General features: G+C 56.9%; 4 protein-coding genes and 1 pseudogene across 15 annotated transcripts; 3 read left to right on the top strand and 2 right to left on the bottom strand.

Moving 5' to 3' along the window:
• Positions 1-36,630: 36,630 nt before the first annotated feature.
• On the bottom strand, positions 36,631-52,488 carry Tacc3 (transforming acidic coiled-coil containing protein 3). Of its 2 annotated transcripts, none has more exons than XM_027940296.3 (16): positions 52,411-52,488; positions 50,451-50,592; positions 50,215-50,357; positions 47,318-48,286; positions 46,739-46,814; positions 46,362-46,500; positions 42,545-42,597; positions 42,074-42,177; positions 40,559-40,664; positions 40,060-40,164; positions 38,807-38,883; positions 38,681-38,724; positions 38,036-38,196; positions 37,193-37,299; positions 36,990-37,110; positions 36,631-36,842 (listed from the first exon to the last, which is right to left on the bottom strand). In XM_027940296.3, exons 2-16 carry the CDS (start codon positions 50,589-50,591, stop codon positions 36,777-36,779), a joined length of 2,412 nt encoding a protein of 803 aa, XP_027796097.2. In that variant the 5' UTR covers position 50,592; positions 52,411-52,488; the 3' UTR covers positions 36,631-36,776. The 2 variants fall into 2 exon arrangements, with proteins under 2 accessions (XP_027796097.2, XP_027796106.2); XM_027940305.3 differs by having other exon boundaries at positions 40,571-40,664; positions 52,411-52,487.
• A 96-nt stretch (positions 52,489-52,584) lies between these two features.
• Positions 52,585-57,729, top strand: Tmem129 (transmembrane protein 129, E3 ubiquitin ligase). 2 transcript variants are annotated; one of them, XR_003583483.3, is made up of 4 exons: positions 52,585-53,332; positions 55,064-55,538; positions 55,734-55,816; positions 55,985-56,073. XR_003583483.3 is itself a non-coding variant. In XM_027940324.3 (4 exons), exons 1-4 carry the CDS (start codon positions 53,128-53,130, stop codon positions 56,476-56,478), a joined length of 1,089 nt encoding a protein of 362 aa, XP_027796125.2. In that variant the 5' UTR covers positions 52,599-53,127; the 3' UTR covers positions 56,479-57,729. The 2 variants fall into 2 exon arrangements, 1 of the variants encoding a protein (XP_027796125.2); XM_027940324.3 differs by lacking the exon at positions 55,734-55,816 and adding an exon at positions 56,230-57,729 and having other exon boundaries at positions 52,599-53,332; positions 55,985-56,144.
• Positions 57,730-59,224: 1,495 nt separating this feature from the next.
• Positions 59,225-68,297, top strand: Slbp (stem-loop histone mRNA binding protein). Its single transcript, XM_027940338.2, has 8 exons — positions 59,225-59,334; positions 59,517-59,633; positions 62,247-62,351; positions 63,287-63,346; positions 63,602-63,739; positions 64,304-64,453; positions 65,330-65,411; positions 67,387-68,297. Exons 1-8 carry the CDS (start codon positions 59,276-59,278, stop codon positions 67,501-67,503), a joined length of 828 nt encoding a protein of 275 aa, XP_027796139.1. The 5' UTR covers positions 59,225-59,275; the 3' UTR covers positions 67,504-68,297.
• Positions 68,298-75,288: 6,991 nt separating this feature from the next.
• Fam53a (family with sequence similarity 53 member A) lies at positions 75,289-104,863 on the top strand. 10 transcript variants are annotated; one of them, XM_071614079.1, is made up of 8 exons: positions 75,306-75,370; positions 80,176-80,266; positions 85,678-86,279; positions 86,993-87,098; positions 89,188-89,422; positions 94,402-94,456; positions 95,322-96,100; positions 104,357-104,863. In XM_071614079.1, exons 5-8 carry the CDS (start codon positions 89,345-89,347, stop codon positions 104,663-104,665), a joined length of 1,221 nt encoding a protein of 406 aa, XP_071470180.1. In that variant the 5' UTR covers positions 75,306-75,370; positions 80,176-80,266; positions 85,678-86,279; positions 86,993-87,098; positions 89,188-89,344; the 3' UTR covers positions 104,666-104,863. The 10 variants fall into 10 exon arrangements, with proteins under 10 accessions (XP_027796159.1, XP_071470180.1, XP_071470178.1 ...); XM_071614077.1 differs by lacking the exon at positions 85,678-86,279; XM_027940341.3 differs by lacking the exons at positions 75,306-75,370; positions 85,678-86,279 and adding an exon at positions 75,864-76,105.
• Positions 104,864-109,620: 4,757 nt separating this feature from the next.
• On the bottom strand, positions 109,621-109,736 carry LOC114101043 (U6 spliceosomal RNA; annotated as a pseudogene).
• Positions 109,737-136,739: the final 27,003 nt, after the last annotated feature.

Raw genomic sequence — 136,739 nt, 5'->3', positions numbered from 1 at the left:
GGGCCTTCCCAGCCCCTGGGGCTCTGCGGCTTTTCGGCAAATCCGTTGGCCCCTCAAGGATCCATGAGTGGCCTCCAGGAGGGGATGGCGGGGAGCGCCCGCTCAACCCTGGAACGCAGGCCACAGGGCCCGGTCTCTGGACACCACAGCAGTTCACCTGGGGCCTCCCTCACTGTAGTAATGACCAGGGCAGGATGCTGGTGGGCCTGGGGCAGCTGAGTCCCAGGAGGGGCCTAGCAGGCAGGGACGAGCCCTGGGCACACCCAGCCAGCCAGGAGGTGGTGTGGGCCATGACGTCGGTGCTGCCCAGGAGAGCAGCACTGCCCGCCGTCATGGGCACAGAGCTGGGCCAGGCCTGGAAAACTGGGTCAGGGCAAGGCTGGGCAGCTCCCTGCACCAGCAGCTGCGGAGCCTGCACCCCGCGGAGCCCAGGCCCGAGGCCAGGGCAGGGCTCTAACTGCAGCATGGCTTGGGGCTGGACACCCGCCTGGGTGCCCCTGCAGCCACGTGTGTATGCACTCACATGTGACCGTCCTGAGGGCACAACTGCTTGGCTCAAGCTCAGGTCTCCCTCCCACCCAGGTGCCCAACCTGGTTAGGACCACTGTGACCAGTGCCCTGCCCAGGCTACCCAGTTCCCAGGCCAGGCCACCAAAGCCGGGCAGTCGGGTACCCTGAGCAAACCTGGTCAGCGCAGGAAAGGGCTCCCTGCTTGAGACTCCTGTACTTTGGGGACTCAGAGAGATGAATGGTCTCAGTAGATGATGCAGAATCTGAGTTTCAGAGAGGGCAGCAACCTATCCCAGGGCACACAGCAAATCAAAAAGAGCCACTCCTCCTCTGAACACCCCAGAAACGTCTACATAAGTGGCCTTCCTTGGGTTACCCAAGTCCTCCAGACCAGGCACACCCCATCACCATCTCACCACAACTGCCCCTCCACAGTGGCCTCAGAAACTGAAGGGGTTCAACAAGGGTCACCCCAGGGCCTGGAGCTGGCCTCACCCATGGGCTAGTTCTCGCTCAAATCTTATCCTCCTGGTTACGCGAGACCCTCAGGCTCTCCACTGGGCAGTGGGCCCTGGCCACAGGGCACAGGAGGAGGCCAGTGGTCATCCCCATCTGGCATTGTTTCAGGAGGGCTGCCCGTACCTCCTTCTCTGCTCACCGAAGCCGGCCGTGAACACTTTCTGGCCCAGAGGCCTGGGCCTGCCTGGCCTGCACCCCCGCGGCATGAAGCCACCAGGTCCCCCTTGCTGGGTCCAGTCCTTGGAGAAGCAAATCCCCAAACCCTAAGCTGATGGACTCCAGAGAGATGCCAGCCTACCCCATCCACCCTCCACTGCAGGAAGACCCTCGGCCAGCCCCCAGACCACCAATCCTGTGCTTCTACAGCCTGGCAGGACCTGGGGGCCGAGAGTGGCTCTCCAGCCGTGCCAAGGCCCCTGTGTACACAAACTCACGTTCACATGCGCAGACACCTTGTCCTCTCGTGAAGGGCTCCAGGCTCCTCCGCTTGCTGATGCTGAGCTCACAGAACTGGTAGTGCCAGAAACTGGCTGGTGGGGCAGGTGGAGACTCGAAGGCCACTGGCCGCTCCCCAGAGCCTCTCTGCGCAGTTCTCCCAGCCTGCCCCGCAATCCCCAACTCGCCGGTGACCCAGCCCTCGTGGCTGCTGTGTGGAAGTCACTGGCCTCCTGTCTTGCTGCCGTGGGCTCCTCCTGGGCTGAGCCTGGTCTCCATTCTGAGCCTTTTGTACGTCAGAGTGCCCCAGGCTCCACGGCAGAGCTTCCCTGCCAGCACCTACCCCTCTCCATGCCCAGGCCCCACACAGGCAGCTCTGGCCCCTACCAGAACCTCTCTCTAAGCTCCTCACACCCCTGGCCAGCACTGTCCTCTCGGTCACTCTTCCCATCTTGGGGTGGTCACAGCCCAGAAGGCACTGAGCCTGGGGTCCTGGCTCCGAGCTCACCGACGAAGCTTGGGTGTGCCTGCTCTGTGAGGTCCTTTGTGAAATGCAGACCACAGAGATGTGGCTGAGGGAAGAGCAGAGGTGGTGGAGATGGGAGGCTCAGGATGACACCTGGGGACACTATTGTCAGGACCAGGAACGGGGGCTTCTGTTGGTGTCTGCACCCAGGGTGTGTGGGACAGGGTGCCCCAGACACCTCCAGCCCCAACTCACTTTAGCCTCACCCTCTCCCATGCTGGCGGTCAGCCCTGCCCCCCCCCACCAGAGCCCCCCTGCACGGGGGGCAGCACAGGGTGCACTCTGCTGTAGGAGGCCCCGGATGTACCCCAGGCCCAGGCCCCCGGGTCCCAGCCGCCAGGGGGCAGGGTCGAGCCTACTCTGCCACGGGGCGGGGTTCCTAGCCCTTGAGGGGTACCAGAGCCCACTGACAGTGCCCTGAACACAGTGGCCCCCAGCCCAGGACCGTCCTGTAGCCTGGGCTGGACTGGAGAGGGCCCAGTGCTGGACCTGGGCCTGGTGCTGGGCCTCGTCCGACTGTGTCCTTACCTCTGCTGCAGCCCACCAGCACCTGGGGCACTCTGGGGGACACCACCCGGTCCTGGGGAGCAGCTCGGTCTCGGGGAAGCCCCGGCCCCTGGAGAAGAGGAGTTGCCCGTGAAGGGCCTGGCCAGCATGTGCAGTGATGCGTGCAGACCCCATGCCTTGGGCTGCCCAGCTACAGCACGGACCAGGCCCAGGGCTGCCTCTGCCCTGCCCAGGGCCTGGACTGCTGTGCAGGTGGCTCTCAGCCAGGGCTGAGGCTGGGCTGTGCTGGGACCTGGGCAGCGTGGGAGGAGGGCACATGCCGCACAGCTTCACGACCGGCAGCCGGGTGCCAGCAGCCCAGGGCCGAGACAGGAGGGTGGCCAGCTCCGCACAGCCGGGCTCCCTGGCAGACCCCGTCCCGAGGTGAAATGGGATGGGGCTGGGGCTCCGTGGTGGAGCGCTCGCCGGGCCCTGGGAGGCCCTGGGTTCGGTTCTCAGCACCACATAAAGATAAATGAAGCAAATAAAAGTCCATCAACATCTAAAATATTTTTTAAAAAGATAAAATAAAAAGGACGGGGTGCAGCTGGGTGGCGAGTGAGACCCTGGGTTCAATCCCCAGCAAAATATTAAACAGAGTAAAATCCGACTGTTACACGCAGACCAGCAGATGAACACAGACCCTCAGAACTCAGGGACGGAGGAGGGCTGCCCTGGGCCCGGGTCTGTCCTGCGCTCCCGGACAGACTCCCCGAGAGCAGAGCGGCAAGGTCCAGCTGGAGACCCAGGGCCCTTCACACCTTGGCTGTGCCCTTGAGAGGCTGAGACAAGCCTCTACCTGAGGCTGTACCCTGGAGGGACGTGCAGCCACCATCTGTGTCCTGGCAGAAGTGGGGACAGAGTCACAGTGCAGTGACAGCAATTCCAGGCTATAGGACACCTGGGCCAGAGGACAACTGTCTGAGGGTCACTGACCTAGGACATCTGGGGCTGGAGGGGCACTGCCTGCTGCTGTTTTCCCAAAGCCCCCTTGGGTTCTGGGCCCTGCCATGAAGGTGGGGACATCTACACACCTCCGCCCCTTCTTTAGGCAGTCCAGGGTCCATTTTAAGCTCATGGGGTCGCATTCCTCTTGGCTCAGGGCCCTGGGCTCCTAGCTCCTCAGCATGGCCAGGGCTTCCAGAACCAGCTCTTGGACCACCTTGCTCCTCACCCTCCCGGAACACCAAGCGTGTCTCCACCTCAGAGCCTCGGCATGGCTGCTTCTCTACTGGGGACTTCATACTACGCCTTCCCGGGCCCTTTCTCACGGGCTGTAGGCTGAACGTGATCACCCCTGCTCCCTCTCGGCCTTGGGCTCAAGGCCCCTTCAGACTGCCTTCTCCCAGGCATGGCCCGCCCGGAGCACAGCCTGCACTGAGGCCCAGAGGTGTGACAACCTGGTGGGTTGGGGAGGAAGGTCCAGGGCCGTCCTAAGGAACTGGGCTCAACCCTGGGGCAGCCGCCTGCAGCACATCCTGGACACCAGGCCTGGCGCAGGCCTGCTCCTGCCCAGTCCAGCCCAACTGATGAGGTGTGGCGGGTGGGAGCCAGCAGAGGGCCTGGTGGGCGGTCCTGGGGACCCAGCCTCCTGAGGTGTCACACCCCACTCTGCTGGTCCAGCTGGCTCAGGGCTTTTCCTCGAAAATGGAGCTCGTGAGGTGTCTCATGAAGTGGACCACATGTGGCAATCAAGGGGAGGGCAGGAGTCAGGGCCAGCAGGGGCTCCCAGCAGGAGTCTGGGCCTGCTCTGGGGACAGGGACCCTGCAGGCCACGACAGGGCAAAGGTCCTCAGCTGCAAAGAGAGAGGGCACCATGAGGGCTCAGCCTGGGCACCTGCACTCAGGACAGGTGCCCGCACCTCAGGGCCTTTGCACAGCTGCTTCTCTACCCGGGGCTGGGTGACTGGACACTGGGCTCCATGTTTGTGAATCAGGACTTGGAGTTTGGCCTTCACTCGTTCCACATTCATTTCACACCTCTCTGTCCAGAGTACCTCCTGGGACCTGGGGACTCACCTGAGCAACACCAGCCAAGGAGGGCTGGACAGTGGTGGGTGGCCAAGGCTGGACTCCTGACAGGCTGCTCAGGGAAGCGGGTGGCGTGACAGGCTCCTGCTCTCCAGGTACCTCCACCTCCCTGCTCTGCAGGCCCTCACTATCGAGAGTACCCTGAGGCTCCTGGGGGACATGCCCATGCCAGATGAACAGCCAGTCACAGCCAGTCCCCTGCCGAGGACCGCAGGAGACAGGGTGGGCTCATTTCCCAAGCAGGGTAGGGAGGCTTCCCTAGGGTCCCTCCCATGCCCTGTCCCTGGGTGGTGCCAGCTCCTCCCAGCCCCCAGCCGAGGCCCCAGCACCAGGCAGGGCCTTTGCCTTCTGGCCCTACCTGCCCCTGGGACGGCCCAGCCAGGGCTCAGGTGCCCGGCGTCCTCCTGGTATACTTGGGCCCTGGCCAGGGGGAGGGAGGGACCCCTGTGGCATGTCAGATGGGCCACGGAGCAGTCTGAGCCCAGGGCTGGCGGCAGGCCCCACCAGGGGGACGCTCAGGCCAGGGCTCGTCCGCAGTAGGGGCAAAGGATGGGGCAGATCCAGCCAAAAGGTGGGTCCGGTCCCATGGGCCTGCCAGGGAGAGGGCAGCAGACGCTCTTCCAGCTGCTCCAAGAAAGGCCGCTGGGGCTGGGCTGGGGCCCGGGGCAGAGCCTGCCTGGCACGGGTGGGCACGGCTCCACGCTCAGCCCCACGTACAGACAGGGAAAATAAGTGTCCACTGACAACTAAAATACCTAAAAAACAAGAAGGGCCTGCCTCAGGCTCCAGAGGGCAGGAGTGCGAGTAGCCTCTGTGTTCCCTGACACGCTGTGCGGAGGCCACGGTGCCCCGCCTTGGGTCCAGCGGAAATGGGCATCAGTCCCAGGCCAGCCATATTCCAACCTGGTTTCTCAACACCAGGTACCTGGGGGACCCCAGATGACAGGCCTGGGGCAGCTACTGGGGAGCAATGGGGGGTCCTTGTCTTTGTGGGCTGACAGGGGACCGTTGGTCACAGGACAGGGCAAAGTGGGAGAACAGGCAAGCCAGAAGAGGCAGTGGTCAGCTGGGCCTGTGGCCCCAGAGCATGGCCTTCTATCCCTGAGGACGCTGGGCAGCTCCTGAAAGCTGGGGCCCAGACCATGACATGATAGATTAAGGCTCTGAGAGGCCCCGCTGCGGGCGGGGAGGGGCTGAGGGCAGAGGCCCGGTGGCCAGTCCAATGGGACCGGCTCAGGCCTGCTGGGGCCTGGCTCAGGAGGGCAGGAGTAGGGGCCCACAAGCAGCTGACATCGGTAATGCTGGGGGAGGGGGTGGGGACAGAGGAGGGGTCCTGAGTTGGGGGGCACTGACGGCTCAATCCGGCCCGTCACTGCTCAATGGGCCCTTGTCCCTGTCCATTGAGCACTGCATTCCGGGCCCCCTGGCGACGGCCAGCCACGGCCATCTCCGGGGAGGCAGGAATGCAGCGGGCGGGGCGGGGCTGGGGGTGGCGGCTCCCGTTCTCACGGCCCGCGGCCACTCTGGCCGACTCAATTGGAATTTAAATGCCGGCCATTGTTGTCCCCAGGATGGCCAGGAGTCAGTGTTGCCCTAGGGGCTTGGCCAGAGCCTGGACTGGGGTGGCTAGCCAGCTCTGCATCCAGCAAGCCCAGGCACTTGTCTCCTGCTGGCCCTGCCCTGGCCCCTCCTCCAGGTAGCCCTCCCAGACTACTCCCGCCCTGATCATCCCCTCTGTCCTGGAGGGAGGACACGGGCCCCGCAGGCCCCTGCTAGGTGGAGCCCCCTTTCCCACAGCGTGCCGTGCTCAGGCCAGCTGGGCCAGGCCCCACCCTTCCCGAATCCCCATTACAGGGGCGCCAGGAGCCCCCACGAGAGGAGGAGGTCTCAGAGCCCCACAGAGCCTGTGCCCAGAGGCAGGGCGGCTGGCAGAAGCAGAACCTGACCTCCGTTTACCCCGAGGCCCCAGCCCAGGCAGGGCAGGGCAAGGCTTGCAGGAGGCCTGGCCCCGGTGGACCTGGACTGGGCCCAGGTTCCCACAGGCAGGCCTCCTGCTGAGCCACTGTCCCCTGCTGGCCCATCATGGAGCCAAGGTCCACAGGAGGGTCCACTCCCCTGGGCCCGGCTGTCTCCAGGTCCAGGTGGGGCCCAGGGAAGGTGCACACCATGGGCGCCCCTGGCTGGCGAGCACACACGGCTAGTAGGTGCTGCCCGCTGTACCTGAGCTGGGCCTCTGCCTCTCCACAGCAGCCAGGGTGTCGCTGGGCGTGTTGACGTCCGCAGGGCCACAGCCCACGGAGGAGTGCCTGCTCTGTGGGTGAGACTCATGACTCCCTGGCCTCACACCCCAAGCCCTCCTGAGCACAGCATGAGCCCCTCTGAGAGCAGGCCAGCTCTGGGAGGCCCCCTCCCACTGCGCCCTGCCCACTCTTCCTCCCAACTTCATTCATTTATTTAAAAGGGCTTCGTCAGGGCGAGGCCGCAGCCGCACCGCATCCTAGCCCTCAGCCCAGTGGGGTGGGGGTGACAGGGCCTCCTGCCCACCCCGGCTGAGAGGTGCTGACGCAGCCCTGGCCACACCAATCCCGGCTCTGCCCCTGCCACCCTGCTGCCCACCTAGACACCAATGGCCTAGATCTGCCGGCTGCACACACTCCCCGCACAGACTCGGGCTGCACCGCCCTCTCGGGAGCCCAGCGGGGCCAGCAGAGTGCCCCGGGATGAGAACTCGGATGTGGGGCAGGGAGGTGCGGGGCCTGGAGCTGGGGCTCAAGGGGGCATTCCGGACCAGGCCATCGCTGAGTGGGCCCAAGAGAGGAGAGGCATGCGGTCAGCAAAGAGCATGGCCCCTTGGGCAGGAACTGACCTGTGCAACTGAAGGGCCCTGGTCAGGGACACCTGGAGGCCCATGGGTAAGTGGGCCTGCTATGGGAAGCCCCTGGGGACCGCTGGGGCCCAGGGTGCCCAGAGGAAGGTGGTGTGAGAACAGCCAGGTAAGCCAACACCGGAGCTGCCCGGCCCTGCCCCAGATCTGCTGCCATCCGGCAGGAAGGCCAGGCGGGGCTGCGGCAATGTGGGCCCGGGACACCCAGCCTGGGAGCCCCCTCCCGCCGTCCTCTCCCAGCCCCCTCTCCCTCTGAAAGTGCCTGGCCCTGCTGTATCTGGGCAGATCTGCCAGGGGGGGGCCAGGACAAGGGTGGCGCTGATCCCTCCGTCTCCTGCGACGGCCTTCCAGGTCTGCGGCGGGCAGAGCGAGGCGGGCAGCTTGGGTTTCCAGTTGGCCCCTTCCCAGGCGCCGACACCTGCTTTGGGCGCGACATGGCCCTTCTCTTGCTGTCACAGATAACACCTCCACGCTCACCGGCTGTCCAGGGGACAAGGCTGGCACCAGGCTCCAGCCGAGCAGCCGCAAGCACTAGGGCCACTCCTGGGAGGGGCAGTGGGAGGCCAGAAGCCCCCCCGCCTCCCTTCAGCCTCTCAGGGCTCAGGTTGCTCCTGTCCCACAAAGGACCCCAACACCTCCCGTGCTCTGCACATGGGGCCCAGAGGGAAGGGGAGGAAGTCCCCCTCCCCAGGCCACCGTTGGACCCACTGGCTTCTCTTCCCCAGTCCAACAGAGCAGCCACAGGGAGGGGTCCTGGGCCACTCCCAGCCGTCATTTTCGTCCCTGGGAGGAGGGGACCAGAGGATCTGTCGGTAGCTGGGAATGAGTGGGCAGGGACTGGACTACTGATGCTGCCCAGTGACCTGGCCCCGGGGTCCATCATCTCTGGGTCTTTAGGCATGTATGTCCAGTGCCCACGCCCTGTGTGGCCTCGAGTGGCTTCGTCAGTTCCCCACCTCTGCCTCTGCAGCTGATTCTCCCAGTAAACTGGGTCATCTTGTGGCCTCCAAGTCCCTCTGCACAAACTTGGTCCGCAGGGCCGCACACCACAGAGGGTCACTGAGCTCCAACCCTGCTGGGGGCCAGGCTTACCCAGGGGCCACCTGTCTGTGAGTGTGTCCCATGTCACTGTACATGCGCCTGCACGTCTGGGCACGGTGGTGGGGGGACCAGAGCAGAGGTGTTGGCAGTGCCCCCGCTGACTGGACCCGAGGCCCTGGGTATACAGTTGGCCGGCAGGGTCAGGGTCACAGCAAGCTGCAGCCAGGGGTCCCAGCACCCCTGCCTTCCCAGAGTCCCCAAAGGCCTGCCTATTGCTCCTCTCTGGGCACCTGCCTGCCAGGGCTCCTGTTCGCCCCCTTGCAGAGTCAGCTCCTAGGCCACAGTGCATAACGGGAGGGGACGGGGTGCTATGCTGCAAGCCACACCTAGAGGCCCCAGCAAAACCACCAGGCTCCAGCATTGGGAAGGCCGGGGGGAGGGAAAGGCTCCTGGCCACAGTGCTGGCCCCTCCAGGACACCACCACTCCCAGCCCAGCCTTTAGAAAAGCCCAGAGAGGGTGAACCCTTCAAGTCACACAGCACAGCAGATTTGGGAAGCAGATTGGAGGTGCTTCTTGCAGAGTACCCCAACCCCATGCACACAGCCCTCCCAACAGCTGCCCGTCACAGTCTGTCAGCACCCAGTCTGGTTAGGGACCCTCCCAGGGAATGTCCAATCTTGCCAGCCTTGTGATCCTTGAGAGCTGTACAAGGGCCCCTCACCACGTGGGGATCTCAAACCTGGGCCCTGGCCATAGCCACCCAGTGACCTGAAGACTCTTAGAGGGAAGTTTTCAAAGCCCAGCGATCCCAGGGACCTCCCAGTCTCAGACTGGACACCCAAGAGAGCCTGAAGAGTTTCTGACAAATTTCCTTGGTCCTGCCCCCTGACCTATGGCTGCCCAGACCCTGTAGAGCCAGGAGTACCAGGGCCTTGGGACTCTCAGCCCTTTCTGGCCCTTCGCGCCCAAGCTCAGCCTGGGTAAAATGCCAAGGGGCACCCCAAGCCTAAGCCCCCACAAGGAGTCAAGCCTCCAAAGGGGCCAGAACATGCACCCTACTGGCTTCTACCCACAGGGCCACTGGGCAGCCCAGTGAACAATGACCAAGTGAGAGGAAGCCCATCCAGGGCTGTGGCCTTAGCCTGGCTCTACAGCCCCAGGCACCTGGTCCCCCACCGCGCTGCTCAGCCTTTTCTGTGGGCATCTGGACTCTGAGTGCGAATCCCATGCCTGTCAGAGGCTACGCCCTGGGCTGGGCACCTCACCGAGTGAGGGGGCCAGAGAGCTCAGCCAGGCAGGTAGGCAGCAGGGCTTCCCGGGGCTTCTCCCGGGATGGACCGAGCCACCCTTCCTGAGCTGCCTCCGCCCACCCCACCCTGCCCCCTGGCGCTGAGCCCAGCAGCCTACAGAGCTCATTAGCACGGCGGGCCCGCCAAGCTCACTTTAATTGGGGCCGGCGGGACGTGAGAACCCAGGGACCCCGTGCCCGGGCCGCAGGGGGAGGGGGCGCCTGCCTGAGCTGCCCGCGGCGGCGGCCCCAGATTAGTGAGAGGCTCAATGGGCCCAGCGAGCGGTAATTAAAACTGCCCGCCTGGGCTGAGGCGGCCAAGGGAGTCTCTGGCCCTGGCCCCAGTCCCACCCGAAAGCCTGCTTGGCCAAACAGCGTGGCGTGTGCCCTTCGCCCACAAGCCCTGGGGGCCTCCCCTGCCAGGGCCCAGGCTAGACATGGCACACTGTGCCTTCCTCAGTCTCCCTTGCTGACACGGGTGCTTGGAGGCTGTGATCAAGGAGGCACAGAGACCCATCCTGGTTCATGGTAGGGGCCGGGATGTGGCCAGCCCCTCCAGGGCTTCTGGGCACCCCTGCATGCTGCCTCTGCACTGGGCCTCCCTGGATAGCCCTGAGGACTGGCTAAGTGGTGGACACTAGGCCCAGAGGGGTCCAGCCCAGACCCTGGAGCTTTAAGTGAGCAGAGGGCAATTTCAGGAGGCCTGGCTGAGTCGTGCTGGCCAGTGGCTGCAGGACCCTTGGGTCCCTGTTCCTCTTTCCTTTACCTAATCTACCTTTCCTGGTCCTGACCTGGGCCAAGACCAAGTGGCCAGGTCTACCCAGCAAGGCCAGGCTAATGGTGCACAGGGAAACACTTCCCTTTGGCTGGACAGAAGAGTAGTCCCAGCTAACCCAGAAGCTCCAGAAAATTCTAGAAGGGGAACTGTGCTGAACTCAGCTGGCCAAGAAGGGAGAGTGGCCAAACCGGGAGTGAGAGGTTGAGGAAGGCCTTGGTGCTGGTCCTGACACCCTCTCAGTGGGAAGTGGGGTGCAGGGGTCTTCAACGGGGACGGGCCAGTGGGGCCACTCCTCTTGGCTGGTTGCCTCCACACCAACCCAGTCATTACTTGATTAGGTTCCTGAGGCAAACCCCAGGCTCCTTGTGGTTGCTCCAGAGTCATAGGATCCAGCCAGGCCTGTCCTTGTCCTGGCCAGGAGAGTGGGGGCCCGTGGAGGGCATAACCCTGCTTTTGTCCTGCTTTCCCAGAGGCAGAGGGTCGGAGCTGGCCAAAGACACCTCCCATCAGGAAAGGCAGGACTCCTAGGCTGGGAGTCACCCCAGAAGGTCTCAGCGGCCTCTCTGCCGTGGGCTTGGGCAGGTTCTGGGTTTGTCTCTAGAGCTGGGGAGCCCCTGAAGCCGCTCTGATATCTACCGCCCCCCCCCCTGGTCCTGACCCAGAGGGATACAGAGTGGGAAACTGGTTCAGGGTGTATCAGTGGCGCATGGGGATGGGGGACAGCTGTCTTCCCTCAGGCAAGATTGCAAGGCAGGCCAAGGAGGCGCCCGGGGGCCATTCAGGCTCTAATGGCCATCCCTCAAAGATACACACGTGCCCATCAGCATGCACTCACTGAAATGCCAACACCTGGCCCTACCACCGGGTGCCTCCTACCCAGCCCTACCATCCATGTGGTGTCTGGCTTGAGGGCGGGAGGCAGGATCCTGTCAATGTTTTTCCACCAAAGTTGAGAGGCCATCACGACTCTGGGGTGTTAGCAGCAGTGGGGGCCTCCTGGGGCAGCCAACTCTCCACAGGCCTGCCTGAGTCAGGTTTGGCCACATTTTTTCTTGGAGTCTGTTGCTTCTTCCTATTAAGATGTTTACTCTCCTGGGGCAGGGGCACTTGCTGAGGGGCACCTGCATGTGGGGACATGCGTGTGCATGCATACACGTGTCCATGTGGCTGGGTGACTGAAGGCAGGTTCCAGGTGGCCTCTGGCACTGATGGTCAGCACTAAGCAGAAACAGAATGGGAACTCAGGGAGGGGAGACCAAGCCCAGGCCACAGCCTGCAGGCAGCAGGCCAATGATGGGTGGGGTCCAGGTCAAGACCCCAACTCTAGTCCCCAGCCCAGCTGGGCAGAGGTTCAGGGCTCTAGGGCCAGCAGTGCCCTGCACAGGCAGGCGGCTGGAGGGAGTCGGGCCAGATGAGAATGGGGAATGGGAGTGGAGACCCAGGTCTGCTCCACACCTACCCAGGGCCTGATCCTAGGCGGCTCCACACAGGGGCCACGATGTCTCCTCTCTAAAGTGGGAGTAATAAGGCTGCTTTCTGTGACTGTTCTGAGTGCATCCTCCAAGTTCTCCCTGGAGACAGGGTGCTGGTCAGCAGCTCCTCCTCTGGCTCCTGGGGTGGGGAGGGTCCCCTCCCCCTTCCCTCCTCGACTCAGACTATTTAAAAGAAAGGGTGTGCTGAAATGGGAATTGAGGGAGGGATACTAACCTACGCCTGTGCCCCTGGGGCCAAGGGTTCCAGAGAATTGGAGCAGGCCGCTGGGACACGGCGGCAGCGGTGGGCAGGTTGAAAGCCAGGACCTGGCGGTGGGGATGGTGGGGATGGGAACGGGGCGCTGGAGTGGTTCAGAGGCCACGTGGGGACCAAGGGCCAGCGCGGCCTAGTGCGCAGCACCCAGCTCCCCGACTTGGAGACCACTTTGGACTAGGGGGCTGGGGACCTCCCCAGACAGCCTTGGGGCATGAAGTGGCGTAAGTGGGAGCGGGCCTGCCCCACGCGGAGGCGAGGTCCCCGCTGGCCTCGGCCGGCAGCGGAGTGAGCGGGGCGTGGCCGGGAAGGGGCGCCCCGGAGCCGCTCAAAGGCCGCTAATGTTCGCTAATCCCGGCCTTTCAGGCGGCCCGGCCGAGCTGTTGGCCCAACAACAGGCGGCTGAAGGCGGAGCGCGGGACGCGGGGGCTCTACCCCGACGGCCCGCCCTGCCCGCGGCCTCCCTGCCACCGGCCGGCCTCGGCGGGGTCGCGGGGACTGGGACGCGGGGCCGCGGATCCACCGGGTGGGGAGGCCGGGGAGGCCGGGGAGGCCGAGACGCCCCTCCGCGCGCCGCTCCCAGGCCCGGGCGGGCGCGGGGCCCTCGCAGCGCAGACAGCGGCCCCTTCGGAGCGTGACCCCGGCTTTCAGCGCCGCCCCTGGCCCGGCCCCAGCGCCTCGTTAGGGATTTAATTAAGAAGCCGCCGGGGATTTGCATAATCTCCGCGCCCGGCTGGGAAGCCCCGGAAGGGGGCGGGAGGCGCGGGCTGGTCAGGTCCCTGTGGGCGCGGGTACCCCTTGCCGACGCCCAGAAGTGGCCTGGAGGAGGCAGGAAGGTCCCTTTTGTGTCCAGGCCGGCCTTGGAATTCCCCATCCAGGCCAGAGGGTCCCTCAGCCTCCACCAGCCACCAAGCTGTAGACCCAGCACTCGGGAGGGGAGCCCCTGCAGGGGCCTTGTGCACCTCCTCGGGCAAACAGAGAGTGCAAACATTCCAGCCCCAGCCCCAGCCCCGCCCTGCCCCGGGAGCAACAGGCCCTGCCCCTGCCCCAGGTCCTCGAAACCTGCCCCCACTCCCCATCACCTTGGCAGCCAAGGGTCAGGCCCGGGTCCAGAGTGGGGGCAGAGTGAGGGACAGGGCATCCACCCATACACAGTGCCTGGTCTGAAGAAGCAGACACCAGACTGGGCACCCCACTTCTAACCAGAGCTTCTCTGCTGACCACTGGACTAGCTGGTAACCCCCAGACTGTCATGGACTTTGGTCTGTGAGTGGCTGCCTCTGAGGCCAATCTTCTCCTGGCCCTGTGGCTTGAGCACTGCCCAAGGTCAGTAGAGCCCAAGACTTGGGGGGGTGGGGTTCCTTCTACCCCATGGCTGTCCAGCTGGGGGAGCTGAGGCACTGGTTACAGGGTTTTCTCTTAGCACCTTCTGCTCCCGCTGCTGCTGCATTTCACACAGGGCCTGGCACCCCAGCCCCCTCCTGGGGCCTGGCACCCGCCTGCCCTGCGGGCATTCCCACAGCCTTCAAAGGGCACCTTGAGGCCCAAGAGGGGGAGGGCCTTTCATCTCTTGGGTGGCTGTATGATCCCTAGGGGCATGGCTACCTCCCAAGCCCTGCCCCCCAGTGCCCTGGTAGTACCCGCCCTCCAGCCAGCACCGTCCAGCCAGCCTGAGTTCTGCCCACCACCTGAGGGAGGGGCCCTAGTACCCAGAAGGGGCAGGGGACTAAGGCTGGGCATACTGGCCCAGGACTGGCCTGCAAAGGTCTGGAGTTTCACCTCTCCCAGTATCTGACCCTCAGCCGAGCCCTGCACAGCCTCCATGCTCAGAGGGCCACTCCCACCCCCAAATCACTCTACTGCTGGGGCTCCTGTGGCCGCGAGTCAGAATCCCAGTCCCTGGGTGCTGAGGCTCAGCACACTCCTGTCTCCTCACTGGGGCTGGGCATGTAGCCCAGTGCTTTGCCCCTCAGGGCCACTCAGGTCTGGCTCCTATTGTCCACTTCTTCTCAGAGAGTCCACTCCTCCTGAGAGCCTGCTGGGCACCTGGCACACTCCCTGGCTCTTCTGCACTGACGTCACTTTTGGAAAGTGGCACCAGCCTTTCTCCGTCCCAGGACCCCCCACCCGGTGGGAGGGCCGATGACACTTGTTGATGCCCTCCTGCAGTTGCCTTTTGCCCATGGCTGTCTTGATGCTCCTTTTTTCACCTCTCCAAGCCTAAGTCTTCACCTCTCTACAGGGCCACCCACAGCAGGGACCAAGGCAGGGGGGCTCAGGGGACAGGGAGATGTGCTGTTGATGAATGCTCAGCACGGTCCAAGGTGTGAGCATGGGCTCCAGTGAGGAGGTGAGCCTTGTGGGCCACACTCAGGCCTTGTGAGGTGGGCCTACCCGGCACCTCCACTCCACAGTCTTGGGGGAGCAAAGAGCAGAGGCCAAGCCCAGAGGAGGGCCCTGGTCAGCATGAGCCCTGGTGCCCTGCTCTGGCCTGGTCAGATCTGAGTTCTTCTGGACAGGTCTCGAGGGGTAAGTGGGAGCTCAGGAGGGTGGAAGAGGAGGTAGCACCACAGAGCAACAAGGCCCAAGGTCTGAGGGTGGCTGTGGAACCAGGAGCAGCCAGGCCTGCGCTCTAGGACTCTAGGGTGTCCCTGAGCTTTGCCTGGCCCAAGGACCCTGGGGACAGAAATCTGCCTGGGAATACCATGTTTCACTCCTGGCAGGCCCCTCTCTCCACCAAGCTGGGCTTCGTCCCACTCTTGGTTCGCCAGGGAGCCTCAACTCATCTGAGAGCGAGGCCTAGGACATAGGAGGACCCTCCCCAAAACAGAGGGACCAGAAGCCAGGGGTGACCAGGGCCGTCCTGGCCAGGCCTAGGTCCTGGTGTGTGGGCATTGGTGGAAACAGGGGCATGTAGCCCGATGGAGGCAGGCAGGGGGTCTCCCAGGACAGAAGGGCTTCTGCTCACAGTGAGGCCCAGGGTGGACCCAGCTCTAGCACCAGCCCGGTTGTGAGGATGGCCTTAGGCCTGAGCCTAAGAAGATCCATTTTGAAACTCCAGTTTGAAACCTTGTCTCACCAGGCACGACTATGGAGCCCTCCAGTATGGCCCTCAGGCACAAAGAAGTCACTTCTCCCCACCCTGACAAACTCAGAGTGAAGCCTCTGGTATGTTGTCCTTGCCCCCAATAAGGGGGAAAGGCAAGAAAATCAGGGTGGGGACCACCAGACCAGATGTTTTAACCCCAGGGTAAATGATGTCACTGGGAAATCCTGGTGGCAGCTGATAAGGATTGAAAGGGGGTCAAAATCCCCCAAATTTGGTATAAATAATGGACCAAGAGAACAGACATTCAGCCAGCCGACACTGATGCCCTCACGCCGAGAGCCTGATGAGGACCTGGACTGACATCCCAACACTTTTCATCGTTGCTGATCCTCTGCATCTTCCTCACCACCCTCAAACTCTACAGCCACATCTTGGCCCTGGGGAGAGCCTCCTCAGCCAGCGGTCAGCTCCACCCCAGGAGAAGCCTGCCTGGGTTCCTGGCCTGATCACTGCGGTCTGAGTGAGTGTGCATCTGGTCTGAGTGAGTGTGCATCTGGTCTGAGTGAGTGTGTGTCTGCTGGACTTAGAGCCTAAGGCTTGAGACTTTTGATCTGACACTTGAACTTGGCACGCAGAGGGCATGTCTGTCATGAGCCTGTCACGATTAAGTGTGTTTGCGGTGCTTGGAATTAATCAAGAATGGTTTGCCGTGAACTGATTATGGCTACTGCAGAGACTAGCATTAAGGATTGCGGTCTTCTTGATTAAGAACCTATAGAGGGGCTGGGGATGTGGCTCAAGCGGTAGCGCGCTCGCCTGGCATGCGTGCGGCCCGGGTTCGATCCTCAGCGCCACATACAAAGATGTTGTGTCTGCTGAAAACTAAAAATAAATAAATAAATATTTGGGGGAAAAAAAAAAAGAACCTATAGAGTGAAATTGTATGGAGTGATCTGAGGGAAGAAAGCACTGACCAGGGCAGAAGTGTGTGGACATTCTTTGTTTCTCCCCTGGACTGCGGGAGTCGCACCTTTTGCCGTCGCGACACCTGTCTTCAGCTAGAGGGTCTTCGAAGCCCAGAGGGCACAGGGCACAGCCAATAGCACCTGCCAGAAGTCTGGAGATCCCCCCTGCCCTGGACACGTCGCCCTGCCCATCTCGAAGGCTGGGCCCCTCCACAGGATCCTGCTTGTTCCATGTACCCATCTCCTTTGTCCCTTGGTGGGTCAGAAGAGGACTAGGCCTGCCTTCTAGTGGGGCAGGGAGTAGGGAAGCCGCGTGGCTAATACCATGAAAGTGAGGCCAGCCTGGGCTGCAGCCCCACTGTGACCGTGGGGCCAGGGAGGTTCCTAGGAGGCTCAGAGAAGGATGGGGCATGAGGACAGGGGCAGAGGGCTCCATTCAGGGAGATGCTGCAGGAACAAGCACAGGGGTAGCGGGTCAGGGGGTGTCAGCCTCCCATGAGGATGAGGTGTGGGCAGGAGCCAGCCCCAGGTTCACACTCAGGCCCTGGGTCTCCCAGACCTGCCCATCACGTCACAGGGCCTCAGAGCACCATGGCCGGGTGGGGAGTCAGACCAGCCACCAGTCTCCACTCGTTTCCACTGAGGGGTCTGTTACCACAGGCTCCCAAAGCCCTCTCCCATTTCTCCCTTGGGCCCCCTGGTTCCCCCGGATCCTGGGAAGGTCCTAGCTGTAGGAGCAGTTTTTGTCCCAATGGGTGCTGCCCTGTGTTTGGGCCACCACAATCAATACCCACGCTACCAGACAGGGCCTGAGTCCAGTGGGTGAGCCCGAGGCCTGGTCATCTGCCCCAGCCATCTGGGCACCCAGCTCTGACTGAGGGAACGCTGGGTAGAGGGTGAGGTGGCTGCCCTGGGACCCTGCTCTGGGCCCTGACCTGCTGACTGGTCACAGGCTAGCTGGAGCTCTGGGGGGCCCAAGCAAGTCTTGGCTGTGGGGCAAGGTGGAGGCTGTGAGCCTTTAGGGTTGGGGTGCGGCAGCAAGCCCCCCACCTGGCTCCCATGCCTGGAGCCAGCCACTCCTGAAGGGGCCTTTCTGTGAGGCTCCGGGTGCGGCAGGAGCCCCCGCCTGCCTGGTGCCCAGCCCCTCTGTCGGCGCCTCTCGGCCGGGCAGCCACAACCCTGATGTTGCTTTAATAAAACAAAGTTTTTCTTTCGTGCCCGGCCTCCAGCGGTGAAAGGGCCGATTTACAGAGCCCGCGCCCCCTCCCAGCCGCCCCGCCCGCCCTGCGGTGGCGCTGGCCATGGCCGTGGGTAATTTATAGCTTCAACTTAGCACACTCGCGCTGGGCCAGCCCAGCAGCATGACTGGGGCCCTTTATCCCGGCCCCCCAGCCAGCCTGCAGGACGGCTCACAGGCTCCATTCACGGCGGCCACACGCTGCCTCCCGGCCACGTTCCTTTTTCAGGCTTTTGGAAACCCGCGAACCGTGGGGGAAACAAGCCCGGCTGTTTGTGCCTTGGCCACTGGCAGCCACACCCCGACCCACCAGGCCTGCTGGTCCCTCCCTGGTCTGGCCCCCCAGGACCTCGAGGCCCCTGGCGCCCATTCCCCAGGTGAGGAGACCCAGCCCGGCCTGTGTCCTCCAGGGGTGGGGAGGACTCCAGGCAGGCCCAGAGACACCACCCTCCTCAGAGGCTCCCAGGCTCAGGCCTCTGCAAAGGCCCCAAGTTTTCCTCATTTGTCACATTCTCTTGGACTGGTCAATGCAGGCAGGGTCCAGTGCCTGTCCCAGGACGCCCAGCCCGGGGTGGGGGGTGAGGTGCCCATCCCAGGGCCAGACCTCCTTTTAGAGAGAGAGACCACAGCTAAGAGGACAGGGGTCCTGAGGTGGCCTGAGGCTCAGAACCTGGCCACTGTGGTGGGCAGAGATCAGGGAGGCTCCGGAGAGCCTGTGACCCTTTGGAGTGGCTGTTGCTCATGACACAGGAGCGCCAGCACTGGCCTGGACATAGGTGCCCTCCACCACGACCCACCTGGCACCGTACACAGGCCCACAGGCACACCCTGCCTGCTCACCATGCAGACACAGGCAAAAGGTCCTGCACAGACAGGGGCAAGCGTCGTCCATGCTGGTCTGTTGGGACCCAGCATCTGGACTTGACCCTACAGAGCAGACCCTTGCGGCTCCCAGCCCCGACTGCAGCTCCTCTGTCCTTCCATAGGCCAGGCCTGGAATCCTCTCATGCCCCCAAGGGCTTCAGTTCCCTCCACTTTTGGGAGGCAGATATCCAAGAAGAACCTGGGGGTCACCAGTTCCACCCTCCAATCCACAAGGAGGGTGGGTTCCCACACGCAGCCAGTGCCCCTGGCTGGAGTTCAGATCCAAGGTCAGGAAGCGGGAAGGCTGCGGGGAAGTAATGATGGACGGGTGGACGGGGTGTTCCAGGCTGGCGTCCTGCTGCACCCACCCCCCGCCCGCAGCCTGCACAGAACCTCTGCAAGGGGCAGGGAGCAAGTTCTGGGACCCCTGGCAATGCGTCTTTGGAGGTAAGACCACCTTCTTCCCCAAGTCTCATGGGTTGGGGGTCAGGAGGCCTGGAGAGGGCCTGGCCAGTGTGGGGTGGGCCCAGTGTGAGGGCCCGACAGGGTTAATGAGCTGCCTCTGCTCCCACACTATAGTTTGGTCATTAAAACCCCATCTCCTGCCTGTGTCCGGCCCTCCCAGGGCCTCCCGGGGCTTTTGTCTCTCTTTCTAAGGCTCTGACAGAATCAGGCGGGTGGGGGCCCCAGGAAGAGGGGGGGCAGAAGTCTACAAAGCCCCCGCCCCCCCTCAGCCGTGGCCCTGGCACCTCCTCTGCCAGGATGCCAGCCAGGAGCCACTCCCAGGATGCCCCCCTCGGGGGCTGGCACGGGCCAGGCTGGGCGGGTGTCCCCTGAGCCAGCCCGTGGTGGATCCACCCTGGCCGCACCCCGTGGCCACCCCCGCGCTGTTCCCAGCCTGATGGAGCCCCCAGCCCTGCTCCCATTTGCCCATGCTCCACTGCAGGTTGCTAGGAGCTGGGGATGGGGGGCGTGCAGCCAGGGGCCCGGCCAGGCGGAGGATCCGGCAGGGGGGCGGTGCCCAGGGACAAAGCCCGCCTGTGATTAAGTCATCTGCCCGAAGCACCATGCACACTGCCTGGCCAGCCAAGGGCTAGCCTACTGGTATCTCGCAGCCAGTGTGGCCTCCTGTCCCGGCCAGGCCCCCCACCCTGTCCCCCAGCCCTGTTAGGGCATCTGCTTCCCCTCACCCAGGTGACCTCAACTATGCTGATGCCCATGACCCTCTCCCAGGCCCTGTTGTCCTCTATTCCTCCTAGCTCTGCCACTGACAGGCAGGTGACCTTCCTCCTCCCACTTCTCCTGGGGACTACTTGGACTGGGAAGCACCTGACTGTCCCCACAGTCCCTCCAAGTACCCAGCCCCAGGCCCTGTTGCCTTTCCTACCTTGGTCCCTGTGCTGGAGGGCTGTGGCAGGGCAGGAACCACTGGGGGCCACCCTGCTCATGGGACGGGCAGGGAGGTCCCTGTCCCCCCCGTGGCATTCCTGGTGTCCCCATGGATATTGCTCCCCACCCTGGGGCCACCTGACTGGGCTGGTCCTTGCCTTCCCACCTCCCAGGAATCGAGGTTCTCCAAGCTCCCCGACTAGCCACGTGGCACCTCCCCTGCAGGCCCCACACCACTTGGAAGAGTCCAGACCCTTGGGATCTTGAGAAGCACATGCCATTTCATGAGTACCTCTCTGGGGACCCTGGCCTGGGCCCGGGAAGCTCAGGTGGCCAGGGGCTCTCCTGTGGTTCATGTGGTTCAGAGCAGACACGGTGGGCATGCTACTCCCTTCCCTATAGTGGGGGCATGGCCACCCTGGTGGGAAAGGTGGGGTGCAGGGGGCCGTCAGGCCTGACCTGACCTAAACATGGGTTGTGGTGGTGCGCTTAGGAGATGGGGTTTCAGGATGGGGTGGAGACTTCCTGGGATTTGCCGCTAATCAGGACAGCGGGCCAAGGCCTCCCTCTCCCTCCCCTCCCTCAGACCTTATCTCAGCTTGTCCTCTGGCCAGGGTTCTGGGAGTGGGGGATGGGTGCAGGCGTGATGCCCTGGCTGGGGCAGGGGCATGGGTGGGTCCCCAGGGCTTCCTAAGGGACTGAGCCAGCCCTTCCTCCTCAGGCCTCAGCCCCGCCCCCCCACCAGCAACCCACTTACAAAGGCCCAGGAGGTGCAGCCATGGCCAACCCCCAGGAGCCCAGGGGTGGGGGGTTGGAACCTGGCTGGACCTCCAGGGTCCTGGCTGCCCCTTGACCTGTTCCCAGTTGCCAGGGGACCGGTGGGTGTGACTATGCCTGGGAGGCGCAGGTGAGGGGCCCTCCTGCTCCCACGCCTAGTCCTCACAGGTGAGGGAAAGAGGTACCCGTTAGAGCTGGACCCCACTTCCCACCCCGGTTCTGACCGGGACTGGCCAAGGCCTGGTCTGGCAAGGGACGCCCTTGAGTGGACATTGGTTCAAACTTTTTTTCCCAGCTCCATTTAACTGAACCCCAGTGCCCTGTGTTCAGCTCCCTGTGTCCCACCCTCTCCACCTCTGCCCCCACCCCAGTGCCAGGTGTGTGCCCTGTGACCTCCTCTGGCCTCTGCCCTAGCTCCTACCCATCCTCCTAGTCCAGGTTGGAGCACTGATTCTGGGGCCTTCCTGTGTTCCGGCAGCTGTGACTGTGGGCCAAGGGCCAGAGCCAATGGCTCCCCAAGATTGCAAAGGGGCTAGGTGTGTTTTTAGTGTGGACACCGGGCCAACGCCCCAGCTGCAGGAGCAGAGCCTGACGGGGACCCACCTTCATGCCCTGGGGCTATGTGCCCTTCCTCCATCTGGACCTTCAAATGCGGGCCCAGGAATAGCCTGTGGGGAGGACTCACCCAGCAGGCGGGAGACCCTAATGCCCAGCCCAGCATTTCCTTGCCTGTGTGGCCTGCCGAGCAGGTCCTGCTGGCCTGGTGCCCCAAACCTAGAAGTCCATGGCCAAAAGGGGTGTGTGTGGCACCCAAGGGGAGAGGACCTTCTGGGCCAGAGCCCTTGAGAAATCTAAGGAAGGGTACTTCAAACCCAAGCTTTTCACAGCCAGTCACGGAAGGCCTCTGGTGGTGGTCTTCAGGTGGCCTGAGTTATGTGGAGAGGCGCGGGTGGGGACCTATGGTCACATGCCTGGCAGGGGTACTGAGTGGAAGGAGGGGACCTGGGGGGGAGGGGTGCACGGAGAGGAGGAGGTCAGCTCTGTGCTTGCAAAGCAGGTGGAGGCCAGTGTGCAGGGCCCGTGTGGATGGGGCCGTGGGGAGGTGGGCACCACCCTACTCTGGTCAGCTCCTAGGCAGCCCTTGCTTTGAGTGCAGCTGCCCCAGGTCCGCTGAGGCCCTGAGGCATCTTCCTGCCCCTCAGGCCCAGCAGCTGAAAATATGACCTCAGTTCCCTTCCTAAGTTCCCATGCTCTACTTGTATACAGCAGGTGCTCACGAGGTCTGCCTTGGAACTCTCTCAATGCTGCCCGTTGTGGGTCCTCCCACCCTGACCCCTGCTGCCCCCAATGGCTCTCTCACCACACTCATGAACAGTCTCCAGGACCCAGTCACCACCAGCTGGGCTGCCCCACTTGGCTCACCTATTGGCAGTCTCCCAGCGGTCACTCATCACCAGCACTGCTGTGACAGTGTTCACGGTCAGCAAGTGGCAGTAAGTGGGAGGAGTGGGGGGTAAGTAGGATGAACAGCAGGTGGGGGTATGGACAGCAGCCAGCAGTGGGTGGAAGGTGCTGTTGGCTCGTGGCTGGCCAGGGTGACTGTCCTGGGAATGATGGAGAGTGTCACAGTGGGCGGCAGGCTGCAGAGGTGCTGTGGTGCCGCAGCCGATGTCTCTGTGGCTGGGTGGTCTATACTACCGTGTAAAGGGATGCAGTGTGTGTGGGAGACGGATCATCGGGAGGGGAGGGGGAGGGAGGGGATGTGGAGGGCCTGGCACCTAGGAGGCTGGGATCGTGGAGGATGGAAGGTGGGAACAGATGTCCGTGTCCTGCAGGGCCCTAGGAGTTGGCCCCTGGAAGGCAGGTGTGGTCTTCGAAGCACTGAGAGAGGGAAAGAGGTCCAGCCAATCTCTGAAGAGGGGTCTGGAGCTGCTGGCATTAATGGGTGGGCTCCAGGGCAGCCCCAGGGGCAGGTTCCCCTGCCTGGAGCTCGGGGCCACGGGGTGTGGGAAGAGGTGAGTCACTTGCCTGGACCGTGTGAACCAGCGCCCACGCCTGCCTCCCTCGGTGGGCCCAGGGAGCTCGGCCTCTCCTCCCGCTCCCCGCAGACGCAGGATGAGCTCACGTCTGCTGGGGGTGCCCCAGGCCTGGCAGCAGAGATCACATGGGCAGAGAGCCCAGGGCACCTCAGGCTCCCTCCGCAACCTGGATCCCCACTCTCTCGGGTCATCTTGGGGTCATTAGGCAGGCAAGGCCCCATGAGGAGATAGGATGGGGTCCACCCAGCTGTCTACCAACCCAGCCAGTTACCTTTGGGCTGGGGTCAGAGGTCCCTCTGTGTACATCCTGGCCTGGTCTCCAGGCAGGCCAGCACTGCCCATGTAGGCCACTGGGCTGTTGGGGCCAAGTAGGTCTCTCTTTGGGTCCCCTGGTGGGGGCCTGCATGGCGTCAGGCTGGGGCTGTATACAGCAGGTGCTCACGAGGTCTGCCTTGGATTGTTGGTTACCTTGGGTTGCTGGTCTTGACTGAAAGTGCAGGGGTGGGGGAGCCACACCAAGGGGGGCTGTAGCCAGGCGTGGTGGCTCAGGCCTGTAATCCAAGCGTCTCAGGAGACGGAAGCAGGGGGATTTCAAGTTCAAAGCCAGCCTCAGCAACTTAGTGAGGCCCTAAGCAACTCAGAGAGACCACGTCTCTAAATAAAATATGGAAAAGGGATGGGGATGTGGCTCAGTGGTTAAGAATCCCTGGGTTCAATCCCTGCTGTCAAAAAAAAGGGGGGCGGTTTGGGGGCTGTGCAGAAAGCCGTTGCCTGGTGCCACTGTCAGAGACCCCCGTGGCTGCCATGGATGGGATCGCCTGTTCCTTCTCCACCATTTTACAGCAGGCACCCAGGCCAGGCAGCAGTAGGACCGGGGCCTCCTGGGGCACTGCCCTATGACCTGGGCTGATGGGCAGGTACCCTCCAACCAGGTTGGCATCTAGCTGCAGTCCCCAGCCAAGGGAGGGAGGTCACTTAGGCCATGCAGCTATATCCCGGAGCCCGGCCAGTCCCATCTCTGAAGCCTTGTACCTGCCATTCCTCTTGAAGCCATCTAGTCGTCCTGAGCCTGCTGACTTCAGTCAGGTAGGGCAAGGATGGGGTCCCCAGACCAGCACAGCGGTGGAGGGGAGTTTCCGTGTCTCTCGCCCCTTTCTGCCCCCCATCCTGATTGCATGCAGAGAGCTAGGCCTGTCACCCTCCTGCCCCTACAATCCTAGGCCATCCCAGCTAGGGAGGGGCACAGCCAGGCTAAGGAAGGGAGGACTCTGGGCAGAAGCCAGGTGGCCCCCCTTGCAAGAAGTACCTGGTAGGTGGAGGGGGCAAATCTCATTAGACAGCAGACTTTCAGGGTCTCCAGCGCTGACTGCCTGGTGTTTCCTCCCCACCACCCAGTGCCAGGGCAGGTCCTCCTGAGCAGGGCACAGCAGGGCACTCTTCCACTTCTGAGCTTTGAGCTGGTGGCCCTCCACTGTGGTCACCTAGCTGAGAAGGCTCCTGGGTCTTGGGGCACTGTTGCTGCTTAGAGGGAGCCCTGGGACTGGGGGAGGCTCATCCATCTGCAACCTGGCTGTGGAGGTTTTGGAGACTGGCCCCACTTGCCTGGAGCCATGATGGAGAGTTTCTGTGTATGGCACTGCCAGGGCACTGTCCTGTGGATCCAGGTTTCCTAGGCAACACAGCCAGACCCACTCCCTCCTGATGTGTGACCCAAGTCCTTGACACCCTGGGTTCCAGCTGGCCCTTGCCCTGGGGTCCAGCCACCAACCTCTGCATCTCACTGTGATGCCCAGACAGGCCAAAGGCTTCAAGTCTGGTACCCCATGCCTCGGTTTCCCCTTATGTCAAACGGAAGGCATGACTGAAGAAGAGCCTCTCCTGTCCAGTGCCAACCCCTTGGAGAAGCTGGGCAGTGGCCTGCGGTCTGCTCCCTTTCCCCTACCTCTGTCCTGGTTGGCAGAACGCCTGTCCAGGGCCTCCATCTGGAAACAATTGGACTCGTGGTCCTCAAAGATATAATTAAAATACACTGGGTTGTGTGCTCCCTTCTCTCTGGGGCAGGATCCAGGAGAGTCATGAAATCGGATCTCGCTGACACTGGGCATGGCAGTGGGGGGGGGGGCAGACTTGGACAGCATTGATGGGACCCCAGCTGCCTTGACTGTCTTGGTGGCTTCCATTATAGCACACAGCAAGGAGGCCCTTGAGCCTTGTGGGAGGAGGTGAAGGGACAGAGCCCAGGGCTTCCCACGAGCCATCCTGGGCAGGGGCAAGGGGCCAGGGGTTCTTGCTGAGTGGTCACAGAGACACCACAGTTGCTCCCCACGTGGAGGGCCTTTGGCCAGCCAGGATACCCCGAGCCTTGGGCAGGGAGACCCGAGGATGCTGCCTGCCTTCCCCTGGGCCTGGGTGGTCCCTCACCTACTGCTTTCCGGGTCTGAGGAATCATGCATGAAGCCTTGGGGAATGGGGGCTCCTGCTGGTGGAGTCCAAGGGCAGCGCCCTGGGGGAACTGGGCTAGGACACAGCAGCCATCTCTCCCCCAGGGTGCCTGGCCTGGCCTCCCCAGCCTATAGGTGCCCACACCTGCCCTGAAGGCCTCTCAGCAGGAGGGCTGCCTCCTCCAGGGAGTCCTCCATCTGTCCCTTAGCCCCTAGCCCATCACACACGGAACTTGGTTCCAGGATGCCCTGTGCCCCTCCCAACCTTGGGCAGAGGCTGTCCCCAGCCCCAGCTCTGATTGTCTGCTGGCTTCCCCTTGGTCTGGGGTTGGGGAGGGGGACGCAGATGTTTCCTGCCCCAGCAGCTCTTGTGCATTGCCATGGCCATGGCCTGTGCCCCTGGGTCTCAGAGCCCTTAAGCAGCCCCAGTTCTGGGCCCTGGAGAGGTGGCTTCCACTGAGCACTGCTGCGTACCTCTGAGTGCCCCCAGCCCTCCTCTCCAACAACCTGGCTGGGGACCTGGCAGGGCCCCAGCATGAGCATCCCACTACCCCCCAGCTGCCTGTCCGTCTCCACGCTGGCCCTGATCCTTGCTGGTGTGCCCCTCCCCACCCCCCAGCAGCAGGACTCCTGGGACCTTGTACCCGGCACTGTGCTGCGCCTCCCAGCAAGGACCCAGTAGGACATGACCAAGATGCCCACCTCCCATGGAGCCAGGCTTGGCACAGCCTGGGAGTGGCCAGGGTGTGGGCTCAGTATGGCCAGGGCTGAGATCAGCCCAGTGTTTAGAGGGTCAAGGGACAGTAATCATGCCTGGGGCCTGGCAACTGGGTTACCCCCAAGCCAGCACATGGGACCCCCAGCACTGCTGTTCATGGCCACTCCAGCATTGTCACCCCATGCCTGGCCTTCCTGAGGCCATGCTGCTCTGAGTTTGTGTCCTTGGGGTGCCCCCTGGGCTCCAGTGCCTGTGGCCTGTGGCTGGTGTGCTCATCTCTCTCCACTCTCAAGTTCAAGCCCGGGCTCTGGGAGCACTCCCGAGCCGTCTCAGTCTCAGCGGGAAAGTGCCAAGCTGGGCCGGGCTGGGCCTGTGGCTCCCTAAGCAGGAGCCCTTGGAAGGGCACCAGGCCTGAGGGTCACGATCCTCTTCAGGGAGGGGCTCCTGGGCTCTAGGGTCCTGACAGAGCTCACCAGGCAGTGGCCTGGGTCCCTCGCTGTGCTGGATGGAGGCCTGCCCTGCCCTACAGGGGGCTGGCTCACCGGCAACGGTCACTGTAGTGTCCCTGGTCTACAGGGGCTGACTCCACTCAGGGGCCTTGGTTCTATGCTTGGGTTTGGGACTCCACTAGGAGATGGGGTCTGGAGCCTGGCCCTGGAGTGGACAACTAGAGAGGTGAGTGCCCCAGTCTGGGCCCAGAGATACTGCCACCTGGCCCAGCTCCAGGTCTCCTCACCTTCGCCTGGGTGAGGCCTCCCTGTCAGCCCCTTGCCCCCGGGTCCCACATCCTGCCAGGCCCAGGACCCCTCCTGCTGGAAGCACTTTCTGATCCTGCCTGGCTGCTCAGGCCCTGCTCAGTTGTCCCTAGCCAGAGGAGGGGACTTTCTGGGCTTGTGGGGAGGGGATTCCAGGAGCACTGTGGGACAGCCCCTGGCACTTTCTGCTTCAATGGCGGAGCCCAGCAGACACATGTGACAACAACAGGCCCGATGGCCAGCTCTGTGGGAGCCTCTGCCTGGCTGGGTGGCCACCCTGGGCCTGGGCCAGCTGAAGAGCTCTCCTCCTTCAGATCCTGGTGCAGCCCCTGACGTCCCCTGCCTGGACAGCATCCGTTGGTGCCCTGGGCCTGTGCCTGGCCTCTCTCCTGGTGCTCACCTAGCTGTCCTGCAGGACCTTCCCTGCGTCCTCTGCTCCTGGGTCAGAGTTGGCCGGGGTTGCCCCGTCCATGTGAGGACCCGACAGGCTCAGGTCTCCAGGGCTGTTCCAGGAAACTGTGGGGTAGGGAGGGGGACAGGGTGGGGAGCTGAAGAAAGGCTTCGTGGCCTCGGGCAAGTCACGTAGCCTATGGGGTGGGGACGCCTCAGCCCGCCCTGCCCGAGGGGGTGGAGTGAGCTCATGCTTCTGGCAGAGGAACCAGCACCTGGCACACAGGGAGTCCTCCGGTGGGGGGGCAGGACCTTGGGCACGTCAGGGCGGGTGCAGATCTGGCCCCAACCCGCCTGGTTTGAGTGGCCCTAGGGCCAGGTGGGACCTCCCAGGGACACAGGCCCCCTTGGCAGCCCCTCTGACTCTTTGGCCAGCTAGACACCAAGGGGCACTGGAACCCTCCCCTGGGAGTGGAGTCCATTCTGGCAGGGCCACTCTCCCCACCTCCGGGGCCCTCCAAGGAGTCCTCTTTGCCAGGAGTTCCCATGTGATGGTAGAGGGACTGCCCACAGTGGTGTCCCATGCAGGGGTGAGGGGCAGGGCCCTGCCACCACCATCTATGCCCCAGGTGTTGATGGCTGGGTCAGGGAAGGGGAGGACTCTGGAGGGCCAGCTAGTGGAGGCTGAGGGGAGGGGTCTGGGATTCCAGGCTGGGTGGGGGCTGGATAGGAAGGCCAGCAGCTACAGCCCAGCATGGCTCTGTGGGTGAGCTGCCTGAGGGCCGGGTGTGGGCCCAGTGGGCCACCATGTGTTTCTGATTCTTGAGGCCTCCCCACTGAGGTCTGCAGCACAAGACACCCTGTCTTGGGCCCATGCAGGGCCTGGCTGCTTTGGTGCCTGGCCTGTGCAGTGGCCTCAGCTAATCTGGGTGGTCACCTTCCAAATCCAGAGAAGCCTGAGGGTCACAGGGCCCAGGACCTTCCTGCAGGACAGAAAGGATGAGGGACCAGCCTGGGGTCCAAAGGCAGGGTGCAGAGCTAGACCCAGCCAAGCCCTGCCAACCTCTCAGATGGACACTGGCCCACCCATCTGCCTGCTTGCCAGCTGAGCTGCTGGGCCAGTTGGGGTGGGGGCTCCTTGCACCCTGTGGCAATGTCCAGTTTCACCACAGTGTCTGGCTGCCTCTGGCTGCCTGTCTGTGTGGGCTGAGGCCTTTCACACCCCCTGCTGCGCTGGCCTTGAACTGTCGGGAACCCTGTCAGGCACAGGTGGAGAACCTGCACCCCAGCTCAGGGGCAGGCAGGTGAGCCCCCATGAGTGCATGTGGGGTGGGAATGGGGCCACTATGAAGAGCAGCAGGATATTGGTGGGCACAGAGGATCACCTGGAACCCACTCTGGGTGACTGCAATGTGGACAAATCCAGCCCCGCTCCTGTGTCCGGTCACATCTGCACCTCCACACCCGCCCAGCTGGGACAGACCCTGGCACAGAAGGCACAGACGCAAGGCCAGTGTGCACAGCTGCCTCAGGGTCCAGAGTCCAGCCCCTTGTTGACTGACGGGGACGGGGCACCAGGTGGGAGTCTATACACAGCTTAGGCCTGGCCCCTGCCCACCCCAGCCCTGGCTCCCTGCCTTTTGGAATCAACCTGTGGGAACTTGGAGGGGCCTTAGCATTTAGGCTGGGCCAGGAGCTGGGGGTTCTAGACAGGGGCAGCGGCTCTAAGGCTACCAGACACCCCAGGCAGAAGCTCTGCGCCCTCTCAGCTCCCTGAAGCCAGGTGCCTGCAGGAAGGCACTTGGAACACCTTGATTCATCCTGAGGCACTGTGCAGTGCTGGCCCCACAGTCGGTCTGGAATCATCCTGCCAAGCTGGACACATCAGGGAGGACTCACAAAAAACTCCCTCTGGGGCCCCCTCAGGCTTACCATGCTCCAGCTCTGCCCAGCTCTCCTCCTCTCCTGGGGGCACCAGAAAGTTCTGGACCCACTGTGTGGAGGGCCCCCCAGACCTGCAGGGCCACGGTGGTCTCTGCTGACAGCCCCCTGGACAGGATTCTCCCAACACTCTCCTGCTTCTTTGGGAGTGAACAGACTTGGAGGTTTGCAGACTCACCAAAGAGCTCAAGTCCCACCAGGGTGGGTATTGGTCACCTCAGGCACCACTTCCTACTGTGGGACAGGGGTCCCAGGTAAGGCCCAGGAGGGCCCTGCTGAGACCCCCTGGGGGTGGAGGGGAAGGCTGTCTTCCTGCAGGGCTTGTGGGGCTTGGCCCCTCACCTCCATGATCCTGTGGGTTGGGCCAGACTCCTCTGAGGAGCACCTCCAGCCTGGCACCAAGATCACCAGCAGAAGGGCCACCAGCAGTACACAGATAGCCTAGTCCACCCACATAGAAGCCGGTCCTCCCCTCCCCTCCCTTGTTTCCATGGTATTGGGAGTGAACTCGGAGTGCTTTTCCACTGAGCTACATTTTCAGCTCTTTTTCCTTTTTATTCTGAGATGGGGTCTCACTAAGTTGCTTAAGGCCTCACTAAATTGCTGAGGCTAGCCTCAAACTTGTGATCCTCTTGCCCAAGCCTCCTCAGTTGCTGAGATTACACGGTGTGCCACTGTGTCTGTCCCAAGAGCCTTTCCTTTACAGGCTGAAGGCCCCTGTGTCTCCCACTCATTCCATGCTTTCTCCTTCCTCAGAAATAAGCAGAAGCCTGTCCTCTCCCTGTGCAGCCCCAGGTAACATCTCCCCAGTGGAGGGGCTCTGGGTCCCAGTGAGCCTGGCCTGGGTGGGCTGTCAGTGCAGGGGTGTGCAGGGTGCAGAGACAGGAGGCCAGAGCTGATGCTCGATGGAGGTGTGATGGCGGGTGATGGAGGGTGATGGAGGGTGATGGAGAGTGATGGAGGGTGATGAGGTGTAATGGAGGGTGATGGAGGGTGATGGAGGTGTGCTGGAGGTGTGATGGAGGTTGATGGAGGTGTGATGGAGGGTGATGGAGAGTGATGGAGGGTGATGGAGAGTGATGGAGGGTGATGGAGGGTGATGGAGGGTGATGGAGAGTGATGGAGGGTGATGGAGGGTGATGGAGGGTGATGGAGAGTGATGGAGGGTGATGGAGGGTGATGGAGGGTGATGGAGGTGATGGAGGGTGATGGAGGGTGATGGAGGGTGATGGAGGATGATGGAGGTGTGATGGAGGGTGATGGAGGGTGATGGAGGGTGATGGAGGTGATGGACGTGATGGAGAGTGATGGAGGTGTGATGGAGGGTGATGGAGAGTGATGGAGGTGATGGAGGTGATGGAGAGTGATGGAGAGTGATGGAGGGTGATGGAGGTGATGGAGAGTGATGGAGAGTGATGGAGGGTGATGGAGGTGTGATGGAGGGTGATGGAGAGTGATGGAGGGTGATGGAGGTGTGATGGAGGGTGATGGAGAGTGATGGAGGGTGATGAGGTGTGATGGAGGGTGATGGAGGTGTGATGGAGGTGATGAAGGTGATGGAGGTGATGGAGAGTGATGGAGGGTGATGGAGGTGTGATGGAGGGTGATGGAGGGTGATGGAGAGTGATGGAGGTGATGAAGGTGATAGAGGGTGATGGAGAGTGATGGAGGTGATGAAGGTGATGGAGGGTGATGGAGGGTGATGGAGAGTGATGGAGGGTGATGAGGTGTAATGGAGGGTGATGGAGGTGTGATGGAGGTGATGAAGGTGATGGAGGGTGATGGAGGGTGATGGAGGGTGATGGAGGGGTGATGGAGGGGTGATGGAGGTGTGGTGGAGGTGTGGTGGAGGGGTGATGGAGGGTGATGGAGGTGTGATGGAGGGTGATGGAGGGTGATGGAGGGTGATGGAGGGTGATGGAGGGGTGATGGAGGGTGATGGAGGATGATGGAGGTGTGATGGAGGATGATGGAGGATGATGGAGGGTGATGGAGGGTGATGGAGGTGATGAAGGTGATGGAGGGTGATGGAGGGTGATGGAGGTGTGATGGAGGCGTGGGTCCCGAAAGGCCTCCTCTTGGATGGTGGCTATGTGCCCACACCACCTGCAGGGATGTGAAGCCCTCACCCTTTGTGGCCTGGAGCAGAGTGAGGCTGTGAGTATGGGGACTCTTGGTGTGTTCTCCTCACAAGCACCTGTGCCCTTGGTGCCAGGCTGGAGGTGCTCCTCAGAGGAGTCTGGCCCAACCCACAGGATCATGGAGGTGAGGGGCCAAGCCCCACAAGCCCTGCAGGAAGACAGCCTTCCCCCCACCCCCAGGGGTCTCAACAGGGCCATCCCGGCCTTACCTAGGACCCCTGTCCCACAGTGGGAAGTGGTACCTGATGTGATCAATACCTACCCTTGTGGGACTTGAGCTCTCCCCACTGTCACCTGGCTCTGTCCGCACAAGCTTTCTGGAAGCCTGGTGAGTGCAGGGGGGCCTTTAGGATAGAGGGTGTGGGGGGGCAAGGCCACTTTAAGACCCCAGCTGTGGCTAGCTGCTCAGGTCTGATGGGAGGACTTGGTGGTCAGGTGGCCCCTCAACGCCATGGGGAGAAGGTCCCTGGAGGCCCAGGTGAAGGGTCATGGGACAAGAGGATGACAGTTGAGAGCTGGTCTGACATGGGCAGGAGGAGCTCAGCCTGGCCCAACCCCGCCCCCTGCCGGCCTTCTGGGCAAACTACTGGGCCAGCGTGACAGCCTGGCCCATAGCAGGGCGGGCGGGGCGGGAGCCCTGGCCTCTGAGCAGGGCCAGCAGGCCACGTGCAGCATCCCACCAGCATGCCCTCCACCCCACACGCCCGAGAGGTGGCTTCCCCTGGCTCACCTGAGGAAGGACTCGGTCCCTCTTCCGGCTTTGTCCAGCCCAGCAGCCCTGGAGACAGGACTTGAAACTCCTCAGCATGTCCCCGTTTACTAGGTGGCCACCCGCCAGGCTCTGCCCTGCTGGACTTTCTCAGTGGGGATGAGAGTCCTGTGCTCAGTCCACCCAGAGCAGCCCAAGGGTCCAGTGAAACTTGGAGCCCGGGTTTGTGTGCCCAGGTCACTGGCACCAACACCCCTGGAGTCCTTCCTGAGTATGGGGTGTGCGGCTGGAGGAGGCGCATGGGTGCCTCCTTCACCTGCGGCCACCTTCACTGTTGTGGACTCTGAGGGCCCAGGGAGTGGGGTCAGTCTTGGCTAGGGCAACACATGCCTCGGGAGGAGGTGCTAGAGACAGTGGGGTCTGCAGGTGGCCAGGGGCACCCTTTCCTGCAGCTTTGGGACTTTCAGGGTGGGATGAGGCATGGAGGGCAGTGGGCTTGGAGACGCAGTGATCACTTGGCCCTGTCTCCAGGGTCTGGACCAGCGAGAGAGGCAGGGCCCCACTCCAATATGTTTGCCAATGGCCCCTTGGAGGGGACCTGGGCTTCTCTGTGTGGGACTAAAGCTCTCATAAGCCACCAGCCAGGCTGTGGACGGTGGTGGCCACAGGAGGACGATCACACAGTGGATGGGCCAGGGGCCAGGCAGCCCACCTTCCCATGGTGGGCTCTTACTGTGCTCCACTGCCCGGGGTCTCCCACAGCAGGCTTGTCTCTGTTGGGGGCTGGGCGTCTGAGGCAGGGTCAGCATACCCGGGTCTGCGCAGGCTCCCTGGCCGGCCAACACCACCTCCTTGCTGTGTCCTCACGTGGCAGCTCTGGTCTCCTTTCTTTTTGGACACTGGTCCCATCACAGGCCCCACCCCATGACCTCTTCTGACCCCAATTCCCTCCTAGGCCCAGTCTCCATGTGCACCCCTGATGGTGTGGCCTTCAGCACAGGCACTGAGATGGTGGACACGGCACTGGGCAGCAGAGGTCTGGGGATCTCCCCTCGCTTGGGCAGGGGCACTGTGGCTCACCTCCCTGAGGATCCCTCCCTTCCTACTCTGCTGTGGCACCTGGAGGTGGTGCCTGGGGCAGCCCTGTTTCCATGTCCTGTCCTGGCAGGAAGCCTTGGGGGCACCAACTGCGTAGATGTCAGGGACACTGGGCTTCGGAAGTCTAGACCCACTGCTGTGTGCCCAGCTGGGGTCATATTTACCCGCTGAGGGCCAGTGCCAGGGCCCCCACCTGGCCTCGTGGCCCCAAGTTAACTCAGGCTCCAGGATAAATACCCATTCAGACACACAAGGCCCCTTTGTCCTGCAGAGAGGCTCTGGCCCAGGATACTGCCCAGAGGCCGCTGTCCTCGGCACGGCCCCAGGCCAGGCCGGCTGCCCCAACACGTCTAGCTGCCCCATGGGGCCTTCTCTGGGCAGACTCTGGGCTTGGCTCAGAGAGGCCCCAGTGGGGGACAGGCTCCTGAGCAGCTCACAGAGGGATGGGAGTGGCCAGGTAGGCAGGGCTGGTGAGGAGGGGCCTGGCTGCAGCCCTCTGCCTCTGTAGCCCTCTTCAGTCCACCTCTGACCTGCAAAGAGGTGGGAGCCCTGCCAACCCCCCTACCCTGCTGGCAGATGATAAGCTCTGGGGGCTGTAGGCCCCACCCACAACCCCAGCTAGGGCAGCAGAGGTGCTGCCCACACACTGTCTGGCCAGAGCCTCCCTTGACAGTGGCACCGACCCCTGTGGGCCTTAGCACCCTTGTCTGTGAAGTGGGCCTGGCAGGCTCTTGGATGGCCCCTGGGAGGTGGTGGACCCACCATCTGTCCAAGCAGAACTGGGAGGTGCCTGTGTGGAAGGGGGTAGTCCAGGAGGCCAGTCAGGAGATCCATGGGATTTGGAAGAGCTGACTAGGATGGAACAAGGGGGTGGGGCCTGGAGGACTCTGAGGGAGAAGGACAGAGGCCTGAGGCTTAGGGCTGGGAGGTCCCCCAGTCCCCATTTGCAGCGGGCCATTGTCCTGCCTAGGAATGCCTGCACAGCTCACAAGGCCTTCTGCCACCTACCAGGCGCTTTTCTGCAGATAGGCTGAACACAGATGCTGCTCGCCTCCTGGAGCCTCAGGGATCTGCCCAGGCTGCTGGGCTCCTCAGACTGTCCTCTGAAGCCCCCCTTCCACTCCTCCACTTCTCCGGAGGTCCACAGGGGCTTTTGGCATCGCAACCTGGCCTCTATGGTCCAATCCTGGCTCTGTGGTCCATGGCTAGCAGCGACCCCTGGTGGCAGCCAAGCACATTGCTCCCCTCGAGAGTCATCAACCCTCTCTCTTGGCCCAGCGCAGGCAGGTACTGAGACTCTGCTCTGGCTGAGGGATGTTCAGAGATTACTGGAGTGACCAGTATCTTGCCAGGTGTTCGACTGGGCCCCTCCCTGGGTGGGACCCTGCTCCTCATTGTTAGAATACCCAGCTGTGGCTCAGGCTCTGTCCGCAGGCCTTGGCATCTGTCCCTGAGGAATAGTTTTCATTTGCTGCTCCTCTGCCGGGCCCCGGGGCTGTGGTCCAGGCCTTGCAGCATCAGCTCCCTGGAGCACAGTACTCTCAGTCCTGCCCACCCCGGGCCTTCTGGCTTGTTCTGGAGGCCAAGGTGGGTCACAATTCAAGTCCAGTGTCCAGGGGTTCAAGGATGCCCAGCTGGACCAAGCCTGGGCCTGTTCAGAAGGGCTCCTATGGACTGTGGAGCTGCATTCAGCTTGTCCCAGGGGTCCTGTACCATACACAGGCCCTTCTGTGGAACCAGCCCCACTGAGCCAGCTCTGGGTGCCGAGGATGCAGCCCTGGCACCTGTGGGGCCTGTTGACTTACTATTTCTTACCTACATGCCTTTGTTGTAGACAGTGAGCTTTGGTCAAGACTTAAAATGGGCCACCAGCTCATGACTGGGCTGTTTGTGGCTGTGAAGGAATGGGCTTCAGGCACTAGAGGAGCAGGGGACACTTTTAAGGCATTATGAGGAGCTGGGGTGCACACCTGTAATCCCAGCTGCACCCATGTATCTAGTTGCTTGTTTCAAGTTGAAGCTCATTAGAATTTATCGAACTTCGACATTTGCTCCTCCCTTTAGTTAATTAACAGCTCAGTCTCTAGAAGGAACACCACTCACAAGGCGTTTCTCAACAGGAATTGGAGGCTGTGGTATTTACAGGGTCTGATGCTTAAGCAAATACAACTGGCACTCATGAAAAGTAAGATCCATACGCGTACTTATTAAACAGCCTTCTGGAATTAGCATTGAAAATAAACTATATTCTTTAGATAAAAAATTTTTTTAGGGCTGTAGCTCAGTGGCAGGGCACTTGTCTAGCATGTGTGAAGCACAGGGTTCAATTCTCAGCACTATATATAAATAAAATAAAGGCCCATCAACAACTAAATATATACGTATTTTTTTTTTTAAAGATGGGGTCTTGTTATCTTGCCCAGTCTGGCCTCAAATAATCCTCCTGCCTCAGCTTCCTGAGTAACTGGGACTACGGGCACATGTCACCTGGTACTTAATAAGTTCCGTTAGCTCTTTAGATTGCAGATTTCCAGAGCATACTATCAAATGAAACTGAAATGGAACTTTCAGTTCATTTTCAATCCCTTTACCCCCTATGGTATGTAAATAGCTAAGTGGCAATTGCTTCCTTAGGAAATTTGTCTTTAAAATTGGCATATGTAGCATGTATCACTGGATGCTACAGTTTCGTTTTTGCTTTTGAAATTACAAAATTTTTGCTTTGCAGCATTTTCCTAAAACTTCTTGGATACCATGGATTGAACTCAGGGGCACTTGCCTGAGCCACATCCCCAGCCTTATTTTGTATGTTAGAGACAGGGTCTGAATTGCTTAGCATCTTGCCATTGCTGAGGCTGGCTTTGAACTTGTGATCCTCTTGCCTCAGCCTCCCAAGCCGCTGGGATTATAGGCATGCACCACCATGCTCAGCTTCCTTAAGGCTCTTGACATCTTTCCAATGTAAACAGATTACCTAAGATGTAAATAGAATAAAGTTTTGATCTTTAAAAACTAGTACTGGGGGGTTAGGGCTGTGGCTCAGCAGCAGAGCACTGATCTTGGATTTGTGAGGCCCTGGGTTCGATCCTCAGCACCACATAAATAAAAAGGTATTGTGTCCACCTACAAAAAAAAAAAATTGTATATTATATATAAACTAGTTATGGGTAAGAACGGATATCAGACAATTGAAATGAGCAAACATTAATATTATTAGTATCAGGAATGGCCACGTCTTTTCAAGTGCTGCGTAATGAAGGGAGATCACACCATGGCTGTCCTGACATCTGTCCTGCCTGCTCCACAGCAGCACTGGCAGCTCTTCCCAGCTCTGCCTCTGCCTCTCTGGCTGGTAAGGTCAGGATTTGCAGAGTGGCTGGCACCCTTGAGGCAGGATAAAATTCCTTCTTAGGAAAACCTATTTGGTTCCCATGCCAGAATGTCAGGTGTTAACCTGAGACGTCAACTAATGGCCACCTCTGTGCGAGGCCTCCAGGTCTTGCCCTGGCTGGTTAGGGCTTGGTTTCCTCACATGAATGCTTGGGCCACTTGCTTCCCATCTGTGGTCCTGAGGCGGAGACGCAGCGCCCCTCCTGCCCAGGACTATGTGGCTGACCAGATGGCAGGCCGACTAGGCAGGGCTTGAGCTCCCTGGGGCGAGGCGAGTCCCACCCCATGTGCTGCCTGGTGGCACCTCACAGTAACGGAGACTGAGGCAGCTCCTGGGGAAGCTATCCAGGCGCAAGGAAGGCAGGACCTAGCTGGTGGCATGGCAGCCTCAGGCCAGATCCAGGACAATGTGACTTTAGAATTTGAGCTCAAGGGAAACTTTATTTAGTCTTCTTTTAAAAGCAACCTATTTTGAAAGGAAGTTGAGGTTAAGAGAGAAGAACACAAAACTAAGACAAATCAGACGGACAGACAGACAGGAGAAGGCAGGTATGGCCACGGCCCTCATCAGATCTTTTCCATCTTAGAGATGAGGTCATCACAGATCCTGGTCAGCTCATCGTTTTCTTTAGTCTGAAGGAAAAATTTAAAAATGAGTTGCTGGGCTTTTACAGGAAGCTTAGGGCCCTGCCCCCTGCACCTGGATAGACCAGCTGCAAGGGAGAGGCAGGCGCGGCCTTCGGCAGGCGCTGGCAGCCAGGGTCCGGCCTCACACCCCACCTTCTGCTCCACAGTCTTCTCCAGAGAGTGGATCTGCATCTGTGCCTTCCTCAGGCTCGCCTGGTAGGCCAAGGCCTCCGCCTGGGCCTTGCTCCGGACCTGGGTGATCTCCTCGTTTGCCCTGGAAGAGGGAGGGGCAGAGGCTGAGGCTAAGCCCCGCCCCACCCGGCCCCTACCCATTCTGGTCCCCACCCAGCACTCACAGCCTGAGCTTGTCCTCTGCGTGGGCCTTCAGTGCCTGGTACCTCTGGCCCTCTTTCTCGATCCTCACTATGTAATCCTCTACGCACTTCTTCAGTGACTCTTCGTTCTTAGGAATGAGCAGATGAGAACTCTTTAACAGGGTGCCATTTTGTCCACTGTGCCAGGCTAAGTGGGCAGGGTTCCCTCCATGCTGTGTACTACGGGACAGGCCCTGGACCTTCTCCCCTGGGACCCAGGCCTGGCCTTCAAGTCCTCAGAATTGCCAGGCCCTGCTGCAGAAAGCAGGGGACCACCACACAGGCCCCCAGACCCACTTGGCAGGAGGACACGATGAACACTGAGGGACCCACTCAGCTTTGCTCTCCATGGCGGTCCCTAGACACAGCGAGAAGCTGACTGCTGAGGAGCCACAGTGACCCTAGTACCCCATGCTCCCAGCCCTTGAAGTGGCATTTGAATGGATTCCTACCTGCCACTTGGAAAGGGGCCCCCTTCAGAGCGCTCCCTAAACTCAAGCCAGCTGCCACCAGCTGTTGTGCAGGTCCCCTCTCTCCACACCATGAGTACCCGCAGCCCCGAGGCCTTGCCCCTTGCCCTGCTCCTCCACCCAGTACCTGCATGGAGATGTGCTAGGGCTTCTGCCGAGGTCCCTCCTACCTCTTGAACCTGTGCCTCATAGACGGCGTCATGCGTGACTCTTGCTCCCACTCACCAGCACCTACTGGATACAGTCTATCCCGTTCCCAGAACCCCACACACCCTGGTGCCAGGGAAAATCAGGCAGAGGACCCAGGCAGACACCCCATTCACGGCACCGTGGGCACTGACTGTGAGCCACCCACCTTGCGGTAACCTTCAAGCACCTCCTTCTGTTTCTCGAACCGCTTGAAGAGGTCAGAGAAAGACTTTTCCATGGAGTTCAGATCCATAGTGAGTTGGTCTCTTTCTTTCAGAACCTTCTGGATTTCAGCTTTGGCAAGCTCCTTCTGTTTCTGGGCCTCCTCTTGAGAAAATCAAACACTAGGACTCAGGGAGCAGCCCCTGCACCGGGTGCCACAATCAGCCACAGAACGAGAGGCAGGGCACAGCAGGTTAGATTCTGTCCATTAACCCTTGCTGCTGGGATCTCTGGAGCAGGACAGGCCAGAAGCAGCTGCTGCTTCCATGCCAGCGCCTGACAGATCCTTGGAGAGAGGGCAGGGCCCCCCTGAGACCTGGAGGCTTGTGCTCAGCTTGAGGCCCATCCAGAGGCCCATCACAGGTTGTGTGGATGTAAGGCTCTGCAGGGGGCAGGAAGCAGCGGACCCCAGCCCCCTGGGGATGGGAGGGGATGGGAGGGGAGGGGAGGGGATGGGATGGTGGGGTAGACTGCGGACTGGGTAGGCAGCATCTGTCACCCACCCTGGCAATCATGGCCCTGGCTACCAGCTCAGGGGACACAGATGGAGACACGTGGGGGAAGTGCTGGGGAAGCAGCTGGCACTCACCCATTGCCTGGCACACAAGCCCTTCAAACCCATCCATGACCTTCCTGTGGGAGAAGCATGTGATTGTCTGTGGCCACCCTTGACAGGCCATCCTGGGTGGGAGACAAACACAGCTGCAAGCCTCACCCCATCTCCAGGTTCTTCACGCGGAGTTCCTCACACCTGCTCTTCAGCTCCAGGTTCTCTTCCTGTGTTGCGCTTACCTGAACAAGCCACACGTGGTTGGCAGGTGGGTGCACCCACAGGGACATCCCCACCCTTGAGGTCTTAAAACCTGGTCAGGCTGGGGGCTGCCTGCTTCACGTGAATAAGGTGTGGGGTCCCTGGCTGCTCCTGTGGACCTGTACCTCCCCAGTGAGCCCAACTTCATTCCAACTGGCTGTGGGTCAGGTATGTACCAGAAGCCCAAGTTAGGTGAGCCCCAGGCCCATAGGGTGGGGCTTGCAGCGAAGACCAGAGGGCTGCTTGGGCACCGAGATAGGGCAGCCTGGGTGTGTCTGGTTCAGGTGTGTTTCACAGGCCCCTAAGAGGACACTGCCCTGAGGGTCACAAAAAGCTACACTAAAGCAGATGTATAGTTTGAGCCCAATCTGCAAGCTGTCCTTTCCGGGCTACCTGGCCCCATCTCTGTGCAGACTAGTGAGCATAAGGGCAGCTCAGAGTGGGGCCTGAGGCACCTGGACCCTTTGTGTGACCCTGTGCACACAGGTTCTCTGAGGTGACCCAGAACCAGAGTTAACACAGGCTGAGGTTTCTGCATATCCAGGAAGCAAGGAGAGATGGCTGAAGCGTGGGATATGAAGGGCAGGGGGTTTCAGACTCCAAGAAAGTGAAGACAAGCCTTCCATCCTGCCCAGAGCCACGTCCACGGGGGCTGGGGTGCTGGAAAGGGTTTGACCCAGGATTGCAGTAGCAAGTTACTACCCTCAGCACTGAGACACTGGTGCCTACTTGCCATGGCACACTGCAGTGAGACTGCCCCACAGATAAATGCCACATCCACACGGCCATTTTCCCCACAACTGAACCCCTCCTGGGAGGCTGAGGTGACAGAGGTCTTAGCTGACTGGGGACAGCTGATCTCTCTGTGTAGGGATAGCTGCCTGCTTGGACCTGGAGGGACATGTGGAATCCTAAACTACTTGGGCTACAGTGCAGGCTGAGGCCCTGAGGAGTGACTGATGTCAGCCAGGGCTAAACCAGGCCCAGCGTTGCTGCAACAGAGATGGTTCCATCTAAAGCAGCAAGGGCAGTCAAGGTCACTGGACCCAGCAAGGAACCAGGCCCTGTGCTCAAAGCTGTCTGTGCCCAGTCCTTGGCTACTCCCCAGGATGGCTGGAGAGCTGGAGAGTAGGGGCACTGTTGGCCTGGGTCCTTACCGCTGCATCCAGGTCCCTCTGGCTGTATTGCAGGACGTCCACAATAGGCCCGACAGACAACGGTGGGCCTCCAGGCTCCAGGAGGCATGCGGGTGGGCCCGGTGCCTGTGAGGGCGATAGACAGGCTGATGGGAGCTGCCTTGCTGTCTCTAACCTCTCACCAGAAGCCAGGGCCACAACCAGGCAGAGATGCCCAGTGAGGGCCCCACAGCAGAAATCTCGTCTGTCATGGAATGGCCAGTGGGTCCTTGCCCCATCATCAGACCAAATGTCTTCAGACCCTCAGGAACATAAAACATAGGCCCGTAAGCTACCCACGTCTTTTTTTTTTTTAAGTATCTTTTGGGTTGTAGATGGACATAATACCTTTATTTTTAATGTGGTGCTGAGGATTGAACCCAGTGCCTTCCACATACAAGGTGAGCGCTCTACCACTGAGCCCCAGCCCCAGCCCCCACCCGCATATACTGAGACCACAAAAAGACTGCTCCAAAGAGACCTCGATGCTTACAGGAACATCCAATGTGCCCAAGAAATCCAACTCCACAAGCTTGGCTTCCAGCGGGTTTCCCAAGGAAGGCTCATCGGCATCCTGTGTGCTGAGACTAAATAGGTAGCAGGGTCACTGACACGTTCTCCATTGAGAAGGACAGGAGGGACAGTCACGTCCCCCCCGCCCCAGTGTGAGGGATGGAGCCCAGGGCCTTGAACAGGTTGGCTTAAACCTACCAACCTCCTGCCTTGGCCTGCCAAGCAGCTGGCCCCAAAGGCGTGCCACCACACCTCATCATGTCCAGTCTTTTTTTTTTTTTTAAAAAAAAAAAAGGTACCAGGGGATTGAACTTAGGACACTCGACCACTGACCACTTCCCCAACCCTATTTTGTGTTTTATTTAGAGATGGGGTCTCACTGAGTTGCTTAGCAGTTTGATTTTGCTGAGGCTGCCTTTGAACTTGTGATTCTCCTGCCTCAGCCTCCTGAGCGGCTGGGACTACAGGTGTGCACCACTGCACCCAGCTGCCATGTCCAATCTTAACCACACTCTGCTTTTGGTTTTCAGGTTCATAGTAGAGGATGCAGAACTGCACCTGGCAGGCTGGACATCTCTGATGACTTGGGTCCTCTCCCGTCTTGCCTGCCATCACCCACAGCTGCTCTCCTTCCTGGTGTTCAAGGCCCATGGCTGCACTGTCCACAGCAGATGTTTCCAGTGGGAAGGGCCTTAATTGTGGGTCCTCACAGTACAGAGAATTCTCACAGCCAGAGGCAACAGCCCTTTCTCTCCCCTGGCTTTAAATTTCCATACCATGCTAAGTCATTCTCCTTGAAATTAGACAAATATGCCCATTCTTTCTTCCAGAGCAGGGGTCAGCCTGGGTTTTCTGTAGATGCCTAATAGCTTTTAGATTTGAAGGGCACACAGCTTGTCACAGCTACTGAGTTCTGCCCCTGTAGCATGAGTTACTACCCAGACCATTTATGAGGGAACAGGTGTGACCTTGGGCCAACAAGCTTCACTTATGAAGTATATGTAGCTGAGTGTAGTGGTCACGCCTGTAATCCCAGAAACTCAGGAGGCTGAGGCAGGAAGGTCACAAGTTCAAGGTCAGACTGGGCAACATAGTGTCTTAAAAAATAGAAAGGGCTGGGGATGTGGTTCAGTAATAGAGCAACTCTGGGTTCAGTACCCAGTACAAACGAATGAATAAATGAATGACTAAATAAATGAATTAAGTAAAATATAGGCAGTGAGCAGAATTTGGCCACAGGTTATGGTATACTGGCCTCTGTTCTACAGGATCTACTTTTCTTAATTTTAACAATTAGGGCCTTTAAAAACTTAGGGTGGTGTGTATGGTGAGGGTCAGCAGCCCCACCACATGAGACTGGCTGCAGCTCATGGCCTGCTTATCTGCCACCACGACTGATTTCTAGTTCAGATCAACCCCCTTAGTCGAGAGGATATTCACTCCCCTGGCCCATGTTAAAAGCTCCACAGATGAGGGGACATACCTTGTTGTCACTGGGACCACGGGCACTGGTCGCAGAGGGCTGTCTTTCAGCAGAGGGTCGAATTTCAGGTACAAGGACTGTTTCCTCCAGGCTGACTCCTTAAACTGGAGGGAAACGGCAAGGTGACAGGCTCCTCTGCTATCCCACAGGTGCAGCCCCACGAGCTGGGCCACCTGCTCGCTGACAAGGGGCCTGGGGAAGGACACGCCTGGCCTGCTTCCGGTGTCCCTACCACTGCCTGAAGGCCACCTATCCAGCACTGTGGGTGTCTACCAGGTCTCAGCACAGGTGCCAGGACCATAGGATGCTGGGACAAGACGCTATAAGAAAGGGGCCCTGCAGAGACTCGGCCACAATGCCAGTGCTGTGGGAGTCCCAAGGGCTGAGTGCCAGCACTGCACAGGGTGACAGCAGCAGGGCTGGGTCTTGGGGTACAGACCTCTGCTGAGGCTATCAGAGCCTGCCACTTACCGAGGAAGTCCCAAACTGCTCCAGGTAGTCCACTTCAGCACCTGTGCCTAGAACTGAGAGAGAGTCACAGTGGGGTCACTCTTCACACCTGAGCCTACAGCTGTACAACGGTGCTTTCCAAAGTGCTTGTTAGGGAGGGACCACAGTTCTTTGGTGAAATACATGCAGCTAGTATTTCCAGCCACAGGCCAGAGGCTTCTCCATGTTCTGGGAGGAGCCCCACCAAGAACCTGGTTGCATGTGGTAAGCAAATCCTCTCTACACATTCAATGCTGATGCAGTTTTTCTTTGAAGATTTCCTATCCAACACTGATTGAATCTAAGGATGTGGAACCCATGGATACAGGGGCCAACTGTGTCCTCAAGTCCTACCTAACAAGAGACTGACCTCTGAGTTAACAAAAAGATACCATATTTCACCACATAGCCTTTGCAGATTTTGTGTCAAAAGAGGGTTGTGACCATTTTGTGAAGCTTAAAAACATTACGCCGTATTACTTAAAAATCATTCATTAGGGGCTGAGGCTATATAGCTCAGAGGTAGAGCACTTGCCTTACACGTGTGAGGCCCTGGGTTCTACCCTCACACCACATGAAATTAAATAAATAAATAAAGATATTGTGACCATCTACAACTAAAAAAATGTAAACCACCTAAAAAAACTCATTTATTATCAGGAATTACAGCCTCTAGGACAAGAGTCCACTTTGTTTCTCCTTTGCTAGCAAAGCAATAAAACTTTTCTCTTTTTTCCTTAAAACTGTGTCCTCATTATCAGATTGACATCAGGGACAGGGACTGAGCTTTCAGTAACAAATTTGGCACCCCAGGTGGGGCCCAAGAGCACCCCTCTCTAGTACTCTTGGGCAGGCCTGGCTCTCCAAGGAACCCACTTCCATGCTGAGGATTCATGGTGCGGGAAACTTGTTGAGAGCAACTGCAGGAGAGTTGGGAGATGGGCGGGTATGCCTCGGGTCAAACCAGAGGAGCTGTTCCCCAGTCAGGGGAGGGATGAGGGGCGTCCCAGCAGCTGCTGAAGCTCCTTTTGCTTCAGGAACTCCTGCCTTCTCCGAGTTGTACAGGTTGTGATCCACTTTGAGAAAAAGGAAACTGAACTCAGGAAAGTCATGACAACTTTGGCCATCTGAGATCCCTGCCCTATGTATACCTTGTCCATTCGCCTGCCATCCGCCACTGTGGACCTCTGGACTGCTCTGATGCTGTATATCCTTAATTGTTCACACCCCACTTGACAGAGAACAAGACTTTGGTTTACTCCCCCAACTTTGCCTTCTCTCAGCAGGAAGCAGCTCGGAGATGTCATCATTTTTCCATAGAAATGGAATGTAGAAATCGACAGTGAGGAAATGGAACAGTGGTCACTTTATGCTTTTAATATAGCCCTTGCTGCTCTGCCACTGCAACTTATTTTTAAAGTGGACATGGTAATCCAGACTTTGGGGATGGCATCAGAAGATCTCAGAAATCACTATCTTCCAAATTATCAAGTGAATTACAGCTCCAACAGAATACATGGAACATGGCCTTGAATCACCTTTTTAAAAGCCCACTGTTCCTGCTGATGAGCAGAATCACAGCCTCCGGGGCAAGAGTCCCCAGTGTTTTTTCCTTTGCTAGCAAAGCAATGAAACTTCTCCTTTTTCTCAAACACACACACACCCCACAAAAACCCAACAAAACCAAAACCATTTATTACTAATAGCCAGGCACGGGGATGCACACCTATAATCCCAGCGCCTGTGGAGGTGAGGCAAGTTTGAGCTTAACCTTAGCAACTTAGCAAGACCTTGTCTTAAAAAGAAAACCGGGGATGTAGCTTAGTGGTACAGTCCCCCTGGGTTCAATCCCTAGTCCAAAAGGAAAAAAAAAAAAAAAAGAAAAAAAAAAAGCCATCATTACCAAACTGTCCTTGGTACAAAGTTAGGATGCATGGAATGCTTTTGAATGTATGTTAAAATTGTAAAACTGAATAATCCAAATCATTGCACATCATTTTTTCCTGACAGTTTAGTAAACATTTTTCTGGTTTGGGGAAAGTAAAATATTAGTACATCAGTTGTTACTGATTTGTGCACTCTATTGAAAATATTACACTTGAGAAAATTTACTACAGTGTTGCAAAGCATGGACTTGGTTGTTAGGAACCACACACAGGGCTTACAGGAGTGGCACTGAAGACTGTCTGCCATTAGTGCAGCAGCCTCTAAACAAATCACACACAACTTTAGGTCTGTTTAGACAATGCAAAGGTGCTGAGAACTCTGGGCCCATGGCTCAGTGTGCATGCAGACGCCGCTGCTTGGCTCCCTAATGTGGGTCAGCACTGCTACTGAACCACATTCCCACTGTCTTCTCACTGGCCTGATGGACAGTTAAACCATTGCAACTATTGTTCAACGAAAGTTATAAACCAATATTCAGATAGGAAACATAATATTATTTTCAATATTAATAATATTTATGTGGTGGCAACAATTATGCAGTTAAGAGATGGTAACCAAATTTAAAAAATGGGCAAATGATGTGAAAAGACATTTTGTCCAAAAATACACAAAAGGCAACGAGCACATGGGAAGGTGCTCAAAAGATGTTTGCTAGCTGTCTGGGAAACATGAGCCAAAACCATCATGAAAATCCCTTTCACGCCTGCCAGGAGGCTGGAACCCGTAAGAGATGACAAGCACCGGAGGGCCTGTGGAGAAATGGGGCCCTCCTGAGCCACAGACATTAGTGTAAAATGGTGCAGCCACTTAGGAAAACCGTCTGGCAGTTCCTCAAAAAGCCATGTATAGTTACCAGGATCCAGTAATTACACCCCAAGGTATGCACCCAAGAGAAACGACACAGACCCATGCACACACTTGTGTAAGAGCATGCAGAGTATTGTCACTCTTCTTTACCCTCCTGGTGCTGGGGATTGAACCCACAGCACTCACACTGAGCTGCCTCCCTAGACCTTTACTTTTTTTTTTTTTTTTAATATCTATTATTTTTTAGTTTAGTTAGACACATTATCTTTATTTCATTATTATGTGGTGCTGAGGATCGAACCCAGGGCCTCACATGTGCTAGGCGAGCGCTCTACCGCTGAGCCACAATCCCAGCCCCATAGCCCTTTACTTTTTGAGACAGGGTCTCATTAAATCACTCATGCTGGCCTTGAACTTATGACCCTCCTGCTTCAGCACCCTGAGTAGACGGATTTATAGGGGTGGGCCACTGTGTCCCACTAGTAGTGTTACTCATAAGAGCTAAATAGCAGAAACCTCCCAAGTGCTTTATCAATGAACAAATGTGAAGCACGGATCCCTGCCTCACCAGATGAGTTCCAAAGGCCTTATACTTGGTGAAGAGACCAGGCACAAAGGCCACGGCACATGTGACTACAGGTCCCAGACTTCTTGACCAGGCCACAGTAGCCAACAGGGAGCTCTCACCAGCTGCCTTTCATCCTTCAAGCGACGTAGTCACAAGTTCCCACTGGCTGCACAGGAATGCCGTCTGTCAGCGGGTACCCAGCTGCTCATCACTCACTGGATCTCACCTGTGCATTACTTTGTTCACATCTTTTGCCTACTTTGCAAATCCACAATTTATATGTCTAGGGTCCTCTATAGTAAAAGTATTGCTTTGTTCTACTGAAAATACCTTATCTTTTGATGGACCAGAAGTTTCTATGATAATCACTTAAAATCGGGAAAGACACCTGTAAATGATACAGCTAAACCAAGAGACAGAACAGAAATGTCCACAGGATAGCTTTCGGGCAAACAGAGCAATACCAGGGCTGCGTACCCTCAGCTGGGTCCCTGAAGCACTCCTCCTCCAGGTCCGAGGCAGGCTCCAGTCCCTGATGAGGAGGGGCGGGCATCAGTTGAGCAGAGGGGGCTGTCAGCTCATTCTCCAGACAGTTCTTGGGAGCCAAGCTTCCTTCCTACAGGGAAGGTCAATGTCATCTCACGCAGCTGAGAACCCTGGGTTAGACTGTCTCACCCAGTCTCAAAACACACCAGAAGGAAAGGAGGCTTTGGGAAAGGGGGGTGGGCAGCAGTGTATCCAGCCTGATGACAGAAGATTTCCACTGGCCTCTTCTGCCCTCCTACTTCTCTACAGAATATGTAAACGGCTGCATAGTATAAGGACGCACCTATGTACACACATACACACTGTACCTTGCCCTCTGCTCTTGGGGTCTCAGATGCCATCTGCACCACAGGTATGTCACTGGTTGGGGCCGAACACAGCTGCCTGGAGAGAGAAAGTCAGCAGAGGCTGGTGTTCACCGCATTCCCCACTCCAGCGCTGAGCTGCCACCTGCCTGTCTCCTGCACTGCTGTGCTGGTTCACCTGAGAAGGTGTTCATGCTAGAGGTGCATCAACGTGACTTGAGGAAGTCACCCTAGAGGAAACAGGCTGGGTCTGGTGTTGGAATAATGGCACTCAATACAGGTCATGGCTGCCCCCTGAAGGGACATGCCCAGGGACAGTGCTGTGCCATGGTGCTGGCTTTACCGCTTTTCACCTGGTGGTAGGCTGTTCTTTCTCTTTTTTAAGCTGAACACATTCTATTGCATATCAGCTGAGGAAGCTCCCAGCACCTGTGCTCCCCCAGCGCCCCCCCACCCCCCAGTTTGGTTCTGAGCCCGGAGGCTCTTTCTTCTAAGGTGCTGTGAAAGGACAAGTGGCAACTTTGGACTCAGGCGCTTGGTCACACACAGAACAGCTGCCCGACATGCCTTCCCCATACTCACTGGCTTGAAGGCGAGTCCTCCTGGGTTGCGGGTCTGATACATGGTTGCTCAGCCACAGGTGGTGCTGACCTGATTGCTGGGCTTTCTGGGGGCCAGGCCTCTTTGCCATCAGGCTTGGAGCCACCTCCTAACGGGCTGAAATTTGGGTCATCTAGTTTGTTCCAGCCAAGGCGAGAGTCCTGGGGAACAGGCTCAGGGCCCTCGCCTCCCTCTGCTGCCTCCTGAGGGGCCTGCTCCTGCCTGCCCTTGGGTTTCTTTCCCCGTCTCCCAGGTAGAGCCAGCCTTGTACTGGTGGTTTCATTAGAGAAATCGAATTCTAGTCTTATGGGCTCACACCTTGGGAGGACAGTCATTTGGCCCACGGCCTCTTCCTTCTGAGGACTTGGGTTTGTGGCCCCATCAGTCTGCAGAGGGCCAGCTGGGGCTGAGTTCTCAGGACCAGATGAATAGATGTGGGGAGAGAGGAAGGCACTGGCTGCTGGCTCAGGGGAGCCTGGGGTCTCACTGGCCAGGTCTATGGGGAGGGCCCCTCCACATGGGCTCTCAGGGCTGGTACCAGGTGAAGTAGCCATGGTTGAGGCAGTGCAGTGTGAACTTTCTGCAGGGGCTCGGGGAGGGGTCTCCATCTTGTGTTGGGGTGCTGTCCCCAGAGGATCTTCTAGGGTCTCAGAGGTGGATGGCATCCTTCCATCTAAGAAATGAGAGCTAACACTTTCTTTTGAGGCGTGACGCGGACTGTCAGACACTTGTCTTGGAGACAACATCTGGTTTTCAGGACTTTCTGGGCCCTGGGAAGAGCTTAAGGAGCTTGGATCAGCCAGGGTGGCCAAGCTGGGTTTTTTTGAGCCATCATTATTTTCAAACGCTTCGAAGCTTATGTCTCCTGGAGGAAGGTCAATATCAGCCACTGCTTCTGCCTGGAGAAACCCATTTATAGCTTTGGTGTCCACTTCCTTGGTAATCTGTTGGCTTCACAGAAACAGACTGGTTAAGGCCAAGGGTCCTAAGCTTTTCAACAAGATTTCAGTCCACATGGAGAACATTACCAGAAGACACAAGAATGTTTGGCTAACTCGTTCCTCTTGCTTAAATCTTACTAAGTCCATGTTCATAGGATAGTGCATCAGGGCACACACTGGCTCAGAGTAGAGACATGATAAGCCAGCAGTCCCAGTGAAAGCTTTCTCACTTACTTTTTCCTCTAATGTGGGGATTAGAGCTAAGTGGCTGGGGGGTCAAAGCACACATGGTTCCAGCTTTTCACAGGGAAAGGGAAATTAAGGTCAGGAATGCTGCTTTCAGACAGTTGGCTGCCGTGGAGAACATCAGGGTGCAGAGGGCATCTCCCAAGGGATCTGCTGTCCCTGTCGTGCCTTACACCTAAGAACAGGGGTGGCAGAGAGCAGGGTGATGGAACCACAGAGCCTCTGACAGGCAGGAAGGTCTGTCAGGGCAGTGGGCGGATGGAGGGTAGGGCTGGGGACTGAACTACAGTGCAAGAGGGCACAGTGCCATTTTGGAGCAAGTGTTATGTGATCTTGGATCACTCAAAAGAGGCCAGCCTCAGCATTTCAGTGACTCAGAGAAGGGACTCTGTGATTACAGCCCTATTCTTTTCTCTAAATTTGAAAACATTAAAATTAAGAAATTGGGATAAGGTACTTCTCAACTCCTTCGACTGCTCACAGCTATGCTCCTCCCTCCCAGGTTGCCACCTCAGCACACTAGGACAATGTCTGGCCAGCCACTTTCTGCTCTCCCCAATAAATACATGCTCTATGAGCCACCACCTGTCCCCACCATGTAACTCAGCAAAGTATCAGGAAGGAGATGAATGGAAACAGGGCAGTAACACCATGCCTGAGACCCCGATGACAAGCTCACAGATGAAGCTCATAGCTGACTTCCAGCTCCTCTCTACCTCCTGCCCTATGGCCAGTTGCTAGGCAGCCCCAGAGACACAGGGCAGAGGCAAGAACCTTCCTGGCTTCAAAGCAGGCCAGATCCATGGCAGCCAAGTGGCAAGTCTTCCCTCTTAAAATTGTCAAAGATCATGAGATTTACTCTGATCTCATGTGACCAAATTTCAAAAAGTGTAAAATCAAGTTGAAAAGTAGCAAGGACATATGGGAAAGCAGTAGATTCAGGTTGGGAGATGTGTCCACAGGGTGGAGATAGCACATGGCCCAGAGAAATATCTTCATTAGTGACATTTTATTTAAATCAGGTGAGAAGCACAGTAGTGATATTTCTTAGGCTTTTTCTCTTCACATGTGAAATCTGTTTAAAAGTTTTGAACAGTTAAATATGCAAAAACCAGCACAAAATTGTGCTAGTGAGGTCCCTTCCTGCTCTGGACATGGACTTGTCCCTGGGGTCAGGCAGGTGGAGAACTGCTCGGGCTTTGCCTGGAAACAGCTCTAGTCAGTCATTTTTGATAGGTTGGTGGACCATCGGCCAAGCCTAGCACCCAAAGGTGCTGGTCAAGTGTTTTGTCTTGATCCCTTTGGCCACACATGTGCTCTGACTAGTGTACCATAGGACAGTTTCTCTGCCTATGAGCCTCACCTGCTCTCTGCAAGTGCCAACTTTCAAGCAGAAGGAAATAAGCAAAATATGAGAGGAAGGACACTGTTGATTATCTTCCCTGGAGACAAAGTCAGAACATTTAACCAAATTACAGAAACAAAGACCAACTGGCAAGGGCACAGCAAAGAAGTGAAGCATGAAGTCAAAACTTTTTCTAAGTACTTGTTAATTAACTTTCTCCCGACAGGCCACATCCTGCATCTGCTCAGAGCAGAGATCAGGAGAAAGCCAGCCTAGAGGAGACAGAGCACTCCTGCAATGCTCCTCAGGTAGCAGAGTTGTAGATGTTCAAGGACACCAGCACTTACTTCTCTTTCTGTATCCAGGTGTAGTGAGAGTCTCCTAATCCAATGCTATTATCCAGAGCAAAAGGAGTCTCAGGTTTGCTAGTCATACTAGGACTTAAGATCCTGTGCGTCTGTGGATCTCGCAGAGGTGTCTGAAAAGTCACCTGTGGGAGGGTGAAGAGGAGAGTGTCTCTTCCATGATGCAGTTCCCCATGACCACGCTGGCAGCACCATGCAGCTCAGGGCTCCCCACTCACCTTTGCAGCTTTGGCCTGGTTTCTAGGTGGTACATTTTCCTTCTGTGACGGACGAAGGACAGATGATCTTCCGGTAAGTTCTGGTGGTGAAAACAGGAAGTCACTGATGGCATTTTCGTCATTTAAGACCTGCAGACTCATTCTGAAAAAGGAAAATGTTTTTGTATCAATATAAGGGCAATGACACTGTCATCTGCAGACAAATCCCAGGGACAGAGCTGCCCCACAGTGCCACAAGAAGTCTTCCCTCCTGCAAAGGTGGGCAGAGTCTTAGAGTCTCCATTCTGCTTCAGGCTGCACTGCCACCTTCTGGGCCAAGCGCTGATAGGGCTCATGCTGACAGAACCAGTGCTTAGAGACTGCTCCAGGTGTATCGCACTGTTGGGCAAAAGCCAGGGTACAGAAGGTCCTAGTCTTTAAGAAGAATTAAGAGCCAGAGGAAGCCTCAGGTTACACATGAGCCTCTGAATGTGGTATAAAGCAAAAGTAACAGTTGTAGATGACTCTATAGGAAAGCAGGAAAGCAGCACTAGTCTGTACCCCTCCTACTAGGCAGGAGAAGGGAAGGACTAGGGTATTTGCAGGCTGGAAGTCAAGAGAAGGCAAGCCAGCAAGAAAAAGAGATACTCAGTAGGTGCCAAGAAGGCCCAGAAGATTCTAAAATGGCTCCAATTCTACTCCCCAGGTCCTCATGTTGGTCACTCACAAGACACAGATTTCATTTACAGCGTAAGCAATTCAGGTGTAACCAAAGAACCAAGTATCTACCTGCCCAAAAGGACACCATGGGTACATGGTTCTATTGGGAGCTCTGGAAGTTTAGTTTGAAGAGCAAGAAGGGAGGCAGAGAAAGAGGTCAGCACAACCAGTACCAGAGGTCCTTGCTGTCTCAACTTGAAAAGCCCACTATGGAACTGTGAGTGGATGGACAGGGAAGGAAGTGATGAAACCAGAAATCTCCTGCAGGCTATAAAAACAGGTGCAAGTGGGAAAACAGAAGTAAAGGGCAATTTAGGTTTTTGGTCTGAAAAACTGGGTTACTTGTCAGGGAGTACAGAAGACACTGGATGACTGTGGGAGGCACAAGCCTAGGACTCTGGGACATGCGGACCTAGAGGAAGCCTTTTCAAGAGGAAAGTGGGAGAACAGTCAGCTCGTTCTTCTCAGGTGGGACCATTAAGGATGGAAAAGGCTCTTGAGCAGAGGATGAAAAGCCAGGATTGTGTTTTGATGCCCTGTGTGTGCAGAAGTGACTGCTGAGTAGGGGACAAAGTATAAGGAACACGGGGGTCTTGCGGCTACACCAATCCCATCAGAATCAGCATCTTAGGGAGAGCAGGTTAGGGTCCAGGTGTTCACGGGAGGTGGAAAACCTGGAGTTGGTGATGGCCCTCAGGTGAGGAACAGGAGAAAGCATGAAGGATGACCCCTGGAAGGCAGCTAAGCAACCCTGCTGCTAGGGAGGGCAGCAGGAGCTGGTGGGGATGAGACATCCTGCCTACAGCTATCGAAAGAGGGCTGGCGACCCCGCAGCTGTTGGAAATCAAACACTTAAGGCTACAAGCACGCATTTGTGAGTCAGCTTCCAGGTGACACTCCAGGCAAGATGAGGTCACCTGGGGGCTGGAGCTGAGGGAGAAGACAGCTCGGGCTACTGCTTCCGAGAGGACGCCGCCCGCCACGTCTGGAGGCCGGCAAGAGCGCTTCCGAAGCGGCCGCCCCCTCCGAGGCTGCGCGGATTGGCAGGGACCGCGCGGGTCGAGTTTCCGAAGCGCCGCGAGAGCCCTCGCAGGGAGCCAGGAAGGGTCGCAGAGCAGGCGCGGCCAGAGCCCTCGGGGCTCAGGAGGAGCCTCGCACGCGCCGGGACCCCGCCAGGGAAGGCGGGCTCGGGGCCGGCGCCGCCGCAGGATCCGGGTGGGGGTCCTCGTGGCTGGGACTGCGCCCCGCGGCCGCCGCCTACCTGACCACCGCCGCGCAGAAGGAAGAGAGCCGCGCCGGCAGCCGAGCCAAGAAGCCGCGCCGAGAGGACCCAGTAGCCGCCACCTCCCAGCCCGCGGTCGCCGCCCGCCGCGCCCGCGGATTCAAATACCGACGGTTGGCGCCACTCGGCCAATCAGCGTGCCGCCGGGGGCGGGCCCACAGGGCGCCGGGAACCAATGGGAGGGCACTTTGGCCCCACCCCTCGCGCACCGCCCATTCCGCTTCCGGTACCGAGGGACCGCAGCAGCCGTGGCCCGGAGCTCGAGACTTTGCCCACGAGTTTCGGGCTCTGCTGCGCACTAGAGCGTGCAGCGCGGCATAGCCGGGGCCAGAGAGGCGCTCGCTTTGGCCTGTTTTCTCGCCTGTGAAGTGGGGTTAGGTGCAGCCCCCCTCTCCAGGGCTGCTCGTGAGGAGGCCCATACCATTACGGGGACTTCCAGGGCGACTAGAAACTTCCGTCCCGGCGCCTTGCTGGGGGCAGCTGGGCAAAAAACACAACCTCCCAGAGTGCCTCGCGGGTGGCCCGACGCGGACTCGCTCTCCCAGAGTGCCCCGCGGGCGGCTGGACGCGGACTTGCTCTCCCAGAGTGCCCCGCGGGGGGCCTGGCCTGTCCTGGCTTGGCCTGGGCGGCTGCTACCGCTAACTGCCCGAGATCCGACGCTCTGGCTTCTTCCCCGTTCTGGGGGTGGCGGCGCGATGGACAGCCCCGAGGTGACCTTCACGCTCGCCTACCTGGTCTTCGCCGTGTGCTTCGTGTTCACGCCCAACGAGTTCCACTCGGCCGGGCTCACGGTGCAGAACCTGCTGTCGGGCTGGCTGGGCAGCGAGGACGCCGCCTTCGTGTCCTACCACTTGCGCCGCACGGCCGCCACGCTGCTGTGCCACTCGCTGCTGCCGCTCGGTGAGCCCCCTGCGCGCGGGCGGGGCTTGCTGCGAGACCCCGGGGTGCCCAGTCGCCCCGCCCGGCCCGGCCCTGCAGCCGGTCAATGCGGGTAGGAAAGGCGGCCGGCACAGTCGGGTTCGAGTCCTGAACCGTCATGGTGGCTGGGGTACAGGATCGCGCTACCGTGCCTGCCGTGGTGGATGGCGCCTGGGCGAGGGTCCCTGGAAGATGAGTGTGGGGAGAGCCGGCGCCGATGGGCAGCTCGAAGTTGGGGGCCATATAGATGCAGAGTCCTCTGCCAGGCCAGGACACTCAGGAGCTGTCCAGGGCAGTGCTGAGCAGTGACCCAGCTGCTAGTGGGGTCTCTGGGAGGCGGAGCTGTCAGTCGGTTAGAGGATGGATTTGGAGAGCGTTGGGGCACGTTAGGGAACTAGGCAGGAGTTCTTTGGCACTGGGAGAAAGAGGTCTGGGAGGACAAACGGCAGTGCCACGTCTGCTGCTCTGTGGACACCGGTGGAGTTGGGTAATGGAGAGCTGGAGGCACCCAGGCCTACCTCCAAGGGAAGGAGGGCTGAGGGGAGTCCGCTGGAGAGATGAAGATGGGACTGCTGTGGCAGTTGGTTTCTTGCCCTGATGACCCCATGTCCTGTGAGGCAGATGAGGAAAGTGGAGCAGGACTTCCTGACCATGTTGCTCCCTTGAAGGATGTGGGGTGGGTTTCTGAAGACCCTGTACTTGCACCCTCCCCATGGGCACTCCCTTTGCACCAAAGGAAAGCCGGGCACGCAAGTCTTTCATGGAGAACATACCTATAGCAGACAGCAGAGCTGGCCTTACAGCCTGTTGTCTCACCAACTGGTGTTTGCAACTTTCAACAAGCTTCCAAGTTTCATAGATGTTATCTATTGCTACATAACAAATTATCTTAACACATAGTGATTTGGCCAGAATAAACATTTACTGTTTTGTTTGTTTTTTGCAAATGGGAGCCTGCCTGTGTAGTCCCTTACCATCTACTTTGTTATTCATTCTGATGTTTCCATTGTGCGGATGTGGCAGTAGGGCCCTGGAGCTAGTTCCTTTGTCCTTGCAACATACTTCATTATTCTTTCTGTACTTGTTCACCTTTTTGTTTTGGTACTAGGGATTGAACCCAGCAGTGCTTCACATTTAAGCTACATCTCCACCCCTTTTTTAAATTTTGAGACAGGGTCTCACTAGATTGTTTAGGGCCTGCCTTGCTAAGTTGCTGAGGCTGGCCTGGAACTTGAGACCTTCTTGCTTCAGTCTCCTGAGCTACTGGGATTACACGCATGCACTGTTATACCTGGTTTGTTTACATTTTTGCATAAAGTGTCCCAGCTCTGGGATGGGTGTTGTCAGATCTGCCTTCTCAGGGTGGAATGGAAAGACCAAGATCTGACCCAGGTAGCTACCCCTAGGATCAGCCTTGTGACAAGGTCTTTGTGTTTACTTTTGGTTTTCTAGTCCGTGTTTTTTTTTTCAATACTCTCTCGTAAAACTAAAGAAGTAAATTGAAAACCTTCCCCCTAATGTGGTGTGGAGGTACAGGAATGCTGAAGCCCACCTGTCCTGGTAGCTAGCCAGGCCCAGAGCTAGTGTCAAGAGAGGATGTAGTCACTCCCCTCTGCCAGCCGAAGGGCAGCACTGTGACCTCCAGATGGCCACTGCAAGAGGAGGATGGCACCTGACAGCTCCAGCTTCCCTGAGGCACCTTCTCCTTTGCAGGCTACTATGTGGGCATGTGCTGCGCGGCTTCAGAAAAGCGACTCTACTCCCCCAGCCAGGCCCCAGAGGCCTGGCAGCTCTTCCTCCTGCTGGCTGTGACCCTCCCTTCTGTTGCTAGCATCCTGATTTACTACTGGTCCCAGGACCAGTGGACCTGCCACCCATTGGCCCGCACCCTGGCCCTCTATGCCCTCCCACAGTCCGGCTGGCAGGCCGTGGCCGCCTCCATCAACACTGAGTTCCGGCGGATTGATAAGTTTGCTACTGGTGTGCCAGGTGCCCGTGTAATTGTGACAGACACATGGGTGATGAAGGTTACCACATACCGTGTGCACGTGGCCCAACAGCAGGATGTACACCTGACAGTGACAGAGTCTCGGCAGCATGAGCTCTCACCAGACTCAAACCTGCCTGTGCAGCTCCTCACCATCTGTGTGGTCAGCGCCAGTCCTTCTGTGCAACCCTTTGATATCCGGTAAGTGTGTGGTGGCTGTGGTCTGCTGCAGGGTGTGGCCTTCATTGCCCCTTGGGAGGCACTGGGTGTGGTGGTGAATGCTGCAGCACTCCTGGGGTCTGTGTGATATGGGTCATCTGACCTTCCAGCATCACCCTCCTTCAGGGATCTTGCTGCTCTTAGCTTCCCCATGTGCTGCTCCTTCTGCTCTCTAAGTTTCTAGGAACACATTTAGGACAGCCCAGGACCATGATTTGGTGTCAACTTGGCTCCCAGCTTCTCCCCTCCTGGCCCTGGGGGTGAGTTTATAGGATCTGGCCTTAGGGCCATCATTGTTGGCTGCTGTCCTGGGCACCCTTGAAGGCAGCTGGTTTCCCTGGACCCTGCCTGCCTGTGGGTCCTGGCTAGCTCCAGGTCGAGGCCCCTCAGGCAGAGGAACCCAACCCAGCAGGCTGCATCTCCTGCAGGCTGAACTCGACAGAATATGGCGAGCTATGTGAGAAGCTCCGGGCACCCATCCGCAGTGCAGCCAACGTAGTCATCCACCAGAGTCTGGGTGACCTATTCTTGGAGACATTTGCCTCCCTGGTGGAGGTCAACCCAGCCTACTCTATGCCTAGCAGCCAGGTAAGTGCTATCCTGAGGGGAGGGTTGGATGGACCTCACAGAACATGTCACCAGGCTCCTACAGCTCCCTATGCAACCCCTGCAGGAGCTGGAAGCTTGCATTGGTTGTATGCAGACACGTGCCAGTGTGAAGCTGGTGAAGACGTGCCAGGAGCCTGCCGTAGGCGAGTGCCAGCAGTGCTACTGCCGCCCCATGTGGTGTCTCACCTGCATGGGCAAGTGGTTTGCCAGTCGCCAAGACCCCCAGCGCCCTGACACCTGGCTGGCCAGCCGTGTGCCTTGCCCCACCTGCCGAGCTCGCTTCTGCATCCTGGATGTGTGTACTGTGCGCTGAGCTTCCCAGTGGATGTGGGTAGGGCCTTGGAGATCTGGAATGGACTCTGTGGCCCTGCCAGCCACTTGCCCCTGCCTGGGAGTGGCCATACCTCCCTGGCCTTGGCATAGGGCACTATTCAAAGCACATGACCCGAAGCCACTCTGCCTTGAGCCTACTGTGTGTTGAGGATATTTGTCTAAAAGAAATTTTCATCAGAGATACTCTATCCCCAGGGACTTCAGCACTTTCTCTTTCTGGCCACCTTCCTCCAGGTGAGGGCAGGTACTCAAACTGAGAGCATTCCAGGGTCTCCAGAACCTAGGACTGCCTTGATGACCTTCACCTGGCCACTTTGCCTTAACTTTACCAAGCACATCTATCCCTCAGTTATGAGCCAGACTCATGTCCGTTCACCCAGGCCCATTCTCTGGCCCATGTCCTGGAGTTGGCTGCTGGCTCTGGTGTTGGGACACCTTTCCCAGCCATGGATACTGCTTGGAATACTTGAGGTGGAGCTCAACTGTGGAAGTGGAGATTTGGGGTGCCACTCTAGTGTGAAGGCCCAAGCTGGGGCATTTTGGTGGCTGCAGCCTGCTGAGAGGCTACTCCTGGATGAGGAAGCAGGAGTAGCAAGCTGGGGTCAGTCCAGGATGCCTTCACTCACTCCTGGGGGCCACCTAGCACCTGGAGGGTATTCACTGTGCCCTGGTGTATTTGGCTCCCATGGTCCACAGAAGACTGAGGCATCAGACTTGGCCCCAGGACAGCAGGGAGGATGTTGAGCCACAGGGATATCCAGAAGTCAAGCCCACCAGGGACAAAGGACAGGGCCAGTCACTGACTCTGAGTCTGCCTGGTTCTGAAGAGGTACTCCCAATGGTCAAAGTTCTGATGGGCATGCTGCCCTACTGATGATTTGATGGTTCAGGTGGGAGGGGAAGAAGTCATCCCCCCACCAGCTCTGACACAGTGGTTGCTGGAGGGAGGCCCTCACATCTGTGCCCTACACCTTGCTGTTTCAAGCAGGCATGAAGGATCCAGCTAGCCCTACTCATCCAAGGCTGAGCCTAACCCCAGGAGGTTTTCCAGCAGAGCAAGCTGTTTTGGGGAATGGGGGTTGGTGGCAAGGCCAAGAGCCAGTCACAGAATTTCAAGGGCTGCCTAGGAAAGGCCAGCAATTTGGGGGTTGTTTTTACCAAAAAAGGAAGTTTGTTTTATACAGATAAATGTAGCTAAATGATACTGTACTTAATAAAATGTTAGTTCGAAGTGCTGTGCTTTATTTTACTTTTGATATTAAAGCCAACTTTTGCTAGGTGCTAAGGCCCATGCCTGTAATCCAGTGACCAGGGAGGCTGAGGCAGGAGGATCACAAATTTTAGGCCAGCCTCAGCAATTTATCAAGGCCCTATCTCAAAATGAAAAAATAGTAAAGGGCTGGGGATGTAACTCAGCGGTAAAGTGCTCCTAGGTTCAAGCATCATTGCTGGAAAAGAAAGCACCAAGCTTTTGTCACAGTTGGGGTGATGGCTGGAGAATATTAGGAAAGCTATCGCAAACTGATCCTTGTGCAGTGTTCAGGACAAGAAGGAATGAACGTGTTCCTGGTGTAGGAACTCAAGGGAAGACAGAGTGAGACCCATCTGCCTTAGCCTGGGGATGACCTTTTTGAGTTGGAAAGGGAGGGCCCGGCATCAGTCTCCAAGGCCGCCCCTAGACAGCAGATGCCAAAGCCCAGCCCTCTGGGTGTGGGAAAAGGGCTTTGGAGCTGGGCACAGCCTCTTTGGCCTCTGCTTCCGCTTAGGCGGAATCTGCTCGCCACCTGCGCGAGGACAGCACTCCGGGGCACTTAACCCTCCTTCGGCCCCGAGCCAGGTACAGGCTGGACCGGTTCCTGAAACCGACCACTATTATGCCCGTGGGCGCTAGAACAGGGGCCCAAAGCCTCGGTGAAGCAAGCGGGCGGCGGTGGCAGGCGTGCTCCTGAGGACGCTCATCCATCCCTGCTGCCTGCGTCTAGGGTTGCTCAACCACTGAGCTACATCCCCAATCCTTGTTTATTCTGCGACAAGATTTCGCTAAATTGATGTTTGACTTTGAACTCGGGGTCTTCCCTGCCTCAGCCTCCCAAGTCGCTAGGATTACAGGAGTGCGCCACCACGCCACGCAACGCCAAAGTTTATAATGGCTTAAAACAACAAACTAGAAACCGAAAACCCAAGGCGGCCGTAGGATCTGCGGACCGAAGCCAGGCCGTACTTTCCGGGTTCCCGCCAGCGCCAGACGCGCCCCAGCCCGGACCAAGCCAATCAAAAGCCCGCTCCTTTGGTCGGGACCAATCATTGGAGCGCCCGCTCTGGCGGACCAATAGAAAGGCAAGTCGCACCGCCTATTCCGTGTGGCCACGGCGCGCGCGACGAATCTCCCGCCAAGACCCTTCCGCCCGCGAAGGCGCGACCAATCAGCGCCCGAGCAGTCGCGGATCCGGTTGTCTCGAAGCCAGAGGGGGGTATTCTGTTCCTCCGCCTCTTAGCTAAACTAGTGGCGTTGGCTCGCATTCTTGGGCGGTAGTCTCCGGTGGCGAGGTCCCACGTCTCCGCCCGGCCTGGGGCCTGGGTCCAAGCCTTGTCCGCCCACAAGGAACACGTAGCGGAGCGGGGAACCCCCGCCGGCGCGGACCTGGTGGTGTCTTCCGACCCCGCGCGCGCGGGAGCGCCGAGGGCGGGGCAGCGCGCACAAAAGGGCGGTTGGGGGCGGTGCGCGCGCAGACCCTGTCCGCGCCGGCGCCGAGTACGCCGCCGCCGTCCCTGCCGCCATGGCTTGTCGGCCGCGAAGCCCGCCTGCCTACGGGAGCCGCCGCGACCGCGGCGCTAGGTGAGTGGGCCCGTGGTGGGGTCTCGGGCCTGGCCGTGTGCGACGCGGCGCGTACCGCGGTCTGGCCGTGTGCGGCGCGGCGCGTCCCGGGGCCTGGCCGTGTACGGCGCGGCGCGTCCCGGGCCTGGCTGGGTGTAGGCTGGGTCCCCGCCGCTGACCGCGATCTGTCTCTGTCTCCGTAGCCCGTCGTCCCCTAAGAGATGGAGCCTCGGGCGGAAGCGCAGAGCGGACGGGAGGCGCAGGAAGCCCGAGGACGCGGAGGAGGGCCAGCACCCGGCTGATGACCGCAGACCCGCGAGGTGGGCCCCGCAGAGTGCATGCGACGTGTTGCGGGGGCTGGTCTGTGTGCCCCGTTACGCGGCGCCAGGTTAGGCAGGTGGGCGCTGGGTCCCTTGTCTCTGCTCCAGGCCCGGGAAGCATCCTCTCTGACAGGTGGCTGCAGAACCGTTTTCAGCCCGAGTTGATCACTTCGTGAACCTCTGGTAAACCCTGAGACGGTGCTGGGAGCTACTTGAGGATATTTCTTTAAAAGTGATCTAGTAACATAGCTTTTCAGTTGTGTTTTACTTTGAGCAGATTTTGCTAAGGTGTGTTACACCGGAGTAATAGAGGTGTTACGTAAAAGCCAGGATGAAAACCAAAGCTCCAGGTAGCTCATCTTTTCCACGCTGGTGCACCCAGGAGTCTTGCCATTTGATGGCCTGTTCGGTGTCTGCTTGGCCCAGCATTTTCTAGGTTAGGCACTTCTGGGAAGGTCAAGATGTGCACTAAGCAATGTCTCTTAGGACTTGGACAGCAAGTGGAACAAGATAGTCCAGAGGGACCAGGAGTACCCGAGGAGAATGGGCTGCTCAGGGAGAACTTCTTGAGGGACTCTTTGGTGACTGGGATGAAATGGGAAGTGATCCCTGTACCACATTTTATTCCTAGGCTTTCAGGTGGGCTTGAGTGGCCTGAGAGCTGACTAGAGGACAAGGACAAGGCTGCTACTGAGCTGTAATGAAAGGACATGGTGATTAGGCCAGACGGGGGTAGCAAGGTGGTGGGGAACACTTGTTTAGTGTGGGCCCTTGAAGGCAGGACCTGGAGGACTTGTTGATGGTTTGGGGGCTAGAGGAAAGAGGAGTCAGGGTGACTTGAGCCTTCAGGCCTGAGTACCTGTGTTGACTGTGGAGTCTTTTGCCCAGGATGAGCAGATCTCCTGTAGGGAGGGACTCGGGGATTAGGCTAGAGGAGGCAGTGTGAGTCACCAGTACATATAGATAATGTTTAAAGACTTGGAAGAGGGGTGTGAGTAGGAGCCCTAACTAGTTCTAGGCTAGGTAGAAACGGGAGGCAACAAAGCCTTACTGAGATCAAGCTCTAAACCTTTCCCAGTTAAATCCTTACAGTGTCTAGAATGCCTGATACCTGGACTCAAACCCTCAAGCAGATAGGTCAGCTGCACAGCCTCATTCCACCAACATAAAAGGAATGCTTCTGTCCCTGGGCCTTTGCACTTGCTGTGTGTGCACTAGCTGTATCTCCATGCTAGTCATGTTGGGGTAGGCAAGAAGTGGTACCTTTGGGAAGAGGTTAGTACAGTGTATAAAATAGGCTTCGTTGTTTTCAGATGGGGTAAATTGGGCATCCAATCTGCCTTGTCAAAAATGTGCTTTAGGGGCTGGGATTGTGGCTCAGTGGTAGAGTGCTTGCCTAGCACGGGCGGGACTCGGGTTCGATCTTCAGCACCACATAAAAATAAAGGCATGGTGTTGTGTCTATCTATACCTAAATAAATAAATAAATAAATATATTTTAAAAATGCGCACTAACATCACAAAAGGTTCCAAAATATGAGAGGTGGCATAAGATCGCTTGTGCATACTCTTTAAGCTATCCTTGTGGGGGATCTGGAGACCCAGACCTGGACCTCTTGCTATACCACTTGAGGGTTTGCAGCCTATGGACAAGTCTCCCTATGCTTTACTCTGTATTTACAATACAGCTATTGAACCAGATTAAATTGTACTTTATTACCTGATTTGATTTCAGGCTTTCCTGACCATTTTTAAAATTTAACTTAAGGTTCTCAGGGGTGACTATGAGGAAAGAAAGTTACATAATTGTTGTGGAAGAATTGTTGTTGTAGTTATGTTTTCCAAAACATGCCATTTGATTTGTGACTATAACACCTGAGGTTGTTTATTTGTTGAAATTAGTGTCTAGTCTAGTTTTGATACACCAACAGTAGCGAATAGAAAGTTGGAGAGGAAAAATAAAAGATAAATTTATATCTAATATAAATAACAGACATGATGAAGGTTCTGGCTGCCAGAAGTTTTAGCATCAAGCCTTGATAGAATTGAGCTCTTGGGTTAGGTTTGACTCAACTGTAAGTGTGCACTATTACTGCCCTAGTGCGGCAAACGCGCCACACAGTACACTTTACATCCACAATGTAGTTGTGTGTATAATGGGTTCTGAATCATGTGTGCCTGAAAGAAAAAAAGTAGCCACTCCACTTGATTCTTATGTGTGCCAGACACTACATAGCAGTAAGCATGTTATCTGAAGTCTTTTTTATAAAACCATGACATAATGGTTTCTTGTTATGTAGCTTTAAGAACAAACTACAGTAGGTGCCCTTCTCAGTACTCCCAGTGCCTTGTTAATTTTTCCTCTTCCCTCAGTGACATGCCTCATTGTTTAGCCAGTGTTGGCTTAAGGTGGGTGGGCAGAAATCATCTAATGGAGCCCAGAAAGGCTTTAAGAGAATCGCCCAAACTCAGTGACCTAGTCAGTTACAGAGTAGAGATGCTTTCACATCTGATTCAGCCCATTCTGCCAGATGGCCTCTGAGTGTTTCCTGACAGTGTGAAAGGGAACTGGAAGTGCTCCTGAGGTCAGATGGCCTTTTTGTTTTGTTGCAGTTTCACCACTCCTGAAGGCCCCAAGCCCCGTTCTCGGTGTTCAGACTGGGCCAATGCCGTTGAAGAAGATGAAATGAGGACCAGAGTTAACAAAGAAATTGCAAGGTACACATTTTGGACCACATCAAAATGTTTTTGTGGCTTTTGAATCTTAACACTCAAGGTGTGCCTTGGAGCAGTGGTTCTCAAAATTTGGCTCCCAGGGTGAGGCTGTGGCTCAGTGGTAGAGCATTTGCCTGGCATGTGTGAGGCCCTGGGTTTGATTCTCAGAACCACATATAAATAAATAAAATAAAGTTCTATCAACAACTTTATCAGCATCTCCTGGGAGCCTACTTTCCAGGGCCTTAGTGGTGACCCTTCCAAGCTGTGGGTGGTGTGACGAGGCAAGTGCTCCACCACTGAGTTGCACACTCAGCCCAGCTCCACAGCCACTGACTCTATCACCACCGTGCGCCACTGAGGTGAGGAGTTGTTCTCGATGGTGGCCTGGCTTGGTCTTCATGCAAGATGGTCCCCTTCCTTGCCTCATTGCATCCAGGCGATAAATCCCTGGGTCACATTGTGGGCGTTTCTAGTCCCTCCTCTCCTTTTGCCCCTCACCATCCAACCCCAGCCCGGCTGGCTGAGTTGGTGTGGTTTGGTGCAGTATGTTGGATCAAGCAGGGGACAAGTCGGTGGGAGCAGATCTGTTAGCTGCCTCTGATGAGGATGCGTCTTGGGATTGGCTGCCTGTCCTCATCTAGCTGATGACGCTGTGGAGGGTTTTCTTTTGGCCTAGAGACCATTTGTGTGATGTAGGGTGGTGTGCCTGAGAGCGTTAGGACAGTTTTTTTAGACCTGGTTGCTCTAAACTATGATCTTGGCAGATAACCTTTGTTTTATAAAATGATGTAACTGAGGTTAGTTTTGTGTTTAAAAACAACAACAATATGCTGAGCTTCCAGGGAGAAGGCTGCATTCCTGGTGGCTGTCAACTCTAGAAGCATTGCTAGTTTTTAGACCTTTAAAGAAGGTCTTTTTTTTTCCCCCCCTCTCAGATATAAAAGAAAACTCCTCATAAATGACTTTGGAAGAGAGCGGAAATCATCATCAGGAAGGTACATGCTGTGTAAACATTTCTTTGTAATTGAATTGCAGATTGTCCTGATAGCACTTATTGATTAGCCGGTTCCTTACTGATTTGAAATAGTTTCTGTTGTGTACTAAATCCCCAAATGTACAAAGGTTCTGGGCTGTTCTGGGATTAATATGGTTTGGAACCCAGAGGATGATGATGTTCTAGCACTTTCTTGGCATAGCTTACATGGTGATTTTTTTATGCCAGGCTTGTTCTTAATCTTCCATGTTTTCAGTTCTGATTCAAAAGAGTCAGCGTCTACAGTGCCAGCTGATGTGGAGACAGATGAAAGTGTCCTGATGCGAAGACAGAAGCAGATCAACTATGGAAAGAACACTATTGCCTACGATCGCTATATTAAAGAGGTCCCCAGGTAGTCTTGTCTCCTTGGCACTTCCTAAATCAGCCCCACCATGCCTTGCTGAGAATTGTCTGTCATTGACTCACAGGAGCTTGTGTGTAAATCAAGGAGAATAGATTGGTATCTGAAAAGCACCCAAAATAATAATAATGTCAGGTGGTATGCTCATGAGTCCTAGTAGTCTTGCAGATACAGTCATTAAAATGTACAGCGGGGGTGGGAGTTTGCCACCGATCCTGAAGATGTAACCAGAGGAAATTGCCTGCCACTCAACCCTGCTCTCTCTCAGGCATCATGTCCTTGCCTCTCTCTCCAGGCAGACACAAATGGATACAGGAAAGCCTTTTGAATTTTCATGAAGTATTTGGTAACATTAAGATTAACATTTACTTTTCTGGAATAGATTGCAAATAAGTAGTAAAATTCAAAGAAATTGTGCTTTTTTTATATGGCTGGCTCATTTTGTAGACTCACCTGATCTGTACTTTGTCAGATAGTGCTGATCTCAGAGCCTGGCTAACCTAGTTATTGAGAAATGTGAGAGGCTTGTGTTGAGGTGACCTTACTCCCCTGCAGACACCTTCGACAACCTGGCATTCACCCCAAGACCCCCAACAAATTTAAGAAGTATAGTCGGCGTTCATGGGACCAGCAGATCAAGCTCTGGAAGGTGGCTCTGCACTTCTGGGATCCTCCAGCTGAAGAAGGCTGTGATTTGCAAGAAATGTATGTCTTTGTTGTGTTCTAGTTCCGTTTCTCTGGCACAGTGACTGATGACAGGTGTTCTAGAAGTTCTCAGAACTTCGCTCTCAGGGCTTGGCTTGGTGTCCCCTAGTCATGGGATTGTGGGGAGAATTTCAGGGAGGATTTTGCCTACTGGGTTGGATTTACCTTCTGGAGTTGGAAGAGAGTGTTCAGTAAATCTAGGACTCTGGTGGTTTTTTTTCTATTCCCTTAAAAGATGAACATCCTCAGAGTTGTTTGATTCAGGCTGGGGATATAGCTCAGCAATTGAGCACTGGCCTAACATACATGGCCCTGGGTTCGATCTACAGTAATAACAACAAAAAAATCATTTATGAAGAGTTTTTTTTTTTTTTTTTTTAAAGAATTTTAATATTTATTTTTTAGTTATTGGCGGACACAACATCTTTGTATGTGGTGCTGAGGATCGAACCCGGGCCGCACGCATGCCAGGCAAGCGCGCTACCGCTTGAGCCACATCCTAGCCCTATGAAGAGTTTTTTAAAAATATTTTTATTAGTTATTGTTGGACCTTTATATATGTGTGGTGCGGAGAATCAAACCCAGTGCCTCACACATGCTAAGCAAGCACTCTACCACTAAGCCCCAGCCCATGCAGAGGTCTTATTTTAATTAAGGAAAGTTTTTATCTTCACAAGTTGTGTTTTGTTGTTGCCGTGTAGGTACTAGGTGTTGAACCCAGGAGCACTCGACCACCAAGCCACATCCTGAGTCCCACCTCTCTTTTTTATTTTTAAATTTCAAGGCAGGGTTTCCCAGGTAGCTAGGATTACAGGCATGTGCCAACGCCCCCATCCTGTCCTGACTCTCAAAGCCTTGTTGGATTTCATTTCATAGACACCCTGTGGACCTTGGGGAAATGGAAACTGAATCCACAGAAAGCAGCTCTGAGTCTCAGACGAGCTCACAGGATAACTTTGTAAGTACTTTCTTTAGTTAGATCTTTCTGCCTGGATGTTTCAGATCATAATATTGAATTCTGAGAGAGTGACCTAAAGGCTTTTGAAGAGTCCCACCATTTCCATTTATAGTATATGGCCTTTGCCCTCTGAATCTAGCATCTGTGTGAGCATTGTCACAAGTGTTGTAAGTGGTGTCCGGCTTGTGCTGGGGAACTACTGGCATAAAAATCAATGCTGAATGTTACTAGATGAGAGATTGCTTTGTCTCTGGGGTTTTGGTTTTGTGTTTTTGTTTTTTATGGTACCAAGTGTTGAGAGCCTACAAGTGCCTCGTGGCGGCTCGGTTATTTTATGCCCAGCCAGACTGCGGCAACCAAAGATTGAACTCAGGGGCACTGGACCACTGAGCCACATCCCCAGCCCAATTTTGTATTTTATTTAGAGACAGGGTCTCCCTGAGTTGCTTAGTGCCTCACCATTGCTGAGGCTGGCTTTGAACTCATGGTCTCCTGCCTCAGCCTCCCAAGCCGCTGGGATTATAGGCATGCACCACTGTGTCTGGCTGCTACTTAGGTATTTAAAGTTAGGTTTTCTAGGGGGAAACCCTTTAAAGATAGTGTACAGGTTGCCTTATCTCCAGTTCTGTGGATAATGAAGTGGAATTTATTTTTTTTTTTTTGTGTGTGTGTGTGTGGTTCTGAGTTTCAAACCCAGTGCCTTACACATGCTAGGCGAGTCTCTACCTCTGAGCCACAACCCCAGCCCTGGGTCTTTTTCAGACTTTCCTGCATAAGTACAATGTACAATGAAAAGATTCATGTATTATTCTTTTAAAAGGAGACTACCCAATGTTTTCAAATGGAAATATTCAGAGTCTTTAGTTTAAAAAAAAAATAGGTAAAGGTTCAAACATACATACTTGAGCAATTGGTGCTTTTGGGTTCCTGTACCATATTTGAACATATAAACCAAGGTCCAGAGTTGCCTTTTACTGTCTGCCTTCCTATGTCGCCCGTTTGTACACCACTCAGTCTGCTTGTGATTAGTAGGCGACACAGATGTTCAGTAGAGGAACAGCAAAATGTTTGCTTAAGGCGTATACCTTGTTAGACTTTGTCCACTTGCAAAATCCTAAAAATATTTTAAGATTTCTTTTGGCTTATAATTTCACAGGTATCAATCCATGTTAACCTGGCTTTGTTGCTTTGGGCCTAAGGAAAGGCAGAACATGGTGGAAAGACTTGGTAGAGGAAAACTGCTTAGCTCATGCCTCCAGGAAAGCAGGAAGTAGGGGGATGGGAAGAGGAAGGGCCCTGGAACCAGATACACCCTTCCAGGGGCATGTCCCCACGCGATCTACTTCCTCCAGTTAGGTGCCACCTCCCAACAGTGCCATCAAATTAAGAGCTGTCAGTGGGCTGATCTGTTGATGATATTAGAGCCTCATAATCCCACCTTTGAACATTGCTGCATTGGAGAAAAACCTACAACCTATGGGCCTAATCCTAACCCTGTCTCAGATCATGGTGGTGTGTTTTTTTTTTTAACTGGATTGAACCCTGGGATGCCTTGCCACTGAACCACATCCCCACTCCTTTTTATTTTTAAGATAGGATCTCACTAAGTTGTTGAGGCTGACCTTGAACTTGAAATCCTCCCATTTTGGCCTTCCAGGATGCTGGGATTAAGGCTTGTGCCACCATGCCCAGCTTAACTTTCCCTTTTCAGTTAAATTTTTGAAGAAAAAGTTTAATTGAAAGGTCATACCCTCACAGGTCAGTTAGGTGATGTTTTGTGTCACAGCAGCTCCTGTTAGGTGAGGCAGCCATGGCTCAGAGGTGTGAGGTGTTCCTTGGGGCAGGGGTGGGTGGATAGTTAGTGGGCAGGAATTTGAAGCTTCCAACTAAAATAAGGTTTATTGTTGTGCATTGGAATCGCTCAGCAAGCCTGCCTCTCTGAGGGACAGATGTGACCTGTGCTTGTGTCTTTTAGGATGCATATTCTGGCACACCCACCAAGGTCAGACACGTGGACTGCCAAGTGGAAGACGAATTTGATTTGGAAGCTTGCTTAACTGAGCCCTTGAAAGACTTCTCTGCTATGAGTTGACTGCCACCTGGTGGCCACTGGGAGAAGCAGGTGCCATCTCTGGCCAGCCAGAGGTCCGCCAAACATGTAGGCCTGTGATGTGCACTGGTAGCTGGGTGGTGTCTGTCAGTAGTTCATGGTCTTGGGATGAGTTGTTGTTCTTGCCTTACTTTCTTAGAAACATTAATTTTGTGTATAGTGAGTGTTTTGCATGTTTTAACTTGTAAATGGTGCTGAATCCAAGGAATATTGATTGCAAAGCAGTCTTGAGCAAACTTGGGTGCATGGTGTTTCCACTCTCAAGTTGGAAAGGCCAGTGCAAGTGAACTAGTTTTCCACAGCCTCCTTAGACTTTTAGTTGCCGCTTGTCAGGTGGGCTGGTTGTAAACTTTACCATGTGTTCATAGGACCAATATAGGGTGGTTTTCTTTGCAGGTACTTGACAAAGTGTACTCAGTGTGAGACATATGATTTTGTGGAAATGTGTTTTCTGGCCTTTTATCAATAAGTCCAAGTATTTTTTTCCCCTCCCATACAGAGCTCTGAACAAAGATGTTAAATTAATGGGTTTTATGTAAGTTAAAGTCTTTGATTGGGTACTTGTAAATAGCACTAGGTAGGTCTTAACTGATGAGACAGTTAAGGCAACAGAGCGACTTAGAATGTTTTTTACAATCAGTTAATTGACAGTGTAAAATTACTGTAAATGATAATGTGTACAGATATTCAATTGTAAACTTGTTAAACTGTTGTTTTCATTGCTTTTGTATGGAATGATGTTGCAAAAATAAAAAGGAAAAAACTCTTTTAACGGATCTATGACGTTGCCGGATGGGCTCGCTGCCTTGATGAACTTTGTGTAGGGGATCACAGTGAGCCTCTTGGCGTCCCTGAGGTTCTGCTGAGTTGCACACAGAGAGCCGTCCAGGTTCTAAGAGAACTGAGCCCAGTGCCAATGAGAGTGCTGGCCCGAGTCCCTGCCTAACCCACTGGTGAGGGGCCTTGATAGTCCTGGCTCTGGCATGGGAGCCTGCCCTGATGGGGAGGAAGCTACAAAGGCTTCATTCAGGGTTCAGGTTAGGGGATAAAAATATGGGGGTGGTGGTGCTTGTGAGGATGCATTTGAGTGACTTGTCACCCCTTGGGGAGCAGCAAGTGTGGAGCCCTGAGGTGGGAGCGAAGTGTAGACTGCAGTAGAGTTCCAAATGGAGAGCATGGGAGGGCAGACTGCCATCTCAGATGGTGGAATCAGAAACACCAACCTCCACCTGCTCCTGATACAAGCTCTCCAGGCTGCTTGCTGACCACTTCCTGGCTTCTGCTGCCCATGTGAGAACGTGGGCATTGATAAGCTAAAGGACTGTTGAACACACAGTGTGGGCTTCCACCTCTCCTGATGGCAAAGAAGGTGAAGTTCAGTAAGTGGCTTCCAAGCAAACATCAGGTGCAGAGAGCGGCCAGAGGTGGCTGTGCTGATGCTGAGGGCAGGGTGGCTGACTGCTTGAGAGTCTCAGAGACATAGGGCTGGTGAGCTCATGAGCTAGTCCTGCAGAAGCCTAGGACCCAGAGGCTTCATCTGGAAGGGGGATGGATGTAGCCTTGAATGCCAATAAGATTCACAGGTCTCAAAGCTTCTGGAAGAGGTAGAGGACTGGAAGGGAAGGCAGTGGGAAATGGGAAAAGACCTTAGGACCCTCCAGATCCTCTGGCAGGAAGCCGCCTGAGAAAACCCCAGCTGCATTCACAAATATCCCTTGATGGGAAAGAAGGTGCTTCTGACAGTGGGCCCAGGATCCAGAGGGCAGAGCCAGGAGCCTGGAGGATTGCCCTGTGCCAAGCCTAGCCGGGCGATTGCTTGTGTGCCCTGCTGGCTGGATTGTACAATTGCCATGGACTGGGGACCCCAGAGCATATGTCCCCCTCTGTGTTGTGTGTGTGCTGGGGCAGGAAGAGGTACTCATCCTGGGGTGCTGTACTTAGAAGCATATCCAGGAGCCTTGCCACACTGAGCAGCTTCCAATACCATGCCCTGCACTGGGATGTTGCTGTGATCAAGTGGAACTCTGAGGCCTCGGTGGGGTTGGTGTGTATATCCTCCATTTTGGAGGAATTTAGTTGATTTGTGGCTGCGGTGGGCTGTGGTGGTCTCAGCCCAGGGCAAGGCAGCTGGGGTGATGAGGAGGCCAGAGTGGGGGAGGGCAGCTCGGGCTTTGTTGAGGGGTTGGGCACCTGGGAGCCCTGGTGCACAGGGGAGAGTCCCCAGCTCCTAGCTTTTGCTGCACATTTAAATTCTTGGAAGGCTGTTGAGCACCAAGGAAATCAGTCTTGAGCCTCAGCCCTTGCTTTACTGTGTGAACATATCTAGTATTTTCAGTGTGAGTGTTACAGATAACCAACAGGCGAAGATCAAGTCGTCTTTATTCTTGACTCTTGTACATCGAACCAAGGAGTGTCGGAATTAAATTAAGTGAGTTCAGCATGATTAATTCTTCACATCCCAGGCTGATTGCTATCTCATCCCATTCACCAGTCATCTTCCCGTCTCTGTGTGTAGACGGGGTCAGCTTATCAGGGCTGTCATCCCATGTCCCCTGACTTGCTTTCTCCTTATGTATTGTGCAGCTGTTCATTTCTGGCTGCTGTCAGGATCCTGTCTCAGCAATTCTGCCACCAGGTTGCTGACTCCTCCCTCCCTTTGGTAGGAAGATGTCCATCAAGTCTCCGAGGTGAGTCACTTGTCTGAGTTAGCCACCCGGGGCCTTCTGAACCCTGGTGGACAGCTCTTCTGATGAGCTGATGGGTTTTAGGATCTTTGGTTCCCCAGCACGGGCAATTTGGAAGGTCTGCTGGGCTGGGTGCATCAAGTGCTGTGCAGACTGGTACTTGGCCTGTTGGCTTTGAACCTGGCTTGGCAGATAAACATGATTTTATGTTTAAGAATTTGAAGCTGAGTGCACACACATAATCTCAGTGGCTCTGGAGGCTGAGGCAGGAGGATTGCAAGCCAACCTCAGCAACTTAACTTAGTGAGGCTCTAAGCAACTCAGCAAGACCATCTCTAAATAAAATATAAAAAAGGACTGGGGATGTAACTCAGTGGTTAAGTGCCCCTGGGTTTTATCCCTAGTTCCAAAAAAGTAAAAATAGGTAAATAAAATTATAGCTCAGTGGTAGAGCAGCCCTGGGTTCAATCCCTAGTAAAGTCAAGTCCCACTCAGGGACTAAGGAGCAGGGTCCTGTGCCTAGAGGCAGTGTGAGTGCCCAAAGGAACCCCAGAAGACAGAAGTAGACTGCCCAGCCATTAGAAGGACAGCAGCCTCGGTAGAGCAACAGGCAGCAGAGGGCAACTCAAGGAGACAACAGGATGGAGGTGGCTGCTAGAAGTAAATTAGCAGAGGAATGAACAGAAAGACGGGGCTGTGGGTGTGGCTGAGCGGTGGAGCACCTGCCCAGCAAGTTCAAGGCCCTGGGTTCCCCCTGCTGTGGGGGGGGTGGGGGGTGGGAAAGGGAGAAAAGCAGGGTGGAGCAGGGCAGGGGAAAGAGGCATGCACTAGAAAGAGCTGCCCAGTGGCAGGCCATGGGATGTCCACACAGATGGTTCTGAGGAAACCACTCAAGTGGCCCTGCAGCTGCCAACCGAGCCCAGCAAGGCCGCAGGCACTAGAGCAATGGCTCTGCACACCAGCAGGAGCCTGTGCACGTGGAAACAAGTTGACTTTTGCTCTGCTTTCCAGGCCGGAGTCCTCGGCCACATCCCACAAAGCACCTGTGGATTCCGATGCTTGTGGCTGCACAGCGCCTGCCTGCACAGCCCCCCGAGGGCGTGGGCTGTGCTCCAGACTGCGCCAGGCTGCTGGGGGTGCAGCGGGGCCCTAGGAGGTGAGCCAAGTAGGGAGGGCCCAGTGGTCAGAGGGGTGTCCTTCTCACTCCTATGGGTAGACATGGCTAAGTGTGTCCCCTAGGGTGGCACTGTGGGGAGGCCATGGGCCCTCAGTAGGTGGGGCCAGGAGGGAGGTCCTTTTCTGGGGACATGCCCTCGGCCTCCCGAGTCACTGGGATTACAGGTGGGTGCCACTGTGCCTGACTCTGGCTTCTTTTTCTTTCTTATTTTTGTGAAAAAGGAAAAAGATGGGTTTATTGCTTTGCTGGCAAAGGTTTCTGGTTGGGTGCTCACACTGGGCTCTTTCCACTTGGGTTGGCGGCTCCTTTTGTGTTGGATGGTGCTGGCCTTGCTCACCCCCACAAGATCCAGCGTGGGCTGTGGCCTTCGGCCTTCCTGTGCATCCTCAGAAGCAGGGAGTGGGCTGGTTGGGGCACTGATGGATCTCCTGGACAGGTGCTGTACCGGTGTTCCCCACAAGGTGGGCAGAGCACCTGCGGGGATGCTGTTCACTGTCAGTAGCTCTGTGCTGCCCTCAGCAGTATCCCCACCCACCAGCCTATGTCAGGGCTTCCAAGAGAGATCGCCCTGGCCCCTCCCTCTGGAGAGAGGGACTGTTGAAGGAGTTGACTGTGAAGGCTTCAGGTCTGAGATGTGCCAGGTCTGCCACAGGCTGTAGGCCTGGGGAGGTATCGCCCGCGTCCATGGGCGATGGAATCGAGATCACTCTGCGTGGTTTGGGCCGGCAGCAAAAGGATCACACAGACACGAAGTAATTTTTTCACAAAGCCCGGCGGAAGGGGGGTGGTGGTGGTGGACAGCTCTGCAACCTCCCAGGTCCTCTTCCACGCTGGAAGGCAAGAGAGCAAGTGTACCCAGAATCACTTTATTTATAGGGAAAAGACACAGGATTTTCAATAGAATATTCTACACCAAATAAAGCAGGGGGTAAGCTTTCAGGGTGCTGCCCAGTCCCACTGGGTAACGCTCAAGCCCAGGGCTGAAGCAAATTCTTTGTTGAGCCAAGGTGAAGGCCACTTGCTTCGAAAAGCTTGTGGTGTGCAATGCCAGGCCAACACCCCCTTTACTCAAGGCTGAGAGGAGTACTTAGCTCATGGGCAGGGCGGCCTCCTACAGGGAACGGGCTGGTGTTACCCTGGAGTATGAAAGCCACGTGCCTCCAGATTTCCCTCTTTATAGGGGATATCAGCCCCCCTGACCTTTATAAAAGTCCTTCAACTGATTGGGCGAGGCCCATCTGCATTGTGCTTTTAGCAGTCTACTGTGATTAATGCTGATCTCATGTGAAACATATCTTCACAGCAACACCCAGACATGCCGACTGAACATGTGTTCTGAGGTCAGATGGACGTGGAGTGAATCCTCACGGCACTTGTGATGCTTCTGGTCTGAACCAGCCATTGCTGTTGTACTACTGTCATGGTGTTCCCTGTGTGGTGACTTGTTAGCTGCTGTCCTAAGGAGGGCTTCTCTTCTTGCCTGTTTGTCAACTTGGCTTAGATTCCTGGATTTTTAGTTTTTTTTTTTGGTACTGAGGATTGAACCCAGGGGTGCTTAACCACTGAGCCACATCCCCAGCTTTTTTTTTAATATTTTGAGACAGAGTCTCACTGAGTTGCTAAGTGCCTTGCTAAGTTTCTGGGGCTGGTTTTGAGCTCGAAATCCTTGTGCCTCAGCCTCCAAAGCTGCTGGGATTATACGTGTGTGCCACTGCACCTGGACCATGAGTAGTTATTATTATCGTTTTCTTCTTTTTTTTTTTTTTTTTGGTACTGGGGATTGAACCTAGGGGCGCGTTACCATTGAGCCACATCCACAGCCCTTTTTATTTTTTGTTTTGAGACAGGGTCTCACTAAGCTCTTAGGATCTAAGTTGCTGAGATTGGCCTTGACTTGGTGATCTTCCCGCCTCTACCTCCTGAACTGCTGGGATTACAGGCGCATGTGTGCCATGGCATCCAACTTGTTTTCCCCCTTTTCCTTTTTTTTTTTTTTGGTACTGGGAATTGAACTCAGGGGTGTTTAACCACTGAGCCACATCCCCAGCCTTTTTTTTATGTTCTATTTAGAGACAACCTATCAGGCTCCCTCTTGTCCTGTGGGAACTCTGCCTCTTCTCACTTGAATAAATCCTACCCTATGCTAAAACAAAACAAATCAAAAGAATAAAAAACAAAGGAATAAAAAGTGCTGAGGATGTAGCCCAGTGGTAAAGGGATCCTGGGTTCTATCTCCAGTATCACCAAAAAAAGAGAAATCCTTCCTTCCTACTTCCACTTAGATAAGGATATTCTCCCACGTTTTTCCTGAGGTCTTGCTTTGATTCCTCTGGGGCTGGTTTTGTATAAGACAAGAGATGGTGATGTGACACTCGCTACCTGGAGAGAGCCAGGGCTGCAGTGCTGACTGGGTTCAATCCCAGCACCACACCAAAACAAAAACAAACATGGAAGGGAATCAGTGGCACTCTGGACCAGCCCCAGCCCACACCTGCCCTGGCCAGCAGGGCCCCTTCTGCAGTCAGTTGACCCCAGAGAAGCAGCTTGTTTCTGGATTCTGCCCTGCTTGCTTTCGGCCATTTGTTCTTTCTACTGATTGCTGGCATCAGCTTGGCAAGCGCCACTGAAAGCTTTGTGTTTACAGGTTATTTGGAGAGAAAACCCGCCATCTCTGCGTTCTCTCTGTCACTGTGACAAAACATCCACTAAGCCAAGTCAGCATAAGGAGAGGTTCTTCCTGGCCCATGGTTTTGTGGCCCTGTAGCTTTTGGGCCTGTAGCACGTCGTGGTGGAAGCATGGGGGTCCCAATGTCCTCTTCAAGGGCATGCCCCCAGTGTCCTACTTCCTCCAACTGGGCCCTACTCCTAAAGGTTCCACCACCGGCTCCTAGTCGTGCCCCAAGCTGGGGACCAAGCCCTCAGTACACGGGTCTTTGGGGGAGGTTAAGATCCAGACCACAGCTGTCCACAAACACGGCTCGTCTGCCTCCTTCAGACCCTTCAACAGAAATGTCTTATTTAACCTCATCTCACTCACCCGGACCTGAGGTTGAAAATGGCACTTTCTAAAAGATGCCGCTTTGTGTCCCGATTGTTGTTTCCTGGTCTTGTCCCGCACCCTGGCTGCCTATTACAAACCCTGATCTTTTTTTTTGGTGTTTGAATGTGGAAAATCGTTCTGACTGTAAACACAGGCGTTGACTTCTTCCTTTCCAGCCCTTCTAACTTCTTTCCTTAACACTGAAAAGAGTGGACGTGGCGGGCGCCCGGCGGACCCCGCGCTCTGGACCCGGCCGGGCTGAGAGGCTGCAGGAGGATCCCGGCACCCAGAGTGCGGGGCGGCTTCCCCCGGGCGCAGGCGGAACCGGCCCCTCGGTGTGGCCTGCGCCGCGTTCTCCTCGGCACCGCACGCGTGCCTATCGACAGCGCAGTTCCCGAGAGGGCGAGTGGCTTCCCCAGAACCACAGGTCAAAGCCAGGCCCGGGAGGCCTCAGCTGGGATCCGTCGGCCACGCCTCGCGCAGGCCAGGCGCGGCCCTGCAGGCCCAGCGCCCTCGCCCACTGCCGCAGGTCGCCGCCGCCTGCCTTCGCCGGCTGCATCAGCTCGGAGCCACGCGACCCAGTGAGCGCCGGCGCACAGGGCGGGCCGGGGGCGGGGCCGGGGCGTGACCAATGCCGGCGCGCCCCGCGCTCCCGGGGGGCGGGGGGGCGGGGCGGGCGCAGAGGCCCCGCCCACGCGGCGCCGGCTCTGGCGTCGCCCCGCCCGTCAGTGCGGCCAAGAGGACGGAGCGGCGACGGCGCGCGGCAGGCGGCGGGTGACGGCTCCGGCGGCGGCGGCGGCGGCCAATGAGGGCGGCCGGAGGGGGCTGGGCGTCGCCGCGGTTTTGTTCCGCCGCGGCTGGGGCGCGTCGAGCCCATGTGAGGAGCGCGGCCTGCGCGGCCGGCGCCCGCCGCCCCACCTTGGCCGCTGCCCGCCGCCCGCCGCGCAGGTACCGAGCCGGCCGCCCGCCCGCGCCGTGCCCCGCCGCTGTCAGCGCGGGCCCCGCGCCCTCGCCGCCGCTCACCGGGACCCGCGTGCACCCGGCACCCTATCGCTGTGCGCCCGGGACCCCCTCCCACCAGCCCAGGCCCCCACGCGCCTGGGACCTTTGTGCGCCCTCGGAGCCCCGCGCGCCCCGGCGTCCCCAGCACCCCAACACTCCTCGTGCACCCGGCGGCTTCCTCCCACCGGCGCAGGCCCCCGCGCTCTCGGACCCTTCCCCCGCCGGCTTTCGCTCCTCTCGCCTCGGGACCCTGTGCACCCTCGGATCCCCGCGCTCCCCGGGGTCCCCAGTACTTTAAAACTCCCCGGCACCCGGCGACCCCTTCCGACCAGTCTAGGCGCGACCCGGGACCCCCGATCCCTCCTGCCGCCCCAGGCACTCATGCGCACTGCAAGGGGCGCGCTCCACTTGTTGAATCAACTTTGCTGTCTCCTTGCAGAGCTGGGTGGGCCACTGCCTTTTCTGGTGTTTGTCGGTCCCATAACCCAGGAGAAGGAGGGCATTTGAGGAGATAACACAGCACATTAAGGAAGCCCCAAAGGTGGACCCAGACGAGGTGGGGACCATCCCCAGCAACCTGCACAAGGTGACTCAGGTGGAATCCGGAGCCACTTTTCCTGTGTAGGCTGCGGCCCCAGTAAGTGGCTTTAGGACTTCTGTGAGTGGAGAAGGGAGCACTAGGTGAGATGGCGTCTCCTGACTGACTCTGTCTGCAGCATGCATTTATTTCATTTTGCCTGATCTGAGTACAGTCACAAATCTGAGGTTTCATCACTCCATCTGTGTGACATTGACTCTTCTCTGTACTGGGGATTGAACCTAGGGTGCTTCACCACTGAGAGACACCCCAGACCTTTTTATTGTTTATTTTGAGACAGGGTATCACTCAGTTGCTGAGGCTGGCTTCAAACTTATGATCCTCCTGCCTCAGCCTCAGGCTTGTGCTCAGTTGACTCTTTTTTTTTTTTTTTTTTGTAGATGGACACAATACTTTTATTTCATTGTTTGTTCATTTTACGTGGTGCTGAGGATAAACCCAGTGCCTCACACGTACCATCATTGTATCACTGAGCCACAACCCCAACCAGCCCCTCAACTGACTCTTGACTTTTGTATTTCATAACAGGGTACCTCTTTGAGCCTAAGCTTCCCTTGAAACTTTATGTTAATTTTTTCCCTCTCTTTTCTATTTTTTTTTCCCCCGTGGTTCTGGGGACGAAACCCAAGGCATTTCACTTGCAACAAGTGCTCCACCAGTGAGCCTCACCCCAACCCCCATATTTATTTATGTAACTCAAACTAGATTCATGGCTTAATTGAATTTATGATGAGCTCTCAGCTCTGAGAAAGTCTTTAGCTGGGGCTGCTTTGACTTCAGGACCTGCTGCTGCTGCACACCATTCAGGAGCATTGCTGGTGCAGATTGCTGTGCTGTCCTTTCACAGTCACCTTGTCCCCCAAGGAAAATCAGTCCAAGAGGGAAAGTCTGGCCTCTTGCTCTGAAGGTGGAAGGCCAGGGAACAGTTTTGTTTTGATTTGAAACTATTACTTCAAAATCTGAATGGAAATTGTTCAGAAGTAGTGGCTTTTCCTGAAATTGGGTTAGCCAGTCCAGGAGTTCTTGGTGGTAATTCTTTCAGACAGTTCTCCTCCCCTAGCTCTGGAGCCTTGTCCCTCTCCCGATTCCTCGGTGTATGCTGGGCACAGGTGATCTCCATCCCTTTCCTTTGCTTGATCCATGGTTCCTCTCCCTGTCCTGTGAACTTGGAGCTTGTATCTGGGGTTTCTAGCACAGTTGTGGTTCCACTCTGAGGACCAGATGCCATGGTGGGGGGCTGTATGTGGCGCAGTGGTGGGTGCCTGCTTTGCATGCGCAAGGCCCAGGTTTCATTTGCACACTGCAAAAAACAAAAAAAAAAGCAGAAACTTCCTTTGTAACCGTTCTGCCACTTTGTATGAATCCTAATTTCTTGACTTGCATTAGATTTGGGGGCCACAGAAAGAGCAGTTTTTGTTGCTGCTCAAAGTATGTGAGATGAAATGCCAAGGCAGTCATTGTTTTAAAGTAGATGCACTGGTAGCTTTCTGGTTGTGGAGATGCTTGCTCATATCACTGTGTGCATAGGGAACAGTAGTATGAGGACGTTCCTTTTTGAGAAAATATGATTTAACTGGTAGAGAGAAGAACCAGGAAAACCCTTGGGTACTTTTCACTGGTGTACTAGAAATCCTGAAAACATTTTTTTTTTTTTTTTAAAGCAAATTAAGGGGGTGCTGGGGCTGTAGTGCACTTTCCTGGCATGTGTGAGGCACTGGGTTCGATTCTCAGTACTGCATATAAATAAGTAAAGTAAAGGTCTGTCAGCAACTAAAAAATATATATTAAAAGGCAAATTAAAAATTTTTATGTAAACCTTTTTAGCATTTTCTGCGATGATATTTACCAAAGTAAAATTGAATAAAAATTTTCTAAGCATTTGTTGTAAGCATAGATCATAGTTTAAACCTCGTCTTTGGCACTTGGGTACTTTCAAACATTAGTTAATTTGATTCCTTGAGGTCTCATGGGTTGTCCTTTTTTGGGTCCTAGGGGTTGAACCCAGGGGCACTTATCTACTGAGCCACATCCTCAGCCCTTTTTATTTTTTATTTTGGGTCAGGGTCTTGGGAAGTTGCTGTGGCTGGCCTTGAAATTAGGATCCTCCTGCCTCTACCTTCATGCCACTGGGATTCCAGGTGTGTGCTAGGCAAGCTCTTCTTAATCTCAGTTCCAGGAAACTTAGGGTCAGAAAGGAGAAGGAGCCCAGGGGGTACTGGCCAGCTGGGGCCACCTGCTCTCCCACCCATCTGTCTAGAGCTTGCCTTGTGCCCCTTTCTCAGAGTGAAGCGCCTGGGAGCTGTTTCCTTCTGTGTGACGTGCAGTGTGTGGGGACCAGCAGAGAGGAGGACTCCATTCAAGTGTCTTTTTTTGTTGTGTCTCAAAGGTAGCACTTCAAGCTTGGTTTCTGTACATTTAAAAAAATATGCTTTATTTCTCAGAGCAGCAGCTTTAGGTTCACAGCAAAATTGAATCAGGGGGCAAGGGAGTTCCCATCTACCCCTTCTCGTACCCTACACAGCCAGCGTCCTACTAGAGTGGCATATTGGTTCCACTTGAGAAGCTACCGTAGTACATCGTCAGCCGAGTCCAGAGCTAATACTGGGGTCCACTCTTGGTGTTACTGTTTTGTGGGCTTGACAAGTGTGTGATGAGTAGTGTCACTACTGAAGACCCCCTGTGCCATGCCTGTTCATTCCTCGCTCTGGCACCTTGGTGGCACTGTCTTAGCTCGAGTCCCAGCGCAGGGCCTTTTCAGATTGGCTGCGCTGCTTTCACTGGGATGTGTTTCAGTTTCTTCCATGGCTCCTTGTGTCTCCTGGTAGCTCATTTCTTCTCAGCCTTGCACGGCACCCCTTGTCCAGATGTGCCAGTTTATTTATCCACTGGAGTGCTGAAGGGCACCTTGGATGTATCCAGGTTTGGTGATGGGAATGAAACTGCTGTAGGCACCTGGGCAAGATTGTTGTGGACAGAAGTTTCTGCTTCCTTTGGTTAAATGCCAAAGGAACATGACTGCTAGTTGTGGGATGAAGAGTGTTGAAGCTGCCAAATGGTCATACACAGTGGCTCTGCCATCTCTCATCCCACCAGCAGTGAAAGAGTGCCATTGCTCCCCGTCCTCCTCAGGATTTGGTGTCCAAGTTCTGGATTTTGGCCATTCTAATAGGTGTGCAGTGGTACCTCAGGGTTGTGTGTTTTTTCTTTTTTTCCCTTTATACTGGGGATTGAACCAGGGGTGCTCTATCACTGAGCTAACCCCCTAGCCTTTCTGTTTTTCACTTTGAGACAGGGCCTGGCTAAGTTGCTGGGGCTGGCTTTGAACTTGTGTTCCTACTGCCTCAGCCTCCTGAGCTGCTGGAATTACAGGCATGCGCCACTGTGCCTGGCTATTTATTTTTGATTGGTACTGTCTATATATACGCAAAGGTGAAACTACTTGTGGTATATTTATATATGCATATGACATGATTTTGTTAAATTCGTTCCACATTTTCTTGCCTTTCCCGTCCCTTCTCCCTCCATCTCCTACTCTTGTGATCCTTCCCCTATCTTTGTGATAGTTCATTCCCCATTTCCTTTCCCTTATTTTGCTCCAGCTTCCACTGATGAGAGAAACAGACTGTTATGTCCACTCAAAAGTCCTGTGCTGAAAGCTACTCCATGATGCCATGGTATTTGGAGGTGGAGTCTGTGGGAGGTTCTTAGATTGTGAGGGCAGATCTCTCTGGAATGGGATTAGTGTCCTTAGAAAAGAGATTATGGTTCTTCCTTGCCCTTGTATCATGTGTGGACACATGGTCACCTGTGAACCAGAAAGTAGGCCCTCACTAATCTCCAAACCTGCCGGAATGGTGAGTAATGCATCTCTGCTGTTGACAAGCCATGCAGTCTTTGGCATCTGGTATGGTGACTTCGTAGGTAAGAAGTTTGGGACTGTACTGAATGTGTATGTCCCGTTGGGAGGAGATGGTGCTTTGAGTGTTGAGCCTTTCCTCTGCACAGACGAGGGCTCTTCCATGGATTTAGGGTTTGATTTCTTTCATCAGTTTTGTGGTTTCCTTGGTATAGAGCTTGTACATATTTTGTTAGATTTGTTCCTTAGTCATTTTTTTGGGTGCAAATGTAAATGGTGGTGTGTTTTTAATTTCAGATTCTACTTGTTCATTGCTGGTGTAGAGGAACGTGGTGACGCATGTGTGCTGACTGCTGCAGTCTTATCTCGACGGCTCAGTGTTCCAGAGGTAGTCGTCAGGCCCTTCAGATCTGCTGCAGAAGGATTCTTCCTCCGTCTCCTGTTGAGAACAGCATAATTCTGTTTCTTGCTCCCCAGGCTGTAGACCTTTCGTCCCTTCCTCTCCCACTGCATCAGCTGGGCTCTGGAGGGTGCTCTTGAGAAGCAGCAGTGAGGGGCATCCTTGCCTCATTCCTGGTTTTAGTGGGGAAGCTTCGCGTTTCTTGCTAATGCATGTGCTGCTGTCGGTTTTTATAGATGGTCTTCGTCAAGTTGAGAAAGTTCTCTTTTTAGTCCGTTTTTGTTAGAATACCTGGTGCTGGGTGTGTTTTAGAGAAGCAAGCTTCTCTGCTCTCCTACCATGACATCCAACATTGAAGCTTTCTCTGGCCTCTGGAGGTGGGAGCTTACTCCCCACCAGCAAGTGAGCCATCAGTCTGCAGAAGAAGCAGCAGGGTCAGGTCAGCTCTGACACCACCTGACTGGAGACACATCAGGTCCCCAGACTACACCCATTTCGCCCCAGCTGCAGTTCTGGGCCTCTGGAACTTCTGACTGACCAGCTGTAAATTGACCTTCCCACAGCCCCCTCCTCCGGTTTGATTAACCATAACTCAGGAGCACCATACTTACATTTGCCAGTTTAATGTGGAGGAGATATATACATATATATATGTTTTGAGCCACATCCCCAGCCCTTTTACTTTTTATTTTGAGACAGGGCCTCGCTAGGTTGCTGAGGCTAGCCTGGAACTTGAGATTCTCCTGCCTCAGCCCCCCAGGTCACCATGTGTGCATCACTGCACCTGCACAGAGAGGGTGTTTTAAAGAATACAAATGAGCATCGAGGTGGAGAGGTGAGAGGGCAAAGCCTAGAGGGGTTCTCAGTGCAGGGGGCAGGGCTCTGGAGCTGGATTGCCACCCTCCCAGCACACGAGTGACTTCTGTTCACCTTCCTGTGAGGGTTCCCTATTCAGAAACTTCCTGGGCCCTGTCCTTCAGGGTGTTTATGGAGTCATTGTCCTTGCATGGTGTGACCCAGCATGGTGTGATTGGACATATAGGCTGACAGACTGGGTGGGCAAGCCCAGCAAGGCCTCTGACCAGATTCTTGGGCATGCCTTCCTGGAGGGCAGGGGCAGGACACTTCTCATGGGGGTCTTGTCAGACAGGTGGTGTTTGATGAGAACTTAAGATGAGATTTCTGTGACCTGACCTGGGTAAAAGAAATTAGGGGAAGAGAAGGTGGGAGAAGGCCGCGAACAGGACTGCTCTCTGAGGCCTGAGCCTGCTCCTGAGGCTGGTGGTACCCAGCACTAACCCAGTCGGAGCCGGGGCCAGGAGCACGTATGTACACGTCGTGTCACTTCATGTCACACTAGGTGGTTTGCAAGGACAGCTGTTTACTTTTTCAGTCTGGTTCTGTGGCAGTGCCCTCCAGGAGGGAGGTACCCTTGTGGCCCATCACCTCCCACTGCCCCACTCTTAGAACTGTTACCTTGGCAAGGCCTGAGGTTTGGAGGGGACACGTTCAAGTTGTACCCTTTCTTCGTATCTACTGAGTTTTTTGGTACCGGGTACTCAGGGGCACTTGACCACTGAGCCACATCCCCAGCCCTATTTTGTATTTTATTTAAAGCAGTCTCACGAGTTGCTTAGCGCCTCGATGTTGCTGAGGCTGGCTTTGAACTTGGGATACTCCTGCCTCAGTCTCCTGAGCTGCTGGGATTACAGGCGTGCGCCACCGCGTCCGCCTCGTGAGTTTTTATCATGAATGGGTGCTGGTGGATTTTGTCAGATGCTTTCTCTAGTATCTACTGATGTGATGACATGAGTTTTCTATGTTAGTCTGTTGATTTGTTGGGTTACACCAACTGACTCTCATTCTCATGTACTTTTTGCTCCATAATAACGATATTATTTTTTTGTGGTACCTGCGATGGAACCCAGGGCCTTGCACATGTTAGGCAGGTGCTCTACAACTAAGCTATATGCCTAGCCCTTCCCAAGTTCTTTTAAACTAAGATCCTACTTCCAAACAAATAGTTGTGGGTTTTACTGTTAGCAAGATATTGAGACAATTGGGTGTGGTGGCAGACACCTGTGATCCCAGTGGCTCAGGAGGCTGAGGCAGGAGGATCATGAATTCAAAGCCAGCCTTAGCAACTTAGTGAGGCCCTAAGCAATTTAGTGAGACCCTGTCTCAAAAGGCCTGGGGATGTGGCTCAGTGGTTAGACGCTTCTGGATTCAATCCCTGGCACCAAAAACCAAGAGATTGATTGGTTAGGACAGGTGCATTTTATTCCCTTTCTCGTTTTGTTGTGTCCTATTTTGAAAGGGCTTTCCAGAAAGACTTCCGAGTTCTTGTGCAGCTTATTAGTAGCACTAGCTGTGTGGCATCAGAACAAGAATGTGTCCCGGGCTTCCTAGGACCCAGAGCATGGCATCTGCATACGCTCTCTTCAAAGAAGAGACAGCTCTGAGCTGGTCAGCAGCCACCAAACAGCAACAGTTGATGATTTCAGTGGCCGTGGGAGGTTCACTTGCTTGGCTGTGCTGAGAGAGGGACACCATTGCTACCTTCTCCCCAGTCCTGGTGCCAGTGTGGTGACTAATCAGTCTAGCAGCGAGGTGGCATTTGGCCCCTTTCTCTGGAGTAAGCATACTGTTTTAGTTACCTGGCAGCATAATAAATTGCCTCCAAAACTGGTGGCTTGGGACAGTAACAGTCACTTATTATCGCGTGTGGTTCTGGGATCTGAGGTTCTGGAGCAGCTCCTTGGGCGGCCCTTGCTCAGGGTCTCACCCTGGTAGGTCAGGGGGAGCCTCCCTGGCAGCACCCTTGCTGCCGGGTCTGGTGTCTGCCCGGAACCAGCTGCATTTCTCCTGGCCTAGCGCCTCCTGGGCTCGTGCTGCCCGTGTCAGTCCAGTTAGTGAGATCCTTGCTGAGCTCTCTGAGGGTAGGCCTTGCGGGCAGGTCAGCAGCACAGCAAAGGGGGTGAGGCCCGGAGGAGAGGCCAGCGGTCTGGAGAGGACGTCCAGGAGCGGTCCAGAGACAGCACTGGAGAGGGTTGAGGCATGGTCAGCAGCCAGCACGCCTGAGATCTGCAAGGTTGTTCTGTTTTCCAACACTGGGGAGAGAAGACCCTGAGAGCTAGAAGGTGTTGGAGGGGTGGGCTTCCTGCCTCTATGGGAAGAGAGCAGAGTCATGGGCTTCATGGGCACCTCTTCCCAGGAAGCTGCAAGATATGGGGCCAGGTCAGAGGTAGGAGGACACTGCCCTATGGTCTAAGCCCAAGGCTGCAGGGTCCTGATGTCTTTTATTCTTTTTTTCTTGGTCCTGATGTCTTTTATTCCTTCTTTTTTTCTTTAATATTTTAGTTGTAGATGGGCGTTAAGACCTTTATTTATTTTTATGTGTTGCCAAGGATCAAACCCAGTGCCTCATACATGCTAGGCAAGTGCTGCACACTGAGCTACCGCCCCAGCCCTCTTGATGTCTTTTATTCAACCAAACTTGTTCCTAGGAGCTTTATAATTCTGTTGGGGAGTTTGGGGAAATAATTGTATTAGGCAGAAACTTTGCATATGAGAAAAGGAGGGCTGGGCGCGGTGGTGCTCACCTGTAATCCCAGTGGCTCAGGAGGCTAAAGCAGGAGGATTGCAAAAGTTCAAAGCCAGCATTAGCAAAAGTGAGGCGCTAAGCAACTCAGTGAGACCCTGTCTCTAAATAAAATACAAAATTGGGCTGGGGATGTGGCTCAGTGGTCCAGTGCCCCTGAGTTCAATCTCCAGATTCCGCGCCCCCCCCCCCCCCCCCCCCGCCACAAAAAGGAGGGAATTTTTAATTAGGGGACAGCCTGCTGGGCAGCTGACTGAGCATGCTCTGCATGGGGGTAACGTGGAAGATGACTCACTGAGCCCCTGGGAGGTGTGGTGGAGGAGCTGGTGTAGGCCGTGTCCATGGTCAAGGTGAGTTGGTCAGTGTCAGTCACTGGTTGTCCCAGGGAGGGGGAGGAAGTGGAGCAAGAAGGGAAGCACACCTCCGAGGGGCTGAGAGCACCCTCTGGGGTGTCTGCTGTGAGGAGAGGATATGGACTTGGATGGTATCTCACCCAAGTCCACATGAAGTCCTCATCCACGGGACCTCAGAATGTGACCTTATTTGGAAGCAGGGTGGTGGACCATGTAATCAGTGAGGTCATGCTGGAGTGGGGTGGCCCTAATCCCAAAGAACTGGTGGACACAGATGGGATGCATGGTGCCGGTGGGAGTGAGGCTGCTATTAGGGAGAGGCCCTTGAACATGCCCCAGGGCCACTGGAGGGCCATTGGAGCTGTGCATTTTGTGGGGCTTGTTTAGGACAGCCACAGGATACTGACTCATGGCTTGGCCAATGCTCTGACTCCATCTAGTAGACCTGAATGAAGATTAAAAAAAAAAAAAAAAAGAACCCACTTTGGTGCTGATGTGGAGGGTGGGTCCCCAGGAAGTGAGTGCAGAGCCCAGCGGGAGTTCTGTCTCTGTCTAGGTAGAGGGTGAGCATCTGGGTCGGTGCCGAGTTGGGGGCTCTTCTCATTGCCTCTGTGGAGCCCCTGCCCCGCCTGTGATGCTTGGGCAGAGGATGGGGGCTGCGCAGCCACAATGTAGGGTGACGGAAGAAGGAGGGTAGGGAAGGCCAAGGGCTTGGGGCCAGGGCCAGGGTTTTGTCCTCTGTCCTAGAGACCTGGGAGTGTGGCTCTGGGGGCAGAACGTGGGAGCCCTCTTTCACTGGTGTTGCTGCAGGGACCTGAGGACCAGCTTGGCCCAGCATTCTCCAGGGTAGAGTGGGAAAGAGTGGCAGGGAAGGGGCAGGGCCAAGGGGTCAGCTGACACTGGCTCCTGTGCAAGGAGGGCAGAGCTGTTGGGAGCTGGCTTGGTGACAGTTGGAGTGGGAATGGGCTCCAGTGGGCATTGGCTCCTGGGAGGGGCAGACCATGGGGCCCACTGTCCCTCCTGAGGTGTCTGGCTTGTGTCCTTTCCCAGTTCCTTCCAGAGCACTGTCCTTGGCCATGTCCCACCCTCCTGTGGGCAGGGCTGGTCAGTTCTGTCACCTGAGCCAGGTATCCCACTTTGCCACCGCTGCTGTACATCCACCTCTGCATCTGGGGGATCTTCCTGCCAGGGCCAGCCTCTGTCTCCCTCTTGGGGCCGCTGGCTCAGCTTTCAGTCTCCATGTCATCTTCCAAGGGGCTTCTTAGGTTGCCCATAACAGGCTGCTGCTTGCCTCTGGTGGAGGCCAGTGGCCCTCCTCTCTGCCACCTCTTCTCTGGTGGAGGCCAGTGCCCTCCTCTCTGCCACCTCTTTCCTGACGGTGGCTGGTTGGTTTCCTCCTTACTGCCATTTCATTGTTTTGTGCTTCTCTGGCCTTTCCTGCCTAGACTTGTGCTTCCTCTGATCCTGACCAGCTTCATCCCAAAACCCCACCTAGGCTCCTGTGGAGGGGCGGAGCCTACCTGGAGGATGGGCATGCTGTAGCCTAGTGGCTGTGCCTGGCATCACGGTCAGTTTCTTAGAGGGCAGACGGGCCTGGCACTGTGGGTTGAATAGTGCCTCCCAGCTGTATTCAAGTCCTGACACCTCCCCCACATCTCTGAATGTGACCCTACTTTGAAGTTGGGTCTTTGCAGATGTGACCTAGATAGGTTAAGAGGAGGCCTCACTGGATTAGGATCGTTCAGTCCTCTGAAGCTGCAGAGCCTTGGGAGAAGCTGCTCACCTGGCAGGCGAGGACCTATGGAGAGGCAGAGATGCTGATGCCACCAAGAAGCTCAAGGCTCCCTGTGAGCCACTGGACCCGGAGCTGCAGGGCCCAGCTGTTCCTCTGTACCTCCAAGGAGAGGGCTCTCTGACTCTGGCTTGTGGAAGCCCCTCAGTGTGGTGCTTTGTGGTGGCAGCCCTGGAAACACCCAGTCTTCTCCTCAGTTGGCATCTTCCTGCTGTGCTGGGGTCTGGGCACTGACAGCCCCTGCTGGGCTTCCAGGTGGGAAGGGTGTGCGGAGCTGCTTTCTCCTCTGCTGGCAGGGGTCCACCACCACAGCCTTCCCCCATTCTGCCCTGCCGAGCAGTGCAGGCCCCTCCTGAGCTCGTAGTGTTGACAGGATGCAGTTCCACCAGCGTTAGATGTCCTTGTTGAGGGGTGTGGAGACCTTCCGCGCAGGTCCCCATCTCCCACTGCTACAGGGCAGAGACTGACATCCATCAGGAAAGTGATGCTGAGGGGTGCAGGACTGCCGTCCAGCGGGGCCGAGTCAGTCTCCCAGTCTCCTCAGTTGGCGTCCTCCTGCTGTGCTGGGAGGCCTCAGCAATGGTCGGCGTTGTGTTGGGTGCCCTCCTGGCCTTACTGGCCTTGCTCTGGCCTCCGTGACACTTCTGATGGTGCTGGCCAGTTGTTTTGCAGTTTGCCCCCTGGGTGTGTCTGATTAGACTGAGGTTCTGTATCTTCAGTAGGAGCCCTGCTGTGGGCTGTGTCCTCCCCAGGGTCCCCTCAGAAGGCACGGTGTCCATGTGTCCTGCCTCTTGTTGGGGTCATTTGATCCTGTGGCTTAGGAGGTCCCCTGTGGGTTATTTTCCTTTGTAACTAATGAATGTCTGGTGGGGAGATGATTGCACACAGTGTGAGTTCAGATCCTCTCACACCGTCCCTGTGGAGTTTAGCACTCAGCTGGTGATGGTCCCTTTCTTCCTGTTTTGCAGTGCTGGGATCGAACCGGGCCGCACACATGCCCAGCAGGCAGGCTGCCCCTGAGCTGCACGCCAGCCCTCCACTGATGGCTCTTGCCTGAAACCCGTGTGTCAGAGGGTGAGTTTATGGGGTTTCAGACTTTCGGTCTGAAACAGACCCACTCCTGTTCCATCTGCCAGCTGCCCCCAAACCTGCATCAGCCCAGCTTCACCTGCTCCTCCAGTGCTCCTCCAGTGCTCCAGGACCATGGAGTCTGTTGCTTCCTCTCTCCTTGAACTGGGAACCCAGGGTCTCCACATGATAGACAGGGGCTCTACCACTGAGCTACATCTCCAGCCCTTCTTATTTTTATTTTGAGACAGGGTCTCACTAAGTTGCCCAGGCTGGCCTTGAACTTGGGATCCTCCTGTCTCAGTCTCCTGAGTTTCTGAGATTACAGGCGTAGCTACCACACCTGGTTGTGGCTGTTTTTAAAATAACTACTCATTATGTTATGATTTTTTTTTCAAGTTGAATTGTGCTACTGTGGCCTCTTGGGGGTTGACGTGTGTATTTTTGTCTACCCAGGAGGTTTCAGCAGGAGGAGATGGTTTCAGCAGATGGTGGCACCTGGGCTGAGGGAAAGGGAACTGGTGGATGTTGGGATTGGTACAATTAAGGAGTGTCCTGCTTGACACCCATCTAGCTGAGGGTGGACCCTGCAAAGCCCTGTCCTACGAGGGTGTGACTCAGAAGTTGGGGCTGAGGTGAGCTCTGGTGCAGCGAGGATGGGCAGCCAGACCAGTGCTGGTCCCACAGCAAGCCTGGCGCTGATTCAACCTCCTTGTTTGAAAAACACAGACCCGCTGGACCTGTCTTGGCTCACATTCCCTGGTGTAGGCCAGAGCTCTGCCCAGGTCGGCGGGGGCTGTCAGTGCCAGGCACACCAGGTGCTGAAGGAACAGGGGTGTGATCCCAAAGCAGACGAGCTATACGGGAGCAGTGTTCCAGCTGCTTGGGTACCCCCACCTGGAGTAGCCCCTGTGTGTGGGGAGGACTCAGTCCTGTCTGGGCCAGGCCTCCTGGTCCCCGGGTCAGGCCTGTGGCACCTGCTGGGTCTCAGGTGCAGTGTTGATGGTTACACTTGGTCCTGCTTCCTGCTTATGGAGGGCCCTGGCTGCCCCATCCAGGCAGATGCCAGCTTTGGGCCTCATTTTCAAAGTCACCCAGGGGAAGTGTTGGTGGATTCTGTTTAGAGGGCGTGTTTCCTAAGTGTGGGAAGTGAGTGCTAAGTCTTGGCAGCGTCTTGGAGGTACGGGGGTTCTCCTGGGCTTTCCTGGTCTCTCCGCGCATGGCTGAGGTCGGGTGTTCCTGCTCTCCAGTGTGGCCCTGCTTGCTGTGGCAGTGGCGCCACACTGTGGGCCAGCTGGCCGCACCTGCTGAGTTGGGGTGGACACTCACCTTGGGCAAGCTGGCTGGCTAGAAGGGGGGCTAGTGCTCGCAGGTGCTCCAGTGTGTAGCTGCCCTGTCCTGTCCTGTGGCGCTTGGGGACGTGTGCTCAGGAGGCCTGTGGGGTCCAGTGCTGTTGGCTTCCAAGGCCTCTTTTGTTCTCTTGGTCCTTTCAGAGGGTGCTGTCACCAGGTTTGCCACTTTGCTTCCCGCCATCTGTGTGGCCTCTTGCTTCCTTGGTTGATGGCCCCTAGTGGCAGCTCCCACTCACCACTGGGCCCAGAGCAGTCTAAAGCCTTGTGTGAGTGGAGTCCTGGGGGCATGCTGGACCTCTTGCTGGATGGGGACATCTTACCCTTTGGGGGAGCTGGCCACCCCAGGGCCAGAGCTCAGGACTTGCAAACCCCCTTCTTGTAGGACTGGTGTGCCACCCTGTTCTCCCCAGAGGGACCCATGCTTCAGGGGCCAGGGCTGGGGAGGCAGATCTGGTGTGGACCCCTGCTGGCCACCTGGAGGCCTGGCTCCCACTGCTGCCGTCCTTCCCTCCTTCCTTGGAGCAGGTTGGGTGGTCTTTCCTGCAGCTGTAGGAAAGGGTTTCAGTGGGGCTGGTGCTGTGTGTGCCTCTGACCCTTCATCCTTCCCCAGAAGAGCCTGTTCCTGGAGGTTCCAGGTGGTTTTGAAGGCGGGAAGGTGTTTGTCGGGCGGGATATTAGGAGTGTACGAGAGAAGCCTCAGCACCGTGGTTCCACTCTGGTCACGTGGCCGTTTCTATTTGCAGGCACAGCTCTGAAGAGCCTGGGGAGATGGGCCATTGCGTCTGCGAAGCAGAGACATAACCCTGAGGTTCAGCACGACCCAGCTGTGGCCTGGGCCTCCCAAGGTCCGATGTCTCAGAACGGCAGCACTCCGTGGTGGGCGGAGGGAGGGCGCTGACCATGGTCACGCTCATCACTGAGAAGCTGCAGAACCAGAGCCTGGATGACCTTACCCACAAGGCCTGTGAAGCTGGCCCGGTGAGTTGGCTCCAGCACCAAGGGCAGAGTGCTGCCCATGTGTGGTGTCCCAGAGTGGCTGCACTGGGACGTGGAGGCCTCCCAGGCCAAGAGCTGAGGGGCCTGGTGGGCTGGGCAGCAGAGGCGCCGTGTGCATCCAGGCCCAGGCCTGTTGGCGTTGTCGGGGCCTGTGCACGTCTGTGTCCAGGTGGTCAGCACATGTGGCCTGGTCAGGTGCTCTGAGAGAACCTCTCGATTTCATCACTGTGGGTTTTGTCTGGTCTGAACCTGGTGTAGGCAGAGTAGTTTTCTACCTATGAGGTAAGTGGACTTTGTATGTCACCCTGAGGACACCCACTGCCCTGGTTAGATTGAGCATCCAGCCTGGAGTTGGCACTGTGCAGGTGGCCTGCCTGGGGGGGGGTCTCCATCCTGTCACCCCATCCCGGCTGGCACGTGGCTGGGCCCGTGCTTGGCAGACCCTGTGTGTTGTCCCTCTCTGGGTGGACGTGGGCTGGCCCACTGTGGCTGGTCCCCTGTGGCGTGGGCCTGGCCTGTGGGCGTTGTGGGAGCGTTCCTTGTGTGCTGGAGGAGTTTCCCGAGGACCCGCCAGGTGCTCCCACAGCAGCTGCCACGTCCCGTCTTGGGAGAACTGTCGCTGTCAGGGAGAGCACAGCTGCCCTCGTGGATGTGGGTGGTGCCTCGCTGTGGGGCTCCTCGTCCTCTGAGCTGGGTCCCCTGGTGGTCATGCTGTTCCTCTGTTGGCTGTCACTCACGCCTGTCCTCTTGGGTTCCGGGTACTGGCCCTTGCTGGCAGTCGTGGAGCTTCGTCTGCCCAGGGTGCTGGCTTTGCACTCACTTGAGGGCATCGCTGAAGACACGGTGTCTTTTGTTTGGTTTGGTTCTGGAGATTGAACATAGGGTGCTGTGCCCTCGCGCTAGACCCCAGCCCTTTTTATTTTGAACCGGGGCCTCACTAAGTTGCCGAGGCTGGCCTTGAACCTTCGATCCTCCTGCCTTAGCCTCTTGAGGTGCTGGGTTGACAGGTGTGTTCCACCACACCTGGCAAAAACTTATTCTTTAAAAGCCAAATCTTTTGAGAAACTTGTGTATTTTATTCTACAGCAAATTCAACTTAGACACTAAAAGTCTCATTGTAAAAAAAAAAAAAACAACTAAAAACTCAAAAACTAAATATTTGTTACAGAAATAGTTGATGGTGGTATTTAGATTTCATAAAACTTACACTTAAAAAGAAGGTTCACGCACCCAGGCTGCCTAAACATACTCAGGGCTAGGTGTGTTGGTGCACCTCTGTGATTCCAGCACCTCTGGAGGCTGAGGGTGGGTGGCTGCAGGTTCAAGCCCAGCCTCAGCAACCTAGAAAAACCTTCTCTGAAATTAAAAATGGCCGGGGATGTAGCTGGGAGTTCCTTGAGTTTAATCCCCAGTACTCCTCCCTGCAAAAGTGGCTCAGTTGGTAGGGTGCCCTGCGTTCAATCCTTGGCATTGCAGAAAAAAACACAAGTTTTCTCGTAACAGAATTGGATATAAGTTTTAAAACTAAAATTTAAAATAATCTGAATGCAGTTAGAAGTCCCAGACATCAGTGCCCATGCCACTTGTCCAGCCCAGCCCACCCTGAGCACCTCCCTGTGCTGAATGCTTAGGACCCCACATCCCTGGCCTTGGCCAGGGTGTGATGCACTTCAGAGGCCTCGCCCAGTCCCGGAGGCTCTGGCAGGGAGGGCAGTGTGTCTGTCGTGACAGAGGACTGCAGGGTTGGTCCATCCCGTCAGACCGAGTCCTCCCTGGATGCAGTGAGGTGGCCTCCTCCATCGCTGCTCTCTGTTGAGTCTCCTGGGGCTACACCCCTTGTCCCCAAGGCCTCCTTGTACCCAGGACTCAGGCTCACCCATTTCTTTCTTTTTAAAATTTTTTTTTTAGTTGTGTGCAGACACAGTATTTTTATTGTATTCATCTTTATGTGCTAGGCAGGTGCTCTACCCCTGAGCCCCAGCCCCACCCCCACCCCCACCCATTCCTTCTGCTCTGCTTCTGTCTGGGGAATGGAGGCTAGTCCTGCTGTGCAGAGAGGCCTAGGGAAAGGATGGGCTACTCCAGCCTCCCCTGCCCTTCTCTTGTCCAGGTAGGCCAGTAAGTGCCTTGAGGTTGCCCACGTCTCTTCTCCTGCCACACCACTCCCCTGTGCGTCCCCCTTCCCTGGGGCCCCCCAGCATCCCTGCTTGCTCTTGGTCAGCAGTGACTCTCGAATGGCACCACGCAGCGTGTAGCCTCTGGCTTGGCTTTCCTCCTGCGCAGCTCTCTGGGAGCTGGCCTGTAGTCCCCGCCTCTCTGCTTTGCCCCCTTGTGCGGTGGGGGAGCTTCATGGCAGGAGTGAGTCTGGACTGGACGCTGCCTTCTGGAAGCTTCTTCAGCACGTGGCGGTCCTGACCGGCTCCCGGGGCCCTTAGCAGGGTGTTCCTTGCCCTTTGGGGAGATTTGGGTTTTGATTCCTTCCCTTGCCTGTGGCTTCAGGCCAGAGGAGGTGCTGACTACTTGAAGGCCCACAGATGACCAGTGACCATAGGAGTGATGACTGGTGACACTGGGGGTTGTGGCGGGGCCTCACTGACTGCTGGAACAGTGCTGGGGGCTGGGGGCATGATGGGGGCTGAGCACTGAAAGGTGGGAAGGGTCCTTCTGTTGCTGTGGCAGAAACGGGGGCCATGAGGGCCCTCAGGGCCAGGGAGAGAAAAGAGTGGACAGTGCTTGTGTTTGGGTGTCCAGAGGCCTGGAGACAGCAGCAGGTACTGAATTCCACGTGTAGAGGTCATTCAGTGAGCTGGGTGCCTTCCCATACCTGTACCTGTTCCCATGCTGGGCTGGGGTGTAAGTGCTCACCTGTGGGTGGCAGATGAGGGCAGGGGCAAGGGTGAGTTGTGCAGTGTGTTTAAAGAAATGTTGCTGCCCCTGAGGGTGGCCAGAGTGGTTGGGGGCTGCCAGGGCGATGGCCTCTGGCTGGGGCTGGAGGTGGTGGGTGGTGGGCTGTGTGCAGGTCTCGGGGAGATCCTTGCTGGCTGACAAACTGGTGGTAGTAGGAAACTGTGGACTCGGGTCAGGGTAGCTGCCCTGGGGCAGTGGGAGGGAGGGCTGGGAGGCCAGATGGAAGCAGAGAATACAGCTGGCCTGGGTCACCATTCAGACTGGCATAGAGTGGCTGTGGCTGGCTATGGTTGGTGCTGGGGAGGGACATGGGGCTCTGGGAAGTCCCATCAAGCCACTGGCCTGGGTGGATGTGGAGGTTACCAGTTCAGCTCACATCCATGCAGCCTGTATGTGTGGGGACCTGCTGGAAGCGTGTGCTGCCCCGCATGTGTGTTGGTCACTTGGGAGGTGCAGGCCTGCGGTCCTCAGCCACAGTGGCAGCCATTCGAGCTGGCTGAGGGAGCCCTGTCTTGCAAGTCTGTGGATTGGGGGCCACTTCCTTATACACTGGGGATGCAGACCTGGGAGGGTGAGCTCTGTGCTGTCCTGTACTCCCCCGCTGTGGGGGAGTGCTGGGATGGGGGGGAGGGCCACTGACCGTGAGGCACTGCCAGCCACAGACGAGGTTGCAGCCTTGTGGAAGGGCCTGGGAGAGTGAGCCCCCGGCCTGGGCGGTACCACAGCTGCGCTGGTTTGCACCAGGGCCTGGGAGCCTTCAGGTGTGCGCTGTCAGTGTCACGTGGTCTGCAGAACTGTTGCTTCTCTGCTTCTGAACCTGAAGGTCACTAGTGCCTGTGCCCATGCCAGCCCCCACAGCTGTGCATGTGGGCAGCTGCTATCCATGGGTGTCTTTTTCTTGGTCTCAGAACCAACCGTTAGTGCCTTTTCTGTGCAGCAGCCATGCTGTCCCTGCTACATCATGGGGTGCAGTGACGGGAAAGGCCATGTGGCATTTGCCATGGCATCTTGGTGCTGGCCCCTAGAGCTGCCTCCCTGAGGGAGTGGGAGGCCCTGCACCCGCTGTAGCCTGGCTCTGGGGCTCCTTGCTGAAGAGGAAGCCGCAATGATTGGAGCACAGACGCAGCCCAGGCTGCCAGAGGAGAGGCAGCCGGTGCTTCAGGCTCAGTGACAGGAGGTGTGTCTGAGGCTCAGAGTGAAACTGCCCATTCATCTAGCTCAGGTTGGCAGGTTCTTGGTGCTGGGGATTGAATCCTGGGTGCTCTGTCACTGAGCTATGCCCCAGCCTTTTATATTTTTTAAAAATTTGAGACAGGGCCTTGCTAAGTTGCTGAAGCTGGTCTCAAACCTGTGATCAGGCTCCTGCCTTAGCTTCCTGAGCTGCTGGAATTACAGGTGTGCGCCACCACACCTGGCTTAAAAAAACTTTCAATAATGCTGGATGTGGTGGTGCACGCCTGTAATCCTAGCTCCTCACAGGCTGAAGTAGGAAGATAGAAAGTTGGAGGCCAGCCTCGGCAACTTAGCAAGATCCTCTCTCAAAATAAAAAAATAAAAAAGGGCTGGGGTGTAGCTCAGCGGAGGAGCACTTACCTTACATACATGGGCCCTGGGTTCCACCCCAGCACTGGACTCACATACACACGCTCACAGTCTCTTAGAAGTGTGTTTGGAAGCCAGTGCTTTCATTTTAATCACCCTTACCCCCAAAATAAAGTGTTAGGGAGAAGTAGGGTTTATTGCAGTGATGAATGCATTAGAGTATTTCTTTTTTTTTTTTTCTTTTTGGTACAGGGGATTGAACTCAGGGGCACTTAACCACTGAGCCACCTCCTCAGCCCTTCTTTACATTTTATTTAGAGATAGGGTCTTCCTAAGTTGCTTTAGGGCCTGGCTAAGTTGCTGAGGCTGGCTTTGAACTTGACCCTCCTGCCTCAGCCTCCTGAGCCACTGGGATTACAAGTGTGCACCACCATGCCAACTAGGAGAATTTCTTTTTTCTGAATTTTCATATGTAAGTCTCAGTGCTGAAACTTCTCTCTTATCACTTTTAGTATTCTGCTGAGAAACTGAACAAAAGTGGCCATTTGTTCCCTTTGGAGGTCAGTGGTAAGTGTCTCAGAAGCCTTGACAGGGAGTAGGGTGGGACCCAGGGGAGTCTTAGGAGCTGAGAGACTGGGCTTCAGAGCGAGGCCCAGGGGATCCTCTGTGTCCTCTGTGTGGGCCGGGAAGGTCGCTGGCTGCTGTCTTCCTTGCTGGGCCAGTGATCATGCATGGTCTGTGAGGATGGGCCAGGGTCAAGGCTCAGCGAGGGCTCTGCCTTCTCTGCTGGCAGCAATGTGGGTGGGGGTCAGGGGACTGTCTGGCCCTTCCTGGGAGGTACCAGGCTGCCCCATGGCATCCTTTGGCCCCTAGAGAAGGAGCAAGTGAGTCAGGTGTTGCTGTGGCTGTCACTGCGATCTGCCCTGGTGCGCACTGTGTAGCTGTGTCGTTGGGGACGGCCATGCAGGGGTGTGCCTGCGTCTTCCTAGGCTCGCCCTTCAGCCAAGGAGGCGACCTCTGAGCTTGGGGGCTGTTTCTGAGAAGTGGCTCTGTGGGGTCGCAGCCTGTGAGGCTGGCAGGGACAGAGGGAGACAGCTTGGTGGCGCAGGGTGTGCACAGAGCTGGGCTTGCCCCCAGGGGTGTTCTGAGGGCCTCCTGAGACCAGGTGGTCTCCTCAGAGTGAGTTAGCCCCACAGCTGGCCTTTAGGGAGGGAGACTGTCCTGGAGCCCGTGGTCAGCACAGGTGGGCCAGCCTTGCCCGAGTGGCTGGTGGCTTCTGCTCTAACATGTACTCACCTTGTGTCACCTTTTGTCCCTCTGCTGTGGCTGCATCCCTCAGAGCAGAACTGGGGCAGGCTCTTGGCCTGTGTCTGGATTGCGGGGACCCCGGCCCCTGCTCACCGTCTCTCCTCCACCCTTTGTGTCTCCTCAGTGGACGAGAGCCCCTGGAAGGCTTTTCACACAGGGCGACCTGCTGGGAGCCAGGCGGCCGCGGGGCCTGTGTGCCCCTTCCTGCCAGGCCCCTGTGGCGTGGCGCACACTGAGGGTCTTCAGTGGAGGCCGGAGTCTCCCTGCTCCTGCACAGGCCCGGGGGTGGGCAGTGCTCTGAACCTCTGTGAGAACACAGGGCCACCGGCGGCACCACCGACCAAGCGACACTGCCGATCTCTATCCGAGCCCGAGGAGCTAGCACGCTGCCGGTCCCCATGGCGCCCTGGTGGCTCCAAGGTCTGGACGCCAGTCTCCAAGAGGCGGTGCAACAGCGGCGGGAGTGCCACGCTGCAGCGTTGCGGCACCGGGAGCTCTGCCCTGCAGCGGAGCCCGGGCGCAGGCCTGCCCAGGAGCCCCACATCGCCTGCCGGCCCCATCTCGCCTCTGGTGCCCCGGCCAGCTTCAGCCAGTAGCGGCTTCGTGGACAGCAGTGAAGGCAGCTCAGGCTCGGGCCTGCCCTGGCGTCCCACAGGGCCCTGCCCGCTCTCCTCAAGGCGCCGCCTGTCCCTCTCACAGGAGCACCTCGCAGAGGCGGGGACCCGCCTGCCTTCAGCCAGCAGCACCCCCACATCCACACCCGAGCTGGGCCGGCGTCATGGCCTGCTGCGGTGCCGCTCACAGCCATGCGTGCTCAGCGGGAGGAGGAGCCGGCGCAAACGGAGGCGTGAGGAGGATGCCAGGTGGACGCGCCCGTCCTTGGACTTACTAAAAATGACACGGGTGAGCTTCACCGAGAGTCCTGGGTGCTCAGGAAACCTAGGCCCTGATGGGGTGTGCCTGGGGGTTCTGCAAGGGGCAAGGAGCCTTGTGCAAGGCTCAGTGCACCTCATTCTGAGTCGGTGTGCTGTGTGGGATGACCTGGGAAGGGAGCATAGCCCCCATGGAGTGGAGTCCAACTGTGAGTGATGGTGGCCCTGTCTCTGCTTCAGAGCACCTGTAGTCACACTGGGGCAGAGCCTGCACACTGGCCCTGGGGACAGAGGAAGCCGGGAGGAGTGCATGTGCGTCTCCAGCCCAGTGGGCTGTCTGCTGGGGACCCTGCTGCATCTTCAAGGGTGGCAATCACCCGGGAAGTGAGCCCGGGAGCCCAGCAGAGCTTGGGGAGCTGCTCCAAACCCTGGGCCCCTTGGCCCATGGGAGTCAGTGGGAGATGGGGCCACTGGCCTGGCTGTAGGTGACTCAGTCTAGTAGCAGCTGGCAGGTAGCACCCACACGTGACCCTGATGTCCCTGCCACCTCTTGGGAAAGTCCTTTTTTTTTTTTTTTTTTTTAAATATTTTTTGTAGTTGTAGATAGACAGAATGACTTTATTTTATTTATTCATTTTTACGAGGTGCTGAGGATCGAACGCAGTGCCTCATACATGCTAGGCTAGAGCTCTGCTATTGAGCCACAGTTCCAGCCCTGGGAAAGTCCATTTAGAGGGAGCCATTTTTGTGTTGTGCTCTGGAAGAAAACCTGGCGCAGCCTGGAGATCCTTACAGTGGGTGCCAGCCCCCTGGCCTTTGGCGATGCCCACAGCCGTTGCCTGTGGCGCAGTCCAGAAGGGGAGGACTGAGAGGGGCCTCTGGAGTGTGCTGGGAGGCATGTCCGTCTCCCTGCCTCAGGTGGAAGGAGGCTAGACCTGGATGGAGCTGCGGGCCCTGCTTACAGCTGGTTGGCTGTGTGGGGTCCTGGGGCTGCACAAGGTGGAAGGTGGGGTGGCAGGGTGTGTCTGCCTCATTAAGTGACCCGTGACCCTGGCTGTTCCCTGACTGCCCACTGCCCAGCCCATCCCAGGGCCTCAGGCCATTGGCTCCTGTTGCTGTGGGGCCTTGCTGTGGGTGAAGTCTGGGCCCTGCACGTGGTGGGCAGTTGGTGGGTAGTGCCCAGGCTGTCCTGGAAGCAGCTGCTGGAGTGCAGTCTGCCGAGTCCTGAGCACAGTCAGGACAGTGGCCTCAGGCTCTTGGCCAACTGGCTGGTGTCCCGTGTGGGACGCCATGGGGCCCTGCCATGTGCCTGCTCTGGACCAGGCCCACTTGATCGGCCGGTTCTCTGCAAGGCTCTTCCTCGTGGTGATGGGGGTCAGACCCAGGCTCACTTTGCAGAGAGCCAGGTGGGGCGCCTGTGGACAGCTGGAGGAGCTCCAGGCCCACAGCACTGTCCTCCACCAGCCAGGGTGCTCGTGGGCATGGCCTGTGGGTAGAAGGAGGACGGCAGAGGAGGGGCTGCCAGTGGGGAGCCATTGGCTGGGTGCCTTCAGGGTGGACATAGCTCATGCCAGGGACATGTTGATGGCCAGGCGAGAGTCACGTTCTGGAGATACCATAGACACTCCGCACCCGTTGGGAGAGAGAGAAGGCGGGCATGACCAAGGGTGGTGCTGGGTCAGAGTGTCCATAGATGTGGGACAGTGGGGTGCCCCACAGGGCAGGGCGTGGCCAGAGGCAAGGCTGGCTGGCCAGGTGCCTCAGGTGTGAGGGTGGGGCTGTGCTCTGCACACCTCGCTGTGGCTTTCATGCTCTGGAAAGCTGCATCTGAGTGCCTGCGCTGCCCCCCGCCCCACCTCCCTGAGGCTGCTGGGTTACTTCCAATGGGCTGTGCTCCTGGGGCAGCCCTGCCCTCCACGTTGTCCACAGCTGTACGCGGCTTCCTGTGGCCTCTGGGTGTGGCTGTGGGTCCTGGTACCAAGCCTGTTTTCCTGGGGCCAGTCTCCCACAGGCCTCTGGACCTGCGTCTCTGCCTTCTGTCAAGTGCTAGCAGTCTCCGCAGGGCTCTCTGCTCTGGTTGCACAGGTGGTCAGAAGTCTCTCCTGGCCTGGGCCTGTGGCCCTTCTGAGCAGTGCCCTGAGGACGCTTTGCCTACATTTCCTGATTGAGTTGAAGCCTCGCCCATGAGTTCGATCTGGGCCTGGGGCACCTGCCGCTGCTCTGTTTCTTTAATGGTTACACATCTTTTAGGATTTTCTACTTATTTTTTTATGGAAGTTGTGTCTTTGTCATAAAGGGTCTGTTTTAATTAGGGTCTCATTTTTGGGTAATGTCATGGTCAGATCCCTCTTGACCTTTGTGAATTCTCCTCCTGATGCTGTCAGTAGTGAGGTGTGTGCTGTTGTGAGGGTTGTGGCCAAGGCCCTGTGCTGGAGGGACCTGTCTGCAGCACTCCCGGCCAGCCTGGTTTTCCTGGGTGCAGAGTCCCGCATGCCTGCCCCTCCACCTGCTGGTCTAGCCTGCTGCCTCACAGCCCTCTTGGTGCCGGAGTAGCCTGCCCAGCAGGAAGTGCAGCTGTTCAACGTAAGGAGCAGGCATGCCGGTGCCGTGCCATGTGGCTCACCCGGATGCTTGGTGCTGCGTTTTCAGGTACCGGGGTGAGTCTGGAGTAGCCTGGACCCTGAGATGTCACTTGTGGGCGGAGGTGGTTCTGAGGGACACCTGTGGTTCCTGCATCCAGCCTTGTCTGCGCCTCGGGAGTCTCCCCAGGAAGCCTCTCTGGATGCTGGTGGCCGTCCCGCTCGTCTGTCACTCCAGCTGTAATTGGGCCTTCTGCAGTGGCTGCCCTCACTGGGTTTTGGGGCCTGCGTCCATACACCAGGACAGGCAGTCTTCTGAAGGAGCGTCGGGAGGGCTGTCTGCTCAGCCCTAGTCGGGGTGCTGGAGTCTGGGGAGGGCCACAGTGGGTTGGTCGTGATGGGGAACTAGAAGCCTCTGTTTTTAGAGGTGGCCACTGCCGTATCCATGGGCAGAGAGCTCAGCCAGGACCTGGACATGGAGAGCTGGACGTCCCTGCACCAAGGCCCTGGCCTCTGCAGCAGGAGGTAGGGCCTGGCCTAGGGAACCAGAGCCTCCACTCTGGGCCTGCACCGGGCAGGGTTAGGGTGGGCTTTAGGCAGCAGCAGGTAGACACACTGCCTGCCCCGAGCCCCACGTGGACTCTGTTTTCACAGGAAAATAGTTTTGTTTTCATCAGCCAGGCGATGGTCCAAGGTGGAAGTTGCCCTGGACGTTGTGGATGGTTGCAGTGGTGGGCAAGCAGGGGCCGGCTTCCCACAGGGCGCGCCCTCCGAGCTGCAGAGCGTCTCCAGGGTGGCACATGCTGCCCCCTGCAGGGTCGAACCTACTCCCGTCTGTGGTGCAGAAGGAAACTGCTCCCTGATGGCCTTTCATCTAGGCCTGGAAGCCTTCAAGATAGCAGTTAGCAGCTGGTCAGTAATTATTGTGGGATCCAGAGAACCTAAGGCCAGCTGGGCTGGACATGGGTGACGAAGCCTCTGGGGTGTTGTGCTCATGGGAATCAAGGTTTGTGAGCTGTCACCACTGTCCTGGGCCTCAGAGTCAGGAGGAAAGCAGGCTGAGCCCCCGTGAACGCCGTGTGCTGGGACGCTCAGGTGCCTTTCTTGTTGAAGCCAGAAGTCCTCAAAGCTTACCACAGTTCGCTGTCCCCAGAGAGAGACCCTCTTAGTCTGTGTGCTGTGACAGAATTCTGCAGTTTGGCAGCTATGGATGAGCTCAGCGGTGGAGCGTGGACTTAGCATGTTCTGGGCTCTGGGTTCCCTCCCCAGCATCACCAAAAACAGCAGCAGCAACAGCGGTCTGGTGTCTGGGTGTATGAGGATGCGGAAGCTCCCTGGATCTGGAGGCTGGACTCTAACTGGGTGTCCAGAGGCCCAGCATTGGTGCCTCCTGTGGAGAGACCACCCTGTTCCTCCCATGCATAGGGACGGAGGTCAGTGGGCCTTGGCTGGTTCCCCTGGGGGGCTCTGCCCATGACCTGGCCCCCCAGCGGTACCACAGTGGGGCTGAGCCTGAGCACTCAGGGTAGAGGAGCTGCGTTCTGAGCTGGGCCTGCAGGCCCCAGCAGAGGCTCGTGCGTGCCCTTGCCTCTGTCCCTGCGCCTGTTCTGGACCTTCTCCCCAGGACTGCACCAGGCCGTGTGCACAGGTGAGGGGTTCTGCCGCTGGCCCTCCCCTGCCTCCCTGCAGAGGGCTGTCTTGGGCTGGCCTCCGTCTCGAAGTCGTCTCCCACAGTCGGGCCTTCCGATGGGCTCTCTGTCTGCCCTGTCCCCAGTGCTGAGCCAGCAGACAGCCCTGAGGACCTGCTCCACGTCCCGTCAATCACTTGTGACTTTAATCTTCACGTTGGATAAACACATGTGAAGGTGGACACGGTGACAAGCCAGTGCTGTCTCAGAGGCCATTGCCACCCTGTGGAGGGAGCTGCCTGGGGCCACACGGGGTCACGACGGAGCCAGTGTCTTAGGCTGCGTGCACGGGCCCTGACTCTGTTGAGCCCCTGGGAGTGTGGCGGCTCCTGGGTGCCAGGTGGGCAAAGGTAGAGTGTGGGCTGAGCAGGGCACAGGCCTCCCTGAGCAGGGCCACCATGGCCTCAGGTCCCCAGACGGTGCAGGGTACCTGCAAGCATGGTCAGCAGCAGAAGTGGGGTGAGAAGCTGCCTGCTCCCCGCCATCCTGGCTGCAGGCCTCCTGCGGCAGTGCTGTGGCCTGGCTCTCCTGCCTCTCCAGTGCCATGGTAGGGGCATGTGGCCCCATCCTGGTGTCCACCCTAGCTACTGTCTTGTGCTTCTAGGGACCTCGATCCCTGTCTTCATCCGACTCCTTCCTCCAGCCCTGACTTGCCATGAGGAGTGGGTGCCGTCCCTCCCTGCGGCCTGGGCTCAGGTCACTGGTGTCCTGCTTCTCTCTCCCATCTTTCTTTCTGTTGAGTGATGGGCATCTTGTCTCTGCGACACCCTGTGTCTTGCTGGGCAGGCTGTCTTTGCTGGCCGCCATACCTCCTGCTCCCTCTTTGGGTTTGCTCTCAGAGATGCATGGGGTGTGGCCCTCAGCGTTGGGCTTCCTGTGGCATCGGCTAGGCTGGAGTCTCCTCAGGCTCGAGTCCCATAGAGGCCCGGGAGTCCCTGCCTGGAGAGGCCTGCATGTGGGGTGCAGGTGCTCACCCAGCCCCCACCCTCTACCAGAAACTCCTGAGAGTGTAGCTCCTCTCGGGCAAGGCTGGGGCAGGTGCCAGCGGAGGTGGCAGGGACCAGGGGTCCATGTGCTTCCCACACCTGCTTCCTCATCACATACATGTAGCGTGCTCATGCACAGGCCTGTGGACACACCTGTCTGACCATGTCTACCGTGGCCCTTGGTGTGGATGTGCGCAGGCCTGCAGGCCCCTGGCCTGGAACAGCCTGGCCTTTCTCTTCTTGGCCATGGAGGGAGGCTCTTGTGCATTTGCCCAATGTCTTTGCTATTTCTTGGCCACACTGTGGCTTACTCTTCTGGGCTAGGCCCTGGCTAGAGCCCTGGCCTGCAGAGGGGCTGCTGGGCCTGTGGACAGTTAGCATTGGTCCTGAGTAGCCTTGGATGGTGGGCAGGGCTAGTACTTTCCCAAGAGTGTGAACCTGAGCGTCTTAGTTTGGCCAAAGCTGGGGCCTCTGCAGGTGGGTCAGTGCAGATGTGGTGAGCCCAGCCTGGACATGTGTGGAAGTGATCTTGGGATGGTGTTAGGAGGCCGCCCTTTCTTCCCCCAGCTCACCTGATGATGGTGCTACAGTCTTGACCACGTGCCAGCCTGCCTCAGGAGTCAAGTCTGTCCCCACAGGCTGTGTCATGCCTAGGCCCAAAGGCGCTCTGGAGACAGCGCTGCTTAGAACCCGAATCTGGCCTTTGCTTTTCCACGCCTCTGTCAGGCTTCTCTGCTTGGAAGTGGAGGACAGTCCTGGGGACGAGGCCAGGTGTGCAGACGGTGTCAGTGCAGTGGTCTCCCCGGGAACCTCAGTGTCCTCTCTGCGGCCCAGCCCTGCGTGAGGTTCGTGTCTCCTGGAGCAGCCGTCCTGTCCTGTCTACACCTGGAGGTCCTCAGAGGCTGCTGGTTTCCCGCCTAAGCTGCACAGCTGGGGTCACAGAGGTGACAGGACCCCGCAGTGGTTCCTGTGTGTCTGTCACATTCATGCACAAGTCCAGCAGGTTGGCCTCTGTACTGAGGGCTGAAATGCAGTGTCCCTGTAAGCTGGCGCAGCAAACAGTGTGGCCCCACTGACCAGTAGGGCCGGGGGGAGACAGGACCAGCGCTCCGGCCAGTGGAGGTGCATGTGGAGGTGGCATGGGGTCCAGCTCACCTTGGTTTGAGAAAAAGTAGTGATGCACCCTTGTTCGTGCCCAAGCGTGGCTGCGTTTGTCTTTGAGGACTTGGTTCTCTGGGGTGTAACTCCTCAGATGCTCACTTTTCATAGTTGAGCGATGAGAGCAGGAAACGGAGCTCTGTGTCTTGGGAAGCGTCCTTCTAGGCGCTGTGTCCGGGGGAGCTGTGTCCGGGGGAGCTGTGTCCGGGGGAGCTGTGTCTGAGGGGGAGCTGTGTCTGAGGGGGAGCTGTGTCTGAGGGGGAGCTGTGTCTCGGGGAGCTGGGTCTGGGGGAGCTGGGTCCGGGGGAGCTGTGTCGGGGGAGCTGTGTCTGGGGGAGCTGTGTCTGGGGGAGCTGTGTCTGAGGGGGAGCTGTGTCTGGGGGAGCTGTGTCTGAGGGAGCTGTGTCTGGGGGAGCTGTGTCCGGGGGAGCTGTGTCTGGGGGAGCTGTGTCTGAGGGGGAGCTGGGTCTGAGGGAGCTGGGTCTGGGGGAGCTGTGTCTGGGGGAGCTGTGTCTGGGGGAGCTGGGTCTGGGGGAGCTGTGTCTGGGGGAGCTGTGTCTGAGGGGGAGCTGTGTCTGAGGGGGAGCTGGGTCTGGGGGAGCTGGGTCTGGGGGAGCTGTGTCTGAGGGAGCTGGGTCTCGGGGCACATCCTTACAGGAGCTAGGTCTGGGGTGCTGGTTCTGGGGGAGCTGGGTCTGGGGGAACTGGACTCAGGGCGGGTCCCTGCAGGCGCTGACTCATCAGGAGCACCCTGGAGGGTGTGCTCACCTCCCTTTACCCTCACCTCCCAGTGGGTCTGGGGAGTTTCTACCCAGAAGCAGATGCTGTCTTGTGAGCAGCCAGAGCCTCTAGAAAATCGAGGTGTGGGGAGGGTGCTGGGCTGTGTAGAGCTGGTCAGGTCCTGTGCCAGTTTGGCTTCCAGCCCAGGGCTGTGTGTCCTTGTGGTCTGTGCCCCGTGTCCAACCACATGGCACATGTCTGAAGCCAGCATGAGTCTGACCCTGAGCAGTCGACACCTGGGCAGGTGGAGCTGCAGTGGAGGCCGAGGTGGTCAGCGGGTCCAGGGAGCCATCACTGGACCGAGCTGCAGGCTGGGAAGTGGTACTGGGACCAAGTCCTGTTCATGTCGAGAAGTGGCTTCTATAGTGCAGTCTTGAGGTGGAATGTCCATGGCTGTTGCTGGGGGCCAGTACACAGCCTAGCTGGGCATGGGGATGGTCCAGGGACTATGGGGTACAGATTGGGGGTTGAATTGAGCAGGGCCCAGTGAGGAGGGGGGCAGCTGCTGTGGTGCTAGCAGGTGTCGAAGCCTCTCAGCAGAGGGCCGAGGCTTTGCCGCCCTGGGCAGCCTGGGGACCTGGACAGGGCTGGGAGGCACCCACTTGGGGCAGGGTGGTTGGTGGCCTCTTGTGTGTGTCTTGGATGTTAAGAGGGAAGTATTTGTATAGACATATACTTGAAGAATGACCAACCATGAGGAGAGGAGGAAAGTGGGAGACCAGGTGGAAGTGGGTGGGCCTTGGGTGACAAGCCGTGGTGAGCCAGGTGAGCGGTCAGCTCCTGTGCGGGTTCATACTTGGCTTGGTGAGGCCCAGATGGCTGAGAGGTGAAGGGAGCAGAAGAGCAGAGAGTGTGCCCTGGGTGGGGGATGCTGTTGGACGGACACATGGGACCCTCCCTGCTGGTCTGTCTGCTGGGTACAAGACTAGGGCTCCCGATGCAGCTCTTGCCGAGTCCCCTGGGTAGCTAGGCTCGTCAGGTGCCAGGCACCCACCAGCCTTGTGCCTCTGGTGTGGGTGGAGCCATGCTGCTGTCTCCCTGGAACCAGCCCGTGGCCTGCGGGGAGTGCTTTCAGCCTGTGTCTTTTCTGTTGCAGACTTTAAAAAATTCCAAGAGCCTTTGCTCCCTGGACTGCGAGGACGACAACGAGGACGAGGCCCAGGCGAAGACAGTCGTGTCCTCCCCGTGTGGCTCGCAGGCCCCAGTGGGCACCAGCACGCCAGGCTCCAGCCCCAGGGTTCCCGGGCCCTGCCCCACCAGCTCCTGGGCCTCCAGGGAGCCAGTGGCCAGCACAGGCGAGGGAGGGAGCAGTGGGGACCCCAGTGACTGGGACAGTGCTGGGGAGGAGGGCATTTTCCCCTTGGACCGTGGCGACCTGGACCTGGAACAGATTGAGAACAACTGAATCTGGGCAGGTGGGGCCCGTGCGCCAGGTGATGGCCGAAGTAGGTTTGTGCCATTTTGAACATGAGGTGTGATTTTGATTCAATTTTTCCTAAAGAAGTATTTTGCATTTTTATGGCTTTTACAATTCGGGGAGAGCTCTCTATTTTGAAATGAGTTTTCAGAAGGGCATTCTGTTAAATGCGAGTCTGCCTGTGGATCCCAGTGTGGGCAACCTTCCTTTCGTAAGGAGCCCAGCGTGGGAAGCGTGGCATGTGGTTTGCTTGCTGGAGACCCCGGGGCTGGTGGTCTGTGTCCTTCTGGGGCAGAGCTCCTGGGGCATGGGCCTGTGCGCAGGCGCCCTGTGCCCGGGCGTGTCACTGGGTGCTGGCTGGCCCTAGCCTGGACCGCCAGGTAGCTGCACTGCTGGGGCTCCCTGTGGCCCAGAGGTCTCTGCGCTCAGGGTCTCCATGGGCCACGGGAAGGCGGTCCTGGTGGCACATTTGCACCCAGCTGTGAATTCAATAAAAGGCGTTTGCTCTGTAAGTGCCCATGACCTCTTCCTCTCCTGGGTGGTGGTGCGGGCCTGGTGGCCGCAGGCACCAGACCCACTGTCTGTCCTGTAATGTGTGAAGCCAGCCTTGATCTGAGGTTTGCCCCTGAGAGGGTGTCTGCAGCAGTGGAGGAGGCCCCCTGGGGACATTTTCCTGATTCCTGCCCCCCAGGGAGATTTGGTAGAGGTGACTGACACTGACACTCGTCTGAGCCACCTCCCACTGGTTCAGAGCGTAGAGCTGAGCAGGTGCAGGTGTAGGAGCTGCTTTGTGGGTGCCTGGCCCCTGCAGGGGGGCCGACAGCAGGCTGTGGTCACCTCCACCCTGGTGGGCCACAGCTCTCACTGCCCAGTACCCAGTCTCCCGTCCATTAGCATTGATGAACATTACTCTTGGAGCCGAGGCTGCTGCCCAGTCTTGGCGTCCACAGCGGCCACTGCTGAGCACTGTTAGTGAGGAGGCCCAGGTCAGGGAGCCTGCTGGGCCAATGGAGGGCCCCTGTGCTTGGCTCTGGACTGTGCCCCCTGGCTCTTGTCCTCCCCACTGGGCTTGGCGTTTGGACCCCACAGCCTTGGGCATAGAGCCGCGTCTCACTTGCGCATTGAACTGAGCAGATGGGGGGGTCACTGTCTGGGGGAGTTGTCATGAGGGCTGCTGATTGTGGGTACTGCTGGGTCCCCAGGTCAGGGCAGGGGTCTGGGACCCTCCCCTGAAAACCACTGCTCTGCCGGGTGAGCCCTGTCCCATCCTGGGGACCAGGGCCGTGTGGAGGCCTCCCTGCCGCCTGGACTATCACCTCCAGGGTGTAACTCGGCTGCTCAGTGCCTCTGCCAGATGGTACCCACACCTGGGAGATCCCTCAGCCTCTACCCAGGGAGAACCCCTCCCTGAGGGTTTGGAACATTCCTGGCTCCCTTGGCCAACAGGCCCTCCTGAGCAGAGGGATGGGTGGGCATGTTCTGGGCCCCCACCTCGCATGGCCCGAGGGACCACACCCCCAGCTCACTTGGCTGTACCATTCCTGTGTGAGTTTGGTCTCCACCCATGGAACCCCCAAGTCCCTCCACCCTTCAGGTCCCCAGAAGAGTCCAGGCCCCACTGTGACCACTGGGTCGCGCCCACAGCCCCCTTCCTCTGTGCCTCCCAGTCGGCCTTCGCTGCCTGTTCTGGGCCTCTGCCCTGTTTGGCTGCCCCAGCCTGCGGCCAGGCACGCTGGGTGTGGGTCCCTCCTCTGTCAGCCAAGTGTAGGGTGCTCTGTGGCTCCCTGCTGCTTCCTCCCCAGCCGCAAAAACCCCTGGCCATCCTACCCGAACCTATCCCGTCCCACCTCTGGGGTCCATGGTCTCCATTGGAGGGGAGACCCGGATGAAACATCGGCTGCCAGTGTCCTTGGGGGTCTGGTGCCTCCAGGCCCATTTCCCACCCAGGACCCAACCCTCCAACTTTGATTTGCCACCTCCCTCCAACAACCTGCTCGGCCTCCGGCTCCCGTCCTGCAGGTTGAGCCTCTCAGCCTCCCAGAGTGCACCTCAGTGCTCCAAGCTTGTGCGTGACGCCCTCCAGCCAACCGTCGTCCATCTCCAGGGCCTTCTTCCAAGCAGAAGCTCTCGGCCCCAACCACCCTCAGTCCCATTCTGCTCCTGAACTGGTGGCTGCAGGCCCCTTGGGGAGTTGAGTCTTGGTGTCTCTTGGTGTGACGGGGCCACTCACTCACATGACATCCTCGAGGGCCAACCCTGCTGTGTGTTAGGACTGCCCTTAAAGGAAGGGACGATTCCAGTGTGTGGGGGCCACCTTTACTAATTATGCTCGAGTCCTGAAGACGGGGGTGGGTCCTGTCACTCCAGGGGCTTCCCACTGATCACAGGGTAGAGACGTGCTTGGCCATTGCCCCCCAAGCCAGACAATGGCCCCTGGCCCTGGTAGCTCCTGGACCACACTGGACAGTGGTCGCCACCCCCAGGTGGGCACTTGCTCCCCTGCCCCACTCTTTTTTTTTTTATTTTTTAAATGAGGGTACAGTTTACTAAATCCTGAAAGTACACTGTAGGGTATGAACAGGTGCCCAACCAGAAAGTCCACCAACCAGCATTTACTGACCACTTAACTCTGCAGGGCAGTTAGATGTCACAGAAGAATCCCTGTCCTGCTCTTGCTCAGCCCAGGCGTCACCTCCAAAACCCCTCCTGCCACCCAGACATTCCCTGGGTGTGTGGTCCCTCGTGGCAGACAGGTGCAGGCTGGCTGGGACAGGCAGAAGGGACACCCTTGGGCCAGCCTGGGGACATGCTGCTGTAACTTCCTTTCCAGCACTCTGCCCAGCCTGGCCTTCTCACAGCTTCTGGGGGCCGGCAGCCAGTCCCACCTTTGGGTGCCACCTCCCATCTCTTGCTTCCTGACCCTGTGGCTCCCTGGGCCTCCAACGCTGACTGGCGGTCATGGGACTGGGGGAGAGCTTGGAGGGCTGAGCTAGGCCCCATGCCCACGCTGCCCTGGGAGGGTGGGGGTGGCACCTGCTGGGGCACGCCCTGGGTGATGTGCTGGGCCCCTGGAGCAAGGCCAGTTTTCTGAGCAGGTCCTGCCAAGGTCTGAGCCCAGAGGCAGCTCGTGGGGTTCTGCAGGGCACTGCCCGGCAGTGTGAGTGTGCACTGAGGGTGGGTGGTGGGCAGATGCCTGAAGTCCCCAGGGCGTCTGAGTGTGTGCACGCATGTGTTTCCTGGGGTGGGACGCCGGGCCCTCTCCCCTGCGACCACCTGGCTCTTCCCTGCAGAGTTGCTGCCTGGACAGCTGAGCAGCAAGCCCCTCAGGGTGTGATGGCCACTGTCCTCATGTCTCTCTCTGTCCAAGGTGTGGCCAGTGTGACCTGCATGGGGTCTGTATGGCAGTTTGGGGTATGTCTGTGGCAATATGGAGACGCCTGTCGCTGAAGTCTGGGGCACAGCTAGGCACGGCTGCTTTCACTTACTGTACGGGGTGAACCTGGGTTTGATAACAGCCTTCCCTCTGCACTGGGGAGGGCAGAGGCCTAGAGCTCTGGGCCAGTGGCTGGGCCTGGCAGCCCAGCCCTGGTCCCTGGGGTCTGCTCAGTGGCCAGACCTTCTGGGGTCCCTCAGGTTGGGGCAGGTCCTGTTGAGGCATGCATGGCTGCAGATGAAGACCTGGGCCCCATGCCATCCCCTGTGGCCTCCCAGCCCCTGGCCTGGCCCTGCAGGAGCAGGTACCCTCTCTAGACAGGCCAGAAGTCCAAGTACCCAGCGTCCATGTGCTCATTGGTCCCCAGGCTGTCTACTGATGGCTCATTGGTCCCCAGGCTGTCTACTGATGGCTCTGGGCACTGGACGCTACCCTTGAGGAGGGGGGGATGTGGGGAGGTACATTGTATTCAGGGACAGCTGGTCAAAGGCCCCAGGGCAGGAGCAAGCTGGGGTAAACAAAGATGAAGCACTGAGTTCAAAGATAAATGTACAGAGTGACAACAGACATCCCCAGGGAGCAGGCAACCCACAAAGTCACTCCCAGAAGTTGTGTGCTACAACCAAACTGATGGAGTTGCAAGGAGAAATTCATAAGCCCACCATCTGAGCAAGAATTTTTTTTTTGTATTTTAAATAGAGAAATTAAAAAAAAAATTTTATTAGTTATTTATGGACGTTTATATATTTACTTGTTTTTATGTGGTTCTGAGAATCCAACCCAGTGTCTCACACATGCTAGGCATGTGCTATACCACTGAGCCACAGCCCCAGCCCTAAATAAAGAAAATTTAATGTGCAAATCAATTAATAGTTCTAATCCATGCTGTTCAAATATAAATTTAAATTTTTAGTTAAATATTTTCTGCTAATTGTTTCTGAGATATTCATCGTCTTCTCATTCTCCCAGCCCGACTTTAACAGTTTTCTTAAGTACAGAAATAGAATTTTTTGTGTGAAGCTTGTTTGTAGATGGCTGAGTCCTGTCAGTGCCATGTGAGTGTGATGATGACCTGGTGGCTTGCAGAGCTACGTGGGCCAGCGGTTCCCAGGTGGCTTGCAGTGCTTGTGGGCTGGCAGATGCGCTCACCAGGAGGCACCGTTAGAAAGCCGGCTCTCTAAGCCTCTAGACTGAAGCCCACTCCCCTGCTGGAGCCTGGGCACAGGTGTCAGGAAGTTGTGCATTGATTGACTTTAGGGCCATCACACCTGAGCCCAGGTTCTCACTGGGCTCCATCCTGTCGTGGAAGAGATTTTCTAGTGTCATCTCTAGTTGCCATTGGTCTAGCAATTCTCTCTCTCTCTCTCTAGTTGTAGATGTACACAATGCCTTTGTTTTATTTTTATTTATTTTTTTGTGGTGTTGAGGATGGAACCCAGTGCCTCACCCATGCCAGGCAAACACTGTACCACTCCAGCCCTTAGCAATTCTGTCTTAAAAAAAAGAAAAAAAAAAAAAGGAACACTTCATGAATTTGAGTGTCTTCCTTACACAAGGGGCCAAGGGGCCGTGCTGATCTTCTCTGTATCGTTCTGGTTTTAGTATATGTGCTGCCAAAGTGAGCACTGAGCAAGATTTTGATAGTCCTATCTCAGTAGCTAACTGAACAAGTGGGCCCAGAGCAGCAAGGACACAGATCTGGCTGCCCTGTGTGAGCTTCAGCTGTTGGGCATCCCGGACAAAGCCCCACTGGATGTGGGTCACGTGGAGACAGTTGGCGTACTGCAGGCCCTCCTGTCCAGCCACACCCCACAACAAAATCTCATGGCTCAGAGAATTCACAAGAAACCCACTCACTGTAGTGGGTCAAAGGAGCTCAAAATGGGAGTTGGAAGAGCTGGGGACGGGAAGGCCACCTGCCAGGACTGGAGTGTCTGAAGCCCTGTGGAGGAACTGGATGTCCAGCTCCTTCGCTGGGAGGAGAGGTGGGAGTTGTGTGCTAGGATTAGTGCGGTCCCCAGCTTTCTCTCAGGTCTGGGGCCTCAGGTGGTCCCTCCCCTCCCCCCACCCCCGTCCTCCTCGGCCTTGAGAAGTGAGCTCAGCTCTCTGGTCAACCAATGTGTAGGTGGCAGGAAGCCGAGCCAGTCGACCCAGCAAGGGGAAGAAAGCCAAGCCAAAGGGAAGGGACGGGTGGAGATGAGGAAGGAGACCAGTGTCCCTCACCTAGATAGGCTGGACGGGAAGGAGTGGGAGGAGGGGCCACGGTCAGAAGGCCAGGAGCAACTAGGGAAGTGGGCCTGGCCCAGGAGACAGACTGACAGTCCTGTCACCACTGGACAGAGCAAGACGGTCACTTGTGTGTGGGTATGCCTGCAAAGAAATCAGCCCCAGGTGATTTTATAGGCAAATTCTGCAGAGCCCAAGAAAGGAAGAAAGGAAATCCCCATCTCCCTAAGACCGCTTAGGAGTGGACCCCACCCCCCAGCAATTGCCCGAGGCTTGACTGGTCCCAGGAACAGAGTGGGCAGCGGAGGCTGTGATGGCCCCTGGCCAGGGTCGGGGGCAGAGCCGAGTCAGGCCTGTGTCCCCTGTGTCTGGACAACCGGAGCCAGTTATGGGAGACAGTGAGCTCAGGGCAGCCAGAGCCTCGGCTGGCCAGGGGCAGCGAGGCCCAGCAGCGACCCCCACCTCCACCTGACCCAGGCCCCCCAGCCATACTCAAAGCGCCCCACCCAAGTCCTTGTGTGGCCTGGCCACCCTGAGTGGTGTCAGGAGCTGTCCGGTGGCTCCGCAGTGGGTCCCGAGGCGGGCAGTTTCCTGCATCTGTGAGTTGGTTCTGGTGATTCATAGTCTTAGAAGACTGTTGGTCTCACCCAGAGCAAGGCTGCGTGACCTGCCACTTTGTCTCCTCGGCTGCTCTGCTCCCCTGGGTCCTCCCGGGCTGTGCTCTCTGCTGATTAGACTGGTCGGGGTGTGTTTGTTTTATTTATTTATTTAGAAGAGCTGCTCTTGGATTTACTCATGGGCGCTTCCATTTTTCTTGTTTCCAATTCATTAATTCTGCCTTTATCTCCATCCCTCCCCCTCCTGCCTCCACGGATTTACTTTATTGTTCTGTTTTTCCCTCCTTGTGTCGAATGTTTAGTTCATTTATTTTCAGTCACTCTTGCTCAGTAATAAAGACATTTAGTGCTGTGAATTCTCCTCCAGCTCCTCCTGGAGCCGCTCCGTGGACTGCAGTTCCTCTTCTCGTATAATTGTAAAATCGCCTGTCACAGTGTTTTATTTGCTCTGTGACCTGGGAGTTGTTTGGGAGGGTGTCTCTGAATCTCCAGATCATCTGCCTCAGTGTTTTAGGTCCTTTATGAACTTCTAGGTCCCTTGTGTGGGTTGGAATAATGAGACATGCTGATGTTTTGCCAGTGGACTTTAGGGAGGTATGTGCTGTGTGTGCGTGTGGGTATGCCTGCATGCATGCACATGCATGTGTACACATGTGCAAATTGTCCACTACCACACACACGCAGATGTGCACACCATGTGTTTGCATGTACACGAGCACATGTGTGCCATATCTGTATGGACCTAGGTAAGTGTATACATGTAACTACACATGTGCCCATTTGCATGCGTGTCTGCACATGGGTTTGTGTATGTCTCTGTACACCTGTGACGTGTGCATGTGCTTGCAGGTGTGTATACCTGTGGTCTGTACGTGTGCAGTCTACTCACGTGTATACGTATGAGCACACGTGTGTGCATGCGTGTCTGTGGAATGTGTGCCCTCTGTGGGGTGCAGGTGCCCATGGACACAGCTGCTGGATCAGGGCATGGGTGAGGACTTGGAGGCCTCCTCCTGGGTCTAGTTCTGTCTCCGTAGGCGTCTAGGTGTCCCCAGGGTGCCTTGCCTTGCCTCTCATGTGGACCCGAAGTCCCCTGTTGTGCTCATGACAGACAATCCTGACCTCTCAGGGCTGGCTGCGGGCAGGGACAGGTGGCAGGACAGCTTGGTGATCTCTCTGCAGTTGGGATCTGTTCCTGGGCTGACCTGGAGGGGTCCTGGGGAACGGGAGGGCACTGCTCCCTGTCCTGGGGTCTCCCTCCAACCTCCAGGGACCTCTACAGGGCCATGAAGTGGAGGTGCTGGATCTGGAGATTTCCAGACAGAAGGTTGGTTCCATTCCCAGTTAGCTGATGGAGGTCGTGAATGGCTGTAGTTTCATTTAGCCACTGAGACGGCCTGTGACGTTTCTCTGGTTTACTTGGTGTCAGTCTGCTTGGGCTGTCACAGGTGCCACAAACCTGGCTAGACAACAGGCCTCTGCCATCTCTGTGGCTCACAGGTGGCATCTTGTCCCTGGTCCTCCCATGCTCGCTCCCTGTGTATCTGGGTCCTGATCTCCACTTACTGGGTGGACACCAGGCAGAGTGGACCCAGTGGCTTCACTGGCCTTGCGTCTCCAGGTAGGAGTGCCTGTCATGTCATGGTAAGATACGTATTGTGCACACGCTGCCACGCTGTAAGCCACCTTAAGCTGTGAATCTGGCTCTGAGCACATCCATGCTGTGGCGCGGCCACCATGAGCTACGTGCAGGAGGTCCTCGTCTTCCCAGGGGTCTGCGGCCCGACACACGCAGGTCCCCTCCCGCCCAGCCCCTGCACCGGGTCCCAGGGCTGCCCGTGGGTCTGAGGCACTGGCTCCCTCCTCCTGCTTCCCCGCATGTGCCCCTGGTGCCGCTCAGCACCTCAGGCCCTCCTTCCTCAGGAAGTGAGCGAGATTCCATCACAGGTGCACACCATCTGCTTTCCCATGTGTGGTGGTGGGAGTCGCTGCCCCCTGGTTCTTGGGAGCAGGGTTGCTCTGGACGTTGGCCTGCCTGTCTCTGGGGACGTGCCCAGAGGTGGACTTGCTGCAGCACTTGGCGAACACTTTGGAGTTTTGGCCTCCATGATGGCCACTGTTGCGCTCCCCAGCACCCGAGCCCTCCACCATGCTTGTTCCTTTGGTTTTCTGTTGCAGCCGCCTGTGGGTGAATGCCTACCACCTCTCACCCCCACCGTGGTGGGAATGTGTTGAAAGTTCATGGTCGATTTCCACACGTGCTACACGTGCACCTGAGGAGACATCTTGCAGGGACACACCTGTGGGTTGGGAGATGGAGCCTCTGTCCTCACTTTCTTTGGTCTGCCCGATGATTGGTTATTGATCACTGCGTTGGATTCTGCTATGGCTGCTGGGTCTCCCTCCTCCTGGTTTTGTTGGTGCACAGAGTTCAGAAGTGTGCGTTTCACCTTCTTGTCCCTGATGATGATTTTTGCTTAAACCCTCTTTTGTCTAAGACGTACACAGATGGTCATCTCTACTTGGGGTTCCTGCCCCCGTGTGCTCTGTGTCTGGAGCCCTTGTCTCCAGGCTCACCTCCCTCAGCCTGAGATGTGTGCCCAGGACTTGACGCCTGCGTCAGCCTTCACTGATGGGCGCTTTAGCCTTGTGAGATGGAGGTCGCCTCTCCCTCCTGACCACTGCCTCTTGGCTGGCGCCGCTGCGGGGGGAGTCAGGTGAGCTTCATCGCTCTTCCTTGGGAGCGTTGGAGGTCTCTCTGACCTTGGCTTTCAGCAGCTTGACCTGACATCTGGGTGCTTTTCCTTAGTCTTCCCATTTGTTCCTGTGCTTGGTGTTTTAGCTGGCTTCTTGAACCTGTCTCTGCAGTGTCCTCTCCTTGTTCTGACAGAAACACAGATGGCCCGGTGCTGTGACAGGCTGTGAATTCCCAGGGGCTGAAGGACATTCAGGTTGCTGCCTGAAAGACCCAGCATGGGGCTGGACCCTGGAAGCGCCCACCACCATCCAGCTCCTGAGCCCTCCCTCCCCTCTCATTGGGGACTCACTGGGCTCCACCTGCATTGCCCCCGGTAGCCACTGGGTGGCAGCAAAGATTGGCCCTGGTGGCCCTGGTGGGAGCTGGAGCTTTAGGGGAGATGGAGGCCCCTGGCCCGTGAGATGAGGAGGGGCTCCTCTGTTTGTCCCGTCCTCTCTTGCATCCCAATGACCAGCTCTTCCTACTTCCAGCCAGTGCTGGGTCTGGGGGGTGCCCAAGGGGGTCCACGCCATTCCTCAAAGAGTGGGAGGCATGGGTGGGGAAGAGACCTCTGTTCTCTGCTCCAGGGAGCGTCCTCCCTGCCTAGGAGGGTGCAGCAACCCACCAGATGCAGAGGTGCAAGGGGAACTCAGGCAGCAGGATACGCCCTATTCCCAGCAGGAATAACCTTAAACCTGGAACCACCCTAAACCCGGATAGTCCTAAACCGGGAACGCCCTAAACCCGGATCCGCCCTGGTCCTTGAGCAAGGTCACCTACATGCAATGTCACTGCAAAATGTCCTATTTCCACGAGTCCTTCCACTAAGCAACATGGGGTACGCTGGCAAGGAAATTGTCATACCTACTTGGCTGATGGCTCCCAGCAGAGGTGGAAACCTGCAGTGGGCAGTGACCTACTAGGTGTCCTCACCCTGTGCCACCCCTTCCTCTGCCCAGGCGAGCTGTGGGCATGACCCAGGTGTGACCCCACGGCTTGGGGAATCTTCACTCCTCTTGATGGGAGACCCGTGGATCCTGAGCACAGAGATGTGGGAGGACTGACCTGAGGCCACAAGCTCTCACAGAGCCTGGCTCTTGCAGGGGTCACTTCCTGGTGGATATAGGGCCTTGAGTGAGGAAGTCTGGGCCTCAGGCCCCCTGACTTTCTGTTGGTCCTGGGAGGTGCCACCTGCTGAGTGGAAGTCCTAGAGGGCTGCAGTTGGGAGCAGAGGGAGAGGGTCCGCGAGTGCCTAGGATCACTTTGGCTCTGCACCTCCACACCCTGAGGCTGGTGGACACCCCTCCTCCAGCCTAGAATCTGACCCAGGTCTGGAGAGCAGGGTCAGTCCCTGCTGGGCAGGAGGGCAGGCGCACTTTCTGACCCAACCCATCCCAGCTCCTGGCAGGCCCTGCGGGGAGGGCTAAATGGGCTGCAGTCTTCTGGGGAGCTTGTCTGGTGGGTTCCAGGGGGTGCCGGGCTGGCCTTTGGGTCCTTTGGTCTGAGGCTCCTAGGGTGATCGATCCCACAGTTGCTGGAGAAGTCATCGTGGCACGTGATGTCTGAGAGATGTCTGTCAACAGGCAGTTCACGGCTGGCTTGTTGCCCGAGGGCTCCAGCCAGCCAGGGGACAGGGACACCAGCTGAAGCACTGCTGTGGCCTGGTCAGAACAGGCCTGGCCAGGCCAGATGGGGCACCAGGGACCAAAGGGTAGAAGTCATGGACCTCCACCTGCTGGGCTGGGCAGCTTCTGAGTGCCTTTGGTGATCTCGGTGGCCAAGGGAGGTGACTTTTTGTGACCTTGGCAAGAGGGCACAAAATTAGGTGGGGTGGATTGCTGGGTGCAGTGCTGGTGGGACCAGAGGCCCACCCAGTGGAGCCCCCAGCACTGGACTCCAGGGCCTCTGTGTGGCTCCCTGTGGACCTCAAGCCAGGGCCTCCCTCCGGCGCCTGCCTCAGGGGCTGAAGATAGGGACGCTGCCAGGGTTCAGCCACCATAGTAACTGCAGTGCTGACCTCGCCCACCCAAGCCTTGCCCCAGCTGAACTTCCGTGTGCCTCCGTTCTGGGCCCACGTGCCCCATGGAGACTCCCACCCCAGCCCCGCCTCACTCCACTCCCGGGTCCCCTGCTTCCTCCACCCCCTCCACTGTGGCTGCTGGGGGGTGACTCTTCCCCTACCCCGTCCTGTTCACTGAGGTGCCAGGTGGGATCAGCCTGACTGGTGGAGTTGGGACTCGGCATCTGCTTAGGACCGGGGGGAGGACGAGGTGGGCAGGATGGGTGGGAGGGGTCATTCTGCTCCGTGGACAGACGCCTTGGGCCCCTTCCCCAGCTGCCCCCACCCGTGTCCCTGCACCCCGCCCTCCGCCCCCTGGTCCTAGCGCTACAGCGGCCTCGCTCTGCCCTCTGGTGGCCACTCCTTGCCAAGCCTTGCGTCCTCAGTCCAGCAGCCCCTGTCCTGGCAGCGTCTGTCCGAGGCCTGTGGAGGGCTGGCCTCCCCCAGATGCGCCCAGCCCCAGCTCTGCCAGCCATGAGTCTTGCTGGGTGGACAGTGAACCTGTGGCCCTGGCTGGGCCTCACTGCCACCACCTTTGGGGAGGAGGTACCAGGCAGCCGCAGCACCACAGGTCTTCAACCCGGTCACCCAGTGTGGGCCTGGGCCGCGGGCACTGCCCACATGCCCCAGGCCCCCTCTGGATGCTGTGGCAGGGCTTTTCCTGTTTGTCCCTGGTCTGCGTGAGGCTGGCTTCTCACAGCTTGGAGGTGTGTGACCAGGGGCCCTGAGAGCCTCACCCAGGTCTTCTGGGGCCAGCGGTGTCCAGGAACGAGCTGCTCAGGTGGCCAAGCTGGGGTCAGGGGGAGGACCCTGTGGCCAGCCTTCCTGAGGCTGTGCTGAGGGTCGGCCTTTGGCTTGCCTCTCGGATGTGGCAGGGGCTTGAGTAATTCTGCCAGGAAGGGATCTGTTCCAGTTCCATGTCCGAGGACAGGGACGGCCCGCACCGCCCCTTGCATGGAGCAGCGCGGCCTGCCCTGCTGGAGGCGGAGCTGGCCAGCTGGCGTCATCCCCGCCCTGTCTGTGTGGAGGGTGCGAACCGGCTGGCACGTCTGGAGTGGGTCCCTGGACGGCTCGCCCAGCGTCGCCTGGGCCGTCGTACTCGGGGTTCAGAGGGGTCTTGCCTCTGGGATCTCCGTGCTTCTCTCCCGGCCTCAGTTTCTCCTTGGTGAAGCTGAGACCCTGTCTCCCCAAAGGCTGGGGCTGTGGGTGCGCAGGTGTTTCCCTGCGGAAGCCGGTGTACCAGTGCAGGAGGGCACCGCGGAGTCCTCTCCTGGCCACAGGGACAGCAAGCACTTTGTACTCTGGCCACCTTGGCACATCCTTAGGCTGCCCTCATGGGCTCCTGCTCTCTGTTTTTGTGTGGGCAGAGGACTGCAGTCATGCCTCATGGGCCAGGTCAGGAGGCCCGGGCTGGGCAGGTGTGTGGAGGAGGCCCAAGCCCAGGGCCTTCCCCGATGCTCACCACGCCATCACTCCCTGTCCGTGGAGCTGAGGGACCTAGTGGGGCACCAGAGGCAGGTGTTCAGGCACCTGTTGTGTGGGTGGATGGCCACGACAGGAAGCTCAGTCTTCGCACCCTTTCTCGGGCCGGCATGGGTCCCTGGGTGCTGGGATGTGCCCTGGGGGCCTTGGGGCCCAGCTGCTGCCTCCCAGCCTAGGGGCATGCCCAGCCGCGTCCTGCCTCCTGCTCACTGCCCGCTGGAGATGGAGCCCAGCACCACTGCCTTCCTCAACTTTTTTCTCCTCCCCAATTAATTAATTTAAATTGACCATTAAGTCAGCTGAGTTTTTGATTGATATTTTCATTAGCAGCGCTGTCCGACGCCCCAGGAATGTATGGTAATGTCCAATCTGCGGGCGGGCCGTGCTCCTCCTCGCGGGCTCTGAGTTATGGCTGGCACCCGCCACGGCTCCCAGGGTAATTTGAATTCAGATGAGCTGCCGCAGTGTTCCGGAGCCTGGCGGCCGGCCGCTGACGGATGGCACTCGGGTTACCGCAAGGTCACCAAGCAGCCGCCCCCGCTGGAAGGGTGGGCCAAGGTGCAGGGGTGGGTGGGGAGCCGGGCAACCCTGTGGTGGGTGGCCACAGGGACTCTGAGAGCTGTCCAGCTGGTGGCCAACTGGCTGAAGCGCCGTGAGCCTTGGGGCCATGTGGCCCGGGGCCCTGGCTGAGCCTCATTGCAGAGGGGCAGAGTGGCCCTCCTCCCAGGAGAGCTGACCAGCTCAGAGCAGTTCCCATTGTGTCCAGGGAAGCTTCTCCCATCTCTGTCAGCTGGTGGGTGATGGGCTGAATCCATGTGCGGCCTGACCAGCTGGCTCCACGGCATCCATGTCCTGGGCCCGGGCCATGCCAGGCAGAGAGTAGACCTGCTGCCCCCTTCTCAGCATGGGCACCGATGCCAGGCAGGTGCCACTGTGATGGTCAGATGAGAAGTGTCTCCAGAGGCTCATGGTGCTGCCTAGCTCAGAGGTGGGCCCCTGGGGGGATGGGATGGGGGGCTCCGACCTCGGCAGTGGGTCCATAGCCACAGGGGTTGAGGTGGCGCAAGCTGTGGTGGGCGTGGCTGGAGGGGTCTGCAGGGTGGTGACGTGGCGTCTCCATGTTGGCTCAGGGTGAAGCACAGACAGGCCACCTGGGCAGGCCTGGCCTATGTTGGGCCCCTGCGTGGCCTCCTGCTCGCACACCACACAAGGACAGAGGGGCACCTGTCTGGCTCCTTGTCAGCTCCTCGAGAGTTTGGGGTGCATGCTGTTGACCGCAGGCCTAGAGGTCAGCTTGTGAGTGGTCCACCATGGGGAGCTGAGGGTTGGCACTGAGCTGGGCTGCAGGAGGCTCATGGCTGTGGGCGGGACTCGGCAAGCAGGCCGTGTGGGCAGCCCTGGGTGCAGGACGCGGGTGAGGGGCACAGCTTTGGGAGGCCATGGGCCTGCCCCCTGAGAGGGCCCAGCTGGAGGCCTGGGAGCCAGAAGGAGCCTGGCAAAGGTGTCCACTCAGTGCCCACTCATGCCAGCCCTGGGGTCTACCTGTGGTCACTCCCAGGGAGAAAGCCACCTTTGTCCTGTCTCTGTCCTTGCTTCTGCCTGGGCAGGCTGAGCTTGGCCATCACACAGTCAGAGTCTGTGCACACTGAAGATCTGATGATTCGCCACCTTCAGTAACGCTCCCAGACGGCCTCACCGTCACCACAGGCAACCGAACGTCCAGAAATAAACTCCATCAGATTTAAATTGGGCTTCACTCTTAGCAGGGTGGGGACACTTTCCATTGCCCACTGCAAGGAGGACCCTCCCCTGCCTGGTGCTGCCTACCCGCAGGCCACTCCGTCAGGCAGTGAGGTGGGTTTTCAGAACCACGCGGTGGCATTGGGTGGTGTCCCCTGGGGGCCTGGGCCTGGCCCAGCTCCTCCCATGCTGGCCGATGGCGTCTGCTCTTCTGGCGAGCAGCAGTGTGTCTGAGGCCACACCTCCACAGCTGCTGGACTTGGCTCTTTCTGGAAGTGGTAGCCTATTGGCTCTCTTCTGGGAACCTTGGCCCCTTGATCTCAGTGACTCTTTGGGGACCCAACTTTTCCTGTCCATTGCTAAAACTTGCTGAGTGACCTTACCCCCTAGATCTTATCATGTGGCCTGAGGGGTGGATGTAGAGATATTCTTGTCTCCATACAATAATCCAATTTGTTTTTATCCCAAGTTTTTGAGATATTTAAAAATTTTTAAAGGTTATCAGATACATTTCTTGACACTTTTGAGATGACTGAGTGATTTCCTTCTAAAAAGACACACATTTGTGTGGCATGTTTTCAGGTAGGGAGATGTTATGGCTGAAATATTAGGTGTCCCTCAAATGCTCATGTGTGAGACAAAGCAAGAGGCTGGAGGTGAAAAGACTGGATTATGAGAGCCGGTTAACTGAGTGGTAACAAGCAGCTGGGGTGTGGCTGGAGGAGGGGCCATAGAGGCGTGCCTTTGGGGTAGATCCATGGTATCTGGTGAGTGCAGACTCTATGGGTTTCTTGATAACCTTATGAGCCACTTCTCTCTGCTGAACTATTTTGCCATGATGTTCTGCCTCACGTCGAGTCCCAGGGAATGGAACCAGCTGTCTGTGGAATAAGATCTCTGAAACCGAAGTCCCAAAGTGAATTTTTTCTTCATAAAATTGTAATTTTCAGCTATTTTAGACACAGCAGTGAAAAAGACGATTCATATAGTAGATAAACAGATAACTGACTAAATGGGTGTGTCATTTATAACACAACTTGGACTGGACTCCAATTCATTTATAATCGATGCATCAATCCTGGTGACATACATACACATATGTACACACGTAAGACATACAAACGATTAAACAAATACATCCAAACAAGTATATGAAGGACATGCATGAACACACTTATATAGGAAATATACATACTAGGTATATAGGAACAAAAGCTCATAATAATATGCACAAAAATACATTACATATGATTACCACAAGTGGAAATATGCATCAACATATACATATGCTTAAAACACATATGAGAAAATATATGTAAGAGTGGTGAGAGTATACTGGGGAAAGGGGTGTATGGAATGGGACGGAGTGTGGGATGGAGTGTCAGGGGTGGAGTGTGAGGGATGGAGTGTGAGGGATGGAGTGTGACGGATGGAGTTGAGAAATGGAGTCTGAGAGGATGGAGTGTGAGGGATGGAGTTGAGAAATGGAGTCTGAGGGGATGGAGTGTGAGGGATAGAGTGAGGAAATGGAGTGAGAGGAATGGAGTGTGAAGGGTGGAGTGTGAGTGGTAGAGTATGAGGGGTGGAGTGTGAAAGATGAAGTGTGAGGGGTGGAGGATGAGGGATGCAGTGTGAGGGACGGAGTGTGAGAAATCGATTCTCAGGGGATGGAGGGTGAGGGATGGAGGGTGACAGATGGAGTGTGATGAATGAAGTTTGACAGGATGGAATGTTAGGGGTAGAGTGTGAGGGATGGAGTGTGAGAAAGGGAGTATGAGGGATAGAATATGAGAGGATGGACTGTGACAGACGAAGTGTGACAGGATGGAATGTGAGGTTTAGAGTGTGAGGGGTGGAGTGTGAGGGATGGGGTGTGAGACATGAAGTTTCAGGAGATAAAGTGTGAGGAACGGAGTGAGAGGGATAGAGTACGAGGGATGGAGTGTGAGGGATAGAATTTGAGGGACAGAGTATTTGGGATGAAGTATGAGTGGATGAAATGTGAATGGGTGGAGTGTGAAGAGATGGATTGCAAGGGATAGAGTGTAAGGAAATTCGGTGTGAAAGAGTGTGAGGGAATGGTGTGTGAAAGGATGGATATGAGAGGATGGAGTGTGAGGTGATGGAGTGTGGGGGTTGAAGTGTGAGAAGATGGACTGTGAGGGGATTGTGTGAGAGTCTTTGGAGAATGAGGGATAGAGAGTGAAGAGATTGAGGAATGGATTATGAGGGATGAAGGATGATGGGATGGAATGTGAGAAGATGAAGAAACAGGGAATACAGTGTGATAAATGGAATGTGAGGAATGTTGTATAAAAGATGAACTGTGATGGAATGGAGTGTTAAAATGTGAGGCATGGAGTGTGAGGGATGGAGATGGAGGAATAGAGTGTGAGGAATGGAGTGTGAGGGGTGGACTGTGAGGGATGCAGAGTGAGGGATGAAAGGTGAGGGTGGGATTGTCAGGGATGGAATGTGAGGGGATAAAGAGTGAGTGGATAGAGTATGAGAGTTGCAGTGTGAGGGAATGGAGAGTGAGTGACTGAGTGTCTGTGACGTAGAGTGACAAAAGGAGTGTGCAGGGTGGAGTGTGAAGGATGGAGTGTGAGGGATGGAGTGTGAGGATGGATTGTGAAGGATAGAGAGTTAGGGATGGAGAGTGAGGAATGGATTGTGAGGGATGGAGTTGAGGGATGGATTGTGAGGATGGATTTTGATGGAGTGTGAGGGGTAGAGAGTGAGTGATGGAGTGTGAGGGATGGAGTGTGAGGATGGATTGTGAGGGATAGAGAGTTAGGGATGGAGAGTGAGGGATGGAGTGTGAGGGACAGAGAGTGAGGGATGGAGAGTGAAGGACAGAGTGTGAGGGATGGATGTGGATGGAGATTGAGGATGGATTGTGATGGATGGAGTGTGAGGGATGGAGAGTGAGAAATGAAGAGTGAGGGATGGAGTGTGAAGGATGGAGAGTGAGAAATGAAGAGTGAGGGATGGAGTGTGAGGGACGGAGAGTGAGGGATGGAGTGTGAGTAATGGAGTGTGAGGGAAAGAGTCTGAGGAATGGATGTGGATGGAGTCTGACGATGGATTGTGATGGATGGAGTGTGAAGAATGGAGTATGAGGGATGGAGTGTGAAGGATGGAGGGTGAGGGATGGAGAGTGAGGGATGGAGTGTGAGGGATGGAGAGTGAGGGATGCAGTTTGAGGGATGGAGAGTGAGGGAGAGAGTGTGAGGGATGGAGAGTGAGGGAGGGAGTGTGAAGAATGGAGTTGAGGGATGGATTGTGAGGATGGAGAGTGAGGGATGGAGTGTGAGGAATGGAGAGTGAGTGACTGAGTGTCTGTGATGTAGAGTGACAAAAGGAGTGTGCAGGGTGGAGTGTGAAGGATGGAGTGTGAGGGATGGAGTGTGAGGATGGATTGTGAGGGATAGAGAGTTAGGAATGCAGAGTGAGGGTTGGAGAGTGAGGGATAGAGTGTGAGGGATGGAGAGTAAGGGATGGAGTGGTGGATGGAGTGTGAGCATGGAGTATGAGGGATGGAGAGTGAGGGATAGAGTGTGAAGGACGGAGCTGAGGAATGGATTGTGAGGATGTATTTTGATGGATAGAGTGTGAGGGGTGGAGAGTGAGAGATGGATTATGAGGATGGAGAGTGAAGGATGGAGAATGATGGATGGAGTGTGAGGGATGGAGTGTGAGGAATGGATGTGGATGGAGTTTGAGGATGGATTGTGATGGATAGAGTGTGAGGGATGTAGAGTGAGGGAGGGAATGTGAAGGATGGAGAGTAAGGGATAGAGAGTGAGGGATGGAGAGTGAGGAATGGAGTGTGAGGGATGGAATGTGAAGGATGGAGATGAGGGATGGATTGTGAGGATGGATTTTGATGGATGGAGTGTGAGGGGTGTAGAGTGAGAGATGGATTATGAGGATGGAGAATGAGGGATGGAATATGAGGAAAGGATTGTGAGAAATGGAGTGTGAGGGATGGAGAGTGAGGGATGGAGAGTGAGGGATGGAGTGTGAGGGTGCATTGTGGTGGATGGAGTGTGAGGGATGGAGAATGAGGGAGGGAATGTGAGGGATGGAGAGTCAGAGATGGAGAGTGAGGAATGGAGTGTGAGGGATGGAATGTGAAGGATGGAGATGAGGGATGGATTGTGAGGATTGATTTTGATGGATGGAGTGTGAGGTGTCGAGAGTGAGAGATGGATTATGAGGATGGAGAGTGAGGGATGGAGAATGAGGGATGGAATGTGAGGAATGGATTGTGAGGGATGGAGTGTGAGGGATGGAGTGTGAGGGATGCAGAGCGAGGGATTGAGTGTGAGGGATGGAGAGTGAGGGATGGAGTGTGACAGATGGAGAGTGAGGGATGTAGAGGGAGGGAGGAGAGTGAGATATGGAGAGTGAGGTATGGAGTGTGAGGGATTGAGAGTGAGGGATGGAGAGTGAGGGATGGAGTGTGAGTGTTGGAGTGTGACGGATAGAGGGTGAGGGATGGAGAGCGAGGGATAGAGAGTGAGGGATGGAGAGCGAGGGATTAAGTGTGAGGTATGGAGAGAGGGATGGGGAGTGAGGGAGGAGAGTGAAGGATGGAGAGCGAGGGATGGAGAGTGAGCGATGGAGAAAGAGGGATTGAGTGTGAGGGATGGAGAGGAGGGTTGGAGAGTGAGGGATGGAGTGTGAGTGATCGAGTGTGAGGGATGGAGAGTGAGGGATGCAGTGTGAGTGATGGAGTGTAAGAGATGGAGAGTGAGGGATGGAGAGTGAGGGATGGGGTGTGAGGGATGGAGTGTGAGGGATGGAGGGAGAGGGATCAGAGTGAGGAATGGAGAGTGAGGGAGGAGTGGAGGGATGGAGTGTGATGGGTGGAGAGAGAGATGGAGAGTGAGGGATAGAGAGTGAGTGATGGAGAGCGAGTGATCTAGAGCCACATATTGAGTGTGAGAGATGGAGTGTGAGGGATGGAGAGTATGGGATGGAGAGTGAGAGATGGAGTTTGAGGGATGGAGTGTGAGGGATGGAGGGTGAGGGATCAGAGTGAGGGATGGAGTGTTTGGGATTGAGTGTGAGGGATGGAGAGTGAGGGATGGAGAGGAGGGATGGAGAGTGAGGGATGGAGAATGATGAATTCAGTGTGAGTGATGGAATGTGAGGGATGGAGAGCGAGGGATTGATTATGAGGGATAGAGTGTGAGGGATGGAGAATGAGGGTTGGAGAGTGAGGGATGGAGTGTGAATGATGGAGTGTGAGAGTTGAAGAGTGAGTGATGGAGAGTAGGGATGGAGTGTGAGGGTTGGAGAGTGAGGGTTATAGTGTGAGGGATGGAGAGCGAGGGATGGAGAGCGAGGGATGGAGAGTGAGTGATGAGAGTGAGGGATTGAGTGTGAGGGATGGAGTGTGAGGGATGGAGTGTCAGGCATGGAGTGTGAGTGATGGAGTGTGAGTGATGGAGTGTCAGGCATGGAGGGTGAGGGATGGAGAGTGAGGGATGGAGAGTGAGGGATATGAGAGTGAGGGAGGAGAGTGAGGAATGGAGAGTGAGGTATGAAGTGTTAGGGATGGAGATTGAGGGATGGAGAGTGAGGGAGGGAGAGTGAGGGATGGAGAGTGAGCGATGGAGAGGAGGTATGGAGTCTGAGGGATGAAGAGTGAGGGATCCAGAGCGAGGGATTGAGTGTGAGGGATGGAATGTGAGGGATGGAGAGTGAGTGATTGAGAGTGAGGGATGGAGTGTGAGGGATGGAGAGTGAGGGATGGAGAGTGAGAGATGCAGAGTTAGGGATGCAGTTTGAGGGATGGAGTTTGAGGGATGGAGGGTGAGGGATGGAGAGTGAGTGATGGAGTGTTAGGGATTGAGTGTGAGGGATGGAGAGTGAGGGATCTAGAGCGAGGGATTGAGTGTGAGGGATGAAGTGTGAGGGATGGAGTGTGAGGGATGGAAAATGAGGGATGGAGAGTGAGTGATGGAATGTGAGGGATGGAGTGTGAGTGATGGAGGGTGAGGGATGGAGACTGAGGGATTGAGTATGAGGGATGGAGTGTGAGAGATGGAGAGTGAGGGATGGAGTGTGAGTGATGGAGGGTGAGGGATGGAGAGCGAGGGATTGAGTATGAGTGATGGAGTGTGAGGATTGGAGAGTGAGGGATTGAGTGTGAGGGAATGTAGAGTGAGGGATGGAGTGTGAGTGATGGAGTGTGAGTGATGAAGTGTGAGTGATTGAGGGTGAGGGATCAGAGTTAGGAATGGAGATTGAGGGAGGACAGGAGGGATGGTGTGTGATGGATGGAGAGTGAGAGATGGAGAGTGAGGGATGGAGAGTGAGTGATCTAGAGCCAGGGATTGAGTGTGAGAGATGGAGTGTGAGGGATGGAGAGTGAGTGATTGAGAGTGAGGGATTGAGAGTGAGGGATGGAGAGTGAGTGATAGAGAGTTAGGGATGGAGTTTGAGGGATGGAGTTTGAGGGATGGAGTGTGAGGGATGGAGGGTGAAGGATGGAGTGTTTGGGATTGAGTGTGAGGGATGGAGAGTGAGGGATGGAGAGCGAGGGATTGAGAGTGAGGGATTGAGAGTGAGGGATGGAGAGTGAGTGATGGAGAGTTAGGGATGGAGTTTGAGGGATGGAGTTTGAGGGATGGAGTGTGAGGGATGGAGGGTGAGGGATGGAGAGTGAGGGATGGAGTGTTTGGGATTGAGTGTGAGGGATGGAGAGTGAGGGATGGAGAGCGAGGGATTGAGTATGAGGGATGGAGAATGAAGGATGAAGAGTGATTGATGGAGAGTGAGGGATGGAGAGTGAGGGATAGAGTAGAGGGATGGAGGGTGAGGGATGGAGAGTGAGGGATGGAGAGTGAGGGATGGAGTGTGAGTGATGGAGTGTGAGGTATGGAGAGCGAGGGATTGAGTATGTGAGATAGAGTGTGAGGGATGGAGAGTGAGGGTTGGAGATTGAGGGATGGAGAGTGAGGGATGGAGATTGAGGGATGGAGAGTGAGGGATGGAGATTGAGGGATGGAGAGTGAGGGTTGGAGAGTGAGGGATGGAGTGTGAATGATAGAGTGTGAGAGTCGAAGAGTGAGTGATGGAGAGGAGGGATGGAGTGTGAGTTATGGAGTGTGAGAGATGGAGAGTGAGGGTTGGAGAGTGAGGGATGGAGAGTGAGGGATGGAGTGTGAGTTATGGAGTGTGAGGGATGGAGAGTGAGGGTTGGAGAGTGAGGGATGGAGAGTGAGGGATGGAGAGTGAGGGATGGAAAGTGAGGGAGGAGAGTGAGGTATTGAGAGTGAGGGATGGTGAGTGATGGATGGAGATTGAGGGATGGAGAGTGAGGGATATTGAGTGAGGGATGGAGAGCAAGGGATTGAGTGTGAGGTGTGGAGAGTGAGGGATGGAGTGTGAGTGATATAGTGTGAGGGATGGGGAGTGAGGGATGGAGAGTTAGGGATGGAGAGTGAGAGATGGAGAGTGAGGGATGAAGAGGAGGGATGGAGTTTGAGTGATGGAGTGTGAGGGATGGAGTGTGAGGGATGGAGAGCAAGGGATTGAGTGTGAGGGATGGAGTGTGAGGGATGGAGAGTGTGGGATTGAGTGTGAGGGATGGAGTGTGAGGGATGGAGTGTGAGGGATGGAGAGGAGGGATGGAGTGTGAGGGATGGTGAGTGAGAGATGGAGAGTTAGGGATGGAGAGCGAGGGATGGAGAGTGAGGGATGGAGAATGAGGGATGGAGAATGAGTCATGGAGTTTGAGGGGTGGAGTGTGAGGTGTTGAGTTAGTTGTGCTGTTAGTGTTGGTGAAGTATGTCTTGTTTTCAGTGTTATTGGTCACGCTTTTTCTGCGAGGACCTCCTATTTTGGTGTGAATCATGGGTTTTTGAGTCCCTCCCTCTGTGGTGCGAGGCACGTTTGTCTGGGGTCTGAGTCCCCTTATGCTTTTTTAACTCCACTCCTGACAACATGGTTGAATGCATCTCCAGGGTCTGTGTGGCCTGGGGATCAGTGTGTATCTCTGTCTCACCTGGTCTCTTTTGGGGGTTAGAGGTCACCTTTTTGACCTTGCTGTGGTCTGTGGCAGGGAGATGCAGGGACCTGGTGTCCTGCAGCATCCGTAGCGAGTGCCCCAGTGTGTTCCACCTGTTCTCTGGGGCTGAGGGGCTCAGGAGGAAGGACTTGCTTGGTGCCAGGTGTGGGTGCTCACATCTTCCAGCATAGGTGGTCAACTGGCAGTCCTTGGTGTGCAGTTTGACATCCATGAAGAGGGTTGTGTGGTCCGGAGGCTGAAGTGGGGCAGCACAGGAAGGGGGTCCTGGGTGGCAGTGCCCTGTGCCTCTCGTCCTGGTTGCTGGCCCAGCCTGTCCCTGTTCAGGCACTTGCTCTACCTGGAGGCCAGGTCTGTGGTGCTCTTGGTCCTCTCCTGGCTCTTCCCGCAGGTCAGCCTGGGTGTGCAGCTCAGGGCGAGTGCACAGAGGCCCCGGTCCACAGTGGTGGAGCCTACAGTGCGGAGGTGCCTTTGGCCAGAGGCCCGTGGGGACGGACGGGCTGTCCCATGGCTGCACTTAGGTACCTCTGCATAGAGTGGAGAAGTACATGTGTAATTGTGCAAGCATGTGTACGTGTGGAAGATGTCTGTAAACATGGTTCTCGTGTCTACCATTCTTGTAGAGATGCCCAAGTTTGTTGGCCAATGCCTTGTGTGGTCCTGCCTACAGTCTTTGCATATGCATGGGGACATGTGCACATGTGTGCCAGTGTGTGTTCACGTGGCCTGCATGTATGCGTACCCATCTGTGTAGGCAAGGGGGTGCCCAGGTGTGCATGTGTGTGTTGTTGGGGTTCTTCTGCATGCATGCTTACCCAGGCCTGTGCCCCTGTGGGTGCTTCACATGTCAGTGTGAGCATGTGTGTGTGGCATGCAGGTGCACATGAGCGTGTGTGCTTGTGTTGATGAATACACACATGTACTTATGCACATTCACAAGGCCTGTGTGTTTGTGCATGTATATGTCTGTGCACGAGTGTGTGCATTGGGAGCTGTGTACACGAGCAAGTCAGTGTTGGCATGTAGACAGGTGTGTGCATACACACTTGTGCCATGAATGTGTGTGCATGTGCCTGTGCATGTGTGTCAGGGTGCTGAGCTCACCCTGGCCAGCCCTGGAGGACGCCTGAGCCTGGCTCCTCTGTGCCCACCTGGGACCACTCTGGAGGCTGTGAGCTGCGAGACCTCCACTGGCCACACCCTCAGAGGCCCTGCAGAACCTGGTGTAAATACAGCAATCCACACTTCAGATGAATACAAGATGCATCAAAAGATTTAAGGCACCTGTTGTGTATTTAAAAGAATTATATCTTGTTTATGGTTCAGTATAAAACGCACAGCTGATTTATATAGTGGCTAGTCCATTGCGGAGGAAATCTCATTTCAATCATAAATGGCAGGGTTTGATTTAAGAATTCATTCTTTAATGGGTCTGCAATGTTCAAATTTAAACCCGTTCAATTCATCAGCCAAATATTCAATATGGGCACAGGGAACTCATTTAGGCAAACAGAGACTTTTAATATAAATTTTCCGGGAGATTTCTTCATCGATTCCGCAGTTTAGTGCAAAATGATTTGTGCGATACATTCTTGGGGATCAATGCTGCCGGTCAATGGCTCCCATAAAACCACCCCCCCCCCCCCATGGGTCAAGGGACTTTGGCTCTCATGCTGGAGGCGTGGTGGCTCAGCCGGAGGCCCCTGTGTCTGACCTGGCACCCACCGGCAGACGGGCTGAGCCTCTTGGGTTGAGGGTGCTTGCTACTTCACACTGGCCTATTGTCCACTGGGTGGAAGGGACCCCGGGGCTGGGAGCCAGGGCCTCCAGGGTGGCCCCAGTCTGCAGCTGACCACAGTGCTGTCTGGCAGGGTGAGCTCTCCACTTGAGCCTCACCCCTATGATGTCCAGAGGGGGCTTGAGACTTTAGAGAAGCGGCCATCGTCCTGTGCACCAGGGCCATCTTGGGACAGGCCCCTCCAACTCTCCTGACCTCTGCTTACTCAGATCACTGCCGTGGAACGGGTACAGGAAGGGCCTTCCTGGCCAGGCCAGACTGCCCTTTGTGGCTTGTCCCTGGCCTGAGTGCTGCTCTCTGGGACAGAAGAGGAAGCATTCTTGGCTGCAGAGATGGGAGCTTTCTGAGGCAGAGTGGACCTAGGGCCAGGTGGCTGGGCTGGGGCCCCAGTCAGGGTGTCACCAAGGGCTGGGGACAGGACCCCACAGTTCCTGCACGCTGGCCAACATGGTGCTCCAGGGGCACACAGAACGTGGCAAGTGAAGGCTGCCGGTGGCCAGCCAGCACCGTGGGGCCCCCAAGGGGCAAGAGGTTGCTGCCTGCCTCCCGCCCGGTGATTGAGCTGCACCCTCAGGGTGGCCGAGGGCTCCGTTCTCCATCCCCGTTTCCCAGAGGAGGCTTTGAGGATCTGCCCCAGGTCCTCAGCAGGGTTCAAGGCCACATATGCAGCTGCAGGAGCCAGACCATCTCACGGGCATCGTGAGGGGCAGCGAGGAGGTCCCAACAGCCCTGGCAGACGCCGCCTCCCCTTCATGGTGTCCCAGAGCAGGGCAGAGACTCTGAGTGCTGGTGGCCAAGTCCACTGGATGCTGCTGCTGGCAGGGCTGGCTCCAGGCGGGATGGGGGCAGGTGGGGCCTCAGAGGGGGAGGGCCTGGTGTGCTGGTGGACCACAGTGCTGGGTAGGCAGCAGTAAGCCCTGGGTCCCTCATGCCTGGCCTCCTTCCCATCCCTGGCCCTGCCTGCCTGTGCTGGGGCCCCTGGCTCCCCTGGTTTTCAGGCTGCTGCCTGGTGTGCCCTCAGTGGAGTGGTGCCCTCCCGGCTGTGCCAGTTGGTCCTGGTCTTCGCCCCATCCACTGGCTCACCTGTCTGCTGCCCTGTGCTCACCGGCACTGGGCCCTGTGCCCCGAGATGGATGGGGCAGTTCTTTCCTCCAGCAGCTCGTCTGGGCAGGGCCAGGAGGAACCACGGGCTGGACCTGTGGGAGGCCCGAGCTCCTGACCAGAGGATCCTGGCCAGCAGGCTCAGCGAGGACTGGGGTCTGAGGGAGGAGTGTGGTTCAGCCTCCCTGCTGGGGACTGTCCTGGGGAAGGGGCAGAGCTGCCAGAGCCAGGACTCCAGCCCTGAGGGCCGTGGATAGGGGTTGGCAATGAGCTGGCAGGGTGCTCAGTAGAGGTGGCCCGGGGGTCATGGTCATCTCTACTGAGGAGAGCCACAGTGGACAGGGTGGAGCCACCTCTTGGGTGACTGGGGACATGAATGAGGCTCCCTGGAGATGATGAGGAAGGGGGATGAAGTGGGCACCCAGATGGGCGGAGAGCCTGGAGGGACCCCAGTCAGCAGTGGAGTGGCCCCTGTCACAGGCAGCGAGGGCAGGCTGGGATCGCTCCTTCTGTGGTCTGCAGCCCCCGAGGGCTCCCCTGGGAAGCTGTGTGCTTCCGTCTGACCCAGCTGGAGGTCGCAGGGCCTGGACCAGGCCTGTCCCTGGCGCCTGGCTCCTCTGCGCTAAGCCAGCTGCCTCCTCAGCCTGCGTGGTATGCAGGGATCCACAGGAAGAAAAGCAGAGCCCATATTGATTTCATTTCCAAATTATTAATCAACTTCACAGCTCAACAGAAATATCGTATTGTTCAGCTTGGGCAGCTCTGAATGGCTCTCCCTCGGGCAAGGGGCAGGGGCAGTGAAGGACAGGGCGTGATAAACGGGCAGAGGCAGGGCACGGATGGGAGAGTGGGGGTGCCAGGCCCACCCGCCTGCCCAGGTGCGTGCTGGGGAGTGGGTGTGGGTAGTGCCACCTGGTGCCACAGGACCCAGTTCTCCCCTGGGGTCCCTGGGTGGGGGGACTCACTACTCCCCCTTTAGCCCTGGGCCCCTGTGACGCAACAGGCGAGCTGCTGACCACAGGTTCAGCAGTGACTAGGTCATGGGTTGGGCAGCAGGGCTGGGCTTCCCCAGGGGCTTGGGTCAGGGTGTGCATGGCCTCTCCCAGACCCTGACCTGGGGCCCTGTGTGGATGAGGCAGGATGTGACCTGAGGGAGGTCACCACTGTGGGGTCAGTGGGGGGGGTCCCTCCAGTGAAGAGGCCTTTCACAGTGTGTCCTTGGGAGGACGCTGTGAAGATGGGATGAGTGGGCCATTCAGGGTGGTCACTAGATGAGCTGCAGGTGGGGACAAGGCAGACCCATTGTCCTGAGGAAGTGACCATCCAGGAGATCAGGTCATAGTGACCATCCAAGGCGCTGAGTCTGGGATAACCGCCCAGGTTCCTGGGTCCACATCTGTGAACATTTCCAGATTATTAGAACAGCTATTGTAAAGTGTCCATGGGGATGTGGAGAGGTTGGGACCCTGGTGCCATGTGACGGAGTGTCACCGTGAGGCCAGTGTGCAGAGCTGTGTGGTGGGCCTGCAGAAGGGCCAAGAGAATCACCAGGTGACTGAGCTGTCGGCCTCAACAGCACCCACAGGCAGCCATGCAGGGACCTGAACGGGTACTTGCCCACCAGGGTCACAGTGGCTCTGTCCACATGGGGAAGGGGGCACCGGCATGCCCATTGGCAGATGAAGGGCATCTGTCTCAGTGGGGACAGGGGAAGGCAGGAGCCCCACGGCAGTACAGTGGAGAGCTGACGCAGGCCTTCCACAGAAGAAGTTCTGATGGCAAAAGAAGGACATGAGGACTTGAGTTAGGGTGCAGAGTGAGGGGACCCCAGAAGGAGAGCATGGGAGAGGCCACTTCTGACTCTCTGGGTCATCAGTCCAAGAGAGACAGACAGCAGAGTGGGAGAGTCCAGGGGAGGGGAGGGCAGGCAGCGAGTGCTCAGTGGGGAGAGGGTCAGTGGGGACGAGGAGGCTGTGGAGAGGGACGGAGGTGTCACCTCAGTGGGGAGAGGGTCAGTGGGGACGAGGAGGCTGTGGAGAGGGACGGAGATGTCACCTCAGTGGGGAGAGGGTCAGTGGGGACGAGGAGGCTGTGGAGAGGGACGGAGATGTCACCTCAGTGGGGAGAGGGTCAGTGGGGACGAGGAGGCTGTGGAGAGGGACGGAGATGTCACCTCAGTGGGGAGAGGATTAGTGGGGTTGAGGAGGCTCTGGAGAGGGACAGAGATGTCACCTCAGTGGGGAGAGGTTCAGTTGGGTATGGGGAAGCTGTGGAAAAGGATGGAGATGTCACCTCAGTGAGTAGATGTCTAGTGGGGGATGAGGTGGCTGTGGAGAGGGATGGAGATGTCACCTCATTTTGAGAGTTCTGTGGGGATGAGTAGGCTCTGGAGAGGGATGGAGATGTCACCTCAGTGGGGAGAGGTTCAGTGGGGGTGAGGTGGCTGTGGAGAGGGATGGAGATGTCATTCAATGGGATGGGTTCAGTTGGCTCCTGATCACAGGCCTGACTGTGCGTGAGGACTTGGGTCCAGGGTTGCTGGTGGCTGCTTCCCTCCACCTTCTGTTTTGAATACCTCAGTGCAAGTGTCCTGTGGCGCATGGCAGAGTGTGTGGGCTGTTTTCTTGCCCTCTAGGTCCTCAGAAGGACTGTGTGGTGTACCTGCAGTGCCCTAGGAGCCTGCACCACACCCGCTCCCTCTGGTCGAGACCTTGTGCCTGCAGTCTAACCTGGTGCCGTGGTTATGAGGTGCACTTATTGTGTGTTAGGATGGGGACTGTGCCAGAGGGTGGCTCTGCCAGCCTTGCCCTTCAACAAAGTTCTCAGCGTCCAGGACATGTTCTGCTGGGGGCTGCACTGCTGTCCCCTGAAGCCTGTGGTGCAGAACCAGGTGGAGTGAGTCTGGTGACTGCCAAGGACAGGTTGTCGGAAGTGACACTGCTTGCACTGTCTGGGACACGTGCTCTGGGGCCTGGCCACCCTCCTCATGGAGAGGCTGGAGGGATTTGTCTGGCACCCAGTTGTGGGCACAGTAGGTACAACGTGTGTTGGAGACACCAGCAGAGGGCCCATCCTGGGGAAAGGAGCCCAGGCCCTGCTGTGCCTCCTGCTGTCGGAGCCGGGGTCTGTGGGAGCCACAACTTGGTGGCGTCTGCCACAGTCATCGTAGCCATTTGTTTTGCTGCAGTAGGTAGAGGACACAGGAGATCAAGCACAGAGCAGGAAAGTGTCAGGATGAGGCGGCAGAGGAGGGTCCATCCAGGAGAGAAGGTAGATAGTGTCTGGAGAGGGGAGGGCTCCCGGGTCCTGCTGAGGAAGGGCGGAGGTGGCGGGGTCTCCTGGGGTAGCCACAGCTCTGTGGGGTGCAGGGCAGGGGCCCAGCAGAGAAGCGGGGACTGAGTCAGGCCTCAGGAGGAGGGACGCCTGGGGAGGGGTACCTGGCCCCTGGTGCGCATTCTAGGGCACAGCTTGTGTTGCTGGAATGGACCTGGGGAGCAGGGGAAGGTTCCTCCAGGTGGGCAGCGTCCCTAGGGAAGAGGAGGACCACACCCCGTCCTGTGCAGCTCCAGGGAGAGCGGGCGAGGGCCGAAGGGCCGAGGGTCCTGGGGGAGTGGTGCGGCCCACCCCCTGGGCCTCAGCTGCAAGGCCAGGGCGATGTGGAGGCTCCCCAGGGCTCTGCTTCCTCTCTGGAGGTCAGCACCGCACCCTGGCCTGGATGCTGGGACCCCATACAGCCCCTCCCTCCCCAGTGCCCTCACGTTCCTGGCACCAGCCCCCTGCCCCATCTCCCCCAGGAAGCCTAGTCCTGGCCTGCCTTTGCTCCCTCGCCCCTCGGGAGTTCCTCTAGGAGCTCAAAGGCAGCTGTGGAGGGACTGGCTGTGTGGAGGGCACACACTTCTGCCCGTGGCTGGTGGACCCACTCCAGTGGGCTCTGGGACAAGTGGGCTTCCGCTGGTGTTGGGTGAGCACGTGGTGGGACATGGGTGCTTAGGCCAACCCTCCCAGCTGGGCCTGGAGGCCACCTTGGGTCTCCACCAGGCTAGCCCTCCCCTGGTATGGGACCTTCCCTGGGGGGTCCCGCCCCACCCCAATGTCTAGAGTCGGCTGGGGGCTGGGGCCTCGCCCTGAGCCACCCAGCAGCTCCTGTGCCCCGCGTCACCCGGGGCACATGCAGAGCCCAGCTGGGTCTTCCTGGCAGGTGATGGCTGTGCCAGGTGCTGGTCGCTGCAGGGACAATCACTGTGTTCTGGTTGCCTGGCCTGGCCCTGCCCAGGCTCAGATGGCAAAAGTGGTGGCTCTTGCTGTGCCCAGCGTGGGTGACCACCAACCGCCCACTGCCTGCTCCAGGACCCACCCCCACTGCCACAGACGCCCCTGGCAGCCTCTGTCTGGGGGCTCCCCACACTGGCTCCCTGGTCACCTATCTCCTGGCGTTTCTCCTTCCTGGTTAAAGTGAGGGGTTGGCCCTCTGGGTCACATCTTGAGACATCCAAAAGGGTTTTCCCAGCTCTGCTTCAAAGTGGCCCCTCTGAGTGGAGGCAGGAGGTGGTCTGGTGGCCAGCCTGCTGTGAGGACTGTGAGTCAAGGCCTACCCACCTGGACCACTGTCCTGGGGCTGCCATGCCCCCTCCAGCTTCCCCAGTGCCCGCAGAGCCAGGCCAGCAGGGGCAGGACTCCATGGAGGAGCCCCTCTGAGGGGGCTGCTGATGGCCATGGTGGCAGGAGCAGTGGTGGTGAGCAGGTCCCATGGGGCCAGGGTGAGGCCCTTCTGGGAGCAGGAGACACCCCATGGCCCTTGCCGTCTGAGAAGACCCAGGGGCACCACCTAGGACGGAAGGGTGTAGGACGGGGTGGGTGCTAAGAGGACTGCATGCCCCTCGCTGGGCCCTCTGCATCCTGCTGCCTATGGACAGAAGATGGCCTCGGGGCCAGTAAGCCTGGGCTGGGCCCTCTGCCTGTGGAGCCCTGCATTCAGGCCTGACTTGGTGGGCGTCTCCCTGGGGGGAAGGACTTGCAGCAGGCCAGGGCACCAAGGCCATGAGCTGGGACGGAGGTGGGTGATGAGGGGCCCTGGGGGTGAGGCCTTGGGCATCCTGCACAGAAGCATTTGAACTGTTGGCCCCTGTAGCGGTCAGAAGGCTGCCAGGCAGACGGGTCCTGCTGGGGAGCTGTCCAGCAGGCAGGGACCCTTGGGAGGGGTGGAGCCTGGCTGAGCCTGTCTGGGGTGGCCCTGGGCTGGGTGAGCTGAGCCCCGGGGGACTGGTCACCATGCAGACTGGCTGGACGTCTTCTGTCTCCCTGAGCTCCTCCTGGACATGGTGGGCCTTGTGGTGCCTTGGCCCCCTGTTCCTCGAGCACAAGGGAGGGGCAGGCTGATGGGCTTGGACTGGTGGCCCGAGATAATCCGCTTTGTCCCGGCAGCACGGCAGCGACGGCTCCTCAGGCCACATTGGCTCTTATTGTCTATTTTCAGGCAGCAGCAGCAATTTTCGAGGCCACTGCTACTGCCCACCTCAGCTATCTCGCGGGTCACCTGTCACTCCAGAAAGGTCAGCAGCTCATTCACGATTCTATCACTTCACATGAGCAGGCGCATACGCTCTCATCTGCCGCAGCCTCTGTGTGGAGCGGAGGCCCCAGCCATCGTCCCTTCTCTGCTCGGGGAGCCGACAGTGCGTGGTCATTCCCGTGCCCTGCCTGCTACCTAAACAGCTTCCACAGGGAGGCAATTTGGGGAGGTAGCGCATCCTGGGCGCCTTCCTGCCCTGGCCTCTTAGGAGGGAATTATCCAATTACTCCCTTGTGGTCCAGCTCAGCTGCCATGTCCACCACACTGCCTGCTGGGCAAAGCAGGGCTGGCCCTGTGGAGCCGCAGACAAGTTAGTCCTCCAGATGCCCCTGCACCCCAGGGTCCACCCCACCTTGCGACCCCCAAGTCACCCAGCCTCTCACTCACCCAGTGACTGCCAAACCCGCCTGGCAGCCATTTCTCTCCCTGGGCATCTTCCTGGAGGCACCAACCTGCCACTCAGGGAGCTCACAGCCCAGGCTGGGGAACCAGGGAGCCCCCTTGGCTGGGTGGGTGCTGGCCCCGTGCTTGGCTGTGGGGCTGAGACTGTAGTGGGGGGCTCAATTTTGATCATGAGCAGTGGCAGTGTGGTGTGCCCTCCTGGGACGCCGTGCCCCTGCTGGGGTGGTGAAGGCTGTGGGGACCACTTTCCTCCCTGAGGCCATTGGCACCTCCCTTCTCATTCAGACCAACATGCGGACCAAGCTCAGCCAGCCAGCCTGGCCTGCCTTCTCCAGCTCTGTCCAGATCTCTGAGGTTTGGGCTCACTCTCTTGGCCTCTCTGAGCTTCATCTCTTCACAGTGAAGCACTCAGGACTTCATTCTTGGCCATCCTGGGCTGGGGGTCCAGGAACCATGCCCTTCCCCCTGTGGGCTCCTGGTTGGCTAGCTCCCCAGAGGCACACTGAGACCTGGGGGCCTGGCTCTGTGGCCCTTCCCACTACACATTGGTCTTGGCTGTGTGGTGCAGCTTGCCCTTCCCACCTGAATCCCTGGCCCCTTCTGGGGTCCTCCCAGCACTTGCCAGGCTCTGCCTTGTCCTGATCCTCACATCTTCACCTCCTCACAGACTGGAGGTCTCAGGACTTGCAGGGAGCCTAGGACCTGGACCCCAGAACTGGAGGGGTAGAAGGAGGAAAGAGGGGACAGATGACTGAGTGAGAGCTGCAGGGAGGCCAGGGTGGGCCAGGGCTAAGCTGAGAATCCTCCAGGGGAGAATGAGCTCAGAGACAGAAGGTCTCTGCCCTGTGGGAAAA

The sequence above is a fragment of the Marmota flaviventris genome, chromosome 7, assembly GCF_047511675.1.
Source record: "Marmota flaviventris isolate mMarFla1 chromosome 7, mMarFla1.hap1, whole genome shotgun sequence".
NCBI lineage: Eukaryota > Metazoa > Chordata > Mammalia > Rodentia > Sciuridae > Marmota > Marmota flaviventris.
The sequence above is the reverse complement of the archived record's forward strand: the minus strand, read 5'-3'. Positions and strand labels throughout refer to the sequence as shown.

What these genes read in the sequence shown, in the direction of transcription:
- Tacc3 (XM_027940296.3), bottom strand. Translation starts at nt 50,591, where the DNA reads ATGAGTCTGCAGGTCTTAAATGACGAAAATGCCATCAGTGACTTCCTG. An exon ending in GCTTGTGTGCCAGGCAATGG is followed by an intron (nt 38,197 to 38,680) that starts GTGAGTGCCAGC and finishes GATTTTCTCAAG; the next exon opens with AGGAGGCCCAGAAACAGAAG. An exon ending in TGCTTGAAGGTTACCGCAAG is followed by an intron (nt 37,300 to 38,035) that starts GTGGGTGGCTCA and finishes CTCATTCCTAAG; the next exon opens with AACGAAGAGTCACTGAAGAA.
- Tmem129 (XM_027940324.3), top strand. Translation starts at nt 53,128, where the DNA reads ATGGACAGCCCCGAGGTGACCTTCACGCTCGCCTACCTGGTCTTCGCC. An exon ending in CCACTCGCTGCTGCCGCTCG is followed by an intron (nt 53,333 to 55,063) that starts GTGAGCCCCCTG and finishes TCTCCTTTGCAG; the next exon opens with GCTACTATGTGGGCATGTGC. An exon ending in ACTCTATGCCTAGCAGCCAG is followed by an intron (nt 56,145 to 56,229) that starts GTAAGTGCTATC and finishes CAACCCCTGCAG; the next exon opens with GAGCTGGAAGCTTGCATTGG.
- Slbp (XM_027940338.2), top strand. Translation starts at nt 59,276, where the DNA reads ATGGCTTGTCGGCCGCGAAGCCCGCCTGCCTACGGGAGCCGCCGCGAC. An exon ending in GTTAACAAAGAAATTGCAAG is followed by an intron (nt 62,352 to 63,286) that starts GTACACATTTTG and finishes CCCCCCTCTCAG; the next exon opens with ATATAAAAGAAAACTCCTCA. An exon ending in GGCTGTGATTTGCAAGAAAT is followed by an intron (nt 64,454 to 65,329) that starts GTATGTCTTTGT and finishes TTCATTTCATAG; the next exon opens with ACACCCTGTGGACCTTGGGG.
- Fam53a (XM_027940358.3), top strand. Translation starts at nt 89,345, where the DNA reads ATGGTCACGCTCATCACTGAGAAGCTGCAGAACCAGAGCCTGGATGAC. An exon ending in AGGCCTGTGAAGCTGGCCCG is followed by an intron (nt 89,423 to 94,401) that starts GTGAGTTGGCTC and finishes TATCACTTTTAG; the next exon opens with TATTCTGCTGAGAAACTGAA. An exon ending in ACTTACTAAAAATGACACGG is followed by an intron (nt 96,101 to 104,356) that starts GTGAGCTTCACC and finishes TTTCTGTTGCAG; the next exon opens with ACTTTAAAAAATTCCAAGAG.